At 36.3% G+C, this 144,179-nt stretch overlaps 1 pseudogene; it reads left to right on the top strand.

Annotated features, from left to right (window-relative positions):
- Positions 1–46,394: 46,394 nt before the first annotated feature.
- Positions 46,395–100,768, top strand: LOC119059799 (PRELI domain-containing protein 1, mitochondrial-like; annotated as a pseudogene).
- Positions 100,769–144,179: the final 43,411 nt, after the last annotated feature.

Here is a 144,179-nt window from a genome sequence, read left to right as displayed (position 1 = left end):
GCTACATTTTGTCTTTCCATAGGCAAGCCCTCCTTGCCCATGGAAAGATGTCACAGGGGTCCCTTTTGCCTCTCAATCCCTGTCTAGCCCCCTGCTTTGGCATTCTGTCATGACCAGCTCTAAGATCTTATACATTGTTGGAGGGGATGTGTGCCCCTTTATAATCTCTACAGAGAGGGTATACACCAGTTCTTCAAGCATAACTGTAGAATGTTGAGTAGATGTATTTTACATTTGAATGTAAAGCAAGCTTTGGTGGGTCAGTTTGCCACTGGTAAATGGATAGGCTAGATGTCAACAAGAACAGGGAATGAAAACATTGCTCCTAAGGCAGGACCTAAAAGTTTTACAGGGAGGCTGCCATTCCCAGAGTTCAGGAGTAGTCCTTTGGCTTGTGTACAATTCCATCAGTGATGCCAGGTCCAGATGCCCTTTTAAAGGAGAAAGTGTTTCTATAATTTTAACATTTTCTGAATTGTTCCTTTAAGAAGTCATAGCCTTTAACCTAAGCCATTTCAGTTATGGCAACAGAATTCTTACAAGAATTTCAAGAAAGCATAAATGGATTTTGAGCATACATATTTGTAAACATATTTCCCCATTCTGAGATACCAGTTTAAATCAAAGAAGGCCATTAAGAAATAATTTTTAGCTTGTTAAACTGAGCTGTTTCTATTTCTAGAACAAGTATCATTAAATATTCAAAATTTCACAGAATTCCACTAACTAACCATTTAGCACAAGGAATTAGAATACTTTTAATCTATTTTTTCATAAAACAAGGGTATCCTTCTGGCACCAATACATCTTCAATATTTCTTCATATTATTAAGTGTGAATGAGCATGAGAGTACTCAGATATTTCTAATGTAGACTTTTGTGGGGAACTACCTGGCTAAATAGATGTATTTTATGCTAATTTCACAGAGACTGATGAATGCTATCTGAATGTATTCTTGGAGATTTATCTTTCACTGTTTTTCATTCAGAAACATAGATTGGATTTGACTGTCACATGCTGTGTGCATTGTGCATCTTCATAGTGAAAGAGCATCTTACCCTGGGGAATATACTCAGCTTTTGTCATTTGTGATAAAATATTCTGAAATTTTTTTCAACTTAGAAAGCTTACTTTAAAGCAGGAACCTAGCAACATAACAGTGAAAATCAACAACAACAACAACAACATCCTCACAACAAACTGTATATTTTACATGAGGCAGACCAGGAAGGTTTGGTTGCCTAAGGGTGTTATTGATCTCACTTATTAAACTAGAGTCTGCTGTAGTAGTTTATGGGTATTGAAACTCCAAACAAACAGAATGCTAAAGTAACAGCAATAGGAACAAGAGAAAGTAGAATAAATTTTTGGATATGTTCTAAGAAGGAGATTCTCAAATGAAAAGATAACTGTTTGGTCTGTATTAATCTCTCCCGTGGATTACCTGGAAGTGATGCTTTATGGTATCATCAATAAGGGCTAATAAAATTCCTAAGTAGATATGGATCATGTTACTCTGGTGACTCCAGGCATCAATTCTTGGTAGAAGGATCCCAGGTACCAACAATTCTGTCGATATTTTATTCTCACGGCATGTTTGGTTTTTGCTACTTTATAATTTCCACTTTCCTTGAAGGGAGGTTGAATTATACTAGGCATGATTCATTCAATATCCTAGTTTTAGATTATTCACTTATACCTCATCTGCATATTTGTATTTAATAAACTTTTCTATTGAAATGCAATGGCAAAGTCCAGAAATCAAAAGTATACAAATTGGTGAATTTTTATTAAGTGGATGCACCCAAGGAACCATCACACAAGCCAAGAAATAGTGTTACCAGCATCTGATTGGTCCCTCCTCATCAGTAATCTCTTCTCCTCAAGTTAGCCAGCTATCTGACTTCAAATATCATAGATTTGCCTATTTGAAATGTGTATGTCTGGCAACTCTTGAGCAATATTATGTTTCTGAAATTCACCTATGCCATCACATATAATACTAGTTTATTCTTTACATTGCTCTATAAATTTCCACTTATGAATATTCTAGCTTATGTATCCATTTTACAATTGATGAGTATTTGAGTTCTTTACAGCTTTGGCTATTGTTAATAATGTTGCTATAAACATTCTTAAACATGTCTTTCAGTGCACTAAAGTATACATTCAGTTAGGATATACTTTAGAGTGCAATTAGTGTGTCATATAGTATATGTATGTTTTTAATTCTAGTAGATATAGCTAAATAGTTCTCCAAAATGGTTGTGCCAACTTACCATTCCAAAGTTGCTCCCCATTCTTATTAATAATGGCAACTGTCCATTCTTTTAACTTCAGTTGTCTGTGGTTTAAATTTGCCTTTCCCCAAAGATTGATAAGAATGAACATAAATTCCTATTTGGTTTTCATCATTTGGGAAGTGTATACTTCCCATTTTTAATCTATTCAAATAAGTTTGTTTATATTTTCAAATATGTAAGTTCAAATAATAAGTTCAAATATATATTTCAAATATATAAGTTCAAATAATCTGTTTATATTTTTGCATTAATTTGTAAAAGATCTTATGTATTCTGTATTCAAGTTCTTTGTCATTTATATGCACTGCAAATATTTTACTTGCTTTGTGGCTTTCTTTCTTCATTCTCAGTTCTGTATTTGGACAAAACAGTTATTAATTTTAATGTAGTCCAATTTCTATGTAATTTTTTTATGGTTAAGATTTTTGAGCCCTTTTCACAAAATCTTTGTCTATTCAAAGTGGTGAAGATATTCTTATGTTCTAGATTTTTTTCTTGCCTTTTACATTTAGATTCATGATTTCAAAGTGATTTTGTTATGGACTAAGATAGGGATGAATAATTGCTTTTTATGACATACATATACAATTGGAACAGCACTACTTACTAATAATGCTATTCTTTCCCCACAGAGCTGCATTGCCATCTTTGTCATGCATTATGTGCTTGCATTTGTGAGTCTACCTATATAGACTCTTTAATCTGTTCCAATAGTCTAATTGTCTATTATTGCATCCACAAAGCACTTCTTTATTTATTGTATTTTAAGTCTTGAGATCTGCTTGTATATTTGACTATTATATAATTGGACTATTGTATAATTATATAAAGCTTCTGGTGAAACTGTATAAAGTCAAAACTTTATAGAATGTCTGAGAGAGAGCAGAACAAACGCCATTGCTCCCTCTCTGACCCCGCCCCCAGTCACAACTCAGCAACTGGGTAGACCTTCCCTGGTGAACACATAAGCCTCCGCCCATCATACGTAACAGGCGCTAACAGACCAAAACATATGACTCAAGCAGAAGAACAACTCAAAGCCCCAGACCCAATACTTCTAAGTGACCAAAACATAGCCAACCTATCGGATCCACAGTTCAAAACAATGGTGATCAGGGTAATCAGGATGCTCACAGAACTCGTTGATTTTAGTTGCAAATTAGATGAAAAAATGAAGGCTACACTAAATGAAATGAAGCAAAATGCACAGGGAAGCAATAGTGATGGAAACAAACCTGCATTAAAATCAATTGAGTGGACCAGAAGGAAGAAACAACCAAACAGAAAAGAATAAAGAAACAAGAATTCAAAAAAGTGAGGAGAGGCTTAGGAACCTCCAGGACATCTTTAAACTCTCCAACATCTGAATTATAGGGGTACCAGAAGGGTAAGAGGAACAGCCATGAATGGAAAACTTATTTGAACAAATAATAAAGGAGAACTTCTCCAATCTGGCAAAGGAAACAGACTTCCAAGAAGTCCAGGAAGCTCAGAGAGTCCCAAAGAAGGTGGACCCTAGAAGGAACACACCAAGGCACATCATCATTACATTAGCCAAGATTAAAATGAAGGAGAGAATCCTAGAAGCAGCAAGGGATAAGGGGACAGTCACCTACAAAGGAGTTCCCATGAGACTGTCAGCAGATTTCTCAAGAGTCCTTACAGGCAAGAAGGGGCTAGAAAGAAGTATTCCAAGTCATGAATTCCAAAGACCTACAACCAAGATTGCTCTATTTAGAAAAGCTTTCACTTAGAATGGAAGGGCAGACAAAGCACTTCTCAGATAAGGTCAACTTCAAGGAGTTCATAATCACCAAGCCTTTATTATGTGAAATGGTAAATGTTAAAGGGACTTATCTAAGAAAAAGAAGATAAAAAAGATGAACAGTGAAAGGGACAGCAAACTCACTGTTATTAACAACTACACCTAAAACAAAAGCAAACTAAGAGAACAGCTAGATCAGGAGTGGAACCATAGAAATGGAGATAACAAGGAGGGTTAGCAACAGGGGAGTGGGAGGAGGAGAAGGGGGGAAGGTACAGGGAATGAGTAGCACGGATGGTAGGTAGAAAATAGACAGCAGGGAGGGCAAGAATAGTATGGGAAATGTAGAATCTAAAAAGAACTTATGACACATGGACATCAACTAGAGGGGGAGAAATGGGGGGAGGGGGTGTGCAGGATGGAGGGGAATGAAGGTGGGAAATGGGACAACTGTAGTGGCATAATCAATAAAATATATTTTTAAAAACTTTATAAAATCTTATCTTCACCTTTAAATTTTTACTATGATATCATTTCACCTGTGTTAACAGTAGATATCTGAGTTATAACATTTCTTAAAATTATTATGATAAATGTTTATTTTTAGAAAAACCATCTAAATATTATTGCTACTGCTACTAGCACCTACAACTATTACTAATGTCATGATAAACTGAGTTTAATAAACACTTTAAAAGAAAAATAATGCAAGAAATTTTGCTGAATTCCTAAGTGTGTCAATATAGTTTTCATTCAAATAAGAGCTAAAAATACTTATTGCACCCTAGTCTATCTGAATTTTTTTCATTACTACTTAATGTATATTCCATGAAAGTACTGAAAATTTATAGAGTATGCAGGATTTATTTGTCAGTTTAATAGGCATATTACAACAGCATCTCAAGATTGTGACCAAAATCTCAACTAGCTATTTTTGCTTTATCAAAATGGTGCAAAGAAAAAAAGAATTCATTATGTTCCTTCTAGCTGTTTGAAAAAATTCAGCCTTCTCTGTGCATGACTTCTCTGTATAACACTTGGTGGGATTGTAATGCTTTTACTGTCACCTCTAAATATCATTGCACCTTGGAGAATCTGCAGAGTTATATAACACTGTGATTAAACAGAATCACACCCTCCATAGCACAGACTCCAAGTTTTGCTGATGTAGAAAACACAAAATCTCAAGATTTTTTAGCTGCCTTACCTAAAGTTTATAGAAAAGAAGAAAGATGAACCAACAACAGAGAAGAAATGAAGGAAAAACCCTCTTGCAGAACAAATAAGGGAGAATGGACAAAAATAAATCAGGCTTCCCTAGCTTCACTTATAGTTCATTATAAATATATATATAAGTTCTTGTTAAATATATATATTTATATATATATATTTATATATATATATATATATATATATATATATTTGTTCTTGTTTGTTCTTGGCTTACTGCCATGAAAGAATTCAGAATTGGAATGAAAATTGACCACTAAAAAGATACTTAATTTTGAAGTGAACAAGATAATTAAGAAGGCACAAAATTACGCATAGTCCCTTAAATTTTCAGAGGAATGAACTAAAGCAGAAATCAAGATCATATGGTTGTGGGTCCTATGGTGCTGCACTGAGAAAAAATACACAACAAAAAAAATTGTTCATTGTTTCAGGGATAAAAATGTAATGTTTTTCATAGTTGACATTTTTGTGAATTACAGAAGCAAATACTCTTTTCTTTATTAACAATAAAAGAAGTTAGCATTAGAGCTGAGCTTCTTAAGCAATGCACTAGACATCGTTTATACAAGCCAATTCAACTTCTGATAATTAGAGACGAGAAGGGAAAATGTTCATAGCCTCACATGACATTGTCTAATTTGGTGTCTCTCACACATTTCAAAACTGAGATTTGAGGGTGAGTGCAGAGGGTGCGCAGGCCTGGCTGACGCATCCGGAGCTCCTGCGAGGGCTGCGGAGCAGTCACTGCCCTTCACCCTGGAGCTGACACCCTGCTCCCTCCGAGACTCAGCTCCTCTTCTACCGTACTCATCACAGACTGTTGTCTGTCATGATTATGTCTGTTTTGTTCAATGCCTGGTCTTACTTCACATTAGAGGATCAAGGAATATCTCATGAATTATTTGCCTATTTTTTTTTACTCAATTTGCAAGTTTCTACTTTCACTGCCTAAGCTGGGATTTACTTTTACAGTTTTCTGCTCATCATCCAGGGCATCTAATGCTCCAGCAGGGCAGGCAGCGACAGGTCTGCTCTTAGGTTAGGTAAGCTTCCCCAAAATCTCCTCTAAGTACACAGAACTGCAGCAGCCCAGTGTTTCAGTCTTAAGAGTGTTTATGAACTTATGGAGAAATGTTATCAACTAATATTTCTATTTAGAGTTGACCTTTACTACTAATTTTATTTTACTTATTCCCCTGAATGTATGTATGTCCTTTTTAATGTATGTATTTATTGTTCATAAGGCAATCAATTCGTTCATCCATCCCTTGTACCCAGCAGAAAAAGGGGAAGGGATGGTAATCTCTGGATGAGCCCAAGTTGTATTTTCTCACTTGGATAGATGACCAAAGCTTGACTGAGAAATCACACTGTTTTTTTTTCTTATTCATTTGCCAGCAGTGTTCCTGTTACGTACTTTTTACCCTGTATCTTGACCCTGCTATTTTAGAAAGGTCAGTTGCACTTCTCATGTACTAGATTTCTTTGATAATGTTGTTTTTGGTAGCTCTGTCACTGACGGTTTGTGATTGCTGTTAATTATCTCAGAAGCTATGAATATACACTTCACCAATGGGAATCAATTTTCTAGCATGTGCTTCTCATGCTTATGTGAAACCTCTCACGAAATCTTTTAACTTAAACTTTGTATTCCTGTAATGGGTAAAGCTGTGATTTCTTTGTATTCATGATTTAAGTAAAACCAAAGACTTTAAAGTAAGATTGAAGTTACTACTGTGTGTTAGCACTTTCACATATGATGTCTAATGAACATCAGCAACTAGAGATAGAAGTTCATGTTTAAATAGATCATTTTATGATATCATTAAATAGCTTAGAAAACTGAAGCGCTGAAAGGGAAAATTATTAGTTCAAAGTCACACACCGAGTATGTGTTTGGTAGAGAATTCTCCAATACCACAGCCTGCGTTAGTCCCATTTCTCTCTCTACCATCACAGCTGTCGTTAAGTGCTTACTATGTGTCAGGGTTTGTGTTAACAGCTTTACATACTTTGTTTCCTTCTACCATCAGAGTAGAGTGAGAGTGTAATCTCCATTATGCACATTAAAAAACAAAAACAAAAACGGAACCCACTTAGAGAGCTGAAGAGTCTTGTGCAAACTTAAACTTAGTAGTAAGAGAATCTGCAAGATTTGAACTTGGGCCCACATGAGGCCTTGGTCCAGACTATTTCCCACTGTGCTACAGGACTCCATACCAGTCAGCAGGAAGTGAGAAATTCTTTTTTTTTTTTTTTTAAGATTTTACTTATTTATCTTTAGAAGGGAAGGGAAGGAGAGAGGGAGAGAAATATCAATGTATGGTTGCCTCTCGTGCTTCCCCTGCTGGGAACTGGCCTGCAACCCAGGCATGTGCCCTGACTGGGAATCGAACCGCTATCCTTTGGTTCGCAGGCCCAGGCTCAATCCACTGAGCAGAAGTGAGAAATTCTTAGAATTGATTTGAACTCTAGGCCATGGTTATTGACCCCGGCCTCTTCTGAGGTATTTTTAAAAGTCAGTAGGTGAATATAAGAAGATGTGATCAGACCGAGAAACATTACTCTGGTTGTGTTTGAGTCCTGCTCCGTTTTTCTTCTCCTTTGCTATCAGTTGGTGAATTCTTTCTTCAGACACAGTCCTGTTCCAGTTCTGGGCCAAACACGATGCAGTCAAGGGTCTCAACATCAATGCTCAGCAAGGTGACTTTGTTGTGTTTACCAATGAGTCATAAGTGATAGGAAATCTGGTTCATACTGGCTTAAGTAAAATAGTATGTATTAGATCTTAAAAACATTCTAACATCAAATGTAGCTGAAATTGCAGTTCACACCATCTCACACAAGTTCATCTCTGGACTTCACCTCCTCTAGGATGGCACATTCTTAGGATTATTATCAATGCACTAGTCCAGTGAAAGATGCACTAGTCCAGTGAAAGAGATGCTTCTGATAGCTGACATCCAAGTCCTAGTATTGAAACTCTTGGACTCCGATGAGCTTGACTAGAGTCCTGTGTCCACCCCTGCCACACCCCCTATAGACAAAGGACTCCCTGCGTGGACACTGACTTATCCTAAACCACCAGCTCTATCTTTGCATCTCCAGGAGAGAATTGGTTTTATGATAGCAGGGAGGTGGGGGGAGAGAGGAATGGTTCTTACAGAAAATTAGCATATGATTGCCTTCAAAAAGGCGGAAGAATCCCTTCAAGTTGCTCTTCAGTGTGCACGTGATATTCACCTAAGGGCATTAAAAATGGACCCAGCCCCTCCCACCCGGGAGAGTCGGACTGAACCCTATGTGCCTGGCTGAACCCAGACTTGGACTGACACCATCTCCTTTCTATGGTTCTCTCTCCATCACCCATCTGCTTTCTGGAGCGGACCCCCAACAGTAAAATTAGAATGCTTAACCTGGAAACTTAGTTCCTTGCTTAGATTTTGTTAGCTCTTTGTCATGAAAAGCAAAACAAAGTAAAAGAAAAATGTCATACCAAATTATCTTTCGAAGATAGTTTGTGACAGAACTACCAAACCCAGTCACTTTGGCCCATCCATCTACCAGGTTTAGAAACTGATTTATCATTAAAACTTGATTAAATCATTTCAGCTTTCTGGGCCTCGAATTTCCTATCTGTAAAATAATGAAATGAGGCTACATGATTATAAAGTCTCTTTTAGCTATAAAGTTCTATTTCACCTAGTCTATTTTCTTGAATAATTCAAATATATACCTAATGAGATTTAAGTGTCAAGGAAGGTGATTACGTATCCCTGTTTTCCTGGGACTGTCCAGGTTTTCACCTTCATCCTCATGACATTATTAACTGTGCCATGGATATTCTCAGAAGTTTTCTGGTTTGGATGATAAATTATATAGTCACTGTAGGGATCATGTTATATCAGAAGACACAACATCTTATACTACTAATAATTAATATTTATCAAGCGGTTACTGTGTGCTAGACCCTATGGTGAGTGTTTTAAATATTTTAATTTACTTTGCCCTTATAACAACCCTATGAATCAAGCACTCTTATCTACCCCTATTTATCGATGAGAAGAATGAACTTCAGATACATAGAAACTTGCCAAAAACCACAGAGCAAATAATAGTTAGAATGCTACAGTCTCCTCCCTTTCGTATTTGTTTTGGTAAGCGAATTGATTAATTAAAAAGAACAAAAATAACATAAATGGAAGCACCAAATCAAAATTTTATCAAAGTTTTGGGACTCAAATAATACCTATGATTAGCGATTGTAACCAAAACTGCAAAGTAGATGATGGCAATTATGAAAACTAAGTGTAGGTAAAATCCTATAAAGACAAGTACAAGAAAATGTATGATACCACACATTTAATGTTTCTTGGAAGATGGCATTTTTAATATTGACTGTGACCTCAAATCATACAGTTTTGGTGATAAAATTAGATTTTAGAATATATATGTATAGTGTGTATATATATACTATATAAATTATATACATAATTTATATAAATTATGTACATAAATTATGTTATTAGTAAATTCTAATCTAATTTTATTACTAAAACAGTATATTTGTATATATAAACAAATCAGTGTAGTAATTTTGGTTCAAGATGTATATACATATATAACATACATGAATATAACATTTTATATCAAAATTTACTTAATAAAACATAAGCAATTTGGATATTTAATAAATACTGTATTTCCCTCTATTTTAGTTGCTTTACAAATTCCTCATTTTTCTTTATTTCTTGATTGAAAAAAATAGGTATGAAATATTTCAGTTACTATAAAGCTACGATTTTATTTATTTTGTTTCGTCATGTATCTACTTAGTTATCCTCAAGTGAAAGTGCTAAAGATGATTACAATCGAATACAGATAAATGTCTTAGAAAAATGTTTTTCCGCTTCTTTTTTGGAGCGCTGTGTGACAAACTTACCTAATTCTATTTACTGCCTGGTGCTGCAATTCAGATCTGCTGCTTTGACTTTCTAGGGGAAAAGCCTAGTAATTGCTGTTTTTGCAAGTATCACAGGTGAATTTAAGATCAAGATCTTAAGAACATGAATATCTGAGGAGCACTGTTTTACACTAGGAATAAGTTTTATAATATTGAATAGAATACAAAGCCTGAAAGAAAACTAGTTTATGAAGATATTGACTAAAATTTTAAATTGTATGATAAAAAAGTTATTGTACTGGCAAATACCTACCTTTGAACTGTGTGAGTAGATTTATATTTTGAAGGAGTGATTATACTAAAAAATAAACTTGAAAATCAAGAACACAAGAATACAAGTTCTTGATTTTGATATCTTAAATTTATTGACATTAATCCCCATGGAAGAAATATATGTAGTAACAGATATGTATGTTTTGGTCTAATAATTTACATTAAAATGACTAGAATTATATTTACCTACTTTATCAGTTTTTCAAATATTAAGTATGAAAATATACATTCATTTTCATTAAACTTGTTAGAAAACAATTTGAAGCATCTTGGTATATTTTAACAACACAAATTATTTTGTTATTGACATGATTCTCTCAAACTGTAAATTTTGTCACTTTTGCCACAAACTCACAAGTCTGTCACGTTTCTCTGTGATTGACAAAGAGCCCCCGATTCAGGCCAGCTGTTGGAGTGCTGTGCACTTGCAGCTAAAGCTTTCAGGAGGCCTCGGCTATCACGTTCTCATCAAATCTGAGTTCCTTTTTTACGTGTACATATTGTACAGAGAACAGAAGAGCTCACAGCAGCCCCTAAACGGCATCTGTTCTTTATAGTGAGATGAAGAAGCTGCAGAAGGTTTGTGGAATCTTGCTGAAGCTTATTGTCACTTAGCAAGAAGTGTTTAGAAGTTTGCAAGGAACAGAATTACAATTTGTCAAATGTTGCAAACTTCATGTTGAGCACAATGGTTGATTTTCACCGTTGCTCTAAATAAAATTGCACTTTACATACTTTCCAAATGACCAACTTTCTTTTTTGGTAAAATGCTAAAACTTCCATTACAGGAATCCAGTTACTCAGTCGTGACTCGCTTTTTATTTTTATTTTGCTTTTGTTTTGGTATGGTACAAGTTGAGGGGCAGTAGGAAGTGGAGGGAGAGGTGGCAGTGAGGTGTGGGGCAATGCTGTCCAAGTCACCGAGGTCCTGACACCTGCCTTACTGGGATGAAGCATGTGCGTGTGCGCCCATGCCCACGTTTTAAATCACGACTCTTTCAGGCAGGCAAGCGATGCCTGAATAAGCCAATGGGGTGCTGGAGTCAATGCTTTCGTTACCAATCTTCACATAAGAGCCTTTGAAACTCTTCATACCTACTCAGAATTTATCCTTTGATCATTATACATGCTGAAATAGCTAGAGTTTGTAAAGAATACACAGTGAACACCAAGTTTTAACATTTTTATTAAGGTAATATTACCTTTTCTCCCTTATCCACGTGTATTTTATTTTTTCCTTATAATTCTCTCTTTTACTCTATATATTATGCATTTTTAATCTCTGAAGGGGGAAATATTCTTTCTTCTTTCTCTATTTTAGTTGATTTGATTCTATTAGAGAAAGATCGTGTTGCTTGGTTAAAGAAGAGTTTAATAAGTGCTTGGAGTTCACTAGAGATAAGTTGTTACTACAAAGCCCTTTACCTCAAGCAAATGAGTCAGGACTGTGAGATATAAAAAAAATTGGGCTGCAAGTACTTTTCCACCCAAGATAAAAAAGTACTTACAATTTCCACATCAGAATTACACAGTAGATAGACACACTTACTATCAAGACAAACATATTGCTGAAAATAATGATTTTATTGTAAACAGATCTATGTACCATAATAAGCTATATAAGCCTTGAGTCTTTCTTCAGTTCTACAGGTAAGAGTAAGTGCACAAGGAAGTAATACAACATTCAAAAAGTTATCTCCTAACTTAATAGGTCTCTGGAGTTTAGAAGCATTTCTCATCTTTATTTTTTTTTCCTGTTTGTACGTGTCGGCTCTTTCAAGAGAACTTGGATGATCTGATAAATTCTTCATTTTCTTTTTATCTTAAATTGTATGATTTCCTATCCAAAATAACTGAGGCAAGAAAACAATATTTTCTATTGTCTTCAGCTCTTCTCTGTGTCATAATTTAACTGTTTTACTCTTGGATTAATTCTCACATGTGTTTCTAAAAGTCCATGCCATAAGATTTGGAGAGAGATTCTCTTGTCTTTCAGGAATGGACTTTGAGCAAACAGAATGGAATGTTCTAGAATGTGCTGGAGCTGATAATTGCAGCATCCTCCCATCCATCACCTTGGGTCTATTCCATAGTGGAGTGACTCTCAGGTGGCATTGGGCTCTTGCAGCAGGCGGGGAACGAACTGAGGGCTCTGCCATCTGTCTGAATTTACCGACCACGTTCAGAGAAGTCCTTTCTAACAGGTCTCCTAACAATGCAGTGCTACAATTTTAAAAATATCTTTTCCTAAAGAGACCTTTCAGGGTTACTCTTGAGAAAAATCTTCATTTTGAAACTTGGTTGAAAATCTGAATCCGTTCTGGATTCACCTTGGCCTGCTCCCGGGCAAACTGGGAAAAGGGAGGGAGGAGATGATCTCTGTGGGTCTCTGGCATATGTTTCAGACTGGGTAGAAAAGACAGTTTGCTGAGCTGTTTCAAAGAAACTTTATCAGTACCCCAGGAACCAATGAAGAAACTCATTAATTTCCCAGGAACATTACCTCCCTTAATGAAAGGAAACCAGCCTATTGGCTCTTTCATAGTAATTGAATGAAATGCACATCGTCATTTATTTCCAAACACCATTTATGGGAGGCTCCGCTTTTCACCATTCAGTCTAACCAAGAACTATCACAAAGCAGTTTAGTCGTAACATGGATTCTCTTTTCCCATAAAGATTTTATTCTAACTCGGGATTACTTTATCAAATAACTGAAATTATACCAGAAGTCTATCATAAAAATAATCTTTCAAATGACCAACTTGATGTCACTGAAGGGGGAATTGGGAAGAGCAGGATAATTGTCAGTCACACCACACGCATACACTAGACATAAATAACTTTAAGAGCATAGTTACAGAAAAGTGTAAAATGATGCATTTTGAGTATTTGTTACCTTTGTTCATACTATAATTCACTTATATAATTTAATTTTTTATAATGGCTATTTAACCTCCAGCTACAAAATTTCTGAAAATTTAACAACTGCTCTCGCAAGTCTACACAATCCAGCTCTAGCCTGCTCTAACACGGCCAAGTCTTTTAAAGCTGTTACTCTCAACTTCAAGCACATCTTTCACGATGAGATCCTTGTATCTATAGACAGTCTTGAAAACTAGATAGAGCTCCAGTATCTTCTTTATATCCACTTAATATAACAAAATCTCAGAGAATTTATTATAGTTTGTTACAATTAATGTGTCTAATACCAGATCAGATTTACTATTTCCACCTTTTTGAATTCCCCCACTCACCCACTACTAGTTCTCTTTTTCTTTTTGCACAAAAATATATTTAATTTTATCATCTTTTCTCCCATTCCAGCATACTTAGCTTTGCAAAATGTAATCATATTAAAATTGCACCTTGTTTGGTTTTACCAAAACAAACAAAAACTGTTTGTCACTTTAAAGGAAACATGGGCATCTTAAAACCTTCAGTGATTATGCATATTTTTAGTATAAATGCCCTTAACCTGTAATATACCAGGAGGAAAAAGAGTCATCATAATTTACAATCTATGCCCAATTGACCCTTCTTATTTATGTCATTTTATTAAAAATTTACTGAAATAAGAATAGAGGAATAGTAAAAACATTACATATTTTAATAAGAATTTAAATAGAATGAAACCCTTTTGTCAAGTGAGTGTGGCATCTGCCCATTAGAACTGAGGGAAGCAGACCGTCCTGCGTCTTCTTGGCTAAATCAGATCACCCAAGTTTTTGTTGCAAGTGTGAGAAGGTCAAGGCCTTTCTGCTGAATGATTAACTGCATGAGAATAACATTATTTCCTTTTGGTCTTTAGAAATACGTTTTTTCATTGAGAATGTTATCATTTAATGTCTCATATTTTGAGATTTTATCATTGTCATTAAAGTCCAGAGTGCTATTTATCTAGGCATTCATCTGCTGATTCATTTAATGACTGTGATATGTCTTCCTGGACAAGTGTTCTTCTTCTTACCATGGACAGAACATGACAAATTCTGATTTTTTAACTTTCTTCAAGGAAAGCTAAAACATACCACCATATGGGTGTCTTTAATTTTCTTCATACCTTTTTGAAAGATAATGCTATGTCTCATATTTTTTGTAACACTGAAAGAAAACTGAAATATGATTGATTCTCTGCTGCATTAGGTTTCTAGTCAGTTCTGTCATTCTTCTGTTTTCTTTTTATTTTAGTCTTTTCTTAAGCATAGCTGAGAACAATTGAGGAGTAATAATGAAATAATTACTAGGATGCTAAGCTGGCAAAGTATTTTAAAGTATAGAAAAATAAAACCACTAAGATCTCATAATATAACTTTTAAAATGGTCAAAATATGCAATAAGTTTTAATCTTTCTATGTTTTTTAAATAAGTAAAGTTTATCTTTGTTCCTTGTGAAAATTAATGAGTCACATAATATTGATCCTGTCCTAAAGAAGAAATTCAAAAACTAAGTTGAGTCCAATGGATGCTGCAGTATGACTAAGGTAAAGTTTTTGTTAAAGCATAATAACCTTCCTCTAAGGAGTTTAATATAAGCAGTTTCCCTGAAACCCCACTTGTATAGTTGTCTCCCCTGTCTTTCATTCATACTCACTTCAAAAATCTTTTTTCTTTTTTCATTCATGCAGGCACCCTCTTCAATCCTCCTTTTCTTAAATTTATTTACAACCTGCTCCAAGTACAAGACCCTCCACTTGCCCTTTGCAAACAATGCTCATTTGTGTATCTTCTTTTCTTTGGAAAATCCTAGCTCACCACACCCCATTCTCTGAGACACACACAGCCACACAGATACAATTCTCATCAACCTAAGTGTTTATCAGAATGTCTGTTTTCTCAAACTTATATTAATTTCATCCTCTATTCTTCCCAACGTGCCTCTCCCTTTCCATTCTCACAATCGCCTCCTCCTTCAGGGTCTGTCCTTCCTGATGAGAATTCTGTAACTGTCCCTGGAGTACTGACTTGCTCTTTTCCATTCTCCTCTGCCTCACCCCTTTTGGATCTATTGATATTTTATCATCTTTACACTACTGTGGGGTTATTTTACCAAGATGCTACTTTTATCAAATTACTCTACCATGCACAGAAGTTTTAATGTGAACCACAGAGAGCCTCAGGGCGAAGTTCACGGCCGTGTGGCCTGTGCACTGTGCACAGAGCCTACACTGAGAAAGACCCCATGTTTCATTTAATGCTTTAGCCAATGCCATCTGGAAATTCTTAGTAATTTTGAGCGAGGGGCCCTACATTTTCATTTTGTACTGGGCTTCAAAGTTATGTAGCCAGTCCTTCTTCACCACATCTAAGTAGGTTTCTTGCTATTCTCATTTTTTTCTCAGTCACACACCAGTTTTATTCATATTAGTGTCTTTTACTGACACATAGTAGGCGTATGATAAATACTTGTTAAATGAATTAAATATCATCTGGACAATTTGCTATACATTTTTAAAGATCAATTGTAAGAATTTTCTCTTCCACAGTCTTCTTTGAAAGACTTCACTTTAATTTTTCTTTTCTTTTGAATATCCGCCATACATATTCCTTATCAGTTGCCCTGCCCACGTGTATTAGTTTATACTCGAGATAGTTACGAGAAGAGTTAGAGGAGTTCAGTAGAGTTTTGGACTCCCCACTTCCACATCAAAGTTCTATTCAAGCACGAGAGTGAAATTTTCTTGCCAATTATTAAGTGACCCAGTAATAACCTCCTGCCATCTTAAAAGGTGTGTTTCCTTTCCCTACTGTTAATCAGCAAGATATAATTTAAAGTTCCTCTGGCCATATTAGATGAAACCAAGGATAGAATTTTACTCTAGAAAGAGTTGGATCTTTCAGTGCTCTGTGGTGGATTGTTACCAGATGGCAGAGTTCGCTAGGAGAAAATAAAAGCCACTCCCAGGATGAAGGCAGCTGTGTGTAGTGGCAAGATGACTCACCCTGCTCTTTGTCCCCCTCTACTTCTTCATCATGGAGTGGGAGCATTTGCAAAGTCCTGTCATGAAAGGGCCTCGATCTAAGAGCAACACGCAATGATAGCTTAAAAGGAATTTTTTGAAGCATATATCAAGGTAGATAATACTTTCATGTTACCCTTTTTTAGAAAGATAACAATATCCCCCTCTTTATAGTATAACATATATCCAGATTCTTCATATAACATATACGCAAATTATTTAATACATAAATTATATGATCAAATTTTTAGAAAACTCTAATGATGAATATTCATAAATTGGATATATCTTTGTAGCCCAGGCCCTGACTAGCACCAACTAGTCCCCTACACTCCTCTCTCGTGTCCCTTTGAAATCATAATACCCTCGGAGTTCATTACTGTTCTTATTGTTAACATCATCAATTAGTTTTGCCTGGGTTTGATGGTTAGGTAAATGGATATATATAGCTCCATTTGGAGGTGCTATTACAAATAGGACTGCTATGAATATTTTGTACACGTCCTTATGTGTGCATTTCTTTAGAGTACATAACTAGAGGTAGAATTGCTGGATCATCAGAAAGAATTGCTTGGCCATTGGTTGTAAATATTTAATTTTAGTAAACTTTACCTGTCAGTGGTTACACCATTTTGATGCTCATCAACAACGTATGGGAAAGGTCTCTACCTTTTCACAAGTTATCACAAGGTCTCAGAGAACTACAACCACTAAAGTGAAATTCTGACATCAGAAAAAGTTATATATTGCTTCTGTTTATCCCTTAATAGTTTTATTTTTGTCTGTCTCTTATCTTTCTAATCACGTTTTGAGAGATTAAAGGACATTAAAATGATTTTGCCTTCCCAATATATTCCACAGTGGTAGGTATGTGTTAAGTTTGAACTGATACTGAAGTTGCAAATTTATTGAAATACTGAGCTAGTGTATTTAAACTAAAACAATGTGTAAGCAAACAAACAAAAAATGCACAAGCACACTTTTTTCTCATGAGGTAAAATGAAGACTTTACAAATATTTTACATACGGTGTAGCTCAGTGGATTGAATGCCGGCCTACAAACCAAAGTGCTGCCGGTTTCATTCCCATTCGGGGCACATGCCTGGGTTGTGGACCAGGTCCTTGGTGGGGGCTGTGTGAGAGGCAACCACACATTGATGTTTCTCTCCCTCTCTTTCTCCCTCCCTTCCCCTCTGTCTAAAAATAATAAATAAATCAAATCTTGAAAAAACACAAAAATTTTACTTTTGTTAATGTATAAGTACTACATGGAGTTTTACTACTCTGTTTCTTTTTAAATGACTGTCTAAAATTTACTCTTTTAAATTTCCATCTTTCAACCGAATGGCAACGATACATTCCTTAAAAACCATAATTACCAATTACTCTGCCAACCATAGGCTTTGCTGTCTTGTGGTGTAAGACAGCCCATATGTAAGCGATTGCTACGGAGTTCTCAGGTCATCTACCTGCTTTTGAAATGGCTCCATAATTCATTTTAAGCCTGATATATTAGGTTAGAGAAAATTCCAAGTTATTGTCAAATATGTTTCCGACTTTTAGGCAGACCTCTGCCATGAGTTTTAAAAAACTCAATGAAAGGAAAATGATAAATGGTGCCCGGGCTTGAGTCAGATCAACAAAACATTGTTTTAAAACTCTACTCTGACATAGGCGGTCTTGTTTGAAGCCAATGCAAACTATTGTAAAGTTGTGGGAAACCTTTGCTTGGCCATTAACAAAACCAAACACATGGCATTTACATCAGAAAAGCAAAGAGTTTAGAAGGAATTGAGAGCCAAGACTGGGCAAGACTGTACCCTGGGAAGTTCTGAAATTTGTGGCTCATTTCTTCACAAGCATATGCATGTTAAGGTTTCTTTAAAATGTTAGAGAAGGACTTATGCTTTTCCAGGCAAGTTTCATGAGATGCAAGCCCAAGATGCAGAGCATTTTGAAAATCCCAAAGATAGTTTATGCGCTTTTTTTTCTTCACAGTAGAAGTGAACTGGAAGTTCTGAATCAGGAGTGTAAATGCATTGCAGTGTAAGAAAACTTTGAGAAATAGAAAAGGAAATACAGATTAATTACCTAGAATTTTGTTATCACATCCCACTCAAGTTACCATTAACTATAGCACTGCAGGTGGTTTATTTAGGGTCTAGACACCTGCTGGTTTAGAAAACTGAAAGAGATACAAAACATCTCAAAATGTTAGGATGGATAGTATGAGTTCTTACCGTTACTGAATTATTCTGAAACCTGAACCAAATGTACACAAAGACAGCAGCCCCTCTAGCAGTAGTGTGAGCCTGCTCATTCTACATGCAGTTCAAGAGCACAGAGGTCCACATAGATGGACTGGATCATTCATTTACTCAACAAACAAGTATTTAACGTTTTGCCATCCACACCAATACATGCATTTGCATGGTTGCCCTGCCAAAGATGAGGGGCTGTCTGGTTTAGTGTCAGAGTTAAATGTTTCATTGACGTTCTTGGGGTAATAGCTTGTGACCCCCAGCTCCTTGCCTTGTTTTTTTATCCACTGTATCACATAGCTTACATGTTTGTATTAGAATGTGTAAATTGTATTATGTGTGACTTGAAGTGATGTTCTTTACTAGAAAAAAACAAGGTACACTAGCTTAACTTTAATGTATTTTACTGAATTGGACTATTGTTCATTATAGTTACTTCTTGAAGAATATTCTTGAAATTCAGTTTTTACATACCACTAAGTAAACAGTGGTGTACTAGCAATATATGATGTCTACTGTAATGAATTCTTAGAAGACAAGAAGAAAATATGTCTATTCTTCTATTGTTTGCAATGTATAAATATAGTTCAATTGAAATTGTGTGGCCTACATATTCTGAAATGTATTTTCATGTGAGAAGAGATAAAGTCAGTAAAATACATTTTAAATTACAAAATCATGTATGTCAATTTATATTTATTGTAAAACACTATCTAGAGGTCATGTTTTTATTTAGAGATTCCACTTTCACTTTTTAAACCATTGAGCAATTATTTCAGCATCGTGTTCTGTTGACATGGTGCTTACAAAGCGAGGTTGACATAGCACTTTTCCATTGAGTATAGACCTAAGACTTAGGTGAGTGAGGCCCCAGCCCTGTATTGCAGAAGGTCACACAGGTTATATGCACAAACGCATTCACAATCTGTTCAGGAACATGGGCCCATCTGCTACTAGGGGTTGGTGCTTAGGACCTGCACAGATGCTTAGATGCCGCTCAACATCTACTTTCAGGATGAGTGTAACTCAGGGCCCAAGGAAATACTTCCCCAAATTTTTGCCCTTTTTTGAAATAAAAGATAATTGTGAAAATGATATGAAGGGCTGTTTGTGGTATCACTGCCTGAGATTCAGAATGTAAGGAGAGTTGAGTGGGGGTTACCTAAGATATGAAAATAATCTCACGTAACAAATTTTTTGTTTCTATTTGTTTCAACCTGTGATTCTAGAGGTACCATAAATTAGCAAATATGGACAACTTTGAGGCATTGGATAACTATTGGAAAGACAGAAGAATAAAGGTACTACATTTAAAAGATGTTAGCTTCTTTTATGGCCTAATAGTCTTGCCTCGAGCCCCATGAATGAACTAGGGGCATGCCTGCTCCTGTTTGGAATCTAACCTGTTAGAAATAACAATGTCTAAACTATGCCAATACCTGGAAGAAAACAAGAAATTTTAGTTAGAAACCTTAGCCTGGCATGCAGTACCCGCCATGGTATGATTCTGGATATCTTTTCAGCCTTATTCCCAGAACTGCTTGAAACAAGAATTTGTGCAAGGAGTGTGTTCAGGAAGAACTCCAGGAAAATCCAGTAAGGGAGAAGACAAGCAAGACAGAGAAGGGGAAGAATCCAATCGAGGGTACACTGTCAGGCAGGCAAAGCAGTTGGTGCTACTATCAGCAAGGGAGCGGTCCCCTTACTCTGGCACAAATCAGTCCTGGGGGTGGGGAGGTGGCAAGGAATGGGATGAACATGAATTCTCAGGAACTTCTCCTCTTCATCTTTGCAGGCAAAGCGGTTTTAGCAACTTGAGGTTAGTTCTTCAAAGATAAATGTGGGATCCAGGTGGATCACCAACAATGTTCACTATTCCCAGTACTTTCCCTCCTGTCAGAAAGTCTGAGTCCTCTTATCCTCTTAGAGATTTTGCTACATAGGAGCATATTAAGTACCTTAAGAATGCCAGTGTAAGTGAAAATGTTTAAACCAAGGGTTCCATAAGCTAATGAGCCTAGGAAACATTTTGTCCTGTGTCTACCAGCACGCATGGGAGACACATTTCAAGAAAAACTTACCCTGGATTTCCAAAATTTATTTCTTATTTCAGCAACGAGAAACTATGCGCTCTCTCATATTGTCTCTTGCCTTTCTGACTTAATTTATGCTAGCTCTTATTCTGAACTGTTACTTTCTCATCAGAAGGAAAGCTGTAGGAAGCTGTACTGTCTTTCCTATAGCATATCTCACAAATTACAGAAGTTTGCTTACTTATTTCTCCACAAAGGTAAGATAGCATTTACCTTCCTATCTACAATATTTAGAACTACTGCAAGGGACAATTAGATATGAGTAACTAATATTTATATACTAAAATAAATTAAATAGACATGATTAAATATTGCTTAATTTTTAATACTGATTTCCCCCTAAATTTTCATCTGGATACCTGAGAAAGGAAGTATTGGCATTAATATTGCCTACTGAATATTTTCTAAACCAAGAACTATAATCAAATACAGTTGAGCTTCTTTAGTAGGTAATGTGCTAAACCAGTGGTTTTCAACCAGTTTGTTGTGGCAGGCACACTGGTGTGCTGCAGAAATGTGAAAACATGCAATACATGACTGTTTCATCAGAGGCACAGACCTCCTCTCCCTTAAATTTTCAAAGAAAAACATGACAACAGCCCATACAATAATAGTTGTCTGGGGTGAATAAATCAAAATTTTACCTATTTTTGCCAGTTCAGCAAAAAATATATGTATTTTTTGGCATGTCACAGAGTTTTAGTAATTAGTTAATGTGCCATGAGATGAAAAAAGTTGAAAATCATTGTGCTAAATCAAAGTGGTGATCTAATTCTGAAAATGTTCTGATAGCACAGGAAAATGATGCCAAAGAATTAATTATGTAGGCAGGTTTCTCATTAGGTTCGGGGATTATCTGTAGTGTATGTTCGAGTAAGAATGATTTAGTAAATATTAGCCTTAAGATATCACTATCAATTTTTAAAAATCTGAAATGCTTTTATTTGCAATAAAAATATTACATGTAGCCCTGGCTGATGTAGCTCAGTGGATTGAGTGCGGGCCTGCGAACCAGACAATCGTGGTTCGATTCCCAGTCAGGGCACATGCCAGGGTTGCAGGCAGGTTCCCTGCAGGCCAGTTCCTAGCAGGGAACGCACGAAAGGCAACCATACACTGATGTTTCTCTCCCTCTCTCCTTCCCTTCCCCTCTAAAGATAAATAAATATTAAAAAAATATTACATGTAATTTAATGATCAAAGTTCATAAAAGGCAATGGTTTCTACATGCTTATTTCAATGATAACACTCAGAGTATATATAAACATAATTTTGAGGGATAAAATGGAACTAACTTGTTAAAGTGGATAGTGTACTTTCCATTTTTATTCTCAGTTTATTGATGTGAACTTCATTAGGACCTGATGTTCTCACTTAAGACAGCATGTCACACAGTCTGCGGGGGCTGGCCTAAGAAATGGGTTGAGAAGTCAGGAATGGCCTGAGGACACACAGCATGCATGCCAAGGCCTGCGAGGGAGTATTGACCTGATGTGGCAGTTAGGAACCAGCCACTCCTGAGCCCAGCCTGTGGGTGTTGACTTATTTCACCTCCCCCGCAAGGACCTCTTCTGCACTCATGCCTTCATTATCCTTTAAGTTTATGACCCCCAAATCTAAATCTCTGACTCTGACTACTCTCACAGGGACAAAACCAATATGTAGTTAAAATTGTCACAAGTTTTCTGCCTCAGATCTGTCAAATTCAGATACCCGAAACCAAACACATTAACGTCTCTATTTCTATATTAATGCTTTTGGATAATTTTCTTGCTACATATAGTTGCCCATGTTATAAACCTTTTTAAAAATGTCTGATTCTTTGCACTCCAATTCCATATCTAATTAATTTCAAGTTTTTCTATTTTACTTTTCCAATCTTGTCTTTCTTTTTGTTTATGCAACAACTCTAGTCCAGGTCCTTTCTCTTCTACAATATTGTAAAAGTCCTTTTCACTGGTCATTCCAACCTGATGTGTTTTCCTTCAGAGTTGTCTTTTTCAAGACCACCATGATTATTTTTTCAGTGTCAATATGAGTTAGATTATGTAACTGCTTTACTTACATCAAAAAAAAAAACCAACCATGAATATATAGCAAACACCTTTTTATAGCTCCTTTCTGCCTATAGAATGAAATTAAAACTCCTCACAACAGCTAGGCTACTGTTCTGGCTTCTCATTTGCATCATATCTCTTATATTATATTAGGTATTACTTGCCTTTTCTAAATATTTTCAAATATGCCATACATTTTCAAACCTCCATGTTCTTACCACTTCTTAAAATAATCTTCCACACTTACCACCTCCACCTGGTAAACCCACACTTATTTTTTTTAAATTTAGGATAATTTCTTTATGACTTCATATACAGCAGGATTTGCCTTAAAATACACAAACATACAAACTATGAAGAAAAAATTAATTTGACCTCATTAGACCAGGGTTCCCTGATCCCTGGGCCATGGACAAGTACTGGTCCATGGCATGTTAGGAACTGGGCTGCATAGCAGGAGGAGAGCCGTGTGCATGTGAACGAAGCTTCTTCTGTATTTACAGGTGCGCCCCATTGCTCACATTACCAACTGAGCTCCACCTCCTGTCAGATCAGTGGCAGCATTGATTTTCATAGAAGCATGAACCCTCCTGTGAACTGTGCATGCGAGGGGTCTAGGTTGCTCACTCCTTATGAGAATCTAATGCCTGATGACCTGAGGTGGAGCCGAGGTGGTGATGCCAGTGGTGGGGAGCGGCTGCAAACACAGATTATCATTAGCGGAGAGGTGTGACTGCACAGAGACCATAATAAATCAATTGTTTGCAGACTCATAGCAAAACCCTGTTAGTGAGTGGCAGATGACAATTAAGCTGCATCTGGTGGCAGGCTTTAAGTCCGAATTTGACACTTATTTTAGTCTATATGTAGTCTGTCCATTATTTTATTTACCACTTCTGTCCATGCCTCTTTCCCCCATTGCATACTTGTCTCAGACAGTTTTGGTAAGCCCACAGTTGATCCAGGCCAAAATGAGTAAAAAGCAAACATACTGGAGAGCTTCTTTGAAAAGGTGGAAAGACCCAGTGATGAGACAGCAGAAGACTCTAAGATAGTCAACAAAAAGAAAGCTGCATTTAAAAGAAGATACCAAGAGGACTTCTGCCAAGATGGAGGCGTAGGTGGAAATACCTTTCGTCCGCACACAACCAAATCTAAAAACAAGTTTTTAATAACAATAAACGCAACCAAACAACACAGAAAATCGACAATATGGAGTCCGAAAACAATGAAATGCTCAGCTAAACTGATAAGAGGGGAGAAGCCAGCAGCGGAGCGTGTTGGCCAAAAAGATCCCCGACCAGGTGGTGCACAAGCAGCCAAAGGCGCGGATCCCAGGTGCGGGCTAGCTACGGGCGCACACGGGGAAGAGGCACCGTTGGCTATCTGTGGTAGGTCGCGCGTTTGCGTGCAGATGAACCAGTGAAGAGGCCAGCATTGAGACCACCCGGCGCAGGGCAGCAGGCTGTCTGGGGCAAGTGGTGGGACAGACTGGGCTAGCAGAGAGGACCGCCATTGCTCCCTCTCTGACCCTGCCCCCACATACAGTGTCACAAACCAGCGACCTGGCTGTCCCCGCCCTGGTAAACAACTAAGGCTCTGCTCCTCATACTTAACGGCACGAACAGACCAAAAATGGCTCAAGAACAACTCAGAGCCCCAGAGCCGATAAATCTAAGTGATAAAGAAATAGCCAAACTTTCAGATGCACAGTTCAAAACACTGGTTATCAGGATCAAAACAGAACTGGTTGATTTTAGTCACAAATTAGAGGAACGTATGAAGGCTAAACTAATTAAAATGAAGGGAAGTGCACAGGAAACCAATAGTGATGGAAAGGAGACTGGGACTCAAATCAAGGGAATGGACCAGAAGGAAGAAAAAAATGACCAAACAGAAAAATATGAAGAAACAAGAATTCAAAAAAATGAGGAGAGACTTAGGAACCTCCAGGACATCTTTAAATGTTCCAACATCTGAATTATAGGGGTACCAGAAGGGGAAGAGGAATAGCCACAGGTGGAAAACTTACTTGAACAAATAATAAAAAAGAACTTCCCCGTTCTGGCAAAGGAAATAGACTTCCAGAAAATCCAGGAAGCTCAGAGAGTCCCAAAAAAGTTGGACCCAACAAGGAACTCACCAAGGCACATCATCATTATATTAGCCAAGATTAAAATGAAGGAGAGAATTCTAGAAGCAGCAAGAGATAAGGGGACAGTCACCTACAAAGGAGTTCCCATCTGACTGTCAGCTGATTTCTCAAAAGAGACCTTACTGGAAAGAAGTATGCCAAGTCATGAAATCCAAAGACCTACATCCAAAATTACTCTATCCAGCAAAGCTTTCATTTAAAATGGAAGGGCAGATAAAGTGCTTCTCAGATAAGGTCAAGTTCAAGGAGTTCATCATCACTAAGCCCTTATTATATGACACGTTAAAGGGATTTATCTAAGAAAAAGAAGAAAAAACATGAACAGTGAAAGGACAGCAAACTCAGTTATTAAGAACCACACCTAAAACAAAAGCAAACTAAGAGGACAGCTAGATCAGGAGCAGAACCATAGAAATGAAGATCAAATGGAGGGTTAGCAACAGTGGAGTGGGAGGAGAGGGGGGAGAGGGTACAGAAAATAAGTAGCATAGACAGTAGATAGAAAATAGATAGGGGGAGGGAAAGAATAGTATGGGAAATATAGAATCTAAAGAACTTGAGACACGTGTTCATGAACTAAAGGGGGGGAATGGTGGCGGAGGGGTGTACAGGGTGGAGGGGAACGGAGGGGGGAATAGAACAAATGTAATGGCATAATCAATAAAAAATGTTTAAAAAAATAAAAGAAGATACCAAGAGTCTTTTATAAATTACAGGTTCACTGCAACAGATGATTCACATTCTCCAAGCCCAGTTAGTATAATATTTGGTGACTGGCTATCTAATGAAGCCATGGAACCTTCAAAACTGCTTTGCCACATGAAGACCAACCACCCTGCATTGAAAGAGAAGCCTTTGGAGATTTTCAAAAGAAAAAAATGTGAACATAAGCAATTACTGAAGGCCACCACTTCATCAAATGTGTCTCCACTGAGAGCATTATTCTTAGTGCATAACCACATTGCTAAAGCTAGGAAGCCCTTTCTGTTGGTGAAGAGTTGATCCTGCTAAAGGATCAACTCCTTTGCTGCTAAAGACATTTGTCGTGAACTTTTAGGAGAGGCTGAAGTTCAAAAGATGGCACGTGTTCCCCCTTTAGCTAGCACCATAACTAGATGAATTAATGAAATAGCAGAAGATATTGAAGCACAATTGTTAGAGAGGATTAATGAGTCGTGGTAATATGCAATCCAGGTTGACGAATCTACCATTGCTGACAACAAGGCAACAATACTTGTTTCTGTGTGATATATTTTTCAGGAAGTTGTGCATGATAATATGTTATGTGTACTTTTGTTGCCAACCAACACTACAGCTGCAGAACTATTCAAGTCTTTGAATGATTACCTATCAGAAAAACTGAATTGATAATTTTGTGTTGGTATATGCATGGATGGAGTGGCTGCCATGACTGGACAACTTTCTGGTTTCACTACTCGGGTCAAAGAGGTCACTTCTGAATGTGAGTTTAGCACTGTGTCATCCATAGAGAAGTAATGACTAAGCAAAAAATGTCACCTGAATTTAACAATGTTTTTCAGGACATAATTAAATAGATCAACCAGATTAAAGTACATGCCCTTAACTCACGTCTATTCATGCAGCTCTGTGAGAAGATAGATTCTGGGCACACATATCTTCTCTTATACACAGAAGTGAGATGGCTTTCTATAGGTGGGTCACTGACCAGCATTTCTGAGTTATGAGAGCCATTCCAGAGATTTCTTTTAGAGAACCAGTCACCACTGGCAGCAAATTTCAGTGACACAAAATTGGTTGCAAAACTTGCTCACTTGTGTGACATATTCAACCTTCTCAACAAACTCAATCTGTTACCTCAGGGGAGAATGACAACTGTGTTCAAGTTGGCAGATAAAGTGGCTGCACTCAAAGCCAAACAGGAATTGTGGGGGTAATGAGTGAACAATGGGATTTTTGACTTGTTTCAAACATTAGCAGAGATCTTGGGAGACTGAGCCAAAGTCTTCTTTCTCCCAGCTGCTGCATGATCACCTATCTCAGCTTCCAAAGAGTTTGAGCCTTACTTCCCAACCGTGAAAGACCCCTGAACTGGAGAGGAATGCATCTGTGTCCCATTTGTGAATGAGCCCGGTGAATCACCCCTGTCTGTGCTGGAAGAGGACCAACTGCTTGAGATCACAGGTGATGGTGGCCTTAAGAGTATGTTTGAGACAACTTCGAATTTCTGTACATTCCAGATTAAAGTCAAGGAAAAATAAAAACCTGCTTTCGTTTCCAACATTCTATCTTTGTGAAGCAGGGTTTTCTGCTGTGAGAGCAACCAAAACAAGATCACAGAGACTGGACATAAGCAACACACTTCAGGTGTCACTTTGTCTCCCATTACCCCTAGATGGGACCACCTAGTTGCAGGACTCCCTGTGATTCTGCATTATGGTGAGTTGTATAATTATTTCATTATATATTACAATGTAATACTCATAGAAATGAAGTGCACAATGAATGTAATGTGCTGGAATCATCTCAAAATCATCCACCACTACCCCCTACCCTGGTCTGTGGAAAAATTGTCTTCCACAAAAGAGTTCCTGGTGCAAAGAAGGTTGGGGACTGCTGCATTAGAAATTAAAACTACATAAAAAGACACCAGGAATTAGTGGTAAAGACAAGCAAAACACTGGGAGAAGATATTTGCAACATATATAATCTGCAAAAGAGCAGTATATTGAATGTATAATGAACAGCTTTTAAAAATTAAAAACTGAATCCAGCAACCAAACAGAATAAAAGTTGGCAAAGAAAGTGAACAGACAATTCACATAAGGGACATCTTGAATGAGCAATAAACATAAGTGAATATACTTAATTATTAGTAATGAAAGGAATGACCAGTTTTAAACCATTTCATACCCACATCTCAGCAATAGCATTTGTAAAAAAGTTGGAAACTCCCATACACAGTTTGAAGCTACATTTGCTTTTTAAGATGCAGCGAAAATCTTGTTTTCTATATGAAGCTTTTGTGACCATTGCATCATTTGATCCCAAAACATTTTGCTTATACCCTTAAATGACACTTGATTTATATTAAAGTGAGTTACATACCCATCTTGATTTTATCTTTGTATCATTAGAGCTCACTAGATGTTCAAGAAATTTTCATCAAACTAAATTATTCAACTTAAATGAGGAATATTCTGATTTAAGCGGAATATTCTTGCAGAATTAACTGATGTTTTAAAGTAAGCAAGTGAATGATTAAATTTATATTTAGACTAAGGGATAACTAAGTTGATACCTTATATTTACCCAAAGTCATTGGAGGTATTTCTTTGTTTCTATTTATGTCAAGAGAAACTCATAGTTTATATTTGGCTCAGTGGATTCCAGCAATCATTCATTTAGTGATTACAATTTGTGTGACTCTACTATCTATAAAATAAAAGCAACAAGCCTTGTCCTGTTCAATCCCAGAGGTATTTGTTGGGGTTCTTATTAGAGATTTGATATTTGATAGGAAAAAAGAGAAGTTCCTGTATGTGCTTTGTTAAAATAGCTCTCGTCTAAAATACTTGGGATTATGTACAGACATAATTTTGCATATAATTCAGGGAGAGAAAATCCAAACAACTACCTAATCAAACATATAAACATAATATCAACCACAACTGATACCATGGGTACCAGGGTGGATTACAGGAGGAGACTGCAAACTGCTGGAGGCGGTGGGTAAGGCTGTGTTGTCTGGGTAACCAAACTGGTGCCTTGTGAATGCTCTACTTCATGCAGAGCATCCTGCTCCTGACAACAGATCCCCTAACCTTGGACAAGATAACAGCAGGAGGAAGCATTGCAGTAAGCACACACAAGGCTAGTAAGATAAATTGGTGGTGGAAAAGCCCTCCTACTGGCTTCCGGTATTGGATTGGGGATGGAACCAGGGGAAGACAGGCACATGCACCATAGAGGTAAAAATGGTGGCAGGGGGAGGTGCAAGACTGGAGAAAACTGTCCGTTTAGCCTGGGGAAAAGAAAGGATTGGTTTGGGAACAGAACCCCCTGTTCCCAAACATGGAAGTCTGGGCTGAGTGCATGGAAGTCTGGGCTGAGAAAGCACCTGGTCCATTTCCACTTGGGAAATTAATATAAACCCAGGGAAAAGAAGGGATGCTTGCTTATCCACCTTGAAAATATGCTACATGGTGCATTTGTGGGACTTTTTGGCTCTGGAAGCCACATGACCAATGGCAGTGCCAGCCCACACTTGAGCTCCAGGAGGGAGCCTGAAGCTGCAGTGGCTGGATGAAAAGCTGAGCTGCCTGGATGGCCACTCAGCAACTGCCTGTGGTTCCCAAAGGTACTTTACATAAGAGGAGGAATTCTGGACACTGCCCTTGGTTTTGGTCTGGCTGAGGATGGCTAGGTTTTCCCCTGGGTTTCCCAGAGGGGATGGGCTTTGAGACAGAACCTGCCATTCTCCCAGATCATATACAACATTTAAATAAAAACCTCTTTCCTTTCTCATCAGCCTCTGTCTCTCGAATTTCAGTTTCCGGTTGGTGGTGACAGGCAGCTGAACCCCACTTTGGTTCAGTAACACAACTACAAAATAATGCCGGTCCTCATACATACCACTCTTCTATAAATCACACAAGTATCGGGAGAAAATTAAGTCTTATTTTCTCCAATATCTCAGGCACAGTCACATCCTTCTATATTATTATTAATTGTGAGTAGTGGATTTTTGGATGAAATAGTAGGCTGAGGATCAAGACATTTTTCCATGTTTAAAAGAGTGATACCATCCTTTACTCAGGTTTTGACCACAACTTACAATCTCCCTGCAGTGTGATAATTGACATTCTTCAGCACAGAAGCAGCCATTACCATCTGTCATGTGACTGCTCTGAGGATAATGAGAATGCCTCCGACATGTGGGTTGGAAAGAAATGACTTTATTCCAAGTTAAATAAATCTAAATAATACAAATGCAGTGGGAGTGTTGCTAAAAATTTCTACCCTTGAGGTGCTTTGGGAGACCCTTGAGGTGCTTTGGGAGAAAATGAATCATGTTAGTAATAATTTTTGCTTTACTTTCCCCTAACTCTGCCAATTTAAAGCTATCTTCCGAACAGGACCTGTGTTTGAAATTCTAGCTGTACTTCCAGGAGGGTGTCCTCAGGGCTTTGCCTGCAGGGAGGTCACCGGGAGTCTATGCAAATCAGGCCACTTGCCTCAACAGCAGGAGGTTACCTCCAGGACCCTCGAGGCACAGGCAGCTTTTAGAACAGCAGAAACACTACCAATGTGTTGAAACAAACAAAATAAGGTTGTTTGTTACCCTATTGAGAAGGAGGTCAGGGTTTTTCTGTAAGTCTTTAACCCTCAGCTCCTGCCCAATAAACAACAGGATTGCTGAACTCATAGGCTGTAATGGGTTGAGGTAAAGGGCTGACAAAGTGTTCACTCTGAAGTTCTGCCTTCTGTCAGACCTTTTAATGTAATCTTAACATCCATTCTGTTTAATAATTTCTTGTCTAATAGACATAAATAAAGGATAAATATGTGTCTGATTGCAATGAATTAGTTTCCTAACAGAAGGAACCCTTGCCAAGATTCTGTAACGATCTGGTCAATGTAGATAATGCGGTACATTAGAGCAGAAGTTGGCAGTTCATTGTTCTATGAATAGATATAGATTTAGCATTTATGGGAGCCTTTGAATAGGATGAAACAAAGCAATGAGTAGCCGACAGTTCTTCCTGGGTTTGATTTTAGTTAGTAATTTTATATCAAGTCAATGAATCTTTGTTAATATTAGAAAAATTTGTGTTCATATATCAAAAACCAATATGCATTTCTTTGCAAGAGTACTTTTGCCTAAAACACCATTAATACTATTTATAACTAACATAAAAATAATTGAAAGTCCTGTTTTCATCCTGTTTATTAATTTAAATTTTTCTTAAACTAGAGAAACATGTTTACTTAGTGTTTTCCCTAGGAAAGTTAAATTACCTGAGGCTATGGAAAAGGTATTAACATTGAAATGGGAAGTTTTGTGTCTGGGTCTTTTTTTTTTTTTGTGGCCATTAGCATCCTATTTAACTTTGGACAAATCACTCACTTTGTCAAGTTTACAGCTCCATCCTGGGTATTTCTGGAGTTGAGATTCGATGATCAACAAAAGTTTCTTTCAGTGCTACAATTTTATTCAAAAACATCAAGATAGTGATCCAATATTGTACCATCTTGAGTTGGTTATACATAGCATTCAGGTCTTTAATATAAGGGTTTACATTTTATTGATGATTATTTTATGGTATTTGATTTTAATTAAATCATGCTTTCAGAATTATTTTAATTGAGGTTTACTTGTGTTGTCTTGTTGGAATCCAATAGTTGATGTGAATTGTCCTGGTCCCCTAAATGCGTATGATTGTCCTCTCTTGTATAGGTCCTCTTTTAAAGGTCAAAGCTTGAATATCAGCATCACAAATACCAGAAATACTATTTCTTCTGCCCACTTTCTTTCTGATTACTGTTTCCTAATTTTTCATTGTTGTCTCTGCACTCCAAAGTCCCAAGCTTTCTTGATTCCTAGAAGATTTGAAAGCTGTGCTCAGCACTCAGCAGCAGAACAAGGTCTCTAGAGCTGGAGTGTGCTGTCTCTTGCCCTGAAATAAACATAGGAAGTGTTTAAATGATTGCTCAGCTCCTACTTGTCTAGAGCTGGCAGTCAATAAATGGAGATTCTTTCCCCCTAAAGACAGATATTCCCCATTCTATTGTTTTAAATCTCAATTCCACAACTAGGACCTTCATTCAATTTACACTGAGATTGTGAGTCAAGAGTAAAGACTGGGAAAATAGTTGTACCAGACATGAGATCTATAGTTCTTTTCTGTGTCCATTTTTTTGGGCACTTGTCATGTGGCCAAAAGGGACCAGTTCTGCTTGGACCTAGATAAATTAGAAGCATCTTTTGAGATCACATTGAGGATTTCTTCTCCTCCCCTGGGACTTTCTTCTTGAATTGAGGTATAAGATCCCAAAAGAACTGATTGGTATTTACATAAGTACAATTGAGAAATACAGATGAGTGGAGAGAAGAAACAGAGGACTAGGGCCTGGAAATTTCCACTCTGCAGAACAAATCTTTGACCAAAGGAGAATGGGACTAGAAGATGAATTCTCCACCTTTCCCTGACCTAGACAGAGTTCTTATTTCAATAGTAAACACGTAGGACCTTCCAAGATTCAATAACCAATTGAACTTGAATACCATCTCAATAAATCCAATTATGAACTCTTCTATTCTTCCCTGTTTAACTCTACTCGCTCACACTCATGCTTCCTTGGACTTGCATTTTCTATTATAATATAATATATGAACTTTTGTTTCAGCCTATGCTTTCTGGGGAACTCAGACTAAGACATTGGTTCATTTAGACAATATTTATGAACACTTACAATTATTCATGGTCTGAAGAATTGCGACAGAGTAGAATATAAAATAGTGAAAATTATGCAGGTCACATGCTTTGACTAGTTACCTGTACCTCCTGTAGCTTTCCCATGACTTTCTCAAATTTAATGCTCTATGGGAGGGTGGAAATGCATGGAAATGGAAAAAGCAGCACACATAAAGTTCATAAGGATTTTTCTCTCTTCTTTTGTAGATGAGATCTTTCCCAAATGTGAAGGGCAAAAATATGACTCAAACCAAATCAGTGTTCCAGAATTATTTTTAAAGATATGCTCACTTTAAAATGTTTCTTGTTCTTTTGACAGAGTTCATGAGGAAAGATTTTGGAAATACAATATTGATTATAAAAAATCTTGGAAGGAAATTCATATCTTCTGTCTCCCTACACAATAATTTCAGCTTCACATTTGCCATCTTTATCTAAACAGAGTTTTAGAGAAAACAATAAAGTACATATTCATATATTCAATACAAACTCGTTGAGTGTCTACTCTACTAAGTACTGCTTTAGGTGGGATATATTCACCAGTAAGTAAAGTAAGCCAGATCCCTGCTTTATGGAGTTTATGTTCTGGGAGAATGGAATAAACAAAGATAAGAAAAAATATACAGAGGAATTAGTAAAAAATTGTTAAAAGTGATAGTGTGTGAAGATATGGGGTGATTTTCCTTTTCATTGTATTACTTATCTCCTTTGTCAAAGTTCAATTGACTATATTTATATGGGTCTATTACTGGGCTTTCTTTTTTCTGTTTCATTGATCTACCTGTCTATTCTCTCACTCATATCACATTGTCTTGATTACTATAGTGTTATAGTAAACCTTGAAGTCAGACAGTGTCTGTTCTCCGACTTTGTTTTTCTTCAATAATGTGTTGCTTTTATGGGATTTTTGCCTTTCTATGTAAATTTTAGTATCATTTTGTTGATATCCACAAAATAACTTGCTGGGATTTGACAGGGGTTACATCGAATCTATAGATCAAACTAAAAGGAAGTGACATCTTGAGAATACTGAATCTTCCTATCCATAAATATTGAATATACCTTGATTTGTTTATTTATTTTTCTCTAATATGTTCATCAAAGTTTTGTGGTTTTCCTCATGTAAATGTTATTCATATTTTGTTAAATTTATACCTAATGATTTGTTTTTGGGTGCAGAGGAAAATGGTATTGTGTTTTCAGTTTCAAATTCCACTTTTTTTCATTGCTGATATATAGGAAAATGATTGAATTTTGTATATTTGTATTTTTACCAAAAAGTGTTGTTATAATTCTTAATAAGTTCCTGGAGTTTTTGTTGATTCTTTCAGATTTTCTACATAGATGATCATGTCATCAATCAACAAAGACAGTTTTATGTTTTTCTTCCCAGTATGTATACTTTTTATTTCCCTTTCTGTCTTCCTGAATTCACTTGAATGTCTAGTATGATGTTGAAAGACATTGAGAGGCAACATTCTTGCTTTGTATCTGATCTTAGTGCTCTGTCATAACCTTGACTCTATACTGTGCCTGTGTTTCCTGAATTTGTTTTTTTAAATATTTTTTGTTTGTGATTATTTGTTTAAATATTTTTTGTTTTCTGTGATTATACTATCCATGCCCTTCAATCTTTTTTAAAAAGATTTTATTTATTTATCTTTAGAGGGGAAGAGAAGGAGAGAGGGAGAGAAATATCAATGTATGGTTGCTTCTCATGCGTCCCCTGCTGGGAACTGGCCTGCAACCCAGGCATGTGCCCTGACTGGGAATCAAACTGCAATCCTTTGGTTTGCAGGCCTGTGCTCAATCCACTGAGCTACACCAGCCAGGGCCTGAATTTGTTAACTAAATGTTCTTATTTTTTAATCTGGTTGACTCAGGATTTCCTGTTACTTGCAGCCAGAGGTAACCTAACTGAGAAAGTCTTCAAATCCAAATAGAACTTACAAGCTAGAGGTGCAGTGCAAGCAACGTGAAAATAAAATGTACATAGAGCTCTATATTAAAAGTACCACAAGGGACAGTGAACTCAAGAAATACTTTAGATATTTTTGCTAAAATATCCATTGCTTCCATCTAAATGTAGATTTCTTCTCGGATGTTTCATAGTACCCTGTTTACATTTTACCTGTGCCATTTATATTCTGATTTATATTTGTATATGAATTTGTCTATTATTCTAGTTAATGATCTTGGGGTGTCTGTATTTTTGCTGTTGTGCAAGTATGTACTTTTATACCAGAAGGACATGAATAAACATTTTTTTGAATGAATAAACTACAGTATTCAGGTTTTCTGGGATGTCAGAGTAAGGTGAGGTCACTGAAGAGAGGCTTGGTATAATTCATACATGTAGTTTAAGTAAGTAGAAAAGGCATCAAAGAAAAACTTGAACTGAATCTTGAAAAACTGGTGAGGTTCAAATAAGTAAAGAAAACAGGGGAGGACCTTTAGAGAAAAGATGAGGAGACGAAAGGGATGTTTGGAGGAAATTGGTAGACCTGTGTAGTTGTACCGAAGAGTAGAGATAAAACTGGAAAAGCAGTTTGGAATCAAGCTGGGGGGGGAGGATCTTCAATGCTAAAGTGAAGAGTTTATTATTGCCCCCTAAGAATTAAAGAGGAGCTCAAGTTTGAAAGAGAGATGTTAAATTATGTGTAAGTGGTTTTATATTTTATTTCTAGGATTTATATTTATATTTTAAATTTTTTATTGTTGTTCAGTTACAGTTGTTTCTATTTCCCCCACCACTCTTCCCTGCCCGACTCACTCCCCACCTTCCTCATTCAATCCTCCTCCATCATCTTTGCCCATGGGTCCTTTATACAAGTGGTTTTATAAATAGAAATATTAACCTAAAATCCCTCTTTTCTTAACCCCTGCCACAGGAATATAGGGGCCTCTTACACCTTTCCTTTATGACCAGGTGCCCTTCTAAGTTGCCTGCCCAGAATTATACTATCTATGACTGAGGAAAAATATTTTAACCTAGATATTTTTGAATATGCAGTATTGCTGATTAATCTACATGGTTACAATATAGCAGAATTCAAACAACTATGTCCTTTATGACCCTGCTTCTCCCCTGCCCATATCTTCCCATCTGCAGCCCCCTCCTTGATCCAGGCCACCCCTTTACTGTCCTTACGGACTGAGAGTGAGGGTGTTTGCTTCCGCAGCATTGATAGAGCTGGCCTTGCCGTCAGATACCCGTAGCTGGACACAGAGCACAGAGGGATTTAATATCAATGGAGCACTGATGGAGGAAAGGGCATTGCTTTCAGAAAACTAAAAAGAGCAGCAATGTAACAGAACATTTTTAACATTGCTACAAAGTTTGACACGAATATTTGTAAGAAAATCAGGGTGTTTAGAAAGTGTGTCAAATGTGGACTTTTCCACAGTGTAGGTCTCATGGAGTTAAGTGGCATTGAAGCATATTCAGTGGTGGTTGGTAGGCTAAGCAATGTAGTCTGGTCATGAGCCCAAGAATACCTAGGCATAGTCCCAAGAGAAGTTTGTAATCAAATGCAGCTTGCACAGAGATTTTCAGATCTTACATGATTTTCATACTGAATGTTTTGGATTATCACAGTATGTTTTTCTATGCTCATTTTCATTTAGATGGTGGGGGGGTGTTTCAAGAATTCATGCCTTGTACTTTTTATTTTAGTTTCTTAAGGTACCAAGAATTTTTTTGCCAGAATTTATGTAAAAATTAGAATCCATCTTGAAATTCAACTAACGATTGCATCCCTAAGTTGTTTCAAAAAATGGAGAGCTGAGCATATTGTGATTCTCAGAGCTGTCCCCAGACAGACAATATTGCAGGAGTTTTTGCCCATGTGTCTTTGTTTTGCAAATGAATATGCAACATTACATTAGTGAACGCAAAAATTAATCTTGAAACTGAAGAACCTAACAAATGCTCCATTGAAAAGACGTTGGTTAACCTTAGAGAAAGATAAAACAAGCATCTAATACATTTATTAATGTCTCAAATTTGACAATGATGTCTTCATTTGTGGTCAAGGGAAAGGGGAAAGAACTACAGACTTATATAGTATTAAATGATGTTTTAAATGAATATGATTGTTGTTCCTGTAAAAACCATATAATGAAACTAAATTATTCAAATATTACTTATAAAAGTTGCAGGCACATAGCCAGCATCACTGCAAAACAAATAAGCAAAAAAAAGTGCTATTTACAGAAAGCATAGCTTAGAATCCATCTCATGACTAGAATTGTGATAATTCTAGTGTTGTGAAAACTAGTGGAATTATCTTTGTACTTTTATGCAGTTATCACAATAAAATACATTTTTGATTAATATTGCATTATGAATACTCCGTGGCAAAAATTATTGTATATCTTTGGGTGAATCTATTTTTATCTCTTTCAAAGTTTCATTTTAATAGCTTCTGGTCTTCTTCCTAATCAATTAAAATGCAATGGGCACCCTCAATTTAAATGATAAAAATTCATGACTTTGAATTTTCTACAAAGTTGAAAACTAACAGGGTCTGCAAAGACAAAAACACATAGTAAAAATATTTTTTACTTCATAATTTAGTTTGAAATATTCCAACTAAAAGTTTCTCCTTGAGGGACATAATTCCAAATACTTTGAGAAAAAAATCTTTTAATAAATTATATTTATATAGATACCTAAATTGGAGACGGTTGATTAATTGATAGCTTCACCTTAATAGTCTTGGGAAGGAAACCATAACATTCTGCCTAGTAGTCAGATGGCTAATAGTAGAAATGGTTGGACTGAGAAATACTCTCCACCCTTCCACACTCTATAAATGAGGTCAATTGGCTGTGAAATGTGCCTTCTTCCCCTCCTCTTTATTCTCATCCCCTCACTTAATTTTTTTTCATTGTCATGTCTCTTTTAGTGTTATTCTGTCTGGTAATGACATTTTGGACAATGAAGTGTGCTATTGAAACTTTTTTCTTGTTTAATATGGGTTTCTTCTATAATTCATTCAACTTTCCAATGTGATTTCACTATATAACATAACCCATTACAATGAGAAAACTGGCACGCAGACACATTTAATGTTTTAGTCCAAGAATTTGTGACTGAGATATGAACAGAATTCAATTCTCTCACTTTCTAACCTGTTTCCATGGAGCTGCCTAGCCTTCAATCAAATGAAGTAAATACATTTTGTTGGAAACATAGTCCTTTTCAGGGGAGTGCCTTAAGTTCAGTTCTATCTGCTGTCCAGCATGGTCATCTTTTCATGTCATTCCCAATTGTTTTTGAAGCAAAGGAGCCTTGACTGTGGCATTGAAGACACAGCCTGATGACTCTGTGAGCTTGAGGCAGCTCTTGGCAGGCTTGAGAAAACCTCCTTGTCACTGGCCCAGACTTTTCTGGGATCCTTTGTCCTCTTAGCAATGCCTTTCTTCTAAGTGAGCAAGTTTTGAATTAGAGTTGGCTAGGAAACTCAAGAGGAGAGAACTGGCAGGGTATATATTTTAAAATATAGTACTTATATATCTGATACACGTATAGAGAATATTGAGAATTATCTATCTCAACCCTGGCTGGCATGGCTCAGTGGATTGAGCATAAGCCAGTGAACCAAAGGGTTGCTGGTTTCATTGTCAGTCGTGGCACAAGCCTGGGTTGTGGGCCGGTACCCAGTAAGGGTTGCATCAGAGGCAACTGCACATTGATGTTTCTTTCCCTCTCTTTCTCTCTCCCTTCCCCTCTGCCTATAAAAATAAATAAAATCTTAAAAGAATTAAAAAAAAAGAATCGCCTATCTCAGAACCATGTTTTTTGTTATAGCGTTTAATGTAAATGTGTTTAGTAAAGCCTTTGGTACTTATCCAAATTGGAGGTAGTAAATGGCTTTAACAGATTTTCATTTTCACCACTTTTGTTGAACATTTCGGATATAAATTTAAGTTCAACTGAATGAATCCAAAATATATTATTTAATTCCTGTTATAAACATTACTTTGAAGTTTAAAAACTCCAGCCAATACCTGCAAACTCTTTGGGAATTTCTAAAGTGTATTTGTCAGTCTTTTCATATCTACTATGCTTATAGCTTAAAGAAATCAAATAAAGAACAAGCTATAAGAAAAACTTTGGGTTAGTGAATAACACATACCATGTTAACTTTGTTTTTTTCTGAATGATTTACTGCTTCTGCATTGCTTTGTGATTTATTTGATATTTGATAACTCAGTTCAATTTTGATTTGTGTTGTTACTACACTTTGCATGCATGAGAACAATTGTTAATTCTCTTACTCTCAAATAATTTTTAAGGTGGGTGTTCCCAACCAAATGTTTTATGGATAGAATTCCAAATTTTTACTTGCATAAACATAAATGACTTTATTAAAATAAAATAATTATTTTTAGCATTTTAAACTTTGTTATAGTTGAGAACTTACTCTTTATGTGAAGGTATTCATAAAATAATTAACTATAGATCTAATATGAGTAATCTTTAATTCTGCTGCTTATTTTCCTCTCTTAGTTGGCTAATATGCTAGACACCTGTGATAAATTGCCTTTAAGAGTAAAACTCTGGATCTATTTATCTATTTATCTCTCTATCTATCTACCTACCTACCTACCTACCTACTTACCTACCTACCTATCTATTTCTACCTACCTATAGCCTAATGAATCTGAAAATGTTAGTTGTTAATAGACTCTTTAATAAAAATTAGTCAATTATGAATGGAATTTTATCTTTCTAACTTTAATCTATTTACAGAAAAATTTGGAGAGAAGTGTAAATCTCATTTGGTCTGAAAACAAACACTCCATAATGCTTTACCTGGCAAACTATTTGATGGTTAAAAAATTTAGGGCCTTTCTCCTTTAGAGTAGAAAAGTTCCCTAAATATTACACCAAAACACATTTTTTTAATTATTAAAAAGGCTTTTATTTATTGAATGCTGTGATTTTTTTCAACTAAACTAAAAAATTTTCAATGTAAAGCTAAATGCACTTATATTTTTCTTTTCCTCTTTATATTTAAAATGAATTTTAAATATCAGAAATGTTCATTATACTTCTCATGTTGAAGTGGATTTAAGATGTGAGCAACAGAAATGATATAATTATTTTAAAATACTGGCAGATAATTAGGAATTAGCATGTTAATCTCTGACGTAAAGTACTGGTCATAACAAAGCAATGAGAGAAAGGCAGCGGAAACAGAGGAGGAAGACAAAAACTTAAAAAAGAAAGAAATTTGCCATGAAAGAAGAACAGGGTACTACAAAAATGCACATACTGAGAACACAAAAAAAGCAGCTACAAATTTAAAATTTGATGAGAGAAAAAACATATTAATAGAGTCGAAAGAGGAAATTGAGAAAATCTCTCAGGAAGTAAAACCAAAATGTCGGTTCCTGGGGTAGATGAGTTGGGGGAGTGGATGGTTTGATTTTAAAAAAAAGAAAGAAGAAAAAGGGAAAGAACTCATGGACATGGAAAACGTTGTAGTAATTGTGAGTGGGAGGGGGGTGGATGGAGATGAAAGAGGGTATGGGAGGGATAAATGGTGATGGGAAAAAAATTGTACAGACCAGTCCAGTACATCCAGTGTCAGAAGAATAGGAATTCTATAAAAAATAGAAAAAAACAAAGAAGTGAAAAATTAATTATTTTTTAGAATAAATCAAGAATTTTTTCTTCAGATTTCAGTGATTCCCCAGGTGGAAAGCAGCCTCATACCAAAGCACACTATCACAAGATTTCATAACTGTGGGGACAAAGGGAAAATATTATATGCAATCCCAGAGAGAAGAAAAAAACAGGTATCCTAAAAGTAAACAACATAACTTAGGACTTTTCGAGAGTCACACTCTAGACTTCTGCCAAGATGGAGGTGTAGGTGGAAGCACTGCGCCTTCTCACACAACCAAGTTTAAAAACAACAAAGTTTTAACAACAAAAACGCAGCCAAACAACAGAAAATTGAACTACACCAAAGTCTGACAACAACGAACCCTTCAGCCAAACTGGTAAGAGGGGCAGAGCCAGCAGCAGAGCAGGGTCGGGCAGGAAAGATCCACCTGACCAACTCAGTCAAGCAACCCAGGCACGCCGGCAGCTGCAGGTGGATCCCAGGTGTGGAGTAGCGGGCGGACCCACCGAGGGCGCAAGGCGGTGGACTCCCTGAGGGCTGACCACAGTCACACATTCGAGCGCAGATAAACCGGTGAAGGAGTGAAGCAGTGAGACAGACTGTGCAGACCTCAGTGGCGGAAAGTGGCAGAGGGGACCGCCATTGTCCCTCTCTGACCCCGCCCCCACTTACAGCATCACAAACTAGAGACCTGAGTGGCCCCGTCCTGGTAAACACTTCCTTGTACATGCATAACAGGCAAGAACAGATCAAAACATGGCTCAAGAAGAACTCAGAGCCCCAGAGCTGATAAATCTAAGTGATGAAGAAATAGCCAAACTTTCAGATGCACAGTTTAAAACACTGGTGATCAGGATGCTCACAGAACTGGTTGATTATAGTCACAAATTAGAGGAACATATGAAGGCTAAACTAATTGAAATGAATGGACATGCACAGGAAAACAATAGTAATGAAAAGGAAACTGGGACTCAAATCAAAGGAGTGGACCAGAAAGAGGAAAAAAATGACCAAACAGGAAAGGATGAAGAGACAAGTATACAAAAAAATGAGGAGAGGCTTAGGAACCTCCAGGACATCTTTAAACATTCCAACATCCGAATTATAGGGGTACCAGAAGGGGAAGAGGAACAGCCACAAGTGGAAAACTTATTTGAACAAATAATAAAGGAGAATTTCCCCAAGCTGGCAAAGGAAATAGACTTCCAGGAAATCCAGGAAGCTCAGAGAGTCCCAAAGAAGTTGGAACCAAGAAGGAACACACCAAGGCAAATCATAATTATGTTAGCCAAGATTAAAATGAAGGAGAGAATTCTAGAAGCAGCAAGAGATAAGGGGACAGTCACCTACAAAGGAGTTCCCATCAGACTGTCAGCGGATTTCTCAAAAGAGACCTTACAGGCAAGAAGGAGCTGGAAAGAAGTATGCCAAGTCATGAAATCCAAAGACCTGCATCCAAGATTGCTCTATTCAGCAAAGCTTTCACTTAGGATGGAAGGACAGATAAAGTGCTTCTCAGATAAGACCAAATTCAAGGAGTTCATCATCACCAAGCCCTTATTATATGAGATGTTAAAGGGACTTGTCTAAGAAAAAGAAGATAAAAAAGATGAACAGTGAAAGGACAGCAAACTCACAGTTACTAAGAACCACACCTAAAACAAAAACAAAGAGGACAGCTAGATCAGGAGCAGAACCATAGAAATGAAGATCACATGGAGGGTTAGCAACAGGGGAGTGGGAGGAGGAGAAGGGGGAAGAAGGTACATAAAATAAATAGCATAGACAGTAGATAGAAAATAGATAGGGGGAGGGCAAGAATAGTAGGGGAAATATAAAATCTAAAGAACTTGAGACACGTGGTCATGAACTAAAGGGGGGAATGGTGGGGGAGGGGGGTGCAGGGTGAAGGGGAATGAAGGGGGGAAATAGAACTCTAATGGCATAATCAATAAAATATATTTTAAAAAAAGGAAAGAAGAGTCACACTCTTCATATTGCGCTCCCCATACAAGAGGGAATGGGAGGCAGAGGGAAGGTGGTGAGGGTGGGGGAGGATGAGAAGCCTGGGAAGAAAAGGCAGTTTTGTACCGCACATCTGGGCATTTTCTGAAACTACAAGGATAAGGAGCTTTTAAAACAGTTTTTGTCTGAGAGGTACAATATTTTTAACTTACAACATTGTATTTCCTTCTGTTTGGACAGTTTGTTTTTGGTTTATTTAGTATAGCCCTAGACTATTTCCTTTCTTTTACTTGAATGAAATAATTACAGCTTTTCTCCCTCTGAACAATAGCAAACCAACAGACCTGAAAAGCTTGTGTTTTTCTATTTATTTTGTTTTTTAGCATTTCTAAAAAGTATGAAACTAACTGCTACTTACCTGGTGGTAGCAAATATTCATAAATGTATCACAAGTGTTATTGAAGTTGGACTTGTTTTGTTTCACAGTCACATTTAAGGAAGGAATGTGTCTAAAGAACTAATCAGTGTTGCTGTGTGTGGCAGTTATGAAAATGTGTAATGCTGTTCTTTGTGGCAGATGAGGGGAGAGAGCTTGCCTCATTTCACCTACGTTCAGCACATGCCTTTGCAAGGCACCCTTCTCTGACATACACTGACCCCACTTCCAACTCAACATACCTAAAACTAAACTCACCTTGCCCTTCTAACATCTTTAGATGACTTATTTTTTTAGTTTTTCTTCTATGTGCCTGATAATGAGACTTAAAACAAATACTATCTTACTGAAAGCCTTAACCTTTTGTACTTACATTATTTACAATTACTAGTGATGCAATAGGACATACTACCACCCAATTTTTCTTACTCCATCCTCTAATATGCATCTTTGACAGAATGATCTTTCTAAAACATGTAGTTATCAAACTGTTATAGCTTCCACCTCCTTACCAAATTGATAAAGAGCCTTTCTCTTGCATTAAAGGCCTCACTATAGGCTTTCAACCTCACCTCTCTAATAACCTCCTAAATTTTTCCCCAGGGAACTTAGCCTATCCTGCTTTCATAAATGTATTTAGAGTTTCATAATCAACTGACTGCTTATACCATTTCTATCTCCTTGTGTAACTTCAAATTACATCAATTAAAATCTTAGATTTTCCAAGTGGAAACTAACATCTCCTCCATGAAACCCTCTATGATCAGACACAAATACCTTCCAATTCTTTGAACTCTTACCATATACAAGCCAGAGTCTGTGTGAAAGGTACATGCAGCCTTGTAAGCATTTGTTCGCTTGCAGATACCTACTTAGCCCAAGTGTAGAGCATCTAATCTATCCTCAACGTTAATTTCTTCTACCTGAAGATGTTATTAATATCTAACATCCTCATAATACTTATTGCACTCATGGCAAGTGCTCAGTAAGTATTTGTCAAATAAAGAGTTAGATGAAATTATTACTTGGAACCTGTTTATTTTGGTGTAAGAAGTGGTGCTATCCCAAGAACTGAAATCTTCCCCTGAAATGTGTATGTTTCTATAGTAACCCCTGAAAGCCCTATACTCACAACACATGAACATAACCCTTTTTTTAGAGATGTTATTTTGGGTAAGAAGTAGGGAGATTTCATGAGATCCAAGAGGTCTTTATGAAGAGTATTCTATGAATCCCCTGCAAAAGTTATCCTAGCAAAATTTCCCACACCAATTAAACGTGCCAAAAATGGCCTACATGGAGATTAACCTCTGAATTTAAGAGTAAGTTGACTTCCTCTCTTTATTTAAAATAAGTTATTTCTCACTGCACTGGAAAGCCAAATAGGGTCAGAAAATTGAATTCACTAGAGGCTGTGAATAAAGAAAGGTACGTGAGAGCAGCATCTATTTTCTAAAAGCTTAAGTTCAATCCAGTGATAGTCACTTAAAAAAAGTAAAATGAATATTTGGAAGAGAAATAAAGGGCAGGCATAAGTTCTCAAGCCTTGGAAATAAATAACAATGATTTTATGAAAGATGTTTATCTTATTTAATATTTACATTTCATTAGTAATTATATTAAAATGTTGTTTATTTTTTGTTTGTTTATCCTACAACTACTGAGCGTTAAGGGAAAGAAGGTGTCCTTCAGAAATTATCTTGTTATTTATCCATCAATTTGAAGCTTTTTGTTATATTCTGTGCCTGGCAAAAATGATTTCTCTTTAGAGCCCTGATTCTACACACACAACTCAGGAGAGTATAGTCTTTGAGGTTCCTGTCCCAGGACATCCAGTTCCGCTTCTGCTGCCTGAGGCCAAAATCTCCAAGGCCTGAGCCCCAAGCAGAATTCATGAGACCCTGTGATGCTTCAGGGTTACTTCACCAGCCCCATCAGTTAGACGTTCAGGGAGAGATGTCAGCAAAGGGTCAAGGTTTAAAGTCCTTCCATTCCAGCTTTCATGGTCCTGCTGACTAAATTCTTATTTATTATGCAAAAGAATTTAACCATTTTAACATCAGTTCTTTTTGTAAAAAGTCTTTTATATACCCTGGATTTCTTATAATTCCATTTGTATAGATCTTCAACTCTAGAGACGGCTGCTACTCTGCTCTTGTTTCTTCTTAATCCCATGAAATCCCTTTACAATTGGTAAGTGGTGAAATGGATTTGAACCCAAGACTACTGACACTAAAGCATAAAGTCCTAATTACTTTTTTGTTCAAAACTAACTATGCAGCTTGAGCATCATCATCATCATCATCACCATCACCATCATCACTGCTGACATTGATTGAGTGCCTTCTATGTGCCAGACACTGGGTTAAGATTCTTTATATCTGTTGTACTCAATTTCAAAATAGTGTTATTCCATTTCACAGATGAAATTTTATGCTGTGGCTTGGCCCAAATAAGAATGTAACAATTTGTCATTTGCATTTTTGCACATGGGATATCATGTCTACTTTATCTTATAAGTAGACATAGTTTTTGGACATGTTTTTAAGGTCCTTTAAAGTAGAACAAACTCAAACGTCTATCATTAGTAGGGCAGATAATACAAATAAGTAAATCAAAGTTGAAGGTGAAAAGGACTGGTAAGGTTTTTTTGAAAATTGAGAGTGTGTGCCCTACAGGATGTCATTCAGACTTAATATGTAATGACATTGCACAAGAACAGACTCGCACAAACACACACATGCAGAAGTCACCTCTTTGCAGCCCTTTAAATTAACACTTTTTTTTGTAAGTAAAGGTTTTTAGATATAAAAGATAGATCAAGAAGATTAAGAAAACAAAACAAAACAACTCATAGACACAGAAAGCACAATGGTGATTACCAGGGGGAGGTAGGAGAGGTTGAAGAGGGGACAGATGGTGATGGAAGGAGTCTTGATGTGGGCTGGTGAACACACAATACAATATGCAGGTGATGTATTACAGAATGTGCTCCTGAGACCTATGTACTTTTATTAAGCAACGTTGCCCCATTAAATCCAATTAAATATAAAAATAATAATAAATACATAAATACAACAAAAATAAAGATTTTAAAAGAAATATATAATTCCATTTTGGGAGTGAATGTGAAGTAATTGCTTTGCATCTATTCATGTTTACTCCCTTAAATCCAGTCTGATGAGTGTGTGATGATCACTTAAGGGGTTACCGGTTTGGTTGAATCACTTCATTTAAGCAGTAATGATACACACATTCTTTAGTACTCCCTCAGCAAAGAAAAATAGCTCATGAATTCTTTCTTCGTTTATCAGATGATTATAATTCACAGCCTGAGACTGCAATGGCTACTTCTCAATCAGAGGACTGGCCAGAGGTCGAGCGTGGCACCATTCCCTGTTGTGAGAAGAGTCGGCAGGCCAGGCAGAGGGCTCCGGCCTCATTGAGGAAAGCTGGACACCACTCCTTTGCCATGTGGCTTTTCAGTGTTGGAAGATGGGATGTCATTGTTTCAAAGTCTCAGTTTAGAAAATTCAGACATCAAGGGTTAATCTACATTTTAAAATAGTTGTCTTTGGAGGAAGTTATGGTATAAATGAGAAACCTGTGTGGAGTTCTGGGTTCTCTCTTTATGTTAGCTTTGGCAGGGCCAAGAGCCTGTTTTGATGATAAAGCCAGCATTTGAAACCTGCATTTTACATCGCAGGAAAACTAAACAAATTTAAAACACTCCACATTTGCCTTTTGACACCCCGTAACCAGGAGATGAACTTTAATTTCTGGGCTGCCTCCCAGTGATTAATGCCTTTCCATTTATGACGTGAGAAGAATGAGCAGTTTGTTACAGTTGGTCTTCTGTCCGTTTCTGAAGAGTGCCCGCGCCAGGGTTTTGATGTGCACTCGTGTTCTGGCACCAGGCTGCACACTTCTCACCCAGCTCCGAGCCAGCTCTCAGATCCCGTTCCGCACAGTAACTCCAGACATGCAGCCCGAGTTTGAAGGTGGCCTTCCAAAATGTGGCAGGCACAGATTTTCTCTTCCAAGTGGGAGCCCATTGTGTGGGGCTGGGACCTTTCTCAGCTGCCTTCAAAGCCATCCTGGGAAAGCAGTGTGTGTTAGTTACTGATTGAAGCAATCTCCATAAAGGTGAGGCTTGGCAATACTGGGCTGCTCCACAAATGTTTTCTGTTGCCTATACTTGCTTTTAAGAGGAAACTGTTTCATATCTCTTCTCCCATTTTTACTAGTTATTGCATACTCTGCTCTCTTGGAGGAAACAGCATGGGAGTAAATACCTTTGGGACCTTTGTTGGCTCCTGCATCCATCATGGACAGGAGTGACACTCACTAAGCCAGATGTGGTTGCTGTTAGTACCATCCACCATACAGTTTTGGTTCTCCCCATTTTAAGACATGTGGTAGGATTGCATGTCCTGCCTCCTTCTGTGGCAAGGCAACTTTCTTTGGTCAATAAAAATTGAGCAGAAGTGATGAATGACTGTGTACAATAAGTGTGAGAAGCCAGTGCATGACTCACCACTTTTCTCCTTTTGACGCTGCAGTGACCAAAGAAGCACAGTTTGATCAGAGGCCTCTATTAGCCTGGGTCCCTGAGTGACTGAAATAGAGAACCCCTGCTTACCAGTTTTAGACTTGGAACATAAGCAAGAAATACACATTGATGTGTTAGCCACTGGGATTTGGGGATTGCTTGTTACTGCATCATAACCTAGCCCATGATGACCGATGGGCCTTGTTAACTGGAGAACGGAGCTACTGCACTGAAATTCAAATAGGGCAAAGCCAGGTCCCTCTCTTTCCTGCCTTACTACCTTTCTGTGAGTTTCTTCCATGGGGATAAGAGACAAACAGAGACTTGCTTCAGTAGGTTGATCCTCTTTCAACTTTTCTCCCTGTGACAGGCTGCAAATACAAAAGTATAATCAAGAGAGGGGACAGGAGAACAACCTATGTCCTCCAACTAGCTTCACTGCTCCAACTAGCTACTAATTTTACTATATTTTGATCTCGACTTAGTTCTTCTCTGTTTCTTCTCACGTTGGTTAGGAAGCCATAGAAGGAGAAGTGATGATAATTGTTTTCCCCAAACCTCTTAACTTATAGAATTTATCTATACAGCCCACCACTGAGTCATATCTGTAGGTAACAGATGTAGACATACCATTTTTGTTATTTTTTAAAAGTCCTGAAATGGTAGTAGTCTAATTGTTTACAGATGGGACAGGCAGGGCTCTAACACGGGCCCTAAGTTTTTAAGCCTGCCATTTACATGCCTTGGATTTTCTTCCTGTTGGTGTATAAATGAAAATATCATTTGTGTATAAATGAAATACCACTTCCATAGTTAAGTTACATTTTATGGCACAGGTCGCAGAGATGTTGCCATTGTGATTATGGTCCCTAATCAGATGAGTTTGAGTTAATCACAAGGGAGATTATTTTGGTTATGCCTAACTTAATCAGGAGGGATTTTAAGAGTACATAGACGTCAGGGTCATTTTCCTCCTGGCTTCAAGGGAGCAAATAGTCAGGTGGTGAATAGCCAAAGGAGGTGGCCACGCAGCAAGGGACTGAGACTGGCTTCTGATTGCTCAGAGTGGTTCCTGGATGGCATCTAACCATAAAATAGAAAATTCAGTTAGAAACAGCTTCTGGCCCTGGTTGGTGGGGCTCAGTTAGTTGGAGCATCGTTCCATAAACTGAAAGGTTGTGGGTGTGAGTCCTGATCAGGGCTCATGCCTAAGTTGCAGGGTAGGGGGATACGTGTACAAGAGGCAACTGATTGATGCTTCTCTCTCACATAAATTTTTCTCTTCATCTCTCTCTCTCCCCCCCCAAAGACCTCTGGTGGGGATAAAATATAATAACAATAATAAAGAAACAAATTTTGCCAACAGCCTGAGGAGGCAGATCTTTCCCTAATTAATTCTCCAGATGAGAACATTGGCTGGCCACATCTTGATTTAAACCTTGAAAAGACCATCGGTAAAGGATCCAGCAACATGTGCCAGACTCCTGATCCACGGGGACTGTTAGATAATAAATAATTCACTAAATTTGTGGCAATTTATTATGCAGCAACAGAAAATTAATACGAAAGTAATCTGACCTGACTTTTTTTTCCTGGAACTATCTAGCATGTCCTGCTATCTCCTTAGCTTCCTAAAACCAGTTTTAACTCTCTTAGAGAGCAATGAGATTGGAAGAGGTTCTCAGACTGGCTAAATCAGGCCCTTGATGTCCTCACTGCATCACCAATCAAATCACCTCCAGCACCCTGATAGAGCCTCATAGCCTCTAGGCACTTCTGGCTGCAGGGGATACGCCTTCTCTACACCAGCAGTGCCCTTGTCCTTGCACTGACGTCATCACTAATAGTCATAAAAACCTGGGAAAACACCATGATGGTTTGGGGATATAGGTGTCTGTGGTGTATCTCCAAAGCCAAAAAGGATGGGCCACTTTTGAGCACATTCTAGAAGAGAACTGTGATTGAAATAGAAATATCCATTTGACTGGTTGGAAAGTACTTGGTCTTGTAAGGTAGATTTTAACATTAGAATGTGTACTTTCATAACATGCAGCTTACTCTGACATAATTGAGCCTCATTTTGAAGAGGAGAGAGACTTTTGCTTGTTTGAATCATTTTGGAACCATATTTTTGAAGTTGATAACCAGAGAAGAAACAACAATTTTTTAATATGTTTTATTGATTATTCCATTACAGTTGTCCCATTTCCCACCTTCATTCCCCTCCACCCTGCACATCCCCTTCCGCCAACCCCCCTTTAGTTCATGTCCATGTGTCGCAAGTTCTTTAGATTCTGTATTTCCCATACTATTCTTGCCCTTCCTGCTGTCTATTTTCTACCTACCGTCTATGCTATTTATTCTCTGTACCTTTTCCCCCCTTCTCCTCCTCCCACTCCACTGTTGCTAACCCTCCATTTGATCTTCATTTCTATGGTTCTGCTCCTGATCTAGCTGTCCTCTTAGTTTGCTTTTGTTTTAGGTGTGGTTCTTAATAACTGAGTTTGCTGTCCTTTCACTGTTCATGTTTTTTCTTCTTTGTTCTTAGATAAGTCCCTTTAATGTGTCATATAATAAGGGCTTAGTGATGATGAACTCCTTGAACTTGACCTTATCTGAGAAGCACTTTATCTGCCCTTCCATTTTAAATGAAAGCTTTGCTGGATAGAGTAATCTTGGATGTAGGTCTTTGGATTTCATGACTTGGAATACTTCTTTCCGGCTCCTTCTTACCTCTAAGGTCTCTTTTGAGAAATCAGCTGACAGTCAGATGGGAACTCCTTTGTAGGTGACTGTCCCCTTATCTCTTGCTGCTTCTAGAATTCTCTCCTTCATTTTAATCTTGGATAATGTAATTATGATGTGCCTTGGTGTGTTCCTTCTTGGTTCCAACTTCTTTGGGACTCTCTGAGCTTCCTGGATTTCCTGGAAGTCTATTTCCTTTGCCAGATTGGGGAATTTCTCCTTTATTATTTGTTCAAATAAGTTTTCCACTTGTGGCTGTTCCTCTTCCCCTTCTGGTACCCCTATAATTCGAATGTTGGAATGTTTAAAGATGTCCTGGAGGTTCCTTAGCCTCTCCTCATTTTTTTGAATACTTGTCTCTTCATCCTTTCCTGTTTGGTCATTTTTTTTCCTTCTGCTCCACTCCCTTGATTTGATTCCCAGTTTCCTTTCCATTACTATTGTTTTCCTGTGCATTTCCCTTCATTTCAATAGTTTAGCCTTCATATGTTCCTTTAATTTGTGGCTAAAATCAACCAGTTCTGTGAGCATCCTGATCACCAGTGTTTTGAACTGTGCCTCTGATAGGTTGGCAATTTCTTGTTCTCTTAGATTTATCGGCTCTGGGGCTCTGAGTTCTTCTTGAGCCATCTTTTGATCTGTTTGCGCCTGTTAGGTTTGAGGAGAGGCACCTTAGATGTTCACTAGGGCGGGGCCACCCAGGTCTCTGGTTTGTGATGCTGTAAGTGGGGGCAGGGTCAGAGAGGGACAATAGCGGTCCTCTCTGCTCCCTCCCACCCAGTCCACCTCATTGCTTGCCCACCCCACCTGTTTATCTGCGCGCAAAAGTGTGGCCGAGGTCAGCCTGCTGCCTTGCGCTGGGGCCTGCATGGTCTGTCTCAATGCTCGTCCCTTCACTGGTTTATCTGCACCCAAATGCGCAACCGAGGTCAGCCAGCCGCCTTGCGCCTTCAGTGGGTCCGCCCGTCGCTACCCTACACCTGGGATCCGAGCTCTTGGCTGCCTGAGCACCTGGGTCGGGGGGTCTTCTTTGCCCAACCCGCTCTGCTGCTGGCTTTGCCCCTCTCATTGGTTTAGCTGAGCAGTTCGTTGTTGTCAGACTCTGTATTGTTTGATTTTCTGTGGCTTAGCTGCGTTTATTGTTGCTAAAACTTTATTATTTTTAAATTTGGTTGTGTAAGAAGGTGAAGTGTTTCCACCTACGCCTCCATCTTGGAGGAAGTCCACTCTTCATTCTGTTCCGGTTCAATGTTTCTTTCTTCCTTCTGGTCCACTCCATTGATTTGAGTCCCAGTTTCCTTCCCATCACTTTTGGTTCCCTGTGCATTTCTCTTCATTTCAGTTGGTTTAGCCTTCATTTTTTTCATCTAATTTGTGATGAAAATCAACCAGTTCTGTGGGCATTCTGATCACCAGTGTTTTGAACTGTGCATTAGATAGGTTGGCTATGTCTTAAGTGCTTAGAAGTATTGGCTCTGGGGCTTTGAGCTCTTCTTCTTCTTGACCCATAATGATTTGCTCTGTTCACACCTGTTCTGTATGAGGGGCAGGGCCTTAGGAGTTCATCAGGGCGGGGCAACCCAGGTCGCTGGATTGTGAGGCTGTATGTGGGGGCGTGGTCAGAGAGGAGTAATGGTGTTTTTCTGCTCTCTCTCAGATTTCGGTCTCCTCTGCTACTTCCTGCAAGCAAATTGGGCCCTTCTGGTGCTGGTTCCCAGGTGGGTGGGCTTGTGTATGTTCTAGGACCCTGTGGGTCTCTCCAACAAATTCTTTGTGAGCTTGGGAGGCTCTCCCAGCACCTCGACCCCCAAAAGTTTTTCCATTTGGTGCTTTTAGGCTTTATTTCCTGGTGCTGGGGCCCTGGGTTGTGCAGTCTATCTCACTGCTCGCTCCTTTGCCTGGTTTATTGGTCTGGATGAATGGTTCATTGTTGTTGGACTTCGGTACAGTTCAGTTTTCTCTATGTTCTGGTTGCATTCTGGTTTCTACATCTTTGTTGTTCATAAACTTGGTTGTGTGAGGAGGTACAATTTTTCCACCTATGCCTCCATCTTGGCCGGAAGTCCAGAAACAACAATTTTTATAAAAGCACTATTTGAGGTAAATGATTTTTAAGCATACCAGTTATACTATACAGCATGGAGTTTAGCTGCTTGCCACTTTGATACGTGACCCAAAGATTTGTGTTGAAGGAAAGAGGTTTTTATTACCAGGGTTCCAATTTGGGGAGGGATGAGAGCACTCCTTCTCTGAGGCCCTCTCTCCCACAAGACCCAGAACTTCTCTTGCTCCCCACAAAATTACAAGCCAAAACCATACCTGGAAGTTCCTGTTTCCTTATCTGTCCTGTTTGGAGCTTAAGCCAGCGGCTCAAACAGAGCTCCACCCTCTCTGGGATGTGTGCTTGTGGGTTTCAGAGTCACCATCCTCCACAGGGTCTGGGGTGCTCTGCTCTCAGTCTCCATGCAGTGGTCCAGGACCCAAGTGCTGTGCTGCACTGGATCCTAGTGTTCCAAAGCCTGGAGGCCAGAGAAGCACGTGTCCCAACATGGGACCCTCCCTGCAGAAGTGGGCTTTTAATCTTGTAGGGCCTAAGCCCCTGATGGGCCTGGCATCTGCGGGTTGGACTAGTGTTCTTGTCCATGCCAGGAGCAAGGACCAGAGACCCAGAGCACCCAAGTGCACCTGTGACCAAAAATCCCAAGCCAAAGTCCCAAGAGCCAAGAGAGAACCAATAGCTGCACCCAATGCTGAAGGCTGGAGAGGGCTTCTCTCCGCCTTCTGGTTTAAAAAGTTCTCTCTTCCAGAATCCCATGTGCCCTGGAAGCCCACGAAAGTGTCCACCTTCTTAACCAATGGCTGTGTGTGTCTTTGCCCCTTTTTCCAGGCATGGGCAGAGGTCTCCAGTTGCCCTGGGTGGAGCTTCCAGCCCCAACAGCTCCTGTAAGGGCTGTATAGCCTGTCAAGGGCTGGTAGCCCCAAAGCTGTGAGCTTTTAAGCCCCAGCTCTGGTTTCAATCCCAGGACCTCTCTGCCCCTCCTGTTAACTGCACTGTGTTCATACCAGCCTCTTGCCTCGGGCCATTCCCTGTTTTCAGGCAACACCTCCTTTTGCAGAAGACAGGCTGCTTTACTCTGCCACCTCAGCACTCTTTGTGCCCCTGACTTTCCTGAAAAGAAGGGGAACAGTTTCTGTGCTGGATTTGGGGGTCTCCTGTCTGAACTGGATTCCCTTGCTTTACAATGATTTCTGCTCCAACCTATCCTATTATACCAATAGTTTGAATCGTTACATTTTATGCAACCAATTTAATTAAAAGGGAGGAACAAACAGAAAGGCAATATATGATTAGTAAAGAATGATGGAGAGGCACAGTGAGGTTCAGTTTGTTATCAGAACAAACTACAGATTTACCAAACCTGAAGGAGAGAGTTTTATAGAGAAAAAGAGAGAAAAAGAGAAAATTGTCAGATGTGTGGAAGTGGTTTTATCCTTTTAATGAAGAACATGTGATCATGTTGTCTTGAATGTTTGGTCAGAGCCACACAGAGCTCTATTCCAGGTGAATTTATCAACAGGACTCTGCTCTAGGGTAATAGCATTACGAAGAGAACATCCAGAGTAAATGAGTTCAAAATTATTTAAAGTTGTGACTTCCTCTAGTTTGCAAGGCTCTTACTGACAACACCGATGACAGAGTGAGTACATAGGACCTAGGAGTCCTATTCAAACAAAAAGAGTTTCAATCTCTGACATGAGAGTTTCTGGTGAATGCAGAATTATTGCTTTTCCCACTGACTGGCAAATAAGTGTGAACAAAGATGTGTGGTTGTTTGTTCACATTGTTTCCTCAGTGCTGCAGATCAACAGTTCTTGGACAAAAGTTCAAGCTGAGCTAGGAAACTAGCAGTTGAACCCCTTCACACCCTGAGGTCATTCTGAGATTTCCAGGCAGCCTATTTCCTGGATCGTTTATCCTGGTCTGACCATTGGCCATAGAAGTTGCATCAGCGCAGGGGGAAAGCAGTGACTTGATATTCTAAAATGAGTGGTCTTTGATGCCTCTTACTCAGGGTGCCAGCTAGTTTAGAAGCTTGTCGATTAATTTTTCTTTAGTTATGCTGCATCAGTGGTAGGAAAGTTCTTAGAGAAGATGGTTTTTAGAAAGCTGGAGAATTTAAATGGGAAGCTAAGATCACTAGGATTCCATTAAGGGATGCCAGGTTGGCTGCTTCCCATTTTGGTCATTTTCCCCCCCCCCTTTCATGAAGACCTTCTCCCTGATACCCAGGAAAATTTGGCTATTCATTTTCTATTTAAAAAATATTTCTCTTGCTACTTCAAGTTGTTAATCCAGCATGTTTATCTCAATTAGAAGGGTTTAAATCTAATTATTTAATTAAAGTAAGTAAGCTCACATTGTGAAGGGTCCATGAGCTTCCTCCTTCAGTGTATATTTAAAGATTAAAAGATGGTGTCCATTAATCTAAACAAACCTCTATTTGAGCAATAGGGTGGGGACTTCTGGACATCAGGGTAGAAAAGCAGCAGCAATCCGATCAGACAGTTCTCACTCTCGTAGCCATGGCTTGCTCTCTGTGGGCCAGCCACTGTTGCTTTAATGATTCTTTTGCTATACAGTGAAAAATTGACTTCAGAAGGCTTTGAAATAGGTCAGGATCATACAATCATAAAATCAACTCCAAGGCTACTTGGTACTGCAGGCTGAAACTTCACCCTTATCTTTCTCTGTATCTCAAATTATATGCAGCCACATTTTTTCCAAAAACTGTTAGAAGTAGTATGATACAATCAAACTAGTTCTTAGAAATAATGTAATAATAACATGCTAACAATACAATGGAACTATTTATATTGAACTATAAACCCTTCTTATTATCAGCTGCCCAGGGAGAAGTTAAAGTTGAAACATTAGAGTCCAAAATAAGTTAAATTCCAAAATCTTTATAATATAAAAATAATCGTGGTTCAAAATCAACATCCTTGGTTCTTGTTAGTTAAGTATTCAAAGAATTTAAAGCCTGCATGAACATTTTCCAATACCTTGTATTTCTCAGTCTCAGCTAGAAGGGTTTTTCAAGAGAAATAAACTGGTTTTACCAGGTCTTTAGTTTTGTGAAAAAAATATGTCATATATTAGAAAGTAAAATATAGCCTGAGAGCAGCATTTCATAGACAATTTTAAATAAAGTATACGACAAGTTTCCCATGGCAAAAATTGAACAGCATTGTACCTGGGAAAGTATCAACAGCCGGGTATTTTGTAGTTGACATTGTCACCATGACCCCGTGACCATAGACTGTGGGTACACCCACTGCATGCCATCATCAGGGAGTCAGCAACAGGAACATGAACCGAGAGGGGGCGGGGTCTTTCCCTTAATCAGGAGTGAATGAGTCAGAGGTACATGGGGAGTCTAGGAGTCATTCTGAAACTGGTGGGAGTTATCTCTTCTCACGGGGTCAAGGCTGAGCCAGCAGTGACACAAGGCGTCCATGTTCCATCCCTCCCTCCTTTAGTGACGTGGAACAGTGATGAAGACACAGTGCAGCCAGGGAAAGTACCAGAGGCTGCCTCTGAGGTATGACAAAGAGCAGTCTTGTCCTTCAGCTCCAGTGTGGGCTGTGGGAGAATACAGAGACCTCGCCAAAGAAAGTTTAGTTTCGGTGGTGGTCAAAGGTGGCAGAAACACATCTCTAGTATCAGCTGGGGATTCCTCCTCCTTCAAGGTTTGAAGTCTGAATTCTAGAATCAGTAGTATGGCAGGAACCAATATAATGGATCCCTTAAACCAAATGAAGAACAATGGTTATTCTAAAATTTATCACCAAGAGGCCCTTAGGAGAGGGAGTGTTATTCTTTTGATAGATAAAATGTGAACTCAATTACTTCAAATATTAAGTAATATATTTATTAGTTACAAATATAATTTAGTCGTGGGATCTAACAATGAAAGTTGTGGGTTTTGGGGGGGAGGGTTTATGCTTGTTCACTTTAGTGTTATTTTCTCTCTGATCGGGCATTATGGTCACTGGGCTTCAGGCCTTTCCATCCTTGTCCCAGATCTGCATCTCTGCTCCAAGGAAGAGCGTGAAGATCACTTGGTCTAACCTTGGTGCACCGTCCTGCAGCTTTCTCGGCAGGACTAAGTCCCAAAGAACCTGGGTGGTAAAGTGGGAATCGTTGCTGCAGTGATTCCTTGTGTTGGACACTCTGACCTAGAGTTGGAGCAGTGTGCTCAGCTGGGAGAGTGAACCAATTAATGACAGATTCAGAAACCTCTGGCCCTGACCCCATTCTGCACTACCCAGGGCAGTCTTGGGGTGGCTAATGGTGATGTGGGTAACAGGGGTAACTCCTGTTCTCCAAGTCCTCAGAAGATAACATCTCTTGTATAAAAAATAAAATGTAGCCAATCATGTTTTTATAATTTTGAAAAATAATTCTTTTTCTCTAAGAAAGAGGAAAATCAAGATAAGGGACATGCTACTCTGCATGAACTGTGAGGGCCTTGGTGCTCCTGCACATTCAGATCAGTTGATGATGTCTACAGTTCTACTGACAAATTCTTGCTGGTTTTGCAGCACAAGGGATGACTGTATACATTGCAAACCAAGGCTGAGTGGTTTTAAGTAGATTTAATGTGTGATCAAGAAACAAATACAGTAGTTCCAATTTTGTAAACTTTATTTTTATCATTTATACTATTACAGATGTCCTCATTCCACCCTTCCTTTGGTCTACCTCCACCTGGCCCCAACACCCCTTTCCTAAGGCCATCACTCTGCGGATGTCTGGGTCTATAGGTCATGCATATAGTTTCTTAGGGTGATTCCTTTTCACTGGAGAATTTCCATTAAAGAAGTTTAGGACTCAGAAACTTCTCACCTTTGCAATTCTTTCATCACCTTTTCTCAATTCTTATAGAAAGATACAGCAACAAAAAAACCCCAAAATGTAAACATTGGAATAATAGCTACATACAACTCATGGGAAAATTAGCTGTAAAAAGTTTATGATATTGCGCCCTCAAACCAAACAAACTCATCGTCAAGCCACATTTAAGATTTTTCTTACACAAGGGCATGAAAGTTTTCACCCTTCATTGCTCTTTGTGCTCCATATCTGCCTTGCGGTGTAGACAGGTGCCAAGCCCAACAGCTCTGGCATGTTTTCTCTGGTCTTCATTTCCCTGCTCCCATTCAAAGCTAGAGCCTCAGAGCCTCCTATGTGCTGTAATGAAGGAGACTAATTTGTTAGTTTACAAAGATTAACAGAGCATGGAACTTTCAAGAGCTTCAGCCCAGGACTCCACTTTCAGCTTTGGTGACATATAAGCTTTTCCTTCATAGTGGGCTGTGGGCTTCCCAGCCCTACCATCCCACCACACTCCCCTTCCCTTCCACAGTTGTCAGTATGCACACATTGTAGGCATTCTTCACCTTACCTCTAGCCCTACTGTTCAGCAGCTCTTTTTTGAAGCCTCTTCATCATAAGCACATCAGTCCTTCTGTTTGGGCTGAGTGGTTGGAGATAGGTTGTAACCTACAAGAAATAGGAAAAGTTTGAAGAACTTAGTTTCTGACTACCATCTGAGATGCCAACTGAAAAATAGAGTTGACTTTGTTCATTTGCTTTTATTTTAGAAGATGAGGTTCACTAATTTTACCTAGATTTCCAGATTTCACCTTCATAAAGGCCAATTTTAAGTAAGCCTCACATCCCATCTTAATGGGGTAATATAGGCAGAATTATAGGTGTCTGTGGGGCATTTACTAAGCAGTTTTACCTCTGAGAACATCCAAACTAGGCGAGGCTCAGATCACTTTGTAATTGCCCCAAATAAATCCCCTCAGGATTTTCTCCCCCATTTATATTTTAATCTTATATCCAACTCTGTCTAAATCAGTGGACTCCAGTCCATGCTCTGTGCAGCACCGTGGGGTGTGTAGGGCTCCCATGGGTCAAGATTAGAGGAGGAGATAGAGCAGCAGGCATACATGTCATGGGCTGCTTCACTCGTCCTCCAGCCAAAGCATTATTTTCTGTTCTTGTTTTTCATTTTATTATTTTCTCTTTTACATATTGGATTTAAACAGAAAGATTAGATCCTTCCATTTTCTCAAGCAATCACTTCAAAATATTTTTATACTTCTACATGAAAATTTATTGAGAAAAGATGTGTATACTACTCTACTGAAATTGTTCCCTGGAAGGTTAAAATTGCCATAGAAATTTTCTAATTAACTTTAATTTTTATATTTTAGAATTATCCTTCATACCAATGACTATTCTCCCCTCAATCAAGACTTTCTCTCACTCTCACACCATTTCTAGGATATAGCCCTATCTGTCTGACGATTTTTGATTCAATAGTTTCTTAACTGCAGTCCCCTCACAGGTGACATGTGTCTTAGGTCATGTTCCCTAGAAGCAAAGTCTGTGATGGTAATTAATAGTCAAGTGATTTACTGGAAGTGCCCTCAGGAGAACTGAGGTTAGTAGGATAGGATTAGGAGAAAGAGGGCTAAACAAAAATATGGCTTCTGTTGGAGACCAATGCAGTCTTGCCCTATGAGATGCTCTAAAGCACAAATTTCACCACTGTGTCTTCTCTTTGAGGAAAAGGTTGGGGTTTTGTACCCAAACTTTTAGCCAACAATCACAGCAATAGGGAAATGGATGCTGTAGCTAGTAAAGGAGACCTGGGCAGGTTTGCATCACATCCACTACACCATCTTTTGTTGTGTTCTCTTTGTTCTCTTTCCTCTTGACGTGTCTCCCTTACAGTGATTACTCCCACATTCTATGTATATGTTTATGCCTGCCATACCCATGTTACCAACATGTCATCTCAACTGCAGATCTTCATTTCCTAGTTCATTGCACATTGGATGTATTACTAAGTTCACATTTTCAAAACAAAATTGTTACTCATTATTTTATTCCCCCCAAACTGAGTTTGCCATATTTGTAAATGGTATTGTTATTCAGCATTATTAGGGCTCAAAAGATTTTAAACTATCATGCTTTCTCCCTGTGTTATCAAATTATCTGTCATGCTTTCTTCTTTATTCTCTACTTTCAATGCCTTGTAAGACTGATTCTACCACCTCAACACTTTTAGTCTTCATTCAAGACATATCCTTCATTTTTATGCCTTTCTACCCACTTGTACAAGAAAGAATTAATAAAGATGTTTCAAAGTCTTTAAGCTGTCCTGGGGAAGAATAAAGGTATTGTAAAATACTAAAATTTGATAAGTTAAGAGTGCACTTTAAATTTGGAACATAAGCAATGTCACAGATGCTGTTGTTGCCCTGAGCCATACATGAGCCATTGGCCCTCCTAAATATGCCTGGTGGTGCGACAGACTGTCTGCATGCATGCTGACAGCTTAGCATCACAAGCGCCTACATCTCTCTTCCCCTCCCCCTGAAGGAATTCTATGGCTCACAATAGACACAGTAAATTTTTTGTAGAAGCTAACCATTCCAGATGTCCCACAACTGGTATAGAATTTGGTGAAAATTCCTCAGACACTCAGTCTTCTTGTGGGGTGATCCCATGGTATATTCCTGAGCATTCACAGTAGGACTGATTCAAGTTGTCAACAACAATGTCTCACTCTTTCATACACCTTTCACTGGATTCTCTCCCTCTGTGTCTCATATCCCACACATTCACAGTTCTTTCTGGGATTTCTCCCAGGTCAACTTCTAACATGGAAGTCTTTACCTTTGGGTCTGATTTTTAGGGAAGCCCTAAGACAATTGTACCAGATTTTGCTCCAGGAATCAGATGTTTAGAATATGGTTCTGGCATTGGATTTCTTGGCCATCTGATGAAAAGGACACAATTGCTGATGGTAGTAGGTTGTGGAAGATCTTTTATGTGTTGTACTATCACAGTTCCTTAGACCAGCAATTTTCAACTGGTGTGATGCAAGAGGCACACCTGTGTGCCACAAGAATTTTAAAAACATACAATAAATGACTACCTAGGGGCACTGACCTCTTTCCTCTTAGATTGTCAAGTAAAAAAAATGACAACAGCCAACACAACAACAGCCATCAGAATGAATGAATCAAAAATTATACCTGTTTTTTATGTGCCACAAAATTTTAATAATTAGTTTATGCATGCAATGAGATGAAAAAGTTGAAAATTACTTCCTTGGACTGTCACTGGGTGGACTGGGATAAGGTATGGGTTGTCAGGGACAAAGTGTTTTTTTTTCCAAAAGTGCTAACACCTGAACAATAAAGGGGCCATGGTGATTATAAACAATGTAGTCAGCTGGTTTTTCAACTGACCTAGAAGCCTTGAAGGATATAGTTAGACTTAGGTCAGCTATGCAATCTGGTAGTCTTCCATGGAAGTATTTAGAGAAATTCTTATCTGCTACATCCAGATGGGTAAACACATAGTAAATCAGGCACCCAAATTGCTATAAGGATGTCAGAGGTACAAATGAGGCTGAAAGCACTTCTAGCTGGGGGCTTAAGCTCATCAGGGTCCTGATGTAGAAGGAGCAGGAATTGCAACCCTGACAGGGTAAGAATAAGGGTATTTGAAAACTTTCAGTCTCCAAATGTCCTTGAAATGTCCAGGCCAGCAAAAGCAGTCCTCTTGTTGCTAGAGGAGAGCAGCCTCACATTGCACCTAACTATCAGAGGCAAGATGGATGTAATTACTCTACTGAACAATGAAGCTTGAATGACTCTTTTAAAGAGTGGTCTATTAGCCACAAAGATCAATGGCTAATAGACCGTGGCAATCCCAGAGGCTAGATGGGTAGGCAGCCAATAAAGTGTTTCCTAACTAATCAAAGTGATCATGAGCATTAAAAGGCTAACACCAGCCACTACAATGAAAACCTTAGCCAGTCCATTTAAATAGCAACCTACTCATCCTCTTAGTCTACCTTGTCACCTCTCAATTACCCTTACCTAGTTTTATTATCTTCCTCCATATTTAGAACTTTCTCTACTTATTATGTTTTAAAAAATTATCTACTTTCCCCAGTACAATGTAAATTTCACAAGGGTATTTTTGATGGGTGTATTCTGTGTAATGAAGTATCCCCAGCACCTAGAACAATAACTGTCACGTAGTAGGTGTTCAATGAACTTTAATGAATAAATCAGTACCATGAAGCAATATAATTGGTCAGTATAGAAGGGTGGTTTGGAAAAAGCATCCATAAATCTTGCGTCACTGCAAAAATGTTGTGCATTCCTTTGTATGAAGTGTAAGTATTCTCAGGGTGCATTTCTGGCAGGCTGGGTTAGGAGAGTTAAACTTTTCCCCTAGGCAATAGCTCTCACTTGTCTTGTAGACCCAGAACTCAGGTTTTATTCTTCCAAAGCAGTTTTTTTCTCTTTACTGTGTTATTCATTTTCTTGGATGTGATTCATTTGACTCTGTTTGATTTTATGTGTCAGTGTAATATCTAGAAATCCTTTAATGAAAAAAATGTGTGTATTTATAAATATTAATTATCTTTTAAAAGGAACAGTTGTAAATGGACCTAGAGTTTGGAAGGGGTTAATGCATGATCCAACATGCCTAAGGTACTCTGAGATAGGGATATGTGTACTCCAAAGACCTGAGTAATGATGCCATTAACATTTCTTAGCCTAGTTCTATAAGATACTTCACCATTGGTTCAAGTGACTCTTTTTCCTTTCACTTGGACTAGCTAAAATTTGTATTAAGTGTCATTAATCAAAGGTGAAAAATTCTCTGAGCAGGAAAACTATCAGTGAAACTGACTGCTGTATGGGGAAAAATAAATAGAAGGGTTTAATAATTATATATTAACTCAAGCAGTAATAGTCTTTTCAAATCATCATAGTTTGCAGCTCTTTTTTTGATTTTAGGCGTCTAATTTTGGGGAAGACCTATTAATCTTTTTTCCATTTCTTTGCCTTTCTTATTCAGTAATTGAACTGTTCAGGTGTTATTGATTAATTTAGCTTTCTTAAATGACAGGTTGGTATGGCAGTCAAAGCTATTCTCTATGCTGTTCTTATTTCTGGAATGACTCATGAGATATTCTGGAATCTAAGGAAAGAATAAGATTTTATTTTTTTTTAAACAGACTCAGGCACCACTAAAAGGGGGCAGCTTTTCTTTGAATCATTGGTGTTGGAACTAATAAAATAAACTTTGATTTGTAGCAAGAGTAAGAGCTAGACTCTTTTAACATATCAGATTTGGGGAAAAATGGGCCTTAGAAAGGTTTTTATTAATATGTTCCCATAAGCCTTTAACTGAAGTGGCTGCAGGAAGAGATTCTAGTCCAGATATAACATATTGAGGCTTCTGCTGGCTGCAACAAGTAGGGGAATAAAATTCTTCCTATTTTTAATAGGCTCACATCACAGAGAATAAGGAAAACACAACCTCAAGCATGAGGGGAAAAATAAGATCTGTAGAAAGTAGGTATTTAGGAAGAAAGACTCTGCAGGATTGTATCATTGCCCAAAACTGCCAGTAAACATCTGTGCTTTGCAATATAACTGGGGGATACAAGTGTGACACGAGTTCTGTTTAGTTTGCAACTCTGGTTGTTTCTTCCCCCTCACTGTTTGTGTTAATTGCCCCTTGTGGATGCGCTGCATAGTCTCCAATCCTCATAGTGTGCAAGTGAATTTGTGCTGTGCCTCTCTCAAACACACCTGCAAAACATTTTAATAGCTTTAGAAACTGAAGATATTCCCCTAACTCCCTGTTGCATAACAGTCCTGACTACCTGAGGTATCATCACAAAAGATAACTTAATAATAGCTATGATATGCAGGCACCTGAAGTTCCATCTGGCCATATATGCTGTGTGTGTGCATGTGTGTGTGTGTAACAAGTTGGCAAATGCTTTGACAAATTATGTCTTGCTTCATACCATCCCTTGAATTTTTCTCTTAACATTTAAATTTAGGAGACGATAAAACCGTATACAAATACAATGGGAAAAATAATCTTTCTCACTATCTATATAGTCTTGTTGGAGCTAAAGATTCGAAAAAGCAAAAACAAATGCTATTTTTACTGAAATGTGCAACAGAGCTTAAAGATGCTCCAAGTTTTCAAATTATTTCCTTACTATAGGGATCAGTAACTCTGTTGAATGAATAAATGTATAATTGTATGGATGGTTAAATGAGTGAATGAAGTACGTTAATTTGTTAAGACTAATAATTATATTTGGTGCATTCATTTATTTAATATATATTTTCAATTTCATTTATTTTGGCCATAAATCTAATTTTCTAAGTGGGCAATATTTCTTGGTTCTTGGACATCCCTGTTTGACTGTACATCTGACTTGTCATTAATCACATATCTTCACAGGAGAAGGGTTTGAAGAACAGAGGTGAGTCTGGATTAGATAAGGGTCTCTGCCAGAGAACCATCTACAGTTTGTGCTTAGTTTCCTGTTTTGAATGCTCTCAGCTTACTGCAAGCTCATTCATTTTCTTTTATATACGATATGTATTAAAACCACTTTAACTCTTATTAGTGTAACATACTCGTTAGTACAGCACGTTCATCTTTATCAGAAGTAACACAAAGAAAAGCTATTTTCAACTAATATGTTTTGGAGGCCATTCAAGCCAGTCTGGTCTCTGTTCTTTCTTAAGAACATGTGTGTAACATTTTGAAGACTGGGTCTGAAACTTTCATCCAGTTGAGCTAGGCATTAAAAGTACACATTATCAGTATGTTTCCTGAAAGAAATGATTCTAGTGAGACTACAGACCTCAAAACTATCTTCATATGTAAAAGTTTTCCTCTGAAATGCCAAATGAATGTCTCAGAAACATCTTCAATTTCAATTGAGTTTTTTAAATTTCAAAAATGTTGTTTGCAATTTGGCTGAGATTTTAGATGTACTAAGTTCTTTTTAAAATTTACTTATTTTTATTTTATTTTAATTATTGTTCAAGTACAGTTTTCTGTCTTTTACCCCCATCCCAGCCCACTTTCCCAGCCCTCCCCACCCCCTCCCCCTACTAAGTTCTTTTTTTGTTGTTTTTTAAGCTGAAAATTTACTAATTTATCAAAACATTAGTTTGTTTTATTTTTTATCAAAAAAAGAATCAAGGGCATGGGTATTATATATGGCATATTTTTCTCACATACACAGTTTTTTTAGCAAACAAAATAATCTTTAAAATAGAATAGGATCTATTTTGTTAATATAAATGATATAATACATTCTATGAATAAATAATTCTATGTGAGATAAACATGCATTACCTTCAAGTAACAGGAAATATCACTAACAATGGCCTAAGCAGTAATGACGTTTATTGTTGTAAATAAGAGGAAGTGTGGTGGTAGGAACTCAAAGGCTTGTGGGTTTCTCACCATGCCAAAATGAACTTCTCTTAATTCTGTTATCCTTTCATTCCACTGTGCTTATCAATCCATTGCAAAATTACCACATAAACCCAAATTGCAGGTAGATAAGACAGGGAGATAGTAGAGTCTGTCACTTTTCCTTTTTTTAGGAGAGCAAAGCTTTCCCTTGATGTACCCCAGGGGAGTTCTGCTTAGATTTAGTTGGCTAGTACTATATTACATGGCCACCTCTAGCTGCAAGGAAATCTAGGATTCTAAGCATTTAGAATTTGCAAGACAAGGAAAGCCAGTATTTAGCACTTCCAACCTCTGTGGTAGCAGTCATTAAGAGAGTGAAGGGTAGAGAATCATGTCAGCAGGGTCTACCATGATTTCTAAGCTCTGTCTTATATCCAGTTGAATTCTAGCAATTTGCCTACAAGAGAAGTCTGGAGCAACAAAGGAACTGAGACATATCTTGAACAATTTTTGCAGGGGATCAAACTAAGAAATAAATGCCATTATATAGTAGAGCTAATATATATTGGAATTTTACACACTAAACATCATTGGTTGTTTTAGAAAAATGAACTTCAGTTGTATTATGCTTACTTTAAAAATTTGATGAAAAGCGTGGTTTTTCTTTTTAAACAATTAATATAATTTCTTAAGTCATGTTAACAGACTAATGTGATGTTTAGATAAGAATTTTTGTTGTTGTTGTTGTTGAGAATTTAGTTAAATGAGCCCCAGTACCACTAGTTTACGAGTATTCATAACCACTACTTGTTTTATTTTAGAGCAGCAACAAAATGGCAGAGACGACAGCTGCCACATCATATACATACACACACTCCTTCCTACACAAACTAGGCTTTGTACATCAGATGCAGCATAAATACCATGGCATGTGGCAGTTGCTATGGTGACATTTTTTTCTTAAATGAAGAGCAGATGGAGTAGGCATGTAAAACTTGCATAAGTTGTTAGTAATCTGTGAGTTACTGCAGACTAATTGATGAAGGAAACTTTAAAATGCTAGCTTTTCTAATTCTTCCATATAACATTTTCAACCACCGCTTCCCTCCTTCACTTCAGTCCATTTTGGTACCCAAGTGACAGTGAAAAATTAATTGTTTTTTCTGTATCACAGAAATTGTATGTATATATATAATTCCTGTCCTTACTTTAACAAATCAAATTCTATTTTGGAGCTTTAAACTCTTTCATCAAATACATTTGTATTTCCAATGGCCTATTATGTCCATTTCATTTAAATAATTCACACAAGCTACATTATAATTTTGAGAATAGTTCCACATATGAAATGATTACAACCAGTGAGAACTTGGCTTGTTATATGGTACAAAGTGCGGTATAATACTGCATAATATTTAAGTACTATAAGACACAATTAATATTTTGGATTAGTTCTTGTTCTCTTAGTCTAATCATCCAGTCTAGGTGGGCTTGGTTCTAAAGGGTCCTAATCACCTATACTGCTCAGATGCTGTATGGAAATAGGCAAGGGAAAACAGTTCTCAAGAAGGATTCCTGGTTGTAATATCATAACCAGTAGGTTTTCTATATTGAATAACTTTCTATGTTTGTCTGCAAAACCAAACGGCGAAGATTTCAACATAATTTAGCAACTACTTACTGTTCAGTCCGCTTAAGATAACTCAGGACAGTAAACTTACATGCACAAGGCAGGAAGTGGTCCTCACTGGTGGTGAACCTCTTCAGCACCTCCTCCCCATCTTAGATCTTCTCTGCAGTGTCTGTGATTCTGCACTTCCCTGTTTCTTAATCTTCTCTGATGGCAAATTTCCTATTGCCTAGAGTACGAAATAATCTGGGGCTGTTGGTTCACATGGATAGAGAATAAGGTGACATACTAGACCCACTTGAATTATTCCTTGGACTATTTCTTGGTAATTTCCTCAAAGATGAGTCAGACTTATTGTTTATCTTTATATTTTCTATTTTCTGTGAGGATAAAAAGAGGTAGAAAGATTCACGATCAACATTTTAAAATATATATTTTTTTGCCATACAAAGACCTCTCTTCAGGTTTCAACCCTGGTTGCCATTTTAGAGGCTATGGTGACTTGTGCTTCTGCTTCAACCGATAGCAAGCTTCACCCTGTGATGTTGCCATGTTTTTTAGCCAGACTCTAGCATGTGTTTAATAAGTGAGGTGCCTGCCCTTAGTGTGTCCAGGTGCTTTCAGACTCAGCTCATGGCAGAATCTCATCAGTAGAATTCCAAGCAAGACTGATTCTCACTGTCACAGAGTATTCATTACAGGTTCCACTGTTATATTTTGTATGCTGTTGAAAGATGGCAAAAGCTAGTGCCACCAACCCTTATTTGTTAGTCCATTAACTTATCTATTTAACAGTTAATTTTTAAAGATTTTATTTATTTTTAAAGTGGGGGAGGGAGAGAGAAATAAAGGGAGAGAAACATCAGTGTGTGGTTGTGTCTCACATGGCCTCAAACAGGGACCTGGCCTGCAACCCAGGCATGTGTCCTGACTGGGAATCAAACCAGCGACCCCCCAGTTTGCAGGCCAACACTCAATCCACTGGGTCACACCAGCCCGGGCTGACACCTATTTATTAAAATGTACTGTATACATGCTCTGGTTTCTCTTCAGATCATATAAATCTTTCATCTTTTAAAATGTACTGTATACAAAACTCATAAAGGGCACTGGGAATACAGAGGTTAATGTGACAGATTTTTGGTGCTGATACATTAGGGAAGGCATTGCTAATTTACACGTACATTCATTTATTTTTCGATGGTGACTGCAGATTTTACTGGCTTTAAGATGCTAGCATGGGTTCATCTGACCGAACAGCACTGGCAATGCAGTTTAGATCAGAGGCCACAGGCAGCTTCTCCAGAAAGAAACATTTGTGGTGGGAGCATCTAGATTCTTAAATTGAACTTCAAATTAAGATGGTAGCAGTTTCCATTTTAGGCCCGGGTGGTCGATGCATCGTGTGTTTCCCAGCATGTTCCAAGTAGTCAGTGTGAAAAATCCAGGATTAAAAACATCATTTTTGTTGTTGTGTTATCAAGATAGCACCCATTTTTGTTATCAAGTATGGAACTAATTAAGTACTCCATACATTGCACTAAGCACAGTAATCGTAGCATTTTTAACAAAAACAACGATTTCACTTTATTGTTATATGTAGTGTAGTAAGCCTAAAATAATTATATTATTACAAGGATGGGTAAAAAAAAAAAGAAAAATCCTTCCTCAGAATTAATATTTTGAATCCAAAATGCATTTATTGTTTCTTAGTGATAAATTCTGAGTAGTTAATTTTTCAAAAGGTCCATTAGTTAAAGGTAAGTATATTTATAGTATTTTAGCACATAAGAGGAAAAATGTGCTCTCTAGAGTCTTAAGAGAATCACATAGAGATAATAGCCATGATGGATTTAAAATTCAAGAACATCTCGCTTATCAAGAACCAATATACAATAATTACTTTAATCATACTGCATTCCTTAATAAATTAACCCTTCACTCTTTGGAAGCCAAAGAGAATTAAGCATGCTTTGAATTCCAGAGAGTTACATGTATTTTTACATTTCTAATTCATTACAAAAATAGTTGTGGACTCTAATTTTGTTTAACTAGTATTCTGCTTATAATTGCAAAATAGATGTTAAACAATTATGGCAAAGTCTCGAATATGTAAGATATTAATGACTGTTCAACCTAGTAAGTTACTTTATGTGGAAGGACGTGAGAGCTTTATAATTAACACAATCTTCTCAATGAACAGTTTACTTGGAAAACAAACAGCTTGCTTTTACCTTGGCACTAGTAATTGACAATTAATAGACGACATTGTTGACAGTGCATTGAACCATGCTTTACCACCTATTAGAAATAGAATTTGCTTCCATAGTATTATTATAGTACTTGTGATATTATTAACCATAACTCACTAGCAAAATATAATATATGATTGAACACTATTCTTATCAGTGCCATTAGAGAGTGTTAATCAGTGGAATGGAGAAGCCTGTATTGTTTCTACTTGTCATTATTCTTTTTATATTTCCATAAATGATGTCAGAAGAACAGACATGGAAAAATGGAGTCCACGTAAAAAAGACGGAGGGAGATTAAACTGTTAAAATTATAGCATAACTCAGAATTTTTGTCCAAGACAATTCTTTTCAACTGAAAGTAGATTAATCATCAAAAATAAAAGTGGTCCAATGTGCTCATTATTTTAAAGACAAATACAGCAGATTTCAAAGCACCAGGCCATGTAGGTTTTCTCTTCACAGACACAGCAGCAGTTTCACGTTTTCTGGTATTTAGACAGAAAAATGTTTTCGGTGTGGTAGCCTTGTAGACTAGACATCGCTGGGGCCGATCCTTTGAGAACTAAGATATAGGTGGAGTTGACATTTGTTGTCCCTTTTCAGCACCCTTTCTGCACCCTCCTTCCCTGTCCCCCCTGCCCCATACATCTGTCCCATCATGGAAACAAGCTGTGTTTCTGAGGAGGAAATATGAGAGGGAGACATAACGCTGTCACTCAGTGTCATGGCTAGTGAATGGCAGCTTAGGTCTAACTTTCTGAACCTCAGTTCTCTTGTCTGTAAAACAGGTGAACTGATTATGTCTGCTCTGCCTTCTTCATAGGATTCTCCTAAAATCACAAAGAGACATTGTCCAGGTGCTATCCAGGTACTAGCTGTTGATGCTTCCAAACTGGTTTTTAGTTTGCATTGATGTAAATAATATAGCTATTTCCCATTATTATTTGTATTTTAATTTGGACTGAAGGCTTAAAGAAAAGTTATTATAGGCAATGTAGTACAGTAGATAGATCAATGATTTGGAGTCTGACAGATTGGTTTCAGTCCTTCACTATTTTTAATAATGTGTGTTGTGACTCCAAGTAAAACAGGACACCTCCTCAGTCTCAGCTTTCTAATCTGAAAAATGAGATACAAACCAACATCATATAAACAATGGGAAGGTTAAATGAAAGAATAAGTGTAAGAGTATTGGTATATGATATGTAGTTAGTAACTGTTAGTCATTATTAACAAAAACATTAAGGAAATATAGGGCTTTGGTGTATTATTTTTTTCTCTGAAATTATACCCTGTAGGCTGATAACCTCCGTACTCATTGCTATACTGTTGAAGAGAAAGAGAAATAAGAATTTCATTGTTTTTGTATAAAAACATGATCATCTTTAGTACACACTTGTATTTCACAATTTTGTTGTTCTTTCTTTCCCCACTTTAGTATTCAGAAATAAATGCACATATATTATCTACTGGGTAAGCTTAACTGTTGTACTAGTTTTCTATTGCTGCCATAACAAGTTACTACAAAGTTAGAGGCTTAAACACCACCAGTGCGTTGCCTCACAGTTCCGGAGGCCGGGAGTCTGCGCATGTGTAGTTGGGCTCTCTGCTCACCGGGCTGAAATGAAGGGCCTGGTGAGAGCGACAGATGCATCCGAGACTTCGGGTCTTGGTCCAAGCTCACTGGCTGCTGTCAGAATTTAGTTCATCCTGGCTGTGGAACTCAGGTTATTAATTTCTTGCTGGCTCTGTGCTGGGGGGCAGTCTCAGTTTCTCAAAGTCTCCTGTGGCCCTTTGCATGTGGCTCTCTCCACACCACAGCAGTTTGCTTCAGTGCCACCGGCACCTTTTCCTCTTCCTCTTCTGAGATGTATTGTTGCTTAGGCACTTAACAAGTTGTTTCTAAAACTGATCCTTTCAACAAGCCTTTGGAGCAGTTACTGTTATTCTGGTTTTGAGATAAGAAAACAAAGTGCTGAAGAAAGCAAGTCATGCACCTGAGGCCTCAACACTGTAAACAGTGGAAGTTTTTAATATTTACATGTTGTAAGTCCAGTGTTTTAAAAATTATATCATACTTCTCTCAAATCAGTTCTGTTATTCCCAAAATAAATCTGGTCTTTATTTCATAATTTTGAATTTCCTATTTCAATCCCACTCTTTAGATGAACAAATAAAAAATTTCCAATTTATTTTATTACTTTGTTAACTTTAAAATGAGAGAAGCTAAGCCAAAATAGAATAACATTTAGCTTTTAAAATATTAAAGTTAACCATTTCTTATATTAATAGGACCAGATCAAACACAACTCTATGTTTATTTCATATTAAAGTTCCATGTTACCTATATTTTGCAGGCAGACATTTAGTGAATTATTTTAATATATTTATCATCATTCTAAGTGGTGCTTGATGTTTGGTTTGAAGTACAGTGGCCTCTGCCAGTGAATATTTGCTTTATTTTCTTCATGATTATACATGAAATCAGTGCTAATTGTTCTCTACTGTTTGGTTATAGCACTCCTGAAACCTTTTACTGTTCTCTAGAACACATGTTAGAGACCCTGGGAGATTCTTTTTATCAAGTGAAGTTCATTGGATGTAATACAAAATCTACTCTTTACCACAGTATAGAAATGTTTCATATAGATACTATATAACATAATTTCACTTTGCCATAGTAAACTTTATCCTCTGGAGAAAATAAATTTGAATAACTATTTTATTTGTAGTAATTATTAAGAGAAATTGACTTGTATGACTAGGGAAGAGGAGAAAAAGCCATGATCACAGGCTAGGTCTCAGTCCTCAGAGATCTTCGGGGGGAACCACACACCCTTCTCTCTCCCCCACTTCACTTTCTATTCCTTAATATTAGGTGGAGATCAACTGATGATTCAAAAAGTAGTTATCAAGTGAGTACTATCCAGTAGACATCATGCTTGGCACAGATTTCAGACTTATGTTTTTATCAGTCAACCCGGGTTCTTGTTTAGAGGATAATAGCCGAGTAAGTAACCCAAAGCTCTATCTGAATTAGAACTTGGACTATTTCAATGAAAAAAATAAGCATATGCTACCAATATTCTTTCATTCCTCTGCTGGGTGGGCCCAGTTTCTATGGTGGGGCAGTGACCTCTGCCCTGCTTTGTGGGAGCTGTGCTTCTGCTCATGACTGACCTGGTTAGCCATTGAGGCCCTGTTTTCCCTGTCTCTGTAGGGTAATTTGTTTCTGAAAAACTCACTGTACAAACAATTTTCAAATACAAAAAGGTAAACATTTATTTCAGTAGAAAATGTTTAAGCATTCCCGAGCCTAAGTCGATGCTAATTTATGCTAAGACAACAGGTTCCATAGAGATGGACACAATCACTTTGCCAGGCAGTGTTGCCTGTCATGACACCACCCAATAAATCATGGTACCTTTAATCATTACTTTGTAAGATATTCGTTTATCTGCTATCATTAAGTTCATTTGTACCTATTATTACCATGTGTTTAAGATTACACTTGCAAACATAACATACTTATTATACTCAATATTTATATATTTCAACCTTTAACTCGTAAAGAACAACAAAAACAAATCAAGAATAGTGAAGACTAAAAATAGATTGAGAACTAAAATGATATAACCAGTTGATCTACTTTGCTGTCTGTAAAAGTCAACTAGACACAGACTGTTGTTTTGCTATTTTCAAAAATACTACATAAAACCTTGAATTTTAGTAATCCGGTGTGTTGCTGATTATGCACATAGGACAGAGATATATAGATGTTGGCTTCATAGAGTGTTTGACTATTTTTAAAGTTTTAGGCACCCGGTCCAGTTTGCTCATGATCTCACTGGCAGAATGTGAGACTGCCCATCTCGCCAGATCTTTGACATAACTCACCATTATTGTTTTTCAAATTTTTACAATTTTCTAAATAAAGTAGTTTATGTTTATAATTTTCATGGCTTTTTATACCAGAGATGTGGGTTTGCATACATGTGCCTGTGTGTGTTTGGGGGTTAGATGCTTGTGTCATTTTCCTATCTCATAGCCGGTGCTTCCATTCTTTGTATTTCCCTTATATTTCGTGCAGTGTAAACCTTGAGATTTTTGTTGTTGTTCTTGTAATGCAAGTTCCTGACTTAAGCTCTGATTATCAAGGCATCCACATCAGAAGCAGTTATCTCAAATAAATACATTGGCAGCTGGAGACTAGGTAAAGAGCCAGGCCATCTCCCACTATGGAGGCTACTTAATTTTAGGGATCTTGGTTGATTTTCATGAGCTGTGCATTTGTGCCACTTGTTTTTCTCTGCCAAAACTTTAAATGCCTGCTCTTATGTTTTAAATTCACCAATAAAGAGTGATCCTGAGGCCCCCGCTCTCTGCCTTGGTGAAAGCAGAGCCCCAGGCAGGTGCTCTTTCTCTGTCTGTAACTGTGACCTCACTAAGTGGCCCCATGGGTGCTGTGTAATATCTAGGTCGTGAAAGTAATAAACTTGTATCTTTTCAAAGTTTCCTGATGATTATTGCTAAAGGGTGTCTTGCGGTCATAATAAGAACCACAAGGGCTGGATCAGCCACAACACTAGTTACTGATAATACTGAGACAAGTACAAAACATTTTGTTATAATATTTTCAGATATCAAAGACTTTTGCGGTCTTGAAGTTAAATCTCTTCCATAAAATATTTTCTTGAGGGCTTCTTTGGCAGAATGTGAGTCTGATACAGGAATATTCTCCCAGCTGAGTCACTCTGGGGCAATCTATATGTTCTGGAATGATGTCTGAAGCCTCTTCTCTTGGGGTCTCGGTGCAAGCACTGAGATACTGAGATAATAAATGTCTCACAGGCTATCCAAGAACTGGCAGAGTGTGGAGTCACTGCAACATTGTGTCAATGAGAAGTAAAGGAGGTGGTAACTGATACAGGACTTCTCCTCTGTGGGAAAATAATAGAGTATTTGAAGTGAAGGAAAGCATCTCAATAGGAAAGTTTTAGCTTTACTTGTAATAGAGTATGTAAGTGCTTAAGCATTTCATCAAAATTAAAACTGGCTATATCTGTACACTAAATTTGTCGAAGCAGGTTACATCATTTTAAACTTATGGTCTATAAGTTATTGACTATAGTCATCAGAAAATTCTGTATGTGTGTCAATTAAAATAATTTTAGTCCATTTTTTTACTCTATAAATTCCCAATTTGTCTTAGATAAATATTGCTATTCTGCTTTATCCTATAGGTATTATTCCTTTTCCTTGAATATTTTCTGTTTTTGATCTTACTCATTTATTCAGAAAGTAAAATTCTAATCCAGGTTAGAACTAACTTAAGTTTTACTAAGTTTAAAATTTTTACATTCCTCTTCATGGGTACTGTATTTAATCTTATAGCTGTCATTTTAGTTTTCTTTCTATTTTCATGTTTGCCTACTGTGTCCTTTCATTTGGGCTAATGTTCTGCTTTTTACATTATCTAGTGATTTGGAAGGAAAAAACACATTACTTAATCTGTATTTCTAAAATTCTTATATTTAAGGAAAACAAAGTTTTTAGAATCTTTCGTATGTTGGGAACAGACACTTTTCACTGTCCAAAATTTTTGCTGTCCAAAATTCGCTGTCCAAATTCTTCCTTCTATACTTTGATAATGTCTAGCTGGTGGACAAACTGCATTTTTGTTTTTAAATTGTTACATTACTCACTTTTGCATAGCATTTTTTCTTTTTCATGTTTTTATATTTGCATTCTATTTTAAAACTACTTAAAGTAGTTATTTATATAACTAAATTTACATGTTTCAATTCTAAATGAGAGATCCATTATATTATTTCTGATATTTAGAATTCTTTTATTTTTCTCTCAGTAAACTAGGTTATAATCTACTCTAGATGATTTTTAATAATAGGCTATTTAGGATAGTTTTAAATTTATAGAAAAATTGAGAAGATACAATATAGAAATCCCATATTCTCATAGCCAGTTGCCCCTGCTTTTAATATGTTATATTATTATGGTATATTTATTATAATTAATGGACCTATTCTAATACATCATTATTAATTAAACTTCATATTTTATTCAGATTTCCTAAGATTTACCTAATATCTTTTTCTGTTCCTTGATCACATCCAAGAAACCAGGTGACATTGGTCATGTCTCTTCAGGCTCCTCTTGGCTGTGACAGTTTCTCAGACATCCCTTGTTTGTGATGACCTTGGAAGTTTTGAGGAGTATTGGGTAAATATTTTGTAAGATGTCCCTCTCTTGGAATTTGAATATTTTTGATGATTCAAATGGAGTTATGGGTTTCTGTGAGGGTTCTCCAGAGAAACAACATTAATAGGGGCAGCGTAAGGAGAGTTATTTTAAGGAGGTGGCTTACACAGTTGTGGACAGTGGCAAACCTAAAACCTGGAGGCAGGGCCCTGGGCTGGAAACTCAGGCAAGACTTGGTGCTGCAGTCTGGAGGCAGAATTTCTTTTTCCTCAGGAAACCTCAGGTTTTACTCTTGAGGTCCTCAACTAGTCAATGAGATCTACCTACATTATCGAGTGTAATCTTCTTTACTTAAGGCCAATTGACTGTTTGTTTAAACTGCATCTTCAAAATGCTTTCACAGCAATGTAGAAAGTGGTATTTGATGAAACAACTGGGTCCTAGAGCCTAATCAAAATGACCCATAAAATTGACCATCTCAGGAACATGCTGTCCACATGATTGATCGCTATTCATGTTGACCTTTTGTCACCTGATTGAGACAGTAGTTATCAAGTTTGTAAAATGTTTGTAAATTTGCTTATTTTTCTAAAAAAGTTACTTGTAGCCTACACGTAGGGGATGGGGATGTATGCTTCCCATTTTTATGGGCAGACTATCCACGTAAATGACTTGGAATTTCACAAGAGGTTTTGTCTGACCCCTTCCCCTTTGTTAATTATTTTTCCCTGTGTGACTCATGGATATTTACGGTGTACTTTGGGCTATACTCCAGTGCTACTTTGTTTATTTTGTAGCTCAGATTGTTCAGGCATTGCCCACTGGGAGCCTTTTCAGTTGGTTTTTGTGTCCCTGTCTCATACCTTCAAAAATGTAGATTTTTTTACAAGTCTCTTATTTGAAGAAACTACAAGATGCTTTGGGATCACCATATATTTCCAACCTGTCCTCGAATCAGCCATTTCCCCAAGTAACCCTGTTTCCTTTTGTTAGAAGGTGACATTAGAAACCAAGATCTGAGCATTGTATGTGCTCCTTGTTACTGGAGTGTTATTTCTTCCAGGCTCTCTTAGGTGACAGAGTAAGGAAACATAGATGTACTTATAATCCTGTTTGTATTCATACATTTAAAATATTTCTTTATGTAACCATCTGTATATATATTCAGCTAAAGCTATGTTCATACTGATGTTTCCAACTCTAATCCATTCCCACCTGGGTCATTAGAGCTCCCCCTCCCCCTCACTTTTCTGTAAGTTTCTGGTCCAACAGTGCGAGCAGGCTCCCACTACCTACCCAGCATTTACATAATCATTCAACTTCAATGCACATGTATGGCACTATCACAATTATTAACCAATACCACAGTGGAAATAACATTATCAATTAGAGTAGAATACTAATGCATAGTTCATTTTGATTTTGGTTTTATAAACTCTGCTCATTTTCAAAGTTACTTAGGTCAGGACCTTTGCATCCGCCTTCTTCGGCAATGTGATACGATTAGGTTTTCTTGTCACATCTGCTTTCCTTCCTGGGATCCCTTGTTCTCCTAAGTGATTTTATTGTTCATCATTTGTTCTTTAACATTAAATGGGTTTTGACAAATTCATAACACCATGTCTCCACCATTACTGGATCATACAGAATAGTTTTACTGACCTAAAAAATACCCTATGCTTTACCACTCTCCCAGTAATGACTGATCTTTTTACTGTCTCTATTCTCTTGCTTTTTCCAGAAGCTCAAATACTTGGACTCATACAGTATATCACAGCGTCCGAGTGCTCTGAAAACTCTGTTCTCTGCTTATTTACCAATATGCATTTTAGGTTCATCATATCTTTTAATGGGAATTAATATTTATTCTCGTATTGCTGAATAATATTTTTATTGTATGACTCTACAAAGCTTGTTTATCTTAGACTGCAATTTTTTAGTAGCCTATTTTATTAAGAACAGTATGTAGTAGGTACATGTTTTGAGTGTTTGCTCAACTGAACACATTTTTCTGATGCCTGAAAAAATGAAAATTTGAGTAAGATTTTTCCGATCACAAATTTTCTCAATGAAAATGTAATAGTACAAATGGACAATATTTACTGAGTATATTTCATCAATTGTTTATATGCTAGCATTTTTGAAATTGTGATGAAACATAATTAGTAAACACTCACTTAGGGGTGACACTTTGGAATGCCACTTTAGTGTGGCAATGACAGTTTTGTTAGGCATGCACAAAGTTGGTTGCAATTCTTTAATTGTCATCACTTCGTTTAAGTGTATGCATTCGTGTTACTGCACATATTGATTTTCCACACCATATTAAATCTCTTTAAAAGAAAGATACACTATAAAAATGGTGATACATTTGCACAATGAAATACTACACAGCAGTAAAAAGGTAAGAAGGTTGTCTTACCTTTTGTGACATCATGGATAGAAGTGGAGACTGTTAAGCTAAGTGAAATAAGCCAGTCAGTGAAAGACAAATACCATATGATCTTACTTACAAGTGAAATCTAATGAACAAAATAAATGAATGAACAAATTAGAACCAGAGGCATTGAAACATGGAACAGACTGAGAGCTATAAGAAGGGAGGGGAAGGTGGGAGCTGGATAAAAGAAGGTGAAGGGATTAGACACAGAACCTATGTGAAGACCTCATGGGTATGAATAATGCTGTGGGGACTGACTGTGGAGCTGGGGGGAGCAGGCTGGGGAGAGGAGGGTGAAGGGGTGAATATTGGGACAACTCTTATAGGTTAAACAATTAAATATTTAACAAAAAGAAAAATTTAGCTGAAGTGCAAAAAAATGGATGCACTAATTCAGGTAGATATAAAGTTATTGACTATAAAGAAAGTTACAGATCAGAGAAGGACAATATAAATTTGGTGCTAATGTAGAAATATTAATTGTTGAGAGAATAGTTATAATTCATTTTTTTGGAAAGATGAAACAAAATGCTTTATTATCAAAGAAAGTAGAAGACCCTAAAGTAGAGGACTGAACTTTACTAATTATTTGCCTATGACAGATTTATGTGCACAAACATTGTCTATTACACTCAAAGGGCCACAGTGAAAAGCATTGGAAACTGCCAAGAACTGTGGAGTAGCTGAAGGTCATTTCAAAAAAAGCAAAAGGCGGGTGTGATGGATTGTTAGTTAGGTTTATTGTTAAGGCATTATGTCACAGTTTAATTGACAGTCTTTTGCTCCCTTATTTAATAGATAAAATAACAGTATGCTTTAAAATCCTTGTATTGTTATATTTAATAATATATGATATTTATGATGTACTTTGCAAAATAGTTTATACTCAGTGTCATTTAAGCTTTGCCATCACCCTCGGAGACTGGTATTACTGCCCTATTTATAGATAATGCCACTTACAATGCATAGCTTGCCCAAGGTCATAAAGCTAGTAATTGGTAGAACCTGGCTTTGAGTCTCTGCTAGTAGAGCCTGTGCTTATACTGCACCATAGCGCTTCAGTCCTTTTTTGTATTTAGAGTTACTGAAAAGTTTTAAGTCAGCTTATATTTTATCTGTTTTTTTAGTTCAAATATTTTAAATTGGCTTTTGAAGTATTTCTTTTTAAAATTTATTTAATTGTTCAAGTACAGTTTTCTTTTACTCCCATCCCAGCCCACTCCCCCAGTGCTCCCCACCTCCCTCCCATTTCCACCCCCCATTAGTTTTTGTCCATGTGTCCTTTATACTTGTTCCTGTAAATTCTTCCCCTTTCTCCTGAAATTCCCTCCCCTCTCCTCTCTGGACACTGTCAGCCTGTTCTCTATTTCAGTGTCTTTGGTTATATTTTGCTTGCTTGTTTGTTTTGTTGTTTAGCTTCCTGTTAAAGGTGAGATCATATGGTATTTGTCTTTTACTGCATGGCTTATTTCACTCAGCATAATGCTTTTCAGTTCAGTGGATGATGTCGCAAAGGGTAGGAGCGCCTTTTTTCTTTCTGCTGCATAGAATTCCATTGTGTAAATGTACCATAGTTTTTTGATCCGTTCATTTACTGATGGGCACCTAGGTTGCTTCCAACATTTGGCTTTTGTAATTGTGCTGCTATGAACATTGTGCTGCTATGAACATTTTGAATTGGTGTTTCAGGGTTCTTAGGATATAATCCTAGCAGTGGAATTGCTGGGTCAAAAGGCAGATTCATTTTTAATTTTCTGAGAAAATTCCATACTGTTTTCCATAGTGGTTGTACCAGTCTGCAATACCACCAACAGTGAACTAGGGTCCCCTTTTCTCCACAATTTCTCCAACACTTGTTTGTTGATTTGTTAATGGTAGCTATTGTGGTTTTCATGGCTCACTATGGTTTTAATTTGCATCTCTCTGATAGTTAGTGATGCTGAGCATCCTTTCATATGTCTATAGGCTCTCCATATGTCCTCATTGGAGAAGTGTCAATTCAGGTCCTTTGTCCTTTTTTTTTTTTAAAATTAATTTTATTTAGTTATTTTTCAAGTACAGTTCTTTGTCTATTTTTCCCATCCCAGCCTCCCCCGCCCCTTGCTCCCCACCTCCCTCCCATTTCCACCCCCCTTAGTTCTCGTCCCTGTGTCTTTCCTATTTGTTCCTCCAAATTCCTCCCCCTTTTTCCCCTTAACTTCCCTTAATTGGATTGTTTATCTTCCTGGAGTGGAGTCATGTGAGTTCTTTACATATTTTGGTTATAAATCCCTTGTCCGAGGTATCATTTGCAAATATATTTTCCCCATACCATTGGTTCTGTTTTTATTTTGCTGATATTTTCTTTAGCCATGCAGAAGCTCTTTATTTTGATGAAGTCCCATTTGTTTATTTATTGAAAATATTGCTGTGTGGATTATCTGAGATTTTCCTGGTTATGTTCTCCTCTAGGACTTCTATGGTGTTTTGAGTTATATTTAAGTTTTTTAACCATTTTGAGTTTATTTTTGTGTGTGGTGTAAGTTAGTGGTCGAGTTTCATTTTTTTTTTTCATGTAGCTGTCTATATTACCCAACACCATTTGTTGAAGAGGCTATTTTTACTTCATTTTATGCTTCTGCCCCCTTTGTAGAATATTAATTGACCATATACTTGGGTTTATTTCTGGGCTCTCTATTATGTTCCATTGATCTATGTGTCTGTTTTTATGCCAGTACCAGACCATTTTGATTACTGTGACCTAGTAATATAGTTTGATATCAGGTATTATGATCCCTTCTACTTTGTCCTCCTTTCTCAAAATTGCTGTAGCTATTTGGGGTCATTTATGGTTCCATATATATTTTTGAAATGTTTGTTCCATATCTGTAAAATATGTTATTGGTATTTTAATGGGGATTGTGTTGAAACTAGAAATTACTTTGAGAATATGGACATTTTGATGATGTTAATTCTTCTAATCCATGAACACAATATACGTTTCCATCTGTGTCTTCCTTAATTTCTTTTTTCAGTGCTGTATAGTTTTCTGAGTATAGGTCTTTTACCTCTTTGGTGAGGTTTATTCCTAGATACTTTATTTTTCTTGTTGCTATAGCAAATGGGATTTTTTTCTGATTTCTGTTCTGATATTTCATTGTTAGTATACAAAAATGCCTTTGATTTCTGAATATTGACTTTCTATTTCACTGTTTTGCCAAATTTACTTATTAGGTCAAGTAGTTTTTTGTAGGACTCTATAGTACTTTCTATGTACACTGTCATGTGATCTGCAAACAATGACAGTTTGCCTCCTCCATTCCAATGTGGATACCTTTTACTTTGTTTTCTTCTCTTATTGCTATGGCTAGGACTTCCAATACTATGGTGAATAGAAATGGTGAAAGTGGACATCCTGATCTTATTCCTAATCTTAGTGGAAAAGCTTTTAGTTTTTGTTTATTGAGTATGATGTTGACTGTAGTTTTTTCATATATGACCTTTATTATGTTGAGGTATGCCCCTTCTACTCCCACTTTGCTGGGTGTTTTTATCATAAATGAGTGCTGTACCTTATCAAATGCTTTTTCCACATCCATTGACATAATCATGTGATTTTTTTCTTTTCTTTTGTTTATGTGATGCATTAAATTTATTGATTTGCAAATATTGTACCATCCTTACATCCCTGGAATGAATTTTACTTGATTCTGGTGTATGATCTTTTTTTAAAAAGATTTTATTTATTTATTCTTAGACTGTGGGGAAGTAGGGGAGAAAGAGAGGGAGAGAAAACTCAGTGTGTGGTTGCCTCTCGTGCACCCCCATCTGGGGACCTGGCCTGGAACCCAGGCATGTGCCCTGACTGGGAGTGAATTGGTGACCCTTTGGTTCACAGGCTGGTGCTCAATCCACTGAGCCACACCAGCTAGGGTGGTGTATAATTTTTTTACTTTATTGCTGGATGTGGTTTGCCAATATTTTGTTGAGGATTTTAGCATCTATGTTCATCAGTGATATTGGCCTGTAGTTTTGTTTCTTTGTTATGTCCTTATCTGGTTTGGGGATCAGGATGATGCTGGCTTCATAAAAAGAGTTCAGGAGTCTTTCCTCTTGGATTTTTTTTGAATAATCTGAAGGATAGGGGTTTGCTCTTCCTGAAATGTTTTGTAAAATTCTCCTTTGAAACTGTTCACTCCAGGGCTTTTGTGTGCTGGGAGTTTTCGGTTACTGCTTCAAATTTGTCAGCTGTTATCAGTCTGTTCAGGCTTTCTGCTTTGTCTTCATTCAGTTTTGGAAGATTGTATTTTTTCTAGAAATTTGTCCATTTCACCTAGGTTTTCAAATTTCCTTACATATAGTTCTTCATAATAAATTTTGATAATCCTTTGTATTGCTGTGGTATCAGTTGTAATCTCTCCTCTTTAATTTCTGATTTTGTTTATTTGGGTTGTCTCTCTTTTTTCTTGATGAGTCTGCTTATAGGCTTGTTAATTTTGTTTATCTTTTCAAAGAACCAACTCCTGGATTTACTGATTCTCAGAATTGTTCTTTTAGTCTCTATGTTGTTTAATTCTCTTCCGATCTTGGTTATTTCCTTCCTTCTACTCTGGACTTTGTTTGTTGTTGTTCCTCCAGTTCTTATAAATGTAGGGTTAGGTTGTTTATTTTAAATGTTTCTATCTTTTTTAGGTAGGCTTGTGTTGCTGTGAACTTCTCTCTCAGGACCGCCTTTGCTGTGTCCCATAAATTTTGGAGTGTTGTAAGTTCATTTTCATTTGTTTCCAGAAACCTTTTGATTTCTTCCTTGATCTCATTCTTAACCCACTCATTATTTAATAGCATTCTATTCAATCTCCATGAACTTGAGTGTTTTTGAGTTTTTTCCTTGAGGTTGGTTTCTAGTTTCAGGCCCTTGAGGTCTGAGAAGATGCTTGGTATAATTTCAATTTTTTTTTGTTTTCTCTTAAATCCTTCAAATTTCTTTATAATATAAAGAATAAAATTAAAACTAATGAAAAGTAAAATGAATCCTACTTTACAGCTTTTCTATTCCTGAAATAATTTTGTTTTTTTTTAAGTATCAGCATATGGTTTACTTATAGCCGTATCTTCTTACATTCTTTTGTGGATACTGACTTGTTGTTTTTTTCTTTTTAAATATCCTGTTTTTTTAAATAAATAAGTTTTATAAGTATGATTTCTAATATAATGATCTTTCTGAAATTTTATAATCTTAAGTACATTATCAGTATCTATTTATCTTCTATTTATGTATCCATTCATTCATTTATTCATTCATTTTAGTGTGTAATAGATCTTTTTAGATCTAATATTTACAAATATTCTATTGCCCTCGAGTTCACCTGCTATGCACTTGGGTACTGACTGAATGCCTTTTCAGTTCTGCAGTTGTAAGGGACTTTGTCAGTAACCAGACCATCCAGGTGACCAGTAAGCTCTCTTCTGTTTTGGCTCTGTTGGAGAGAATGAAGACTCTTCTTCTACCTTCACTGCATGGTTCTCATGTATTCTGGGCCCAGAAAATAGGCTAAATTTTCCACAGAAGTTTCTGCCTGGGCATTCAGTAGGTTTATGCCTTTCAAGGTGTCGAAATTCACATTCAGTGTTCATCTTCTTCATGCTCAGTTGTGATTTTGCAGTGTAGCCACTAAATGGAAGTACATGAAGGATACTTTGAGAGTGGTATTCTAATTTTTTCAGGAGAGATGTTTTCTAATAGAAAAATGGATCCTACTTTTCAGATTATGATTCTCCTTGGATGTTAGAATTAATAACAAGAATGTGTTTGGAGAGAAAAGTTTTCTAAACTTATTTCAATTGAGAAATTCACTGTTTTCAGCAGCTAAATGTACATGGTTCACTGGTCTTATTTATAAACCTTCTTCATCCATCTTGTTTTTAATGGAAATTTCCTAAGGAATTTGCTAACAGATTGACTACAGGGCTTTATTTTGTGATTGTAATCTTTAATTTTTTTTTAGTTTAAAAATCATTTTTATAGGTAAGTTTTAATATCTTTGAGGGTTTGGAGTAGCTGCATTATGTGATATTATACTCTTTTATTTATTTTTCCATTTATTTAATTATTGTTCAAGTACAGTTTTCTGTCTTTTACTCCCAGCCCAGCTCACCCCCCTCCAGTGCTCCCACCCCCCTTAGTTTTTGTTCCTGTGTCCTTTATACTTGTTCCTGTAAATCCTTCCCCTTTACCCCTGAAATTCCCTCCCCTCTCCCCTCTAGTCACTGTCAGCCTAATCTCTATTTCAGTGTCTTTGGTTATGTTTTGCTTGCTTGTTCGTTTTGTCGTTTAGCTTCCTGTTAAAAGTGAGATCATATGGTATTTGTCTTTCACTGCGTGGCTTATTTCACTCAGCATGATGCTTTCCAGTATGGGAAAATGATACCTCAGACAAGGGTTTAATATCCAAAATATACCAAGATATTATACTCTTTTAAACAGAAACTCTAAGGTCATGAATTTAAACGATTATTTTTTTTTTACTTTTTTATTTAGTTATTTTTCAAGTACAGTTTTTTGTCTATTTCTCCCATCCCAGCCCACCCCGCCCCGTGCTCCCCACCTCCCTCCCATTTCCACCCCCCCTTAATTATTGTCCCTGTGTCCTTTATACTTGTTCCTCTAAATCTCTCCCATTTTTTTTCCCCTTAAATTCCCTCCCCTCTCCCCTCTGGTCGCTGTCTCCCTGTTCTCTATTTCAGTGTCTTTGTTTTTATTTTGCTTGCTTGTTTGTTTTGTTGTTTAGCTTCCTGTTAAAGAATGGGAAAAGGACTTGAACAGACACTTCTCCAAGGAGGACATACGGAAGATCCAGAGACACATGAAGAGATGCTCAATATCACTAGCTATCAGAGAGATGCAAATTAAAACCACAATGAGATACCACTTTACATCGGTCAGGATGGCTATTGTAGAAAAAGCAACAAACAGTAAATGATGGAGAGGTTGTGGGGAAAAGGGGACCTTAGTTCACTGTTGGTGGGATTGCAGACTGGTACAACCATGATGGAAAACAGTACAGAATTTTCTCAGAAAAATAAAAATCGACCTGCCTTTTGACCCAGCAATTCCACTGCTAGAATTTTTTTTTTACTTTTAAATATCACCAAAATAAAGAAATTAGAAGGGAGAATTTTATATTTGAAAAAATACTTAATTCCACTTTCTTTTGTCAAATATAATATCACTTCCAAGTTAGATTTATTTTCTATTTTTTTCTGAAATTTTGAAATTTGCTATTTCTTTATTCAACTTCCATCCCCTTTTGACTTTTTTTGGGGGGTCTTCCAGAAATCTAATCACATTTCTCTTAACTTGAAACATGAATACAGGTGATACTCAATAACTTTCATTAAAAATTATCTAAATAATTGTAGACAAAGTTTAGATTTTTCTTCTACATTTCCCATGGCCTTGGATTTCCTCCTTTTGCCTTCCCCTCATGACTCTTTCTCCGTCTCTGTGCCAGCTTCCCTAGTCCATTTTTGTGTTTCTAACTCCATTTTAGAATCAAACAGTGTATTCTTATTTCAGTTTACGCAGACCTTTCCTAGACACTACATCCTCAGTTTGACAAGGTCTGGACATCTTTCATTTGCAGGTTGGACAAAAACTAAGTGAAATTAGAATGCTTTGAATATCCAGTAACCTGGATATTCCCTTCTTCCCTGTTCATACATGCACAACAGCACTCCATTCATAATGAGTTGAGGGTAAAGACACCCAGAGTGAGTGCTGGTTCAGTCAAATGGAAAACAGCCTTGATCATTCTGCTTATTTTCTGTTTTCATGCCCTATAGTATCTAATGGCCTTAAAGAATCTACTATCAGTAACTATCTTACACAACTGACAGAATGTATACCAACAGGATATATGTTATATTCAGTGAAATCCTGTGGGGGTTGAGATAAGTGCAGGTAGGCAGGGGTTATATTCATGAAAGCACAGCAATTTCTTATCATTTGATGAGTCAATAGACAGGCAAATCAAAGAAACATGACCAGCATTTGCTTCTCTTAATATCTATTCTATCATCCTTCTCTTAGTACCTGTGGGACAGTTAATTTATACAGCGATCAATATAGAATACAGAATTTACCTACTAGATAATCATAGATTTTAGAAAATGTCGACTATTAAACTCCTTCAGAATTATAGTTTTGCATATTAAGAATATCTCTATTTCTAACAGTTCAGCAGATAATGTGGTAAAAAGAGGAGACATCTATTTAATTTACTCCTAAAACTTAAATTCTGAAAAGAAACTGCAATTTTCAGTTTAACCCTGTGGAGAACTGACTTGACCCCTGTAAGTTATCTGTGAATATGTTACAATTCCTGGGAAGTGGGCCCACATTAACTCAAGTATATTTGTTGGATGACAAAGTGATCTGTCAATTTATTCTATCCAATTTATATAATTTTTAGATCCATCAAGAACAGCAATCATAGAAAAATTACTCTTTGAAAGAGTTGTATTGATTCCAATTACTTGACCACATAGCAAAATGCTGTGTGTGCTATATGCTGTGTGATTCAGAAATCACACTATTTATACACACAAATACACAGATACAGACACATACACAGACAGGAACACATGCACTATATTTTGACTTCCATACATAGACCATATTGGTTGTGCATGTGTTCTAGCACTACAAACGTGTATTTATTTCTGTTAAGAATGATATGAAAAAAATGGCTAGCTACTTTAGTGGGAACTAATAATCATTTAAATAATGCTTCTTTTAGCTTGCTTAAATTCTAGATATATTTCCTTTTGATTGATTTTGAGGAAGAAATGAAAATGATTGGTCTCTTAAGTTGGGTTCTCTAGAAGCAGAGCCTAAGAATAGGGTTCAGCGTGTACCTGGTTTTGATGTGACAGGTGTGAGGATGGGGAAGGCATCTCCCTGGTGAGGTAGCTCTCAGGAGCTGAGGTCAGTTATCTAGAATAAAACAGCCCTGAAACATCAGTAGCCAACATTTATAGCAGTCAGGGATGGCTGTAATGGCTCTCGGTGGGATACCAATAGTACCCACTGCAGTTGTATACATCTTCATTGAAGTGATTAGACAAATTTTTGTATGATTAATAACTTTTCTCATCTATTACTATTTTACTTAATATTCTAACTTTTATTAGTATTTTATACTTGAAAATTATTAGCCTTTCTTAAGCTTTGTTTAACACAGACATTTGCATAAAGAGACAATGACCAGAGTTCCATCTGATCCAGTATTATTCTTTACTTTTCAATGAAACATTATATTGGTATACTGTTAGTACATGACAACATTTACTATTATGTCACCTGGAATTCATCTACTATTATGTCATTTGAAATTAAAAATTAGTACTTTAGTGGAGGGTATTTATATAAGTTTTAGTAAAGAATTAATTTATTTTAGAAAATCTTCAAAAGGCCTTTTGAGGAAAGATTTGATAAGTTTATGAATTCTTTTATGATTTCATAAAGTTGCTTTAATTTTAAAGATTATAAAACCCTTTTCACTGGAAATTTCAAGTTTCATGCTATAATGCCAATGCATTTTGGATGTGGATTAATGCATGCATTTAGTGTAGGTATTACATGTAATAAATGACCATTTCTTGGATTAACTCCTTTATAAATTGTATGTTGTGATGTAGCTTCTGGACTCCATAGGTATTTAACTGTCATGGGTGAGACAGATGATATTTTAAAGTTAAGGAAATGGGCACTCAAAATAAAACTATGGCTTTTAATAAAAATTCTTATTTTATTAAGCAATGAAAATAATTACACGGGGACCATAATAGTAAAAAATTAATAATACTAAATATTTATATATAACATATGCCAAGTAATGTTCTGAACCTTTTTGATAATGCGAACATATTTAATCCTCACGACAACCCTGGGAAGTATATGTGATTAATATTCTTATTTTACACATGACAGAATGCATGAACAGAGTGATTAAGTGACTTGCCTGATTTTACATAGCAAACATGAGATAGAGCCACAATTTAAATACACAGACTGATTTCAGAATTGAGTGCTTGGCCACCTCACTTACAAAAGTATTCTCACGAGTAAACTTACTCTCCCTTCCCAAGACAATTTACAAGTACATAAGGATTAGATAGTACTGCTCTTGTTCACTCACTTAACACATTTGAAATTACCAGCAAAGCACTGTCCCATTTACAGAACCATGATTATTAGACTTAAAACTGCCATGATGCTCTGATGATAACGTCACCTGGGTGCCCTTATCCTTCCCCCCTCTTCTACCTTCCCCCCCATCTCCCCCCCCACCTTTCCCCCTCCTCTACTTTCCCCTGTCCTCTACTTTCCTCCCTCCTCTATCTTTCTCACCTTCTTCTATCTTTCTCTCCTTCCTCTATCTTTCTCTTTTCTCTGGTTCTTTTTCATCCGCTTTCTTTACCAGGTACTACACTATTTAAAAAAAAATGAATCAAAGGATAAACAAATCTGCAAATTCTGCAAATCAGAAAGTGGGATAAAACATTTGGTAAAATGCTTATGAAAACAGTATAGATTTAACTTTTTTATAAATATCAACTTAAATATTAAATACGTGAAGTATAAATGCCTTCTGTGTAGCTTTTCACTTTGTTTTGTAGAACCTGAGTGATGCTGAAGGGAACTCACAAATTATATGACAAAGTCCTTATCATACTGATGGTTAGGCTAGAAATTTACAAATTAATTTATTAACATTATTGTCTTTAATGTTTAAAATATATACTCTAAAGCAGTAATCATGGTTGATGTATGGAGAAGAAGCTGCTCACTTTATCATTTTATTGACCTAAAATTTACTTAAGAGTCTTTAAACAACCCTTCTAGAATGAGAGAAAAATATGTTCTTTTAATTTTCAGCATTTAAAATATAGTTGCAATTGTTTTCTCTACTTATATATATTTTTTTCTATTCTGAGATTTTTTGCTTTTTTTACAAAGTGAAGAATGCTTTGGTGTTTAACTTTCTCTTTGGAAAAGGAAATTAGCAGCTGTAGAGTAATATTCATACTTGGTCTAATTGTATATCTAGAAATGGAGTCTTACCTTAACTGTTTAATTAAAGATTGGAAGAAAATATTTAAGCAGGTGTTAATCAAGTCTTTAAAAATATATTGCATACCCCAGCCTTTCCAGGTGCAGTTCAAGTGTTCTTTCTACCTACAAAATAAAGCAGGTACCAGATATAGAGGTAATGTTTAATTTGAAACCTGGAAGTTTATTTCTTAATGTTAAATAATCTTATTGTTATCACCCAACATATCGTACCGGATTTTTGTTTTATAAAATAATACATCTTTAACCCTTTTTACAGATTTATAATTGACATTTCATTACTTATAATTGATATGCATTAAACTGCATATATATCAAGTATATAATGATGCTTTCCCATATACATTAATAAAACAATTACTGAAATAAAGATAAGAAATATAACTCTTTTTTATCGTAAACTAAATACACATACAGAACACACAGCAAAATTGTAAAGCTCAATGATTTATCACAAAGTGAACATTCACAGCCGCCCCTCTTGTCAAGGCACAGAACACGGCCAGTCCAAAGGAGCCCTCTACGCCCCACGGGTCACCGCCTGCTCTCTCTCTCTCACAAAGTAAATCCCGACTTTATATTTTTGCTAATTATTTGCTTTCTTTGTAGTTTTAGCAAGTGGATTTTTATATGTAAACATCATAGTTGAAATTCATCTATTTAATGATTTTATATAAATAGAATAGATGTAGAATAATTTTTCAATGCCTGGCTTATTTTGTTCAATATTAGAAGGATGGGGCAAAAACTAGGTTTACAGTTGTATGTGAAACACAGTTTATTCTTGTATTATTATTTATTATTGGATTATTTTCCATATGAACAACTTTAAACCTATTTCTGCCTCATCGTGTGCTTGTAAGAATAAATTTTACCATATGATTTTGTGCATCAATACAAATTATAATGTGACTGTTTTATATTTTATTAAGTTGGTTAATTGCACCGATCTATATTTGAATGTCAAGCTAATCTCGCATTCCTGAAATAAGCCTAATTTGATCAAGGGATGATAGATAAATAGACAATAAGTAGAAATATTGATATATATATATACACATATATATGACAAACATGTGTTTTATATATAAAGCTATACTCCATTTGTTAATATTTTGTTTAGAATGTTATGTAAATAAACATGATATATTGACTTTAGAAAATACAAAATTAGGAGATACAGATTAATAGCAAATTCTGAAATGTTTACAGGCCTAAGGTAATTGCAAAAAAAATCTAAGCAATAATTGGCTGGCTGCTAAAATATGCTGATAAGAATAAATTCAAGGATGTCAAACTAGAAAAAAGTGAAAATAATAATTTAAAAACCCTGAAGATTCTTCAGTGTTTGCACACCATGGGGGAGATGCACTTCACAGAATTGTTCCAGGCAAGTCCTTAACAACGAATAAACAACACAAAGCGTAAACGATAGCTTCGGGAGTGGGGGTCAGAATCTAGGACTATGGACTTGCTCCTCCCATCATCATGCTTGCTCCAGATTAAATGCTCTTGCTGGGGATGGCAGGTGAATTACATCAATTTGACAAACCGCTACTTTTTCCCTTGCTTCTTTCTTTCTTTCCTTCCTTTTATTTTTTTCTTGTTTTTTTTTCACCTGCCATTCCTTCTGATTATTTCTGATAACTTTCATTTTCTGCTAAACTATTAGAGTGGTATTTTTGTAAATTAAGGCATTCATATCTGATTCCACACTATTTGTATTTGTATATTTATCTGGAAAACATGTATTTGGTGTGAACATGAAAATGTTTACATAATTACATGATAACAATGGCTATCTCCACCTAAATGATGAGTATTGCTGTTGTTTTATATTTCTTCAACACTTCTGTGTTTGTTAAAGTTTTCTACAACAAATATGTAGTTATTCCTATAAACCTCTTGGGAGAAAATCAATAAATGCTGTTTATTAGGTAAATAATATGCTTAAAGTAATTATTAAAAAGTGAAAGAAAGAAACATGAACAGTGAAAGGACAACAAACTCACAGTTATTAACAACCACACCTAAAACGAAAGCAAACTAAAAGGACAGCTAGATCAGGAGTGGAAACATAGAAATGAGGATCTCAAGGAGGGTTAGCAACAGGGGAGTGGGAGGAGGAGAAGGGGGGGAGAAGGTACAGAAAATAAGTAGCATAGACAGTAGATAGAAAATAGATGGGGGGGCAAGAATAGCATGGGAAATATAGAATCTAAAGGACTTGAGACACATGGTCATAAACTAAAGGGGGGGTAATGGTGGGGATGAGGGGTAGGGTGGAGGGGAATAAAGGGGGAATAGAACAACTGTAACAGCATAATCAATAAAAAAAAAGACAAAAAAAAAAGACCAAAAAAAAAAAGTGAAAGTAAAATAAATTTAATTAATTGGAAAATATAGCAAGTTACAGATGTAGAAGAAATATCGAATACAAAATATGTTTGTAGAATTTAAATTTTGAGATTGCTCTTGAGAGTTAAAAATTTAGAAAAAAAATTTGTTTGCAATTTTGGACAAACCCAGTTATATTTTTTAATGTGGGACGATCCAGAATCAGTATTTTTCAAACTTTCTTTTTAAATATTTTAATATATTTTATATATTTATTTTAGAGGGTAAGGAAGAAAGACAGAGAGAAAAACATCAATTTACACACACAACCCTCACTGGGGACCTGGCCCGCCCAGGCATGTGCCCTGAGTGGGAATTGAATAGGCAACTCTGGTTCACAGGCTGGCACTCAATCCACTGAGTCACACCAGCCAGGACGCAAACGTTTTTTTTTTTATGAGCTTAAACCAAACTCCGGTATTCCAAGAACATTTTGCCTTAATTTTTAATATTATGTTAAAATATATTATTATTATTATATAAAATATAATATTATTATTCAATGAAAGCTATTTCATATGTTTGGTTTATTTAAATTAAATTATGAAAATATTGATTTAAGACCTATTTGATATCTAAAGAGAAGTTTTAGAGTTTTAAAGAGAGGCAATTTTATTATATTAATGTTAAGAAAAATCAAAATGTTGTGAAAGGTTTAAAATTATTCTTAACATTGAACAATGACAATTTTATGTTGTTAGAAAATATTTACACTTATTTAAAAGAGGATAAATGTATTTCTCCAGTTGGGTAAAGTTAAGAGTCTTTGGTAATAAAAAACATGAATAGAAATTTCATCATATTTCTGCTTTTAAACAACTGTATGTAGTCATGGCTGGAGTGACTCAGTGGATTGAGTGCTGGCCTGAGAACCAAAGGGTCTCTGGTTCAATTCCCAGTCACATGCCGAGCACATGCCTGGGTTGCAGGCCAGGTTCCCCAGTAGGGGACTCTCAAGAGGCAAGCACACATTGATATTTCCCTCTTTCTCCCTCCCTTGCCCTCTCTAAAAATAAATAAAATCTAAAAATTATATATATGTATGTAAATATGTACAATATTTTTAAAGGTTCTTTGCAGAATGTTTTACTGTTTTCTAGTTATACATATCACATGCCAAAACTTTACAGTTCTGTGAGTCCCCAATAAGTTTTGAAATTAAATCTTCATATATTATTATCTAATTTAAAGTTTTGTTTTGCTTGCTTTTAATGCCCTTGGTGGTCTTAAACCTTTCCATCTCTCTTTCAGCATTTCTATAATTATTAAATGAATGTAAAGCTTGCACTCCATATTTATCATATATATATGTGTGTATATATATATATATATATATATATATATATATATATTTCATTTAATTATTCTTAGAGAGAGGGGAAGGGACAGAGGGAGACAGAAACATCAATTGGTTGCCTTTCATACACACCCTCACTGGGGAATGAACCACAAACCCAGGCACATGCCGTGACTGGGAATTGAACAAGTGACCTTTTGTTTTGTGAGACAGTACCCAACCAACTGAGCTACACTGGTCAGGGACATACATATTGTTTTTTATAGCTATATTATATTGTATCATATGCCCCCAGATGTTCTTTTCATAATGTTCAGCAGTATCAACTATGTAATTCAGCCATCCTGGTTTCTTTCTTACCTTCATGACATATCACATGTGCCACCTTGTACAAGTTACAAAACTTCTTTGAACATTAATTTCTTCACATAATAATACCTAATCTGGAGGGTTATTTTGAAGATTAAATGATATTACTGCTTAGTATAGCTCCAGGCACAGACTGTACATTTAATAAGTGGTGGTATAATTGAGTGTATGAGCTTATGTTATACACCTTGCACAAATTAAATTTACAGACTTTAAAACAATGACTGTTAAGTTGGATGCTGCTGTTACTTTCTGAGAGGGGTGTAACACAGTCAGTCATTCTAGGGGTTTGTGTAAACTGCCACTTCTTCCTGTTCTACTTTCTGGTTCATTTCCTGAAAGACAACTTCCAAAGGTCAACTTGATAAAAATCCAAGTATCTTCTTTTAACCATTTTGAGCACATTTACAATAAATAAATCTTAGTACATGGAGTAGTTTTCCTAACCATTTGAGTTCCCTGAGAAGTTTTATTTAACAATTTTAATTTTGTTTTCCTCAAAGTGTTTTCAGTCATTTTAATTGTCTTTCTTTGCCTAACTGTTGCTACAATTGGAAGTAACTGAGATTAAATGTAGAGGCCACCTGTTCGCAGCTAGGACTGCCATTATAAAATAGCTGTTGGAATGGAGATGCCAGAGACTGGAGACTCAAGAGAGGGGAAGGACCACATAAGATATTGTTCAAGTCAGAATCATTTGAGAGGCAAAAAGGACACTAACATATTTAACAGACATTATGTTATCTACCACAAGTGAAAAACCAGAAATGTTCTGGGTAAGGATGTCTGGTCACCTTACGTAGGAATGCACTGAAGGGGACTTCAGGGGTGAGTGACAGAAGGGGAGCCTGATGTGCATTGGAAAAGCGGACCGAGATACCAAGATGTAATGTGGAGGCAGAGCAGAGCAAAGCTAAGGGACATAAGAATTTATTTATTCATGAAATTGTATTTAAAATATACTGTTTTAAAAAGATTTTATTTATTTATGTTTTAGAGAGGGGAAAGGAAGGAGAAAGAGAAGGAGAGAAACATCAGTGTGTGGTTGCCTCTCACATGCTCCCCACTGGGAACCTGGCTTGCAACCCAAGCATGTGCCCTGACTGGGAATGGAACCAGTGACCCTTTGGTTTGTAGGCCGGCATTCAACCACTCAGCCATGTCAACCAGGGCTAAAATATACTTTAATAATCTATTCAAATAATTATTTAAACCTATATTTATGAATATTTAAATGTATTCTTTATGAAAACATTTCATATATTTTTATGATACATTTTTCTATTGGGGCAAACAGATAGCATGCATTCTTCAAGATGCTGTTACAAAAAAATTTGAATTATTGTCAACTAAAACTACAGAAAACTTTAAAAGATGGTGAAACTATCCTATTCAATGTAGACTGTTGTAATTTTTTTAAAAGTTTGGTAAATAAAAGTTTAGTCTTCAAAAATTAATTTTCAGTGAATTTGCTTGTAGTGAGTAGATTTTTAGAGATTGACCTGATAAACTTTAAGTCCAGAAAAAACTATCAAATGTAATTAACATTAGAATCAAAACTCGTGAGACTTAAAATTGAAATTGCTTTTAATTTTCATTCATTATATATAATGTGGAAGCGAATATATTTCTATATGAAATGCTTAGATTTCTTTATTTCTTTTTCCATTGGCTGCTCCTGTGGAAATCCTATTGGGCACAGGATTAATCAAAATGTAGGTAGGGGAGCAGGTAGAAGGAGAATGTGGAAAATAAGGGGTAGGAAGAAGCTAAAATTGGTTTGGAATTCTCTACAAAGGTAGAATAATCGGGGCCTTAGCACAGAGTTAGAATGGTGTTCTGTGTCTTAAATTTAAGCAGTTTTAATATTCTTGGGGACAGAAGTATTTTCTTAACATAAAACACAGGTGCAGATACTGTGCAGCCAAGGAAAAGCATTGGTAAACATTTGAACATCCTTCCAATGGCATGGTCCAGTGCCAAACTTTCATTCTGCCTCAGTGACTTAGGTGTCTCCTCACACTCAAATAGAGATGGCTTGTTCTCAATATCATAAAAGGACGGTATCAAAGTAACATGAGGAATCTTTGTGAAAAGGCAATCAGGGCTAAACTAATCTTCAAGGGAGCTAGCTATGTTTGTTCAGCAGCAAGAAGTTTTCAAATGGAAAGTGTTCTCTGGCTGTTTGTACTGGACAGTAATATTTTACATTCCATTCATCTCACTTACTCTCATTGGACTGGATTCTCCCTTTTAAGTTAAGAGGTAGTTGGCAGAATGTCTTTCTGGCACAGAAAAGAAACTTTTCTTTCTATGTTTTTAGAATTTTCAAAGCTCCTGTGTTTATACAAGGTTATGACAATAAAAACTAGAAACAACAAGTTACTGTAGTGTTTTGGTAGATAAGAGAAGCCCATTTTTGCTAAGAGATCAAGATCATTGGAATTATTACCTTGAAAATACATTTTCTCATTTTTGACCTTATGTTCTCTCCCAGGATAGAACTGCACATTCTCAGAACATAGGCAACATTTTCTCCTTCCTCTCCATGTGTAGTGGCCACAACAGCATCAATATATTCCCACTTCTTTTTCAAAGAAGAGAAGCACTTAATTTTTATTCTGGTCCTCTTTTCTTTACTAATTCCTGAATCTTTCTCTCTCTCCCTTAGAATGTATGTTCCCACGGATTGTGTGGCCGTGAGAATCATCACCAGCATTCCTTCATTTGTGAGGATATGTTTGAGCATCTAGAACATCTGTATCGGGGGGTGAATTAATAACTCTCTTCTTCCAGTTCTGGCATTTTTGTTGTGGACAAATATTTTGAGAATTCTTTTTATAATATCTCTGCCTTACTTTCTTCCTTTGGTTTCTGACTTATTTTAAACATTTTTCTCATTTGGAGATATTATTTATAATGATAATATAGCTTCTCCAATATTTGGATGGGGAGGTAAGAAAGAAAAGAAGACTAAGAGTGTTAGTGGAAATAAAGTAAGACAGAAGTACATTTGCTTGTGAATTCTTTTCATCAAGGATGCGATTCTGATTCCATGAAATATATATGATGGTACTTAAAACACTGATATTTAAAGAGTGATGATTTGACAGTAACATGACAAATTTCAGTTTCACATAGTTGCTTTCTGAGTAAGACTGATTGACCTTGAACAGCAAGCATGCTTTATGTCAATTCCAGTTCACAGTTGTAGAGGGCTAGGCAAGATGTCATGTGTCCAACCATGTGATCATGTATCAATCCAAACTGAAGCTTTAGAAAACACATAAACTATAAATAATGGATATATTAAGTTGTTCTCAAGAAAAATAATATTAGTTTCTTAAAATACTATTTCTCCAATGACGGGTTTGGAAAAGCCAGACATCTACCATCAGAAAATATTTAATCAGGTAGAATCTAAAGAACTTGAGACACGTGTTCATGAACTAAAGGGGGAGGAGTGGTGGGGAGAGGGTGTGCAGGGTGGAGGGGAATGGAGGGGGAAATAGAACAAATGTAAAGGCATAATCAATAAAATAAAAAATATTAAATATATATATATTTTAAAAAGTTAGTTTTCCATGAGGTGGTGTTATTCAAACAGAACAAATGCTCAGGTTGCATGATAAAAGGCAAAATTATAGCAGCACTGGTCTGCATTGGGCTGGATCTCTCCAACAAATTAAGGGTTGAAAGGTGCAAGGTGGAAAGAAAACTACCCTTGTGAGGACTTACACTGCAGCATGAGCTGTGGTGGAGGTCCACAGGCAACCCTTCTTTGGGGGGAAACAAACAATTATTCTGGACATGTGGTAAGGCAAAGGAGTTGGAATTTGGCAGACTTAACTGCATTAATTTTGCTTTGGGTGTAAAATATGTTAATTTGCCACTGTCTGGAAGAAATCCTGATGAGTCATTCACAGAACTACTTAGAAACTACTTATAACATTTCTAAGTATGTATTTCTTTGGCCATTGACTTTTCTCTTCATAAATATACTTTTTAATACTTGTAAAAAAGTATGAAAAATTATTTTATATTTCATATGAAACCAATTTCTAATAAAAATTCTCAAGTAAATAGCTGCTTATATTTCATTTCTAGTATGATATTATTTTCTATTTTCTGTTTGATCATGGAATATTTTATGAAAAAGGGCAGAATCATGCTTCATTTCTTCTGATAACATAAATGTTTTTTTTCCAGTTTGTTTTGATATCAGATTCATACTGTATCCATAAAGTGAGCTCTTCCAATACTAAAAAGATTTGATTTACCTGCCCTTCCCAAGGGATTCGGAATAATCCTGGATAATGGGCTATGTGTTGAAGCAGGAGAAGATTGTTTTGAAAGCAAAAAATATGTATCCAGTGGGTTAAAAAAAGAGTTTTGTTTCATGATCTCAAAATTTCTACATAATTTGAAGTATAACACCCTCATTAGACAAATAACACAACTTAGGCAGTTGTACCAAACCTTGTAACAAGAAGTTCCTTCACTCAGTCTTCAAAATATAACATCTCAACTCCTCTTTTTTGAAATGTATTTTATACAATTAACTCTAATTCTCAATTAAGCAATTTGAAATAAAATATAAGTGTCTACATGAATATAGAATCAATCATTAAACAATGGACATTAAGCCATTAAATTAGACACAACACTATATTATAAAAAATTAAAAAATAACAGGTTAAAATCTTGTTTAGCTTTCTGGATCTTGGAAAAAAACCCACAGGTTCTTAAAATACTGCCACCTTTCCACATGTTTTCAACGAACAAAGACCATGGAATTATAAAAATTTACACACATGCCATTTGTTTCTTAAAATAGCACTAACGTATGTGAAGTCTCCAAATTAATGCTTCTCCACACATACCCCCCAACTACAGGCATTATAACCACAAATGCCTGGAGATACTGGTTGAATCATCTCCCTTTCCAAAATTGTCCATCTGTCTTTGAGAATAGTTGTGATCTGGAGGTTCAAGTTGACTTACTCACTGAGCTGCCTGCCAGCTTAGATGCACTTTGTAGGTGGAAAATTGTTGGTCTTTGTCCCTCCCAGCTTGCAAGTAAAATGAAGCTGCCAAGAGATAAACACATTCTAAGTTTATCGTGCTATTCTTGGCCTCAAACTACAAGCCATAAGGCAACTATTGCTCAAGGTACCGTGTTTACAAGTGTTCAGTCCTCCGCTGTTTCAGAGACCCAACAAGATGGAATTTCTTCCTGCCAGCCTATATTTTGTTTTTTTTTCTAAGCATTCACATTTCTCAATTCCTTTTTTAAAAAGTGAGGGAAGGGAGCAGCTCCTTGGACAGAATCTTGAAGATCTGAAGTCTCATTAAAATTTCTATTACAATGTTTTGGGATTTTCTCGCCGAGGCGCCATACGTTCCTAAAAGACTAGAAGCTTCTATTATCATCATCAATATTATTATATTAGTATCATCATTACTATTTTATTTAAAAGTGAACAAGATGTACACAAATTTGTTTTTGTAGGGGACTTTTTAATTTTTGCTGTGCACTCTTACCTTCATTTGATTTCTACATTGGCCTTTAACATTTATTATTATGAAATCCATATTTTTCTTTTAATTAGGAGGCTAGATTGAAAATAATTTAATTAGTTTGGTAATGTTCTCAAAACTCAAAGGAAGAAAGTTTTTTTTGGAGAGAATAAAGACGAGTTAACTTTCTTCACAAATGTCTTCCTGGCTGCATTGGATAACAGGATGTATTGAGTTCATACATCTTAAATATAAAAGAGGAGTACAGCTATATCACATCCTATATTGGCACAGTATATTGACATGTATTATGTATGATGTTACACTGTTTAAATTATTAGAAATCACATTAAAGGAAATTATAATAAGATAGGGCTTTTTACCAAATCTAGAATTTTGGCAAAGATAGGATAATCATCTTCAATCCTTGATTTACAAATAAGACTCTGAGCTCTCAGAATTTTATAACTATATTCTATATCATGATTTTTTGCATTTCATTAAAAGTAACATTCTTTTCAGAGTTCACTATAGTACAGGGATAATTTACCTATAGAATCAGGGATTTGTTTTCTAGGACATGGTAGATATTAATGCACGTCCTGAAAAATCTTTTTGGATGTACTCTCAATAATGTCCCTTCCTTCAATGGTTTAATGTTGCTGCAAATTAAATTCACTGACCGTATGTCACATGAAAAAAACAATAAAAGAAGTTTTACTTATTCTAGTTTGAATTCTAATTATAGAGAAGAAAGATTTGCAACAATCTACTCTTTGATTGCAAGGAAGCAGTTATGGTTAATTTGAAACATTACTTAGGTTCGCTCAAAGTTATCAAAATTGTTATGTCCTCACTAGCGTGGGTGGAGGGAACTTCAGGGTCTGTGAGGCCCAAGAGATGGAACGGAGTGCCATCCACCCGGTGGCCTTTGAAGATACACAAATCAGACAACAGAGTGCAGTGAATGAGAGTTTTATTTCAAAACCATTTATAAGTTATTAGAATTTACCTGCAACACTCCACTAACAGTGAGTTCACATCAGTGCCTGTGAAAAGGCTTACTGCCTTTATCCCACAACTCAGATAGGTAGTAGTGCTCATGTATATTCTGAAGACTATGTGGCCAAAGGCATTTGAAGTCTTTGCTTTAAAGATTTCTTGCTCTTTATTAGTCTAACAGTGTTTTTAAATATTCTTATCTAACAAAGTGTCTAAGTAGATTATAAAATTGGCCACGATCATTCAAAACTGATATTGTTAAAATGTATAAAGACTTCTATTTTAGAAGTCTAAGAAATGGCCTCGGTTCTGAGGGTGTAAGGAACTGATTATTCATTAGTGCCGAGCGGCGCTAACAGCCATCACCCTTTGATTGAACTGATGTGTACTTTCCACAGCTGGCGGAGGGGACTCTGCCAGAGTGGTGTTATTTTGGCATCGTCAGAAGTGTCATACAGGTTAGTAGCCAATATGTGAGGAGGTGTTATAGAGAGACTTCCTGCCTGGTATTTTACAGTCTTTTGCACAGTGCATATTTATTTAATGTAGTACTTGTTTCTAAGTCTGACTCTTTGTTTAAGCTAAATGTAAATAACACAGAATTAGACTTATGAAGTAGATAGTTTCCAGCATTCAAGGTCACTAGTAAGCAAATAAAGTTTTAAGTACCAGGGGTTCACAAATAATGAAACAATTAAAGAAAACACACTGTTCCCTAAAAGGTGAAGGATTGTTTTTAAAGGTAGATAATTTGCTATTTATGAAATACATTCTAATTATTTATGCAACCATATTTTTTTCAGTTTTAAATTAAACCTGCTGTTAGAATCTTCAGTTTTGTTACAGTCTCTCCATTTCACTTTGTGGGTGTTTTTCCGGGGATGTGCATGAGGCTGTGCTGTGCACACTGGCTGTCCAGGTCGTGCTATGATGACAATATCCCCAAATCCCTAAATCTCAGTGGCTTAAATAAAACAAGAGCTTTTTTTCTCACACTACATGATCAACAGGGTGAACAACCATCTTGAGTTTAATTGGAGACTCTGTGTATCTTAGTTTTCCTAAAACCCAGGTGATGGAGGCTTTATCTCAATACATACTTTGATAAACTATTGAGGCAAGAAAAGGGAACAAGGTGAGTTACTTTGTGGCTCTTAAAGCTTCTATCTGGAAATGACATGCATCCTGTTCTATCACACGTCTTTAGCCAAAGCAAGACACAAGACTAATCCCAAACATGCTAGATTGATACTCCTACCTTTGTCATGAAGAAAGAGAAATGAAAACTTCCTTAACAGGCCTTATGACTTGACTACTATAAATTTTAATACAAATCACTTTTTCTCTTTAAGCCATGAGGAGTAGAAGCCAGGTGATACAAAATTCTATTTTCCTGCCTAGCAGAAACTCGGTACTTGGGTGCCATTCTGGTAGCTGGAGTGGGTGACATTAGAAAATTTGGTCCTTTAAGTATTAGGCTAGAAACACTGTTAAGTATTATCAATAATTTAATTTAAAAGAATCAGTCTACAATTTTTTCATGGCAGTGGCAGCTGGTGGAGTGCAGCATGGTGGTGACTGAGATGCCTGCCTGGTGGGCATTTGGGGAGTTTGGGCCTGGTCTCCAAGTGTCCCCCAGGCTCTGCACCCCTGATGCTGCGCAGGTGCTGATCCTGCACCAGCTGTGACAGTGGTGAAGTATTTTCTGAGCCAGACCATGCTCTGGAGTTCCCGGGACCAAGTGTGCTGCCTTCTGGCAGCGGTACCCAAATCCCTATAGCAAATGTGTCTTGACAGAAAGCATAGTTCACCAGGAGGTGACCCCTTGCCAGGAGCTTCTGTCCTGGAGACTCCTGACCAAGACCAAGAGGATGCCCCACTAGAGCGAGCGACTCTTTCCTGGCAGTGTTGCTCACCCGGTGTCCAGGCTGCAGGATTCCATCTGTGGACCCATGGAACCAGGCCACGAACACCTTCACCTGGAACATCAACTGCGCCTAGCCAATGGAGGCGGAGGAATGGTGTGTTTACTGTGTAAATTCTGATAAAAGTCGCTGGCCCAAATTCCACTGGAAAGCTTGGGTCTCCTCTAGCTTAATTGGTATCCCCAGAGCTGTCCAGGAATTTGGTCTTGCTAGTTCAAAAAAATGTGACTAAGACCATGAAGGGCTCTGAATATATCTTGGCCAAGTTGCAAGGGGAGTACCCTTCCAAGACGTGGTTGAGATAGTCAAGGAAGGCACTGGCAGCTACAGAGAAGGCCAAGGACCTTGCCAGGAAGGTAGCCACCAAGCAGAAGCAGCAGTTTGTATAGCTAGCCCAGACCCTAGGGCTGCAGCCCCAGACTGCCCTCCTTCTGCCCTCCCGCCTTGTACTTTATTGTTAAAATTCAACTTCTAGCCCGATCTCCTGTCTGGGTAGTGGGTAGGGTTTGGTTTCTGTTTGGCATCTGCACTGCACCAGACACATTTCCCATTTCTGGGCCGGGCCTGCTTCTTCCCTCATCGGGTCGCCAAGGAGAGGTGCCGTGGCTTGCCCAGGGTCACAGATTGCTCCGGTTGAAGGGGTCATAAATGTAAGCTCCGTGAGGGCAGGAGCCTTTGTGTTGTTCTCTGCTCTGTCCCAAGTACCTGGAACGATATCTAACACATAATAGGCACTCAATGAATGATGAATTAAAAAAAATAAAAGACTCAATAAATTTTATAGATAAATATAAAATTTTAATCAATTAAAAACATCCCTTTAATGATTTTAAGGAACTCTTGAGGCAGACTACATATTTTGATAACCTCTTTTGTTCTACTACCTCATTATGAGTAGTAACATGAGGATTGTCCCCAATCTTACATTTATATACTGGCCCAACTAATATAGATATCAGATGTCCACAAAATAACCAAATAAATCTTGTTAGGGACAATGCAGATATACATGTGCTGTTATTATCTATTTTTGCATACTATCTTATAATAAAAAAATTTCCTACCACTCTCACTAATTTAAAAGAACTAATTTATCCTTCCTCCTTGTATGACTTAAAAAACAGACAAAATATCTGACACAATGGGCATTGGACAAAGGTTAGTATGGGACCATGATCTAAGAAAAGGGAAATGCGTGAGCTATACTCTATGGCTGTCCCATTGTACTGACTGTGATTGTTCTAGTCATTGTCAGGCCTTAAGCAGGGAAGCTGGGAACCAATGAGAGCCCAGTGCTCTCCCTGAATGGAATAGGCAGGGGAAGCCAAATGGCTGGAATCTGCAGAGCAGACGCCAGAAAGGAGAGTTGTATTGAGAGAAGGCTGCAAAGACAGACAGCTCTGGAACTCCGTGCAGTGTTCTCCTCAGATCTTTAGTTGTGTACATAGTGAGTACATGTATTTGAGGGAACTACTCAAAGCTAGAGAAAGAACCTTTGGAAGAGAATAGTCACAACAATCCCCAGTGATCACAAGAGATGATAATATTAATAGTTTATGTTCTCACAATGGAGAGAGGGAAAGACCTCGCAATACACAAGGCATATAGCAGAATACTCAAATCCTTGGAAAGGGAGGGGGGAAATTTTTCCCTAAATATTGCCCTGAAACTGAACTGTCTAATGAAGCTGAAAAGCAAACTTTGAAAGGATATGATTATTTAAAAAATATATTCATTGTATGTTTTCATTACCATTTAACCCACTTATACATGCTTCACCCCTGCAATCACTACACCATTGTCCATGTCCATGAGTCCTTTCTCCTTTCTGCTCAATCCTTCCACTCCCTAACCCCCTCACCACCAACAGGTGTCATCCTGCTCTCTATCTGTGAGTCTGTCTCTTCTTCACTTGTTAGTTCCATTCGTTCATTATATCCCACACATACATGAAGGAAGGGGTATTCCTTCCCAATCATATGGTACTTTCTCTGACTGGCTTATTTTGCTTAGCATAATGTTCTCCTGGTCCATCCATGCCATTACAAAAGGTAAAATTTTCTTTTTTACCACTGGGTAGTATTCCATTGTAATTTGCATCTTAAGCCAAAGCTAAAAATATTAAAAAAGATATTAAAACAGTCATCATTATAATATTTATATATTATAGAAGATAGAGTATGACATGTGCATGTTCTAATATCCTAATTTGTAAAGTACATCAGAGATTATGCTGAGTGAAGGAAGCCAGACAAAAAAGAGAATTTATTCTGTGATTCCATTTATATAAGATTCTAGACAATGCAAACTAATGTAAAGGGACAGAAAACAAGTTAGTGGTTCACTGGAGATGGCAGATAGTGGAGAGGAATGAAGGGTTTCTTTACACTGGGGCACACCAGAAGAAACTGGGGACAGTGATGTACATGTTCATTACCTCTGTTGTCATGATGGTTTAATGAGTGGATACATGTTAAAATGCATAGAATTCTACATCAATGTGCGTAGTTTCTTGCACATCAATCATAGCTCAATAATAGTCTAAAATCAAGAGTACCATATCTGTAATAAAGAAATGAAGACTATGGATACCTTCATTTATATATGATTAGTAATAGCAGCATTTACATACATCAAAACTGACCATTTACAAGTGTTTTTTAACTTAAAAAAATGAAATGTACATGGGTTTTGAATATCAGACTGTTGAACTCATCTTTTACTGAGACATAAAACGGAAGCTATATCTAAGAAATATATGGATTTGAAATCATACTTAAATCTCTTACTGCCTATTCATATAAGTAAAATAATTGATTTGGCTTTGATAATCAATCTTAGATTAAAGACAGCTGAAATGTACAAATTAATGGTATGTATGGGTTAGCCCTTCATGACCCACTGTGGTCTTAATAACATTATTAGAATAAAAATGTTATTATCCAACGTGATCTCATAAGCCACCATGATTTATAGCCGCCCCTCTGTATTTTCTATTCTAAAGAACAACTTTATGGCTTCACTTAACGGAATTGAAGTCTTTTGTTTCTCCCTGAGGTTGTCATACCAACAACAATTACTCAACTCTAATTGGTCTGTAGGAGGTCAGGATCAGCAGCCTAAAAATGCACTTTAAGGATTTCAGTTTTCACCTCAGTGGTTAAATTATAGCAATCTCTCTCTTTATAGTAATATTATGAAAATGCCTACTTTAGATCTCCTGTTTATATCCCCTTCTTTTTTTCTAGAAAAAGTTCAGTCCATTAATAAGGAATAAACTCAGGATACTGTGCTTTTAAAATATGATGCTTTGCCTTTTAAATTTATTCTACTCTATTTCTTTGTGGTATAAAACAATGCTTTTATATTTTCATAAATGTGCCATTCAGTTTACAGCATATTTTATTCATTTATTTATTATTTATTTTTATCACTGAAGCTATTACAGATGTCCCCATTTCCCCCTCTCTGCTCACCTCCACCCAGCTCTGCACCCCCTTCCCTCTGACCATCACCTCACGGTGCTGTTTCTGTGTCTATGAGTTATGCACATATTCTTTGGCTAATCTCTTCCCCTTCTTTTGTGTCTGAAAAATGAAAAAAGTGGCCACGCTGAAGTCATCCTAAATCAGATTATTTTCTAGCTACCTAAATTCCCATCTTCCTCTCTGCTTTCTCCCTATTTCTTTTTTAAATCTAAATGGTTATTGCATCTACTCTATCTGCTTCATTATGCTCATATGTAACTTATCTCAGCTAAGGGCCATGGCCATGTGGTTAGCAAGGATAGTAAATTAGAAACAAAACAATATATAATTTGATAACATTCAAGTTGTCAATGCTAGTCATTGGTTAGTTTGAACTTAAGACTTCCTATATTCTTTAGTGCTGGTTTGATTTTCACAATCATAACATGATTTCACAAATCTAGCATTTTGTAGAAATTACTGAAACAACATTTTCATATGTTAGTACTTGTAAAAATAACATAGAGTCTTTCAAAAGCTATCCAATATTTTTCCTTACAAGAGAAATATAAATATATCATTAATCTATGAACATGTCAATGGCTCTTTACTCCAGAAGACTAGAATATCTGTCCATCTTCAAATTATGTAAAATCTCCATGTCCTTAAGTTTTGTCTTGATCTGCTTTTATCAATTTCACTATGTCTCCAGCAGTGATAATGTATCATTTGGCTAACTTTTTGTCCCTAACTAAAAATTAATGACATCTTCTACTTCTTCCAGAGTACTTACCTCATAGCCAGTGTAGATAACCTATCCCCTTAAATAAAACCCCTAATCGTCTCAGAATGTTGGCAGGAAATATTAGATGATAACAAATAAAATGGAACAGAGAAAATTTTACCCAGCTTTTGAAACACTTGAATCAACTAATGCTCAGATATAGAAATAGTTATTAATTTTACTCAGAAATTCTGGAGAAAGTAGCTTTGTAGAGGCATAACAGACAGGTGGGAAGAACTATTTTAACAAAAAACAGAAGATGCTGACGAGATTAAGAGAGTATCATTGTTAATAACTGTATGATCATTCATACTATAACTTAACAGACAACATTATGGTCCAACAAGGACTTTGTTGCCTCATAGCTATGTGATTTAAACAAATTTACTAATATTTAAAATTTTAAGATTCCTTACTTATAAAATGGCAATGATAATTTCTATTTCAAAATATGAATATGAATTGTTAAAGGGAATTTTGTGCATTAGGTACCAAACACCAAATGAGCATTCAATAAATAAAAAAGAGCAAGAGAATGCAGGGAGAATAAAACAACTGAACTGCTTTGAAAAGAAAATAAATAAATAATATAATTATAGAAATGATTGGATAAAAATGAAAGATTAAAAAGTAAGTTTGGGGCTATATCAGCTTTTTTTAAAAACAAATTTTATTTTTAGGACAGTTTTAGGTTCACAGCAAAACTAGGGAAACATAGATTTCCCATAATGCCTTCCACCCCAACGCATGCATTATTAACGTTATCAACAACCCCCACAAGAGTGGTATATTTATTACAGTCAATGAACGTGCATTCACCCATCATAATCACCCGAAGTAGGTATATAGTTCATGTCAGGATTCACTCAGGGTTGTGTAAACCTGTGGGTTTGGGCAGATGTATAAATGCATGCATCTACCAGTGTAGTCTCATACAAAGCACTTACACTGCCTTAGAAAACCCACTGGAACTGGCTGAAGTTGGGTGTTTCCTGTCACTCAGGTCAGTTAATTTCTGATAGAAGCACAGCAGGTTAGATTCTGTTTGAACTGTTTCTCCTGAAAGCAGAGTTTGTTAAGAAGAGTGGAATGTTCTAGTGTATTTCAGAATGGTTCCTTTTTTCTTCCTCTTGTTGGAAGCATGAGGGAATTTTTCTAAAATATATTTTTCTAAAATATATTTTAGAAAAATTCCCTCATTTAATACAATTCACTGGGAGAACCAGGTTGAACTCCTAGAGGTAAAACTCACAAAGGTGTGGGGTCACCCCGATGACTGGGGTGTCCTGGAGATTTCTCAGTCATACACACTGAGCTTGCCTTAGTTTATCAACTACAGTTCGGGTTCTCTTTACCTCTTCTCCTGCCCCATTCCTCTCCTCTGTAGACACTACTGCTCCTGGGCTCTCCTCCTGTGAAGCATGAGTCTGTTTTCACCTGTGTTCAGCTTTCAGGGCAGCAGTTTTCCCCATGTCTTCACTTCTTTTACAGATCTAGGAAGAGTTGTTGATTTTTGTTTGTTCCACTTTTTACTTGTTGGGATGGAGTGGTAACTTCCAAGTTTCACTGTGACTTCCAAGGTTTGTATGTTCCACTTTGGCAACTGGAAGCCTTATATCCACTTTTGACAATTAATTACTTCAGATATTTTATTTCATATATTAAAATGAAATGTTAAACTATCGTTTTTCAGATTCAGTCCTCAAAACATTTTATCTTTGAAATGAATGAGATATTTAAAAAAGTCATTGTGTCTATGACCTGTTAAGCCTTCATTCAGTTACAGTATTGAAGGTGGAACTTTTCTTATTCTGACATGCTACCAGGTATGGCTTATGTGGGTGGTTTCTGTGTGTAGATGTGTATATATATGTGTATTCTCTCTTCTAATCTCCTCTGTTTTGCATTGATTCATGCCTGTCTTGAAGTTGGTTCGATTTTGTTAAAGCATTTAACTTGATTAAGCACTGGGTAATGTGAGAAAATGTAATCAGGACCTTGTTTGGAAAAGACGTAAGATTGCTCTTACTGTAGCTCAAGAGCAGAACACAATTTTTCCTGAAGAGACTCGTAAACACCTAGTAGGGTTGCATTGCCATCACTGAAGTTTATGTTTCACAAGAATATTAACATGAATTGTATATCCATAAAGTGATTGAAGATGTAAAAGGTAAAAAGAGAACTGGTGGTTGGAGCTCATACACTGGAGAGTGGAAGACAGCCAAAACATTGGCACCAACACTTTGTTCTTGTTAAGAAAATGCCAAGGGATCTTTTCACAAGAGTAGCTCACAGACTGCATGCAATACGGTTACCTTAGCTGGCTCCTGATGTGTGGTATCACACCACATTTAAATTTCCATCTGTGGTGTCTGGAACTATTGTTCTCACTGTGAACTTTTTTTATTTCCCCGAAGTAAATCTACAGTGTCTGAAAGACCACAGGGTGCACTTCCTTTATTGCCACAATGAACTAGACTTAAAAAAGTTAGAAATGGAGATTGTAGCCCTCTTGTGAACCATGGCATCATTTCATGTTTCACAACAAGTAAGCTTGCATTGAAATTGCACGTAGAAAATATTAAATTTTGATATATATATCTGAAATCATTCATTTTCTTGGGATGTCTTAAATATTCTATTGCTACATTGTGCCTCTGTGAGTAAGAAAAATGAGGATGCTGTGTTCCATTTCCTTTCTCTGGGAAACAGCCATCAACATCCTCAGAGTGAGCTCCAAATAATCGATGGCTGTAAATTAACTATGTTAGTAAGGGCAACTATTTAGTAAATTTACTTTAATACAATTCTGTTTGTCTATGCAGTATTTCGTTTGTCCTAGCTGAGTTGTTATGCTGAAATTTCACATACACACTCACACACAACATCTGGTTTATAAGTGCAAGAAATTGAAAAGAACATTAAACTAAAGTTTATGAGCTAATTATATGACTGATCTTTGTGCTTTAAGAAGAGACAAGGATCTTTAAGCTTTCCTTTTTTTACATTTTTAATATGTATATATATTTAAGATTTTATTTATTTATCTTTAGAGGGGAAGGGAAGGAGAGAGGGAGAGAAATATCAATGTATGGTTGCCTCTCATGTGTCCTCTGCTGGGAACTGGCTTGCTACCCAGGCATGTGCCCGGGAATCAAACTGTGACCCTTTGGTTTGCAGCCTGTGCTCAGTCCACTTAGCTACACCAGCCAGGGCTTTTTACATTTTTTTAAACAAGGGAAAACATGTGCTATGTTTAACTTTCAAGAACTTGGGAGAGAAATTAAAATTGTGTTTTAAAATCTTTGAAAGGAACTCATATTTAAAGTGTTAATATGTATTTTAAAACAAAGAGGTATATACTTACTGATGTCCTTCATAGTCTTTGCTTTATGGGTTAACCTAATAACCATTTTTTATTTTTAATGTAAGTTTTTTATTTGGAATATATATTTATACATATATATTCCATCTCTCTTGAATATATTCTATATATATATACAACATATATTTTTCTCTCCTTTTTATTTTCTACAAGTTAACATATGCAAAACACTTAAAACAGTAGTATCAAACATAGTCATACATCAGTAAATCTTATTTAAATAACAATATTATAATTATTATAATGTTGCAATTGAAGAGGCTTTCTATTCATTGTTGCTGGTTTTAGAAGTTGCATAATCTGTAAGGACTTTGAAATAATTAGCCTAAGAAGCAACATTAAAGCAAATTCTACCGCTTTGCTCAGTGGTCCTGTTGCTAAGCAACTAAATTTGTTTATCCTCTCCTGTTTGGGTCAAGACTGGGGGTAATGAGCTGATGTTACATGTCAGAAAAATGAGTTAGTGACTGAGGGCGAACTTTAAAACTTCTTGGTTTTGTCTTGTTTTTCCCATTTAGTGACCTCCTGGGTAATTCTGAGCATGCTATTCCACTTCTTTAGAATTGTTCTTTCAGATAAAAAAATGAACAATTACATATAGGGGTCTTTAGCATAGCACCTACATTCAGACATAGATAGTCCAAATAATAAGACAAAGCAATTGGACTTCGAGACAATTATTTTGAAACTTTTAAATAAAAATAGCATAGAAATGTCTCTTTTGCCACAGTGAAACATTTTTTTTTGCTGACTTGTTTTTTAGCTCTTTTAAGAAGTGAATGGCAGAAGTGATTGACAAGGCACTATATACATTTTCAAAGCCATTTCTTATGACATAGTGCTACAAATAAAAATGCCTATAAAGATGCATAAGTTATTTCTGTAGGAATAGAAGGGATGAGTTACATGCCATTCCATTTTGATGAACTTGAATCCAGTTTCTAATCAACAAGATTGCCCTATACAATAAACTACTGATTGTGACTGCTGGCGTTAACAGTAATAGGACAAGAAGATGTGTGGCACAATTTTCTCCATTCAGCTATTCATTTTCCCTCTGCTTGGAAGGAGTCTTTATATCCTTACGATCCTTCTCAAAGTTAGCCTGATCAATTGTGCTAAATGTGCCCAGTAGAGCTGATGAATTACACGGACAGCTTTGTTGATTGCTAAGTAGTGTCAGTTTGGCCTCAGTTCCTTATTGCTGTCAGAGTTCTCAAAATATGGATTGAGTTTCAGGGTATTTTTGCACTTTTTTAAGATATTGCTCTGTACTCAAAGCCTACTTAGTTTTTATGCACACTACTAAATATGAGAAATAGATGTACAGAAGCTGATATCCTCAGGCCATATTATCTCTATCTATTTAGTCTCTCTGAACTCTGCAAATTCTTTTTTTTTCTTTGCCAGTGTTAACTAGAGACCATATGATGTGTTGTATTTGGTTGGAACAAAAACCTTTATAAGAACAGCAATAGGACAGAAAATATCAACAAAACTTCTACTTTTTTCAGTCATCATATTCTCTAGCTCCGACACTTGGATCTGAAGTTTGGAGAGACTCTATGAAATTGCAGTGAGAATTATTTCTCAACTCCAAAAAGCTTTCTTTTGTAGGAATCCAAGTTTCCATTTTCATAGCAAATGTATAATTCAACATAAATGTCAAGGTTAAAAAACATTGAAACACAGCATGGGTATTTATTTGAAAAAATCACTTGATAAGTTTCAGAATGCAGTGTTTTATTTATTTTTAAAGAGCCTGTCAAACTATATTGTTGAATTAACTAGATATCATAGTTTTCCTGTGTTAGAGTGCTGTTTGCCACAGTTATAATGTGCCTTCCCTCCCACTTTCACGTGGTGTGTGTTAGTAGATGCATGTGTAGCTGCTATTGGTTCAAAATTATTCTTACTGAGATTCTGTTGAGAATAGAGTGTGAACGGTACCTTTATAATAAATGTTCTCACACTTAATTTGTCATCCATGATCTATTCTTGAAAGCTTAGCCATGTCTCTCTGAAGCTACCCCATGAGTTTAAACATAATCTCTTCCATAGTACCAATTAGAGTATTGGCCAGATGCTATCTGGATTTCTAACTACTGATGATGTCAATTGTGGAGGCATAATTAAAGATGATTAACCATTTGATAAGGGTTACACAAATCAGTTTCCCCCCAAATAAAATTACATTCTGTTAAAAATAAGATTTGGAGTATATTTTTGCTTTTATTGTCTTCTCTATTCTTTGGTAGCATAGTAGTAATAAAAATATTGTTGGGTTTTTGATCTGTGCAAACTCTGTGCTAAAAACTTACATGCTTCATTTTACTTCATCCTTAAAACAACCCTACAAAGTAGAAGAGGTACTATTTTATTTCCACATTTTGGATAAGAAACCTAAGGCACAGAGAAGTCATTCAGGTCATGCAGCTGGTGGTGGTAGAGCTGAAATACCAGTGCAGGTAGCCTTCTTCCACATCACGTCCTACTACCTGACACGCTGCACAGCATTTGTCCAACAAAAGGGTCATCAACACTAGATTGGATTACTTATTTAAAGGTTATGTTAGATGTTCCACATTATTTGGTATTGATTATAGTTGATATTAATCTAAAATTTTTCAAAATACAAACTTAGGTAAAAGTAGGTGTACCTTTGTTTATATAGAAAATAGTACAATAATTAGTAAATAATAATACAAAAATAAGCCCTATGTTTTATGTACTCACAACTGTAAACCTACTTTTTTGTCCCACCCTGTAATGTAACCTTAAATATTAATGTCGATTAGAGAGCCAAACTACTACCCTTGTAAGTCACAGACTATAACCATGTGAAGTATCTTTTGCAATCATTCAGTCTTAACCGCACTGATATAAACTGAGAATCTGAACTATGAGAAAAATGTTATTTTTCCCAAGTCCCTTTTCATTTTGTTGATGGTTTCTTTTGCTGTGCAGAAGCTTTTCAAATTGATGTAGTCCTACTTGTTTATTTTTTCCCTTTGCCCCAGGAGATATATTGGCAAAAACATTGTTATGATTATGGGAGAACATCTTTGCCAATGATACATCTGATAAGGGGTAATATCCAAAATATATAAAGAACTTACACAACTCAACATGAGGAAAACTTACAATCCAATATAAAATGGGCAAAGGACCTGAATAGACACTTTTCCAAAGAGAGCACATAGATGGCTAATACACCTAATAATAAAATAATCACTAATCATCAGAGGTATGCAAATTAAAACCACGATGTGTTATCACCTTACACCTCCCAGAATGGCTGCCATCAATAAATCAATAAACAACAAGTGCTGGTGAGTACATGTGGAAAAGGGAACCATAGTGCACCATAGTGCAGACTGGTATAACCACTGCGGAAAATAGCATGGGGTTTCCTCAAAAAATTAGAAATGGAACTGTCTTTTGATACAGTGATCACACTTCTGGGAATATATCCTAAGAATAGTGAAAGTACCAATTCAAAAGAATATAGGCACCCCTGTTTTCATGGCTGCATTATTTGTCATAAACAAGAAATGGAAACAGTCCAAGTGCCCATCAGTAATGAGTGGATAAAAAAGATGTGATATATTTACGAAATGGACTACTACTTGGCCATAAAAGAGAAGGAAATCTTACCCTTTCCAACAGCATGGATGGACCTGGAGATTATTATGCAAGGTGAAATAAACCAGTCAGTGAAAGATACCATATGATCTTATTTATTTGTTGAATCTAATGAACAAAGTAGCTTGATGAACAAAATAAAAACAGAGTCATTGATACATGGAACAGACTTATAGCTATATGAGAGGAAAGAGGAGGGGGACCTGGGTGAAAGAAGGTGAATGGATTAGCCAAAGAAAATATATGCATAGCTCATTAACACAGACAACAATGTGGTGTTGGCCAGAGGGAAGGGTGTGGGGCCTGGGTGGAGGTGGGCAAAGGTGGGGGCACGTGTAATATGTCAACAATAAAAACAAAATTTTAAAAAAGATATTTTTCTCAACTCATATACCTGGTTAGAATTAGAACAGGGTAAGGACTTGAATTCTCTGGCTCTTAGAGTGCTTATTAGTTGTGTTTCTTCCTTAGCAATAGAAGAAGGCAACTTCTAGGGCAAATTCACTATCTCTTCTTTTGAGGGGACATTTTCTACCTGGGCACATTGTGTTCAGCTGATGCTCACTGTACACGTACTTGAAAACTTGGGCAGAATGTACACATGCAGGTCTTTTATTAAGTAGCAACTACTTCCATAATGTTTTGAGGCAGTTAAGTAACTGTGGGTATGTGAGGAAAGATTTGCAAGTAGCAAAAGTCTAAATATCTGGCTTATAGCTGAAGATAATACTGCTGAGCAATAATGTTTCTGTTAGATGGAACTATTAGATGTTCCCTGATTCCATTAAAAATATCATTGAGGGAATTTTAATAGGGCATTTTGAAGATACTATCTGGGAAAATGTATATAAATTTGATGCCTCCTATGTCTTGTGGGAAGAATTTTTAACACTCTCAAGTCTTTACACGTTTATGCACTAGGCCAAATCCACTTTCAACAGTTTGGACTAGATTTAACTAAGACAAAAAAAGTCTCCTGAGGTAGTCACCAGTGTAGAAAGGATCTACAGATATTTTCAACAAGAGTTCAGTTTCTTTGAGCTCTGTATGAGAGAGAAGAGAGCGATGTCAAATGTTGTCACAGACTTTTTATCTCCTATGCCAGAGGATTGCAGAATACTTTTAATTACCCCATCTACTCCTTTTATTCACATGGAATCAGGCTGTATAACATCAAGGGAGCTTCTAACCTAGACTTTTATAGTTTTCTCCTTATGTATTTGAATAATTTGCATTTTATCCCTCAATTGTTTTGAGCATTTCTGAGAAACATTTTTGTGTTTGTTAATATATTTTGAGCTTTCTTAGGTAATTGAATACCACCCTAATCTCAGCAATTTATGTTATTTTTCTGAAAAGCTGGCATCAAGGGGATTTCTCAGCTAATATTTACCTATTGGAATAATTTTCTTTCATTTCATAGTTTATGTTTAAGATCCTTGTTGTGTCATAGAACAACATCTATTCTGTAGCTGATACTCACTAATACTTGCTAAATTAATGATTTTGTTAGATTCTTTTTATCTAGCCAACTGTTTGTTTCATGTTCAGTGAAAATCAACAGTGCTTTGACCACGCCAATAATTTATGTGTCACCCATGGTATACTTATTTCTTGTGTGTATTGCCCTATGGATATTAATAGGAAATGACCGTTCTTGTAATACTTATTTTCATAGTCACCACTGTCATTAACTTTTACCATCAAAGGAGTCATAACAGCATTATTTAGAGATGTACACTAGAGGGTGGTGTTTTACCTGGACACTAGACCTACCAATACATTGACTTTGAGAAAGAATGAAACATTTTTACAGGAAATGTTTCCCATGTTTAATGTTACATAATTCTCAGCACATATGCCCATTAACAAAGTTGATAAACCCCAGGGAATGGAAGCAGAGACTGAGTCACTTGGCGGCCTTGCTATCTGGTTTCTTCAACACATTCCTGTAGGTGTTTGGTTTTCCTGAGCTCCACATGCAGAGTGTCAGTTGAAAACCAACACTGATCACAGGGTGAGAATATATTTGACTCTATCTAACTACAGGGAATTGGAAAGCAAATGAGGCAAATAGTGAATGAGGGTAAAGCTCTTAATCTCACCACTTCAATCTTTAAATCCTCTAAATAATATAAGTATACTCCCATGACTGGCGTGAGGATAGAATCCATCAATACATGGAGGAAAATTTACCTCTGGAAGAACTCATGTTTGTCTCTGTGCCTTACCTGCTCTGGTTTTTACTTAGTTCCCACCCCCTCAAAAAAGAAGTTTCTACTGTAGCCGTCCAACTATCATAATAGCTTGCAAAAATGATACTATATGTTTTCCCCTTCAGGAAACATTTTAATAGATTATGGCTTTGGTTTCACTTATTTTGCTTCTAGCCGTTGCTTTTACTTTTTAAGTTTTTCTCAATTGAGTCTTCTGATATTGGTAGTAACTTTGTTCATATTGTGAATTCTGCTGTGGTTTCTCATGACAAATGTACAAATTTTCATTGACTTTTATCTGGACATGTGAACAAATACATGAAAGGGGGAAAATCTCTCAGATTTTTTTTTTTTGCTCTCAAATTTCCCTTTGAGAAAAAATTATTGTCCCACTGCTGACCAGTGAAAATCTCCTTACAATGCAAGTACGTCTTCATTTAATGTTGCTTCCAGACCAGCACTCTTCATTATCCTTCACCACTATCTGACTCAGAAAGACTGTCGGCATCAAGGTCTCCTGGACTAAATTTTAAAAGCCCGGTTTTATATGATAGAATTAAAGTTGGGTTGACTGGTTTCTATTAAAGTTAAGCCCTGTTCAATAAAGCCAAACTCTCTGTGGAAGTTAGGTGCACACTTTCCTTCAAAATGTTCCTTACCACTGGGATCTGCTGTTTCCATGATCCCCTTTCTTCAGCAATATGATAACATTGCAATAATACTTAAACGCTGACACAACAGAAAACCTTGCCAGTTTGGCTCTCAACCTTGGCAAGCTTTTGTTAGAACTGCAACCAGGCTTACTACTTGAGTTGCACAAAACTCCAGAGCTCTTCCCCAGCATGTATTATAAAGAGGACTAAGAGGAAAAGTAAGAGAGATGCTAATTTTAGACAGAGAATAGTAAATAGGACAATAAATAAAAGCTCTGTTTTGGCACATTGGAACTTTCTTTTTTCCCCTTTTAAATGTGTGATTCTTTCTCCCAAATGTTGCACTAGATTTATTTTTAAAGGTGTCATTTATTTCCATTCCAGTGCTATGTCATCTATAATTTAAATTTATGAGATAAATCTTGAGGTTCACTAGTGGAGCAGCTATAGAATTCTAGCCACTTTGCCATTGAAAATGTAGATTTGCTGAAGGTTTTTGTGTCTGACAAGCCCCATTGAAAGGCCCTCATTCCCTTTCCTCACAAGCATCCATCAACATATAATATTTATTTTTCTGTTGTTGTTTCACTACAAATAATTGGCGGGCCCTCAGCAAGAAGACAATTTCCTGCTGAGGCAGCGCCACCTGTATAGTTTCACAGAGCAGGGAACAAAGCCTTGAAAAAGAAGCTTCCCTAGAACTGTTAGATAAAACGAATGAACGATATTTATTAAAAGGAAAGAAGAGCAAATTTGGTTCTCTAGTTTCAGGGTAATCATCAGTTATCTAATCTTCCTTCTATCACCATCAGAATAACAATGGAATGTTCATACATACATTTTATGGCTGATAAGGAAAATGTCCTTGTTGACTCTCCTTGCACTCCACTCACTTCTCTTTTTAGATAGATAGATAGATAGATAGATAGATAGATAGATAGATAGATATAGATATTCATATATCTGAGCCCTTGACTTCACAATTATTATTTTCTCTGAACTCAGTCTGTAGGCTTACACTGATTTCTGTTCTGAGCACCAAGCAAACGTGGATATTTTACAAACAGTCGAGGATGTTATAATGGCAAATTGAATTGGCCGTGGCCTTCGCATGATTGTCATGACCTTTAGCGTTGTTGTAACCCCCACACCTGTATTTCCTTTGTTGGGAAAGGAGATGGTCTTAAATAATATGCTTCTGTACAATGTCCATGGTTTAAACTGTGAAAGAAAGAGGAAAACATGAAAGGGAAATAAAAAATGAGTGAATGTATTGATTATTTTTAAGTAAAGGGCAGACTAGAGGGACAATTAAGATTCACCTTGATTTCCAGTGCAGAAGTGTTCAAACTTTGAGCATTAAAATTGGAATACATTTGTGCTTCATTACCAAAATCAAACAGTAGTGTTTTCTTCCAGTTTCTGGGGAAATAATCAAATTGTCATCTATTATCTCCCTCCATATGAGTGTGAATCTCGTGATTATACTTTCAAGATCTAGTGTCTAGCATTACTCATACTCTAGTGAGCAAAGTGAATGAAGAAGTTGGGGAGGAATGTTAAAATACAAACACACCAGTGCCTGCATAAATACCAGCTATTGATGAATGCACATGAGTGCTCTTGGTTGTTTCATTGCCTTCTAAGCACTTAATTTAAACTTAAAATTAATAGGCAAACTAAAATATCAAACACTATATACTAACACATATGCACAATCATGGTGAATGACATGGGACTGAATGTTATTTTGTGGACTTTCACTAATGACATCACAATTTCTGAGCATTGTGCTGTCTCAAAAAGTCTGAAAACTACTATTCAATGTGCTTCATTTACATTATAAATATTTTTTATCTAAATAAAATAATCTAAGTAAGTGAAATAGATTTAGTGAAAACCCAAGAGATTAGATATTTTAGTTTATCTTTTTATCGGCAATCACTTTTTAAGATATACCTGATTAATTTGTTTACACTAAATATTTGCTGGTTTTCTTACTGATCATTTGAAAAATTAGTAGTCAAACTGACATTAAAATCCTAAGTGGCATTCATTGTTAAAATATTTATTCATCATTCAAAGGATACCAAGTGTTATCACAAGGCGGTGGTGACTTAAAAATACTTCGTGTAAGACCTTCCCTCAAGGAAATTATCATATGAATAGAAGACAAATACCTCACAAATAATTTAAAGACTGACTCAGAGGTAATAAAACTTATATGACTCAGAAAGGAAAACATCAATTTCAAAGAACCTATGCATCACAATGTTCATAGCAGCACAATTTACAATAGCCAAGAGTTGGAAGCAACCTAGGTGCCCATCAGTAAATGAATGGATCCAAAAATTGTGGTACATATACACCATGGAATTTTATGCAGCAGAGAGAAAGAAGGAGCTACTACCTTTTGCAACAACATGGATGGAACTGGAAAGCATTATGCTGAGTGAAATAGGCCAGGCATTGAAGGACAAATACCATGTGATCTCACCTTTGACAGGAAGCTAAAGAATAAAACAAACAAGCAAACAGAATAAAAACAAAGACGCTGAAATAGAGAACAAGTGGGCAGTGACCAGAGGGGAGAGGGAAGGGAACTTAAGGGGAAAAAGGGGGGAGGGATTTTGAGGAACAAGTATGAAAGACACAGAGATGAGGACGGGGGGGGGGGGGGATGGGAGGGAGGGGGGAGACGGGGGGGGGGAAGAGAAAAAAAATATACTTGAAAAGTAACGAAATAAAATTAAAAAAAAAAAGAAAGGAAAACAAAGGAGGCTTAGGGATCATATTAGAGAGGGCTGCTGAATCAGCACACTTGCCACCCTCCATGAATTCTTCTCCAGGACTGGTCTTGGAGTCAAGAGCCCCGAGCTTTCTGTTTGTTTACATTCTAGCTGAATTCTCTTATTTAATTTGCAAACTTCTTCTGAACCTTAAATCTTTCCTATATCAGAGATAGCTAATACTACTTACCTCTAAGTGCTTTCTGAGAATTAAATGGTTGAACAACTGCTTGATAAACTAAATTGTTATACCATGTAAGATAGTTTTATGATCATTTCTTTGTGTCAGGCAGAGTAGGGAAGAATCTAGCTGAATATCTAGCAGGGAAAAGTCATGATATTATAATGGTAAAATAATTAAACTATTAGGGATTTTTATGTGCCAGGCATAATTATCAGTTCAATATGTTTTAGCTCATTTCATTATTAAAGTACACTTAATATATATTATATATGTATACATATGTATGTGTATACATCCTAAAAAGACAATACTAATAAGTATAGTATTAAAGATAGGTGCCATGTGTCATTCATCAGTGCTAAATGTTGTGGTCAGAAGATGAAACTTGTGAATTCTGAATGAGGAGAGATCATTATGAACTATAAAAATTAGGAATGACTTTATGGGAAGACTTAGATATAATCTGAACTTTTAAAGAGGGGAAGGGCTTTGATAACTGAGAGGAATGAAGAGAGTATTCTAATCCAAGGGAACAGGAGAGCATGTTATGCAAGTGTGGTATCAGAAAAGGAAATGCTTTTCACCACTCAAGAAATAGACCTGTGCCCAGATGTGATGTATGTTAAAAAGGATCTTCAATTTAAATGCCTGAAATCAGGGCATGTACTTGCTAGCTTGTCTCTAGGCATCATTACTGGCTATTGTTTTATCCTGAGCAACTGCACATTTTAATGTTATCTACACTACCTTTCAAAGCATTTGAATTTGAGTTCCCTTTCATAAAACAAGAGTAGATTTAAAACATACAAGAGGAAAGTCAAAGATCAAAGGTGATCACCTCTTAAGGTTTATAAGTCAAGAGTTAGTGACTTCAGATACAAAGAGTAATAGATATTGTAATAGAAAACAAAAGGATTTTAAAATGTGAAATCATGAGGCCATACAGTGTCCCTGACCCTTTTAAGAGGAATAGAAACATCTTTATAGTTATTTATGATTGATGGAATCAGCCTTTATTTTAAAGATGAGCAAAATGAGCCTAGGTGATTGTGACTTTTCCAAAGTCTTACCATTAATAAGAGGTGGCTTTGGGATTGAAATATTACTTGTTCATCTATCATGTGGCAGATACTGAGAGATATCTTACCATACATTTTTATTCTTAAATCTTTATAATAAGTTTGTCTATGTGGTATTAAGACTCTTGCTTTTGCAAAGATTTTCTTTTGCTATACATTTCAAAGTGAGGCTTGGACCTCTTGCTATCACGGACACTCTAACAATCCCAAATTTAAGCCCCCGAGGCAGGCATTTTTGTGCCTCCATACCAACAGCATCAAAACCTCGGAATTGAATCAATTCAATGTCAAAAGAATCTCACCAATTCTTCACTCCGATGCAGATTATTAGTATCTTTAGTCAAAGCCATAGGGTACATTCAACCAATCCATGGTGGAAAAACCTCAGGTACAACAAACACTAAAAGAAAACTTAATACTTCTCTATACTCTTCATTTTGTTCAATAATTTAAAGAATATTCTTGAAGAATATGTGTACTTTAATTGCCTGATTTAAGAAAAAGAAGTGGGCAGAGACTCTAATTGCATACCTACTTCAAATAGCCATGGCCTCTCGGGCTTTAGAAAAATGACTCAACTTTTCTCAGCCCTATTTTTGATCCCTGCAACAGAAACATTATGAATGAAATATGTCTTGCAGTTGAGATCCTGCTTCAAACCTCCTTGGTGCCTCAAACAGCAGGATGTCAGGAAATACTAGTCTCGGCTGCTAGAGCAGAAATCTTAAAGAGCCATGCAAATTGGTTCCACCCAGTCTTTAACTTGGGCCAATTCTTCCACACTATATGCAGACACATTCTTAGTTGACTTAAGTGCATAATAGAGATAATTATAAGCACTTACTTTTCTCACGGGGGTCTACTGAAGATTAATTAGTTAATGTTGGCAGACCAAAGGTGCAATATATGTGCTAAGTATTATTATTATTACTGTGCCACTTATCTTTAGAGAATGTTGTTTCTGAAGTCATAGTGCCTGTGTGCCATCTGCTCACAGCAGTCTTTACTGTCTCTCCACTCAGAGACTGAATCCGGTATCTGAATAAATAGATGTGCTCAAAAAAATCTATCACACCTCCATCTGTGCTTATAGAATATGAATTCAGACATAGGCAGAAATGCAAATCAATCACAAGTGGAGAGCTTTCTCTAGTGCCCGGAGTCACATTTTGAGATGTTGCTCTAATATTCTAGCTTTTCATTTTAGAATCCGCTAACTCACGATGCTTCTGAGAAACCCTAACTCTTCTGCATCTGAATAGTGACACATTAGAGCACTGAACTGCCTTCTCTTTTGTTCCCAGAAAGTTGAAAGAGAAAATTTCCCCAGAACACGTTCACAGCTGATCTTTTGCAGAAATTAGCTCCACGATTTTAATGCTTTAGATATTAGTATAATTATCAAAAGCTAATGAGTTTTTAAAGGTTCCTGTGTGAAATCATGATTTTGAAACTTCCCTCCTGCTAGAATTATAACTAGGTTAGAGAAACACGACACGATCTCTGACCCATTTTCACTAATGACTAAAGAATAGAGATGCAGCTTTTGGCGAATAAGCACTCCTTCGGAACATGACAGGGCAGAGTGCAACTGTGAAAGCTCTGAAAATCAGAAGATTAAAACCTTAAATTAAAATATCTAAATGTTTCATGGATGCCACTGTAAAAATATAAATATCATTTCTTGCCTTTGAAATACTTATTGGTACCACAATTATCATAGATATTTCATATTCTCCCACAGTAGGGGGCTCAGTGGAATTATTTCTTCCCCCAACAGCCCACTAGCTCATCCTCAAGTCAGCTGCAGAAAGTAAATTTATCTTCTCTCTGAAACTCACCTCACTTGATCCATATACCCATAATTCCAGTAACATTTTTGTTTTGTTTTGTTTTCTTATGTCTACTTTGTTGGCAAATTTCTCATCTAATCCAAGGGTACACTGAGACAGTTTTTTATGGTGCTGGTATAATTAATCAAGTAGGAAATAAACTCTGGTTCATGAAAACTTCTGAACTATTACCAGCATAATCTGATCTCAAGGAGGATGCAAGTAATATTTGAATTCAATTCATCTAATCTAAATTATGCATCCACCTTATGAATTGGTTATGTTTTAGGGATATAAAGAGGAATAAAATACCATACCTAGCCTGAACTCAAGAAGATAAATCTATAACTAACTATATTAAGATGATAAGTTCCAAACTAGGCAATTTGAGCAAGTCTTGAGAGAGTGCAGAGGAGGGAATAATTCATTCTGTTGAGAGTCTGGAAAGAGAGTTTCAGAAGGCTTCAGATGGATGATATTTGAATTAGACTGTGAGGGATGAAAACATCATTGGTAGGTGGAAAAAGGAGGAAGGCACAGTTGGCTGTCCCGACTTTATACTTTCAAGCAGACTAATGCTTCCTTGCATTATGCTGTCTTGTTAAAAAAAATGAGCCTTGGACACTCTTCACATTGAAAACATTTTTCTTCTTAGACTCTTGAATTTCACTGCCCTCGCAAACTCCAACTCCCTTGACCTTGTTTTCTGTTGCTTACCTCTACCCTTGAAAACATGTCTTTCTTGATTTCGAACATAGCTTTCACCTATAGACCCGCAGAGCCCCAGAGGTCACCTGATGTCCTGCAAAGTTCACATGGGCCACCTAGAGGAAACTTGAACATTTTTTTAAGGAGAGAAAACGATAGGGGAAAGACTTAGACAGCAAAGACTAGGACATATGTGACAAAAAGCAAGCCGTCTGGTGGGGCCAAAGCTCTCTGTTCTCTCATGCATCAGGACATTTAACAAAATGATGTAACCAAGCCCACAATAGCAGTGATACTGAGAAATAGCAAAGGTAATCCTATCCCAGCAGTGTTTCAGCCCATCCCTCAGAAAATGCTAATTTTAGATGGGGTATGCACACAAATAGGCTTAAGTCCCTAAACAACCATGACCTCATTTCTTCTTAGAGAAGATGGTCTTATATGTCATTTCTTGAACCTAGGTTTTGCATATTTAGGGGTCCAAGTCTTTCAGGGGATGGCTCTTAAAAACTTCTGTGAAAATTGAGTATTTTATAAGCTTAATAATTATGAATTTGTAATTGTACAGTGAATGCTAAGACATGTAATGGCTTGAATCTTGGGTGTTTAAGAGCTTTGTTGTCTTTGCCAACCTATTCTGTTAGTGATGTGATAACCCCTGTAAGATGAGGATTTGAGGTTTCCGCTACATTTGCTGATCTTTAATGGTACTCTTACATTACTGGATAGATAAGAGTCTGAATCCATTGTGTCTCTCAGGAATAAGGCTGTGATGGAATGGGGCTAGCTCAGAAGACTTGCAGCATGACAACTTAAGCAATGCCTTCTCTGTAGACTAAAAAAAGGGAGTCTGGACTCAGGGCTGTAAATTTGGCACTGTCCATAAGTTCTAAATTGACTTTAAAATGAATGAGGTAATGGAATACTCAGACAGAAGGCTCATCCATTATAGAAATACACCTCAAATTGGTTCTTCTTTTGGTAAAGGCTAAGGAGTACTTCTAGTTAAAACTTGGCCAGCTATTTGCTTACCAGGTCTTTTTGGGATTTGAATTAACTGTCATAGCGATAAAATTTTCCTAGAAAACTAAATGAAAAAGCCAACATAAACAAATGTTACAGAAGGCCTTCAAAATTTTCAGAATTAACTGTTTGATCTAGTTAGCACCTCCAGCTCTGTTGGTGTAGTCCATTTAGAACAGCTTTCTATAAGGGGAGGAAGAGTGAAATGGAAGCAAAGTGCACATATGGCATGGGTTCATCTATTTATGTAATGAAAGAAGAGGCAAAAACAGAGGGAGAGGAGAAAATTGGAAGAAACAAAATGTGCTAAGGAACAAATAAAATGCTCCTTAATAGACCCTAAAAATTCTCAATCAGGTCATTAACAACAACGACAGCAAATTAAAGAGTATTTAAAAAGCATTCGAATCGCATCCAGCTGAATATAACCCACATGCCTGAGCTTTTCACATTGGTCAGGAGTTGCTTAGTGAATTGAGACTCTATTAAGTAGCATGTGGTGTCCATTCTCCTGTTTTTATAGTTTTTGGAATTTGCTTTGGATCTATTGGGACCTCTAACCATTCTTTGGCCTGAAGATGCTATCATAGATGATACCAAAAATGATCATCTCTTTTGTATAGCCAATTTATCACACTAAAAGTCTTGGAATCTTTATTCAACATTAATGTCATAATTTAATCCTCACAACTACACTTATAACGTTATTAATCATATCTCTAGTTTTTTCTTAAGTAAACTGAGACTTTTAAAGATTAAATAACTTGCCCAAGGAAGTCATGCAGCCAGTTTCAAACCCAGGTTATCTGAACACAATTCCTATATTCTCTCCTTTAAATAGCATACATGCTAGTAATTTTGTATTGCTTCTGTGAAATATATAAATCCTCTTGCAGTTGCATTATTAGGATTTTGAAAGACTGCATTGATCATTGCACATTTCTTTGCCTTTCCCTGAGTCCCAGCATTATTTTCCCTTGTAAATAGGTAGTACTAAGGTGAGAAATTATAACATAAAATTTGGTAATAAAAATTTTAAGACTTTTGTAAAATTTATTGGTCATTGTCAGATCATGAAAATATGAAGTTTATAAATAGGCTAAGTAATACTTCAACTTCCAGGTTTTTAACCTTATTTTTTCTTTTTTTTTAAATTTAAAAGGCAATATATGTATGTGCAAAAAAATTCCAACAGCAAAGAAGTTGTAATATGAAAAGCAACTCTTCTTCCCATCTTTGGTCTCCAGTCCCAATTCAGGTTTAAGTCTTGTATACATGTTTCCAAAACTTTTTGTATACACACGGAGACACCAAATATTTCTTTCTCTTTTTAGAATTATATTTTGGTGATATTTTTATTATCAACTCTATGTCGTTCCTTGCTTTTCACAGCTGCAGTATATTTCACCTACAAGTAGACTAAAATTGATTTAACCAATTTGTTACTACCCGACATTTAAAGATTTTGCAGACTTTTGTTCTTCCTAGGTATGCTACAGTGAACATCCATGTTCTTACATCTTTGCTTACAGATGGGTACACGTATAAGTGCTGGATATATGCCAAGAAGTAGCGTTAGTCAGTCAAAGGCTAAGATAAGTTTATAATTAAATATGAAAATTAAATTCTCCTTTTATATCTGCCTACTTTTGGGTTCAGTTAGGATAGTTTAAAATTATATATTTATTATAAGTGAAGAATATTGTTCTATTTAATAAGCTGCATAAAATATTTTTTAAAATTCTTCTTATTGTGAGGTTTGGGGCACAGAATTTTTTATTTTTATATAGTCAAGTCTATTATAGTTTTCTAATGCTGCTATTAGATGGTTTATCTCTTTTAGGAAAAATATTTCCTTATCAAAACAATTTTTATGAATATAATATTTTGGTGCTTTGAAAGTTCTATTTTTACATTTAAATCTTTGATAAATCTGAAATTTATTGGTATCTACTCTTAAGGCATTAACCAGCTGCTTTCTAAGCTTATTGTTCCAACATCATTTATTGAGAAAGCTATTTTTTTTAACTGATGTGAAATGCCACTTTATTGTACAATAAATTCTTACATATATTCCTATTTATTTGGGGGGGGGTTTCATCTGTCCAACTGATCGTTTGCCTATTCCGACACCAGCACCAAATACAGTAGTATTAAAATATATCTTACTATCTTGCCGAGGTTTTCTCTTTTACTACTTTTTATTTTTTTCAAAAACTTACTGCCAATTTTTCCATGTTTATTTTTACATAAGAAATTTAGAATCAGCTAGCTTGAGTTCCAAAAATAAGGCTGTTGCTATTTTATTTGGATCATGTGAAATCTGTAGATTAATTTGGTTTGAACTTACATTTTGACAATGTTTTAATCTTTTTTGCTTCTGAAGCCTTTAAAAAATACAAATATCCTTTAGTAGGATTTAAAAGTTTTTCTTTGCAAGATCTTTAACATTTGTAATGAACTTCATACCTAGATATTTATTCTTCTTATTTTAAAGATGAGATTGTTTCTCTATATTTTATAGCTGGGAATGTTTATTTACAAGAAAACAATTAATTTTTAGATATTTGTCATTGGTAGTTGGCACCCTCAGTAAATATTTATATTGTGTTTAATTTTAATTATTTTCTTTTTCAGTCATAGAATCATATGAAAAATGATTTATCCTTTTCAGTATTTTATCTCTATTAAAAACTACTTTAAGTTTCTAAAAATATTATAAAATATCTGGTACTTCTAGACCAATATTAAGTTTAAATAATATTGATAATAATAAGCATCCTGGTTTATTACTACTGAATTTATGATGACGTTTCTAATATTACGCTATTATCATGGACTTTGCTTTCAGATGTACATATCAACATATTATAAAGTTGTATAAAATGCCCATTATTTCATTAAGAATTATAAAAATCAAGATTATATATTAATATTTAGTAAATAACTCTTTGCTATCTACAAAGATAATAGTTTTTATTTTCTAACTTACTAATATTTTAAAATACATTGTTCGATTATATATAAAATGTTTGTATTTATATTTCTTTATAACCATAATTGTGTTGTATCCTTTTAGTATTCTGAGAATTTTTTCTTTTGTTCTGTTTCCAATAGAAAAATAGCATGGAGTTATGGTTTCCCCCTTTTAAATCTGAAAAGACAATTTTTGAGATTTAGAACATTAATTTTAAGGTGGCTTTATAAAAAATGACTTTGGAAGTTACATGTTTCTATGCTTTCCAGAAGATTTCACACAGCTTTCTAAATGATCTGTTCCTTAGGGAATTATCTATTCCTTAGGTTAGAATTCATCACTGAAACTGGTTTAGAAAATGTTCAGTTTATTTAGGAGTAGGGATAAATAAATATTTATTTAAAAAATTTCCCTGTGACAGAAAAATTTCCTTTTCTGATTTGATTTTTGTGGTCCTTTAGGATTAGTTTGGTTATTTCTGTTCTAACACAGCATTCATTTTATTCAGACTTTCAAATTCACCTTCAGTGTGTGATTTTTGTATTTTTTCATAATTAGATTCATTTTCCTGCATCTGTATTTGCTAAAAAATTCTACATTTTCTCTAGTTATTTTTATATGTGCACCTTCTTCATCTTATTTTCCTAAGGTCAGTTTATATATACATACATATACATATACACACACACAGAGAGGAAGACACAGTTTTTTACTTTTACGTATTCATATAGTATATATAATATATATGTATAATACACATTATGTACATATAATATGTAGTTATTAACCCTCAGTTTTTTTATGATGTGCTCTCTCACTAATATTATTTTTCAATAGTACTTACATACATATATGCATATATTAGTATGCAAGATATATATTCAGTCATATATGATACATACTTATGTGCACTCACAACAAGCAATTAGTGAATTTGCTTTTACTCTTTTGCTATTTTCCAATGTCTTAATTTTGCTTCTATCACCAGTAATTCCTTCTTTTTGCTTTTCTTAGTTTCATGTTATTGTTACTTTTCTAATTTCTTTTGTAGAAGTTTAATTTCTTTCACCCTTGGTTGTTTAGAAAGGTGATTATTTAAGTCAATAAAATCCCTTTTGAGTGCAATCATTCAGTTCTCACCGGTTCTAATGTATAATTACTTGTTATTGTTGTAGTCTCTATTCTACACTTTTGGTTTTTTTAACTCATGAATTGCTGAACTTTTGAATATATATACCGTTGGTATTTAGTTTTTCTTTTTATGTTATTAATTATAGTGCATTGTAAAAATAGAGAATTTTTCTAAATTAATCTCTAAAATTTTAGGTTTTCTTTATACACTAATTTGTATGTTGTTTTGCACTGGAGATTAATAAAGCTTATTAGGTATATCTATATACATTTTTTGGGTCTATTTGACAAAATGAGCTCAAATATAAATGTAAGTTAAAAAAGTGCTCTGCTGCTATAGTTTATCTTCTATCCTCATTCAGGAATCTATTTTAACTCCTTTAATGTTCTTTCTCTTCCGATTTCAACTCTAATATTATTATTACGCTTTATTTTTGTTAGTATTTTTCTATGTCTTTGTCTATCCATTTCTTGTATTACTTTAAAACCACTTTATTTTAAAAGTTCAGTTTAATTCATTATAGAATTAATCTTTCTTGTTCATAATAATAGATAATTCTTTATTACTAATATTATTGTATTTACCATCACTGATGTGAGAAATGTAATTAATCTTAGTACTACAACCTTATTTGTATTTCATGTTTTCTTGTTTTCAGTCTTTTGCTGAATAGTCTATATTTTATTGTGCTTTTTTCTTTTTGTGTGCTTCTTATTTTCTTGTGACTACTTGGAATGTCCAGTGACTTTTAAGTTATTGTATATCTAACTATTTTAAGTTCTTGTATATCTAACTAAACTTAAAACTTCTTAATTTATTAACTGTAGAAAATCCACTGAATCTCTTATCAAAAGGTAAAGAAATTAGCTCCTTACAATTTTGTTACTCTCCCCATGTAAATTATATTAATTTTGGTTGAGTTTGTGATTATTTTTAACTTTTATCTGAACAATGTATTTCATAGAATTAGTGTCTGTTGAATTCTCACCTGGAAAATGATTGTACATTCATTTCACCAAACTTTTCCTTCACTCACTTCTTCTCCCAGTTTGGTTGGTTAGATCATTATGTAACTGAGAATTAATACTAAAAGCGCTCACATTTCATTATTATTAGTTCTATGTAAATGAAATCAATGCCCATCATCATCATATTTTATCTCAAGTTTTCAGCCTTAGTTTTTATTTTGATTCATCTCTGTTAGGTTGGGTTTTGTGCCATTCTCCAATGTGCTCCTAAGGATTGTGGAGTTTGAGCTCTATGAAATAAATATGTTGCCTAAGTTATTAAAAGATAGTTTGTTGGGCAATACAAATTGTAGGCCATATTTTCTTTATTTCAGCAATCTACTCTCTACTGTTTTTCTCTAATTGGTTGTTTATTTTGTTTTGTTTGTCTGGGAATAGTTCTTTATCCTTGAAGTCCAGTAACAGCTCTGGAAATGCTGTGGTATTAGATGTTCTTTTCATTTTTTTCTTTGAGATATAACATACAAATTTAGATCTCCATTACTGCAGTGTTAAGGAACTTGTTCTTTCCTTAAGAAATATGAAATACACACCACACACACACACACACACACACACACACATATATATATATATATGCACATGTATACCTTCACATATTTATAGAACTTTATTTCTTTTAGCTCCAATTTTATGTCAAAACATTATTTTTCTACTTAATAATTTTCTACTTACTATAGCTGGTCTTTCCTGTCTCCAGCTGAGTTTTCCATATTATCTCTACTAGTTTATGTTTCTTTCAATGTGCTTTCATGTATGCAAGGGTTTTACCTTTAACTTTGATTTCTATTCTCAGCATTGCTGACTTACTTTTAATTTTTTTCTGGTGTCTTTTTCTATCTTTGGTTGTGCAAACAAACAAACAATAAATACAGTTTTTTGTGTTTAAGCCATGATAGAGGAAGGTTTGTTCAAGGCCCTCTACTCTCTTCCATCGCCTGGGTGATCTGATGCCTAATCTTATTCTGCTCTGCTTTGGATTATTATTCCCTGTTGAAGGGACAGTATTCATGGTCCAGCTTTTTAAGCATGAAATATAAATAAAAGGGAAGGGCACTTGGTGAACTAGGGTATATGCTGCTTCAGTTTGAACATTATATTATAAGCTCTGCTGTGACCTCTGTATTGTTGGAATTAATGTCCATTTTTTTCTGTTTTGTGTTGAAAAAGAATATCTGCCTAAATCTTGTTGATGCATAATACAGAGTATTTGAATAGTAATATGCCTGTTCCTATGAGAATGATTAATCTCAGATGGAGGCAGCATGGTGTGATGGTTACAGGCACAGACTTTCAAACCAGGTAGCCTTCCCAGGTGAAATCTTCACTTCATCACTTACTAGCTACGTGCTATTGAGGAAGTGGTCTTTCCTCCCTGAGATGAATAGCTGAGTAGTTCACTTGTATCTCTCACAGAAATGCAATGACTGTCAGTGACGTAATGTGTTTAGAGTACTCAGTACAGAGTAATCACTCAATCAGGTTTTACTAACACTATTATTGAGACACAATGTACATAAGGGTGACCACTGTAGACTCTGGGGCCAGATGGCTGGGGTTCACACACCACCTCTGCCACTTCCTAGTTGTGTGTGGCATTGTGCACTTTATTTAACCTTTCTAGGCCTTTATTTCTTTGTGTACAAGAAGGAGATTATATTAATACTTACTTCACAGAGTGTTGGGAAGGCGTTAGAACAGTATGTAACATATAGTAAGGTCCAATAGCATTATTGTTAATCATAACACTTTGACTCACAAAGAAGCTTAATTGGCATAGGCCAAAATATATTTTAATTTTGATCCATTCATGAGTATTAAAATAGTGCCTGGTCATATGTACTTTGAGGTGTTTATGACTTGTATTTACCTCAGTATTCAGTACTGTAATTTTTAGTGAATCATTGTAAAATGGATAAATATATTGATAGGAGTGATGTGACATTGGTACTAAGTTCCCTTTCATTTTTTATCATAGAAAGAATATTGAGTGCAATTTTTCAAAGTTTCCTTTTTAATGGTCTTGAATTATTTATTCTACTTTTGTTATCTCTGTTTTCAATAACTTCATTTCTTTCTATTTATATTTTAACAGTACCAGTCATCTACAGAAATATAGCATGGATGAATAGGAATTTCAAGTCTTTTGAAATTCAATATAAAATTATTATTATTATCTCATAGTACCAAACTTGTCATTCAGCTTTAATATGTTGAGAATTGTCTTCATTATAGTCCATCTAAGTGGAGTAAATGGTTCACATCTTTAATTTTAAAACTAGGTTGATAAGGAGAACTTTCAGTTTTATATTTTCCACTTAATATATTTGATTCATATTTATTTGTTTGCAGCCTTGGCTTAATAGAAAAGTGACTTTCCATCTCCAAACAGTAGCCATGCTTCGATTCCCTGCAATATAATGGCCAGTCTCACTGCATAATTCCTTCTAACCAGTTTACTGCGTTATTATCTTTATTATTGTTGTCATTGTAGTTCACAGAGTGCTGAAAAACCTATTCAACACTTTTAGATACATAGATTAAGTGTAGTTTCTGCCCTGGCAGCTCCTATCCTGGAAGCTAGAACTGATACTGCAGGAAAAGCAAAAAAATAGTATGAGAACAATGTATTCAGGTCTTCCAAGGTTAACATCATTTCATACTTGATTCATTCATTAATGTTATTTCTGATTCTCTCTCTTACACTGCTTTAAGTTCCTTGAGGAACATGAAAAATAAAGGTCATATCACTGTAATGGAAAAATTTATAATTTAGTTTGGAAGACCAAACATATGCTCATAATATACCTGGACAGAATTGTCAGGGACCCTGTGTTATTCAATAGTATGCATTGAGCCTCTGCTGAGTGAAAAAAGAGGCTCAAAGTGAAGACATGATTATGATGTCACCTCTTAGATTTTAAAGAACTAAGAGATTGATGAGGAATAAAACATCACTAATACTACTACTAATGAAAGCTGATGTTTATTTCAAAGTTACTAGTATATGCAGTTACTCTATTATGTGCATTTCACACACTAAATCCCCACAATAATTCCCACAATAACTCTATTAATTTCATTACTGTCATTCTCATTTTAAAGTGAGGAAACTAAGGCACAGAAGGTTAAGTAACTTGCTCCAGCTCCTCTAGCTAGTAAGACAGACGGTCTACAGAGGCCTAATGAAATCAGAGTGGAGGTGAGATATAGTGGTATAGGAATTCAGAAAGTCTTTTTGAAAGACCTAAATTTTTAGCACAGTTTCAAAGGGATGGGGACTTTTAGGTGTGAAGGAGGTCAAGAATCATTTTATAGTGAAAAAACATGGCTATAGAAAGTGAAAGGTTTAGGAGGAAGGGGGCACAAGACTTGCTTCTGGTCAAACTTTTGGAGGAATTGTGAGTGAAAGGCCTCTGAGAAGTCAGAGAGCAATGCCGAGTAAAATAAACCAAGTAAGACAAGCTCTGCTGCCCAGTAGTAGTCCCAGACCGCTTTGGAGAAACTTGGACTGAATTTCCAGCTAGCGCTTGTAAATTGACATGACACAAGTAAAACTCTTGTTTTCCTAGTGCTGCTAGTGCTACAGAGTTACTATTCAGAGCAAGGCATTCTTTCAGACCATCACTCTTAATATTGCAGATAACACAAGAAAGAGTACAGACTCGAACTGTTATCTCCATTAACACTTAGTGCCCATTAACTCATTTGTGAGTTTATTGACTCACTTAAGTTATTAGATCAGTGACAGAATGCTAAGCTGGGCAAGTGATTTTAATGGAGGCAGAGCACACTGCTGGATTGCTAAATCACAGGACACTAGCTAGGAAGTGGGAACAGCGAAGTGATGAAAAGTCAGGGAAATTGAAAGGCAAAGCAAAAGGCTCTGAGGGTAAACCCCATTAATTTGGCACTTTTGCCGAGAGGTGGCCTCGAGAAAGAAATGCAGGCAGATCTTTCAGTAATGCAAATAATTAGTAGGATAGAAAGTGGAAGGAGCGTGTTACTCCTCAAAACTTTTATGTGAGATCCTTTTGCAGTGTTATGCAGAAGCTAACTGATAACAGTTTATGGGAGCCAATTGTTAAATTGTTAAAAATTGTGGGTGTTCATAAAGCGTTGCTAGATTAAAGTTTACCATGGTGTAAATTTATACTAAGAAAATTGTCAAGTATTACAAGTCAAGCTACTCACCACCCTGTTTCTCCTAGCCCCCTCCTGGCCCCAAAACCATCCACCACAAAACGAACACAGTGGAATTGAAAACTAAGAAAGAAAAGTTTCAAGATGCGAGGTGTAATCACCCTGACATGGGCCCTGAGTCCATCTTTTCACTGTGGAAGGAGGAATTAAAACTGCTCTGGAAAGGTGAAGAAAGAATGCACTCCCCATCATTCTTTGGAATCACATAAGGAGGTACAAACAGCCTGGCTTTTCATTTTAGTTTTCTGCTTTTCTAAGAACACAAGGTGCCAGGAGCTTGTAATTCACAAGAGTGAAGAGTGTACAAAGCAGAGGAAGAAAGGAGGATGATTGGTAGTACTGTGGGGGACCAGTGGGAGCACATTTAGAAAGTTGAAACTTTCAGAAGTATTACTGATTCAGTGTTTTTGCAAAACAACGGTGACTGCGGCAATATAGACTACATGTCCTTGCAGAGTAGTTCCTTCTCCACTGTTCACTTGAATCTTCATTCTTCCAACACCTTTTCCTGCTTGTGACTTCATTGAGCCTTTGGAACTGTTTTAGAATGGAGAATATCAGGAATAAAAGAAAGCTTTATAAAAGGCCTCTGAGAAGAACAAAAGTAAACTGTTGGGGGAAAAAAGGTGGTAGGGAAAAAAAAGTTCACCAATATCTTTTAACATGCTATTAGTAAAGAGTCTTGAAATTTTCAACTTGAGAGGAATAAAGCCACTTAAGCAGATGGAGGAAAATAAAAGTTAAACTATAAAATATTCCAGTTACTAAAGTGAAGAAACCATTGCTGAAGCTCCTCCTTTCATTTAAACAGCATGAATAAAACTCATTCAAAAATAAATTCTTATCCTGCAAGCTGTTTGTAGAGTCAAGGAACTTATCTCATGCAGGTGTTCCATTTGTGAAATGCCAAAACAGATAACAGAAGCCCCCAAAATACCATATTGTGGTTAGAGGGAACTCTAAACCCAAAGACACAGTAAGAAAAATAGGCGGCTTTCAAAACAAAAGTATATTTGTGCTTTAGTGCTGCTTTAAAGTGATTTGATTTGTTTTAATCAGCTATACTTTTTGTGCCATAAATTCCATCTGTCTACTAATTATACTGGTAAAATTGGAGTTTAACACTGCATGGAGAGAGTTTGTGAGTTCTATGGGAAGCTACAGCTTTTCCTAAGGGATACCAACTCAACTTCAGGTCCTTACAAATGAAATTTACTGTAGAAATTATTTGCAGAATTGCTTAAGGGCTTGATTTGGCATGCTCATGCATGCAGAGCTCCTAGAGAAGTTATGGAAACTTAGAGCCCTATAAATGCCAGCTGTTGAAGGCAGGCTGCTCATGGTCTAAATGATCTGAACGGAAGAGGAAAGAAGGTGTAGACGTGAAAGAGGAAAATAAATGGAAGCAAAGAGACACATCAGGCTACATACTTGGTTTACACAAAAGACTATGGCAAAACCAACTTAAATATTGCTTAAGAAATATGGGGAAAAATAAAAATCATTAAAAGTGTCCTTGTTGCCAAAGTGGGCTTGGAGGCCCAGGGACTTAATTTATATATCCAGCAAGTCAACATTAGTCATTGGTACTTTTCTGCCACTGTTACATATATAGAATGAACACACATCTACATATATCTCAAACATTTATGCATAAATATATGTAGATAGTGGATGCATATTTACATATACATATAAAATATATTTATGAATATGTGTATATATACATGGATATACACGATGTATAATATTATATATTTATTTATATAATGGGACATAGGAAGAATAGAAAAAAATGCAAAACCTACTTTCTAAAACTGAGGATTCAAGATATTGTACATAGAATAATTGCCCTATGTAGTACTTTGATCTTCCATTTGTTATTAAACCCATTTTCATTTAGGTCCTTCCCCCAGCATGTCACTGAAACTGCTCTATCTGCATTTGTAACCAACTAGTACGCGCTTTAAAAATTTCTCTTTGGAGGGTTCTGGTGATGATGGCATAAGCAAATGTGGTACTTTCATTCTCCCACTACCGCAGAAAAATTACAACTAAACTAAAGAACAATCACCATTTGGAACATTTTAAAATCTAGCTGACTAGAAGTCCTACAACTATAGATATAAAGAAGAAGCCATATAAAGAAGAAGCCAGAAGACTGGTAGAAAAGGTAGAAGTTCAGAACAAGCTGTTCTTGTACCCGAGAATGGGGAAGAAAAATCAGAGGGATATCTCAGCTGTGGGGAGTACCCCTGAGAAGTAAGGGGTCCCAACCTCATATAAGGCTCCTCCAGACCAAAGTTTCAGTGCCAAGAAAAAGTCCTCATAACTTCTGGCTGTAAAATCTGGTGGAATTGTGGTTGAGGAAGAAAGATGGTTTCTGGAGTCCCAGGCAGTTCCTTTTAAAGGGTCCACACATTGACCTACTAAAACTCACTCTCCCTGAGCTTTAGAGCTGGGACAGCAGCACGAAAAGGCACCAGGGACATAGGGGGAAGAACTGAAGTGGCTGGTATCTGTGCAAGAGTTGGAAAGTCAGCTTTCTCCCAGACAATAGTGTCTAGCAGAGACCATTGTTCCTTTCTGAGCACTCCCTATAGAGAGCTGGTAGGAGGGTGCCATACCTGAGTCTCCATTCATCTGGCTCACACCATTCCCCTGCCCTCGCATGTCTCTGAAACCCTGCCTCGCTCTACTTTCAAGCCCACTCGAACTATTTCCAGTGGCTTTTCCTTACGAATGGCCTGAATTGATTTATGCTTTAGACTTTCCTAAAGTCTCTCAGACTAGCAGCATCTGATTTCAGCATGCCCCATACCTCTCACTAAGTGGCCCAGACTCAGAGCAAGTGGCAGCCAGCCCTGGTTTGTAGCTTGGCCTCTCCTGAGCACCTCCAAGCCCAGCACAAGTAGCAGCCATCTTTAGATTGCTTTTTAGCTCATGCTAGGTGGCACTAAGCAGAACACAGGTGGAAGCTGAACTTGGCCAGCACCTCTTGGGAGGCGCCAGAGCCAATGCATCCAGTGGACTGATTTAGATCGAGTTGAAGTACTACCCAACCACTTCTACATGTGACACATTCAAGGGGCAGACTCAGTGGGCACCGGAGTCCTGCTGAAGTGAGTCTTGCTGAAGTAAGTCCTGCTCCATGCCTGTGGGGTGGACCTCTCTGCACAGCTGACCTTTCAAGGTGGTTGCAGCCAGTCTTTGCAGCCATTTTGTCTGGGGGTAAATTCCTCCCACTGATATGTCAATAGCTAGGCTCAACTACAACAAGAGTGTGTACACAGCCCACATGAGAGGGGCACCTGGAGTGCCCAGGAGGCTGTGCTACTGAATCTCTACAGGACACCTACTACATTAAGCCACTCTGCCAAGTCCGAGAAATGTAGCAGCTCTACCTAGTACATAGAAACAAACACAAGGAGGCTGCCAAAGTAAGGAGAGAAAGAAATATACCCCAAATAAAAGAACAGAACAAAGCTCCAGAAAAGAAACAAACAAAATAGGGACAAACAATCTACTAGATGCAGAGTTCAAAACATTGGTTATAAGGATACTCAGCGAACTCAGGGGTAGAGTAGATGAACTTAGTGAGAACAATTAGATGAGAAGCATAAAAATGGAGATAGAAAACATAAAAAAAGGACCAGTCATAGGTGAGCCATACATTAATTAAAATGAAGACTATGTTACAGGGAATAAAAAGTGGAATAAATAAAGCAGAGAATCAAATTTCTCAACCATCATGAACTGAAGAGGCCCACACCAAGACATACTATATATAAATGTCAAGGATTACAGACAAAGAGAATCTTAAAAGCTGTAAGAGAAAATCAGGTAGTTAACAAGGGAGCTTTCATGAGATTGTCAGCTAATTTTTCAACAAACAGAAACTTTGCAGGCCAGAATTGGCAAGAAATATTCAGTGATGAAAAGAAAGGACCTTTAACCAAGACTACTTTACCAAAAAATGCTATCGTTTAGAATAAAAGGACATGGAAAGATTTCCTACTACATTTCTTATCTATTCCCAGATAAGAAAAAGCTAGTGGAGTTCATCACCACCAAACCACTATTACATGAAATGTCGAAGGGTCTTCTTTAAGAAAAAAGATTAAAAAATATAAACAATAACATGTCAACAAATACATATCAATAGTTGAATCTAAAAAACAAACAACATACTAGAAACAGACTCAATGGTTGCCAGATCAGAAGGGGCTGGGGGATAAAAAAGCTGAAGAAATTAAGAAGTACAAATTGGTTATTAAAGAATCATCATGGGGATGTAAAATATAGCATAGGGAATATAGTCAATAATATTCTTATAACTATGTATGGCATCAGATGGATATGAAATTTATGGGGATGATCACTTAGTAAGTTACCTTATTTTTATACCATAAGATGCACCCAGGTTTTAGGGAAGAAAAATAGGAAAAAATTTTGAAGCAAAAAATGTGGTATAATATTTAATAACATAAATAACATAATATTTTATCAATGTAAATGTAAAGCTACATTCAGACTATAAAATGCACTCCCCTTTCTCTCCCAAATTAAGGGAAAAATGCGCATCTTATAGTCCTAAAATACGGCACTTAGGTGTGCATCTGACACCAATATAATATTGTATGTCAACTAAAAACTTAAAAATAAAAAAAAGATTAAAAAAGAAAATATACTATTTAAAAATGTTCTCTTTAAACTTTTAGTTTTGTTTTAACATTTAACTGATCTTCAACATTCACTGATCTGAAACTTTCCCAGGATTCCATTTATCATTCTCTCCTGATTTCCTTTATCTGTCTGGACATCCTCAGTCTTCTCCAAGGTCTTTTTGTCCTTTGCTGGTCTGCTAAAAGGTGATGCTCTCCAAAAGTCTATTCCTGTAACTCTTTATCCTGTGGATGATTTCACCTGTGTTCATTGCTTTATCATTATGTAGACATCGATGATTCTGAAATTTAGCATATACCTCCACCCTAAACTCAGGTGCTTGTTTACAGTTGTTTGTATGGGAAACAATGCAAAAATTAATAAATAATAATATAAGAATAAACACTGTGTTTGATGTACTCACAGCTGTAAACCTACTTTTGCTCCACCCTGTATAACTATCTACAATAAATATCTACTTGGCTATTTTATACCACTTCAAGATTATCATGTCTACATTAAATGTATAATTTTCCATTACTTTAAAAGTATTTGCTCCTCTTCCTGCCTTCTCTCTCTAATCATACCTGACTCTGTCATCCCCTATAATGAATACTCATGAAGTAATCTCAGTAATAAATCCCAAATAATTTTAATTGGATTATTTTTTTCTTGATCAGAACCTCTTATTTTATCAGAACCCCTGGTTTTTCTAACAGACAACACTGTAACTCATCTTCCTTGTTCCAAATTTCTAACTAATTCTCAGATGGATAAATGAAGTCCAAAATATATCTAAGTTTGTCCATTCTTTTGAAAATCTTTCAATTTCTTCTAATCACCTACAGACAAAGCCCCAAATTCCAGCACATGGCACAGAGCGCCTTGTATAACCTGCCCACTCCCAACTCTCCTTTTCACTCCTTTCACAGGTAGCTCAGAACACTTCTAGGACATGGCTCAGGTATCACTTTTTCTGGTTCTTCCTATGTTCTTTCAACACCTGAGAAATGTCTATACTATAGCGCTTTAGTCTATTACATTGTACTAGTTGTTTTTTTTAAAATTTCCTACTACATTTGGGAGCTCTTGGAAGGCAAAGACCATTTCTCATTTGTCTTGGTGTCATCATACGGAGCAAAACCTCTGGCACATAACAAATGTCCAGTGCACAAAAAACGTTTTGTTAATGACTGGATTCGAAACTAAATAGTGCTAAATCTGTTAGGAATTACCTGTGGGTAAGAGAAAGGGATTTTTGTTTTTCCCACCACCAACAAAACTGAGGTGGGTTAGATTAATGAGTGTTTTTTTCCTTTCATGTAAAAGAATTGCATAGGTTATCAGCAAGAGTTGGTATAGTAGCCCCACAATGGTCAGTTCTAGAACCTTCAGTTTTCCCCTGTATGATTTTCATGCTTTAAGTCATTTCATGATTCATGGTGATTGTTGGATTTCCAGCCATCTTGTCTGCATTCCAGGCAAAAGAAAAAGGAAATGAGGAGAGGGTGAAACAAAGCAATGCCCACCTGACTCAGCAGCTTTAAAAGTTTTCCCTGAAAGCCTCACTCCAGTCCTTACTCTTATTTTCCATTGGTTACCACCATATGTAAGAAGGCTAGGGAACATAATTTTTTAGTTAAGCATATTTCCTCTTGGAATAAAATCAGTATCTGTTGTTATAGAATGAGGAAATTAGATTTTTAGGAGGCAGATGTTAGTATTGACACATGTCAAAACTAATTGTACCAATGACCAATTCCAGAGGAGTTTTGAAAATAACTACATAGTTGAAGTGTCCTTGTAGGAAGGAGGATAGGAATGTCTACAACTGAGCTCTGAGAGATGGGTAATGTTGGAGTTGACTTAAGTATGAGATGGCAGTTCAGAGCAGTCCTATGGGCTGCAATGTAACATAATGGCTCCATTTTTTAACTGATAAAACTTTGTATTGGTATGTATGTATGTATGTACGTACCTCTTTCTCATCATCTATCCATCACGTGCCTATCACATCATTACTGATAAAGCTTTATAATTTTCCAATGCAGTTGAATTATTTAAGTTATAGGACCTACTAATTCCTAGAAAGTCTGTTTCTAGCCTTATAAAAATTGAACTTGGCATGCAATTCTGACCTGCATGCAGAAAATACAAGAGGCAATGTTGTAGATAGGCTAGATTCAGAAGAAATGAGATGGCCAGGTAATCACTGCACTGGTGGTGCCTACATAACTGATGCTTCCATGATGAGAAGGTGCTGTGTCTTTTGAAATGCATAAAAGCAACTGAGAGCAGAAATAGTCTAGATATGTTTGATTAAGGACCACATTTATTAACTATCAATGATGCTGGGAAGACCAGGAGTAACTACACCACCTGGAAAGGCTCAAAGGATTTGAATATAGAGCAAATTTAAGTTCACAAATATTTATTTAGAATTTATTTTGCTCTAGTTTTGGCGAGCAAGACTGAAATGTCATTAAGAGAAACTTGCATAACAGATATAAAAAGTCTTTAAGACTACTTTGTTAAGAGTTTCTGGTTTCTTCAGATGTAGTTTTGTCCTTGAGGGAGAAACCAAGAGCTGGTTGCACCATCACTTTGTAGGGTTTCTTCTTTTTAAAAATAACTATCATTTCCTACACTCACTGAGTTTAGGCCAGAAATCTGTCTGCTTAATCTTGGGGAATAATGAACTCTTAGTCGTGTTTTAAAGAGGGAAGATTTTGTGCTATCACAGAAGGGTAAAAATTTAAGTTAAAAATTAAGCTAATGTCTCCATGGCAGTTTGCCTATAGAGTTTATTGATTTTGCATAGTAAATCGGGTAACATGTCATCTCTAAATTATTCATACCTGATTAGAGTAAATTTGTGAAGCTTTTTGGAATTAGAACTGAGTCATGTGAAAAGTTACATTAAACAAGAATCCCTTAAGTTGGGCTCAGGAAACTTATTTCTACTACAAGGTTTGGCAATGAAGACATCTGCAATTCTGCAATTCTAATTCCAATTTGTAATATTTCATAAAGCTGGCTTCTGAAAGGTAGAGATTATAACAATCATCTCTGGATCTCTCTCTCTCTGTTTCCCTTCTAGACTACGGCATTTTACAATTTCTATTTAGTGAAAGTCATTCTCTCGTTATCTGGTAAAGTAGCCTGGCAAAGAGATTCTAGAAACAAATCCTAGGCAGAGCTGTACTTGCATTTTACCTTTGTTTACATTTTGACCCCAGTTTTATTTTAAGAAATTATTTATGAAGCTCTTTTCCCCTTCTTGTTTGTGTAGCAGCTCTTGGGTCTGTAAGCCATAGAGTAGTGTGCTCATCATGCATATATTTAGCACCCTAATCTCTGCAACCAGTTTTAGCTGCTTGTTATACTTTTTTTGACATTTTCTTGCATGCTTTGTGACATCTGCTTGCAAACTCCTGCAGCCTTTTCAATCCTGATATTCACTTGTTTCATCTGATGTTGTTACAATTCTCCTTAGATATGCAGATGTCTTGCTTTTCTTCAAGTCCTCTCCCTTCAATCTTGCTAGAAAAAATCGTTCTAAAAACCCACTCCCATTTCTTGTTGATTTGTTTGCTTATTTATTATTATGCTGCTTTCTCCCTCAGACCTCTAGCTCCATGCTCTTAAGAACCAAATGCCCTCGATTGACTTTTTAATGCAATCCATTTAAAAATACGCGCACACACTTGCACACACTGTGCAATGGGTAATACTTCAAAGAAGGTAGTATTTAAAATCAGCTTATAATAGCCGTGACAACATTCATTGCAAAACTGTTTCATGAGACTTGAAAAGCCTCATAAAATGAGTACCGGTTAGAAATGATTTTATAAATTTAAGTGATTCGTAACCTATGGTGCTGTCTCATCACATGGCATTAGTTTGTGTCAACAATCGTCCTTTCTGATCACCAAAGCTGAATTAATCATTTATTTGTCTCTAATATCATGTAGATCCACAACATTATCTGAGTGCTTGGTAATGAACCCGAGTATAGTGCAGTGCTTTCTTCAGATCTCTGAATATTTCAAAAGGCAGAATCTTTTGTCTCTCTGGAAATGTGCCACCCTTGTAATGCAATTGATATCTTTAGAAGTGCTGTCTGCGGGAATGGGAGCACACAGCACCCAAGATTTCAGGTAAGCCAAAATGGGTTTGAAGCCCTGAAATCATCCCATGAAGTGACTCGAAAAGTTATGAGAGTTTAGATCTAATACTGTATTTCTAATTTCTGAAACAAAAGCATTCTTCTTCTATGTTCCAATTATCAGAAGACATTTGAGTATTAGTTAATGGGTAAAATCTGTCAGTGCTGAAGGTGAAGCAGTAAGGAGCTCAGTTTTCATCAATGGTGTGATGTCTCACACATAATATTTGTCAGTAGCTTAACCCCCCTGTATATTTAATCAAGATAAACCACCAACACAGCATTGTGAAGTATTTAGGTAACTATATTTAGATTTTGAATGAGCAGCAACATATTTCTTCTAGTAAAGTTAATTTTTCAAAAATAACTGTGTACATGATGTTGTTGCTATTCAAGTTACTAATAAAAATTGGCACATGAAATTTACATTTTGTTTTTGAAATCAGACATTGGTTTGTAGGGGTGGTCTGAATTATTGAAAAATTCAAAAAATTTGTAAATACTTCAGACTTAAAAACATACTTTCTTATAAGCATGATAAAAATCTTTCTTAAAGAAAGTGAAATAATGTTTCTTTTATTTATCAGACTTTAGACATTTTTCTTTACTATTCTGGAGAAAAACAGAGAACACTTTCAAAAAGGCACTGTTTCTCTGAAAAAATTGATGTCTTCCTGGATCTTTAAACATTGAGCTAAGTACATGAATTATTGAGGTAAAACAAGTTGCTTTCAACAGTTGTTAATATATCATTAATAATCATACATGCAATAAATAACAACACATGAGCTATTTCCTAAGAGATATATGACTGTAAATTGCAGTAACAAATCACAGCGTGTGTAAAGAATACTCATTCCTCTAGTGCATACAGAAGCTGTTTTAACAACTCTATTCTTTATGGTGAAGCTCACCCTAATTAGCCTTGCAGATTCCGTGGGGAATATGTGTGCAGCATTTGACATTGTGATGCTCTAGCGAAAGTGGGGGAGGAGGAGATCATTTCTGTATCAAGAAAGTACCAGGCCACAAAACCTGGCTTTCTACTTGGTCACTTCTTTTAATGTATGCATTGTGGTGAAACAAAATAGCCTTTTCAAACTATGGGTAATAAGGGTGCTTGGAATTCAACGACTAATTAAATCAATATTAAACATGTAAGCTAAACAGCAATGTAGACTAAGGGGTTTTTTTGTTGTTTTTTTCTCCAATGGTGCCCCTTCAACTATAAAAGGTGCGTAAACCAAACACATCTCAGTATGTGCTTGAACACCAAGATTTGTAGCTGCAAATGTAAGAGGAACATGCTTCCTACTCTTTATTGTATGTGAAAGCTAAGTAGACTATACATTTTTTTAAAATAATAAAAAAGAAAAAAACAAGGTTGGAGCACACAAAAAAGCAGCATGTTTTTTTCCCTTTCAATGAAACACTATATGTGGATTCTGCTGCTCTGTTAGCTTATAGCTTGTTACTAAATCAGACCTTTCCTGCAGTGAAAAAAATTGCATCTTTTCGTTGTAATCCTTGACAGCTTAAAGTTTAATGGAGGCAGTTTTTTTTAAGTATATAATGGGTTGACACCATGGAAGGCTGCTGAGAGCTCACAAACTCAGAAATAGCATGAAATGCAATAAGAACAAGCTCTTGCTGGTTTTAAAAAAATCATAATTTCTTACTCGATATGGAAAGCAAGTAAAGGAAACAGCTTTTTGTTTTCTTAAAGTAAATTGTTTGTCTTATCCCAATCAATTGATTCTCTTCTACCCTGGAAGTGTTTCAAAGTGGGAATTTCTTCAAAAGGTAAGAAAAAGTAAGGTTATATCACTGTAAATAGAGAAAAAATAGATTCCCGCCTGAAAGTGACTGTAAGTACCATATGAGTTGCCAAGACGAAAACTCCACGAGAGGGACAGGTGTTGGAAGAGCAGGCAACAGCGAAACATCACTGCTACAGCATCACCCTGCTTGAAACCCATGGGCCATGCGTGGATCCCTTTCAATTTACAGATTCCAGAACTCCATCTCCAGACAACATGTGGTCAGGAGTGCAGCTGAGGAGGTTTTGGAGATTACACCTGTAGCCGGCTTGAAAACAGTCTTGACAGTTGGCACGGAGATTCCTCTTGGGGAGATATAATACTTTGGCTTATCTTGGTTTGGTTCCTTATAGGTTAGGATAATTTTTTGATAACTGCTTAGAATGACAGGGTGGGCTAGGATAATAAATCAACTTTAAGGGAAGACGGTGGCTAGAGAGAAGAAAAAGATGGATAACTATTTTATATAATAATGAAGAGAAATGTGAGGAGTTGAAAAAGGGGAGTGGAGGAAGGAGAGAAGAGAGGATACTTGAAAAACTATAACATGGTGCAAAGTTTTCCCTTCTTTTACTAACAAATCTGTGTACTATTTAGTTTCTTTGGATGGTTCCAATAAAAAAGCCTGCTATTCCACAACATTCAGGAAAATCTGTTACATACACAGAAAACACCTTGCATGAGTCATAACTTATAGAGAATTTTAAAAAGAAAGATATGGAAATGTTCCTTGGATGAATCGATATAAACAAAGAGAAGGAAACATCCGTAGATGTGATGGGTAATCACAGAGTATTCAGCAAGTGAGAACTAGAGTGAGAATCATCTGGAAAGGAGGATGTGAGAAGGTAGAAAAATATCTTGAGGTAAACCAGAAGAAATTTGTTTTCAACATGCTTACTTTACACTTCCTTTGGAGAAAATTATTTACTTTGATCTGAGAGTTTTATTTAATATTGTGGCATTATGCTCTCTCAGAATTTTCTCAGAATTCCATTGATTCTGGTGCAAGTCTGACACCCTTTGGGGTGGCAAAAGTTATAATCATGGAAATGCTAATAATATTAATTCATTTTTATGTTGGTTTTGAGAATAAATTGCAATGCTAGTTCACAGGTTGACCAATTGCTTTCTATAGAGGAGCGCAGATTGGGATCAAATGCTGAAAATACCCAGATTTGAAATGCTATTCACCATGATTTTTAAAAACTGACTGAAAAAACAAATGAAGAAACTAAAATTTACAATAAAAAGTAATTGGAATATATAATAAGATCTTTTCTAAGCATATACTCCCAATATTTTAAAGAGTTTTAATTAATTTAGTTAATCCTATATTGAGAACTTACCATAAATTAATATTCTAAATTCTCATAGTTCTAGATTTTGATTACCCAAAATTAAAAATTTTGAATTTAAACCCTGTTTTTGATCCCTTTAAAACACCTATAATAAAGTTTGGAGGTATTAATGTTTGGGTGAAACTTCCCACATATTTTAAAAATATACCAGTGAATATAAATCAGGTCTTAAACCAAATTTTGTGTTAGGACTCATGCTCTTTAGTGCATCTTAACTGAATGCCAAAGTTTGGATTTGAAAATATAGTTCAATATCTTTTTAAATAATCATAATACTAAAAAATTAAGAGAACCACTAAGCCTTTAATTTATAGCATACAAATATAAATGGGTAGATTACAAAAATATACAGAGCACCTACATTATTCAATGCACTCTATTAGCACTAGGTATGATAGAATGTTGAAAGAGGACATGGTCTTTGAATTTAAATAATTTATAATCCAGTAGAAGAAATTACTCACGTAAGTGGATTGTACTGTAAGACAGGAAGTAAGAAGTGCTTCAAGAGAGCTAAGAGAGTAGTATATCTGGAAAAGAAGATTAGTTCTAATTTCTGTGAAGGCTCCTGGAGCTGTGTTAGACCCTGGCAGATACTATGTGAATATGGACAGATGTGATAAAGAAGTCTTAAAGGTGCCTGGAGCATGTGGAAAAAGGCAAGCAGGTAGAAATCATGGT

Source organism: Artibeus jamaicensis, unplaced genomic scaffold, assembly GCF_021234435.1.
Source record: "Artibeus jamaicensis isolate MK-2021 breed Jamaican fruit bat unplaced genomic scaffold, CSHL_Jam_final contig_373, whole genome shotgun sequence".
NCBI lineage: Eukaryota > Metazoa > Chordata > Mammalia > Chiroptera > Phyllostomidae > Artibeus > Artibeus jamaicensis.
The sequence above is the reverse complement of the archived record's forward strand: the minus strand, read 5'-3'. Positions and strand labels throughout refer to the sequence as shown.